We start from the raw sequence: 142,548 nt of genomic DNA on the forward strand, positions 1-142,548 counted from the left end.
TTCCGAGTGGATATGGGTATATGTATCCTTTAGACCTGAGATTGCAACTAGTGGCTTGCAAGCAACTCACTGTACTTTGGTGCCGGACTACCTGAATTTCTAATCCAGCAACGAAAGGTTTCTGGATCCAGTCAAGTACTTGTGGTAGTCAGTTGCAAATCAAGATGGGATTGACCTTCCTTAGGAATAAGGGTGAATGCCTTGTGTTTTCAATTAAATAGTACCCTGGCCAGGGAAAGTCAAATCTCTATCACTTGACTTATTGAATTGAAACATATTTTCGGATGGATCGTTTCAGGGTAGACAGACTCTGAACCCACCCTGGGCATTTTCTGGTCAAGAGGATGAATTATGCGGTAACCATAGTCCATAGGTTCTAGAATGTTGCTTTGCATCTATTCGGCCTATCCGGTCGTCGGGTCCCATTGCTAGATGGTTACTTCGATTAGTGCAGGAAGTGTTCTTGTACTACCGGCTTAGGCTCGAACCTGTGAGGTCACACGCTTAGAAGTTTCTTGATTGATCAAATGGCTGATTGACAATTGAGAATCGTCTAGAGGTAAAATAGTCACTGTGATTGACTGATTGCCCAAGGCAATTGTTGCTTGGAAAAGTTAATTGGTGATTGGATCACTGATTAGACTCAATTTGCCCCCAACCAAATTAGATTTGGCTTGAGTCAAATTGGACTAGAACTTCTTTGCCCATGTGGGACCCACATACTGTATGTGGGACCCACGTCCTGCCTATGTGGGACCCACATACTATATATGGGACCCACGTCCTGCATATGTGGGACCCACGTCCTGCCTAGGTGGGACCCACATACTGTATGTGGGATCCACATCCTGCTTAGGTGGGACCCACATACTGTATGTGGGATCCACATCCCGATCGCCCTTCAGGCCACGTCATCATTTTGCATGAGTGACACGTGGCAGAGCAGGACACCTCTTTTGCTTGCATGCGTGACACGTGGCGGAGCAGGACACCTCTTTTGCTTGCATATGTGACATGTAGCGGGCCTGGACACCTCACACTGCTCCTAATGTCATCCATGACCTCATCTACCTCATGAGGTCATCCATGACATCGCCCTCCAGGCCACCTCACCCCTTTGCATGCGTGACACGTGGCGGAGCAGGACACCTTTTTTTCTTGCATGTGTGACATGTGTCCTGGCAGGACACCTCATAAGGACACCTCACCCTCTTCTTGACCTATAAATAGGTCACCCCTCTTCCTTCTTCTCTACACAAAAAAAGAGCACCAGAGAAAGAGAGTGAGAGGAGAGAGTAGCTCTGAAGGTGAAAGCCCAAGAAGGAGTTCTTGAGCTGTGAAGGTCCATCTTCTTCCCTCTCCCTTTCAGCCAACATTCTGCCTCCCTGCGAGCTAGCACTCCTCGGAAAGCTGATCATTCCGGAGCTTCGCGTGGACGAGTCATCGAGGTCGGACACTTGTGCGGCTACGAAGCATCCTTGAAGGAACCCTCTTTTAAAGGTAAGAGACATGATCTCTTTTACGGTTGAGATATGATCTCAATCTTCAAATCACAAGAAGTTGTGATTTATGCATATTTATTTGAATCACATAATCCTCGGGATCTGAGAGCTTTGTGATATTTGATGTCAAAGCAAAGGGTTAGTGGAGACTATCCGATTCTCGGAAACTCTCACGCATGATCGTGTGACAAAGCGTGGCGCTCCACCCGGAGGCTCATATGATGAGTGCTTTGATAGGCACGCGCGGGTATCACCCTATGTATTGGGACTGAGCCTGCGCCACATGTGATGTGCAGTTGAAGATTGTATTCAACTGGTACCAGAGTCAAAAATATCTAAAATATCAAGCATATTTTAGGTTAAAATGTTTAACCCATTTTTTCCGCATAAAATTTTCTGAAATTCATACTTAGCCCTCTGCACGCATACTATCAGTGGTATCAGAGCTCGTCCAGGTTCTTTGTGATATCAAATATCTATGCAAAATGTGATCTTTTACATATGATGTAAACTGATTATATTATTTTATGATGTTATTAATATGATGAATAGACATGTTTGTATGCATGTGGAAACCATTTAACTTGAACATTAAAAGGGGTTTTAATGATTCAAAGTTGTAATGCATGCAAAACCAAGATAAGACATGAATAATGCAATACACTTAATTGTGAATTAAGTATTGATGTAGATCTTAGATTTTAAATGTGATTTAAACATCTAAGACATTGCATAAATCATGGGGATAATGGGTTATCTAATCAAATCTGGTTGGGTTAGACCCAATGGTCAAAATCAAAATATGGAACAATAACTGTTCAAATCTAATTTAAAATGTTTACTTTGGATTCGATCAAGGTAACTCTTGATCTTTGCAATAATTGTAGTTGATCAAGTCCATGTCTCTTGATAAGACCAAATGGATGTTGATTTGGGCTCCGCGATTGAGCACTGAGTTTTGATATTGATCGAATTGAAATTGATGAACCAGTTGGTGTCTAAAGCAACTGTTATCAGTAGGTTTTTAATTGGGAGCTACTTGCTGGGTTTCGGTCCAGTCAAGTTAATGGCATACCCTTTCGCTGATTTCACTTATCTGGCCATCTAGGTGAATCTCTTTTGATCAGATCTCTGATTAACTCTTGTTGACCTATGCCAAATAAGAAAATCGGTCGGACCGATTTAGGTGCACTGACTCAAACCTGTTCTTATTAACCTCTGATTTGAAGAAGTCAGTGGGAGGATCAAGGTTAGTCAGCTTTTCTTGTTTCATAAAAATCCTCTAAATTATCAGGTTCTTAAAAATGGTGCGGTTAATGGAAGATGACCGTGTCATAGCCTCCTATTGCGTTGAAATGATAATGAGTCCAATATGTTTATGATCATTGGAAGCACGCCTGGTGCTCATCGGCTATTGGGATTGTCACTCAATTAATGTTGAATCGGTTGCATCCATTAAATAGGTGGTCAGAAGAGCCAAGCCACACTCGGGCTTGGTCATCTACTGATGTGATGAACTTATTGCAGCAAGTTGATGGTTGGACCTGACCAAGTTTTTCAGTGGAGGTGACACACACCTGCTGAAGTGGCCTGTGGCAAAAGGATATTACTGGGAGTTGTTTGGTGAAACAATTGGTTGTGAACCTACCCTTAGAAACAGATGGGTTAGCCAAGACACACTCGGGCCCATCTGTAGTCTATGTGGATTCTGGTACCCACTAAAAAATTAGGAGTAATTCTTCGGATTAAAGTAGAGGCTATTGATTCGTACAAAATGGTGGAAGGATCTTTGGACTAAAATCCAAATTTCTTGATTATATTGGTTCATTTACTGATTAGGCTTTGTTGTCATTCTTTGTAGAAATGGCCACTCAATTGTCACTTAGGTCATTATTAGATAATGATAAGTTGACCGGTCCTAACTTTTCAATCTAGCTTAGAAAGCTTAAGATCGTCCTGGAACACGAGAGGACCATGTATATAATTACTGATCCGACACCTGAATTGCCTCTAGCTAATGCACGGGTAGCAGTCCGTGATGCTTACCAGAAATGGACGAGTGATCAGATCACTGTCCGGTGCATTATGCTAGCAACAATGAGCGACGAATTCTCGTGGAGATTCGAGAGTGCTCAGCCGAACGAGATCATTCAAGTGTTGAATGAATCGTTTGGCGTCCCTGATGACGATAAAAGGTATAGTACCAGTTGTTGTATCTTCAACGCCAAACTCAAGGAAGGGGCCTCTGTTACGGACCATGTACTGTACATGATCGAGTTGATAGAGCGCCTGAGCAAACTCGGCTTTTCCCTGCATGAACAATTGGGAAAGGACGCGATTTTGAATTTCCTGCCTAATTCCTACCGACCATTCCTCACTCATTATAGAATGACAAAGCCTGTACTCAACTTCCATGGTCTTTTGGGGTTGTTGCAGAACTTTGAGAAGGATAACCAGCTCAGAAAAAAGCCGGTTAATGTGGTTGGTGGTGGGGCAGGACGTCGTCCCTTTGGAAAAGGGAAAAACAAAAATAAAATTAAAAATAAAAATAAAAGGAAGAAAAAGGTGCTAAGTGTCGGGATATCTTATCAGATGAGCAAACAGGCGGTGTGCTACCACTGTCAGAAACCGGGACACTGGAAAAAGAACTGTTCTCTGTATGTAGCCACCCTTGATCCAAACAGGCCCAGGAGAAATGAGCAAACAGTTGCTGGGCAAGGTACTTATATGATAACTCCTTGTAATTTCTCCATATGTAATAAATTGACCTGGGTATTGGATACCGGAAGTCCTTATAATATTTGCAATTCATTACAGGGACTGCATGTCAATAAGAGATTTGAGGATAATGAGAGGTTCCTAAATGTTGGAGATGGAAGGACTGTTCCAGTTCTAGCATTGGGAGATCTTAAGTTAGTTTTCAATTCTCATGTAATCGCCTTAAGTGACTGTCACTTTTGTCCGTCATTCTTAATGAACGTCATTTCTGTAGGGCTTTTAGCCCAAAACGGTTATTAAATATCAATAAAGAATCGTTCTTGTAATATCATTGTGAATGGTGTTATTATGGTTGATGGACAATTAATAAATGGCATTTACACAATATCACATCCTATTAGTGTAATGTACACATCAAGTAAGCGACCCAGGATAGATAATGTCTCTGATACCTACCTATGGCATTGCCGGCTAGGACATATTAATAAGAACAGGATCAACAAGTTGGCCAAGTTGGGTATTCTGAATATTAATGATCTTGAATTATTTCCAACTTGTGAGTCTTGTCTTCTTGGTAAAATGACCAAATCATCCTTTATTGGAAAAGGTGAGAGAGCCATAGATATTCTAGGACTCGTACATACTGATGTATGTGGACCTATGAGTACAAGTGCCAGAGGAGGGTACAGCTATTTCATTACGTTTGTAGACGACCTGTCAAAGTACGGGCATGTGTTTCTTATGAGGCATAAGTCCGAGTCCTTTGAAATGTTCAAATTATACTGTAATGAAGTAGAGAAATAAATTGGAAAGTATATTAAAATTCTTCGATCTGATCGAGGAGGGGAATATCTCTCCAGTGATTTCTTGACTTATCTGGAAGAGAATATGATTCTGTCTCAGTGGACCCCTCCTGGAACACCTCAACATAACGGTGTATCTGAAAGGAGGAACATGACTCTGTTAGACATGGTCCGGTCCATGATGGGTTTCGCTAGCCTGCCTTTATCCTTTTGGGGATATGCTCTAGAATCTGCCTGCTATATTTTAAATAAGGTTCCTAGTAAATCTGTAATTAAAACTCCACATGAGATGTGGACTGGGCGTAAGCCAATGATCACTCACCTAAGAGTTTGGGGGTGTAAGGCCTATGTCAAGCGTTTGAAGGCAGATAAGCTATAATCCAAATCTGATAATTGTTTCTTCGTCGGATATCCAAAAGAAACCTTAGGGTATTACTTCTATAATACTGATACGCAAAAGTTGTTTGTCTGTAATAGGGCTATTTTCCTTGAGAAGGAGTTCCTTGGTGAATGAGCTAACAGCTCTGATGTTGCACTTAAAGAAATTCAACGTATAGAAGAATCAGTACAGACTAAAGAACCGGATTTGATTAGATCAGATCCAGAACTCATTATAGAGACATCTGTGAGACGATCCGGTAGAGTACCGCATCAGCCGGACAAATACTATGGCTTTCTGGTCCAGGACGGCGAACCTGTTGGTCTCGATTAGAACACAGAGGATCCCGTCATCTACATGGATGCTATGCAAAGGTCTGATTCTGAGAAATGGTTTAATGCTATGAAATCCGAAATGGAGTCCATTGAGGTCAATGATGTATGGACATTGGTTGACCCACCTGAAGGAATCAAACCCATTGGGTGTAAATGGATCTTCAAGAGGAAGAGAGGCGTAGACGAAAATGTGGAAACCTACAAATTCCGTCTGGTTGCCAAGGGATTTCGCCAACGTTATGGCATAGACTATGACGAGATGTTTTCTCCTGTGGCAATGCTGAAGTCCATTCGGATCATGCTTGCGATAGTTGCACATCTGGACTTAGAGATTTGGCAGATGGATATTAAAACCGCTTTTCTGAATGGAGATTTAGAAGAGCAGGTGTATATGATACAGCCTGAAGGTTTTATTTCTACAGATGAATCTAAGATATGCAAGCTTCAGAAGTCCTTATACGGACTGAAGCAGGCTTCTCGGAATTGGAACATACGCTTTGATACGGTGATCAAGACGTATGGCTTCGTTAGGAACGTAAAGGAACCTTGCATATATAAGTGGGTAAATAGTTCAGTAGTGATGTTTCTTGTACTGTATGTGGATGATATTCTTTTAATAGGGAATGACATTCCTGCACTACAGGGAAAAAAGATCTGGCTATCATCACAGTTCTCCATGAAAGATCTGGGAGATGCATCTTACATCCTAGGGATGAAGATTTATAAGGATAGGTCTAAAAGGTTGCTTGGGTTATCCCAGTCCACGTACATAAATACTGTGCTGAAACGATTCAACATGGAAAATTCCAAGAAAGACTATCTTCCAATAAGTCATGTAATCCCTCTTTCTAAAGGAGATTGCCCAACAACTCCCCAAGAAAGAGAGCGTATGAGTAGAATTCCATATGCCTCTGCTGTGGGATCTATTATGTATGCTATGACATGTACTAGACCAGATGTGGCGTATTCACTAGGAGTAGTGAGTAGGTACCAATCTGACCCAAGAGAGAGCCACTAGAAAGTTGTAAAGACTATCTTCAAGTATTTGAGAAATACTAAGGATAAGTGGCTTGTTTATGGAGATACTGAGTTGAGACTTGTCGGTTATACCGATTCAAGTTTTCAATCAGACCGTGATGATAGCAAGTCTGTGTCTGGTTATGTATTTACCATGTTAGGTGGGGCCGTGTGCTGAAAAAGTTCCAAGCAACATACCCTGGCAGACTCTGTATGCGAGGCTGAATACATTGCTGCATCTGATGCCGCCAAAGAAGCTGTCTGGTTACAAAAGTTCATTGCTGAGCTAGGAGTTACACCCTCCGCTGATGGACCAGTCCCACTATACTGTGATCCATCGCTTAAGCTAAGGAACCAAAGGCACACCAGCGCACCAAGCATGTTCTGCGTCGGTATCACCTTGTTCGTGAGATAGTAGAACGAGGTGACGTTGATCTTCAAAAGATTGACGGGAAGGATAACTTAGCCGACCCCTTCACTAAGGCCCTCAGTGCAAAAGAGTTTGACCATCATTACTTGAAGATGGGTATACGATACTGTACTGATTGGCTTTAGGTCAAGTGGGAGTTGTTGGAAATTGTGTCCTAAATCCAATCAATTAGTGATTGTAAATGTATTTGGATCAATTATAAATAACATGGTATTTATTCATCACCAGAACATCTTCACAAACTCCAATGTGATGAAGTCCTTAGGATTACTTTGTGTAATGAAATATGATTTTGTCACACAGGTCCTTACATGTTCATGACCGTATGATATACTATTAATAGAACGATAGTATTACTGGGCATAGGTCATTGTGTATCATAATTGTTGGTTGTCTTCCAAACCAAAGAGTATAGAGATACTAGTATGGTATATAGGTGAATGGTAGTGTACGTTCACTGAACGTGACCAATTGACGGACTCTCTCTTGTCAAGAGTTGTTCCGAGTGGATATGGGTATATGTATCCTTTAGACCTGAGATTGCAACTGGTGGCTTGCAAGCAACTCACTGTACTTTGGTGCCGGACTACCTGGATTTCTAATCCAGCTAGAAAAAGAACTGTATCCAGTCAAGTACTTATGGTAGTCAGTTGCAAATCAAGATGGGATTGACCTCTCTTAGGAATAAGGGTGAATGCCTTGTGTTTTCAATTAAATAGTACCATGGCCAGGAAAAGTCAAATCTCTATCACTTGACTTATTGAATTGAAACATATTTTCGGATGGATCGTTTCAGGGTAGACAGACTCTGAACCCACCCTAGGCATTTTCTGGTCAAGAGGATGAATTATGCGGTAACCATAGTCCATAGGTTCTAGAATGTTGCTTTGCATCTGTTCGGCCTATCCGGTCGTCGGGTCCCATTGCTGGATGGTTACTTCGATTAGTGCAGGAAGTGTTCTTGTACTACCGGCTTAGGCTCGAACCTGTGAGGTCACATGCTTAGAAGTTTCTGGATTGATCAAATGGCTGATTGACAATTCAGAATCGTCTAGAGGTAAAATAGTCAATGTGATTGACTGATTGCCCTAGGCAATTGTTGCTTGGAAAAGTTAATTGGTGATTGGATCACTGATTAGACTCAATTTGCCTCCAACCAAATTAGATTTGGCTTGAGTCAAATTGGATTAGGACTTCTTTGCCCATGTGGGACCCATATACTGTATGTGGGACCCACGTCCTGCCTATGTGGGACCCACATACTATATATGAGACCCACGTCCTGCATATGTGGGACCCACATCCTGCCTAGGTGGGACCCACATACTGTATGTGGGACCCACGTCCTGCTTAGGTGGGACCCACATACTGTATGTGGGATCCACATCCCGATCGCCCTCCAGGCCACGTCATCATTTTGCATGAGTGACACGTGGCAGAGCAGGACATCTCTTTTGCTTGCATGCGTGACACGTGGCGGAGCAGAACACCTCTTTTGCTTGCATATGTGACATGTGGCGGGCCTGGACACCTCACACTGCTCCTGATGTCATCCATGACCTCATCTGCCTCATGAGGTCATCCATGACATCGCCCTCCAGGCCACCTCACCCCTTTGCATGCGTGACACGTGGCGGAGTAGGACACCTTTTTTTCTTGCATGTGTGACATGTGTCCTGGCAGGACACCTCATAAGGACACCTCACCCTCTTCTTGACCTATAAATAGGCCACCCCTCTTCCTTCTTCTCTACACAAAAAAAAGAGCACCAGAGAAAGAGAGTGAGAGGAGAGAGTAGCTCTGAAGGTGAAAGCCCAAGAAGGAGTTCTTGAGCTGTGAAGGTCCATCTTCTTCCCTCTCCCTTTCAGCCAACCTTCTGCCTCCCTGCGAGCTAGCACTTCCCGGGAAGTTGATCATTCCAGAGCTTCGCGTGGACGAGTCATCGAGGCCGGACACTTGTGCGGCTGCGAAGCATCCTTGAAGGAACCCCCTTATAAAGGTAAGAGACATGATCTCTTTTACGGTTGAGATATGATCTCAATCTTCAAATCACAAGAAGTTGTGATTTATGCATATTTATTTGAATCACATAATCCTCGAAATCTGAGGGCTTTGTGATATTTGGTGTCAAAGTAAAGGATTAGTGGAGACTATCCGATTCCCGGAAACTCTCACGCGTGATCGTGTGACGAAGCGTGGCGCTCCACCCGGGGGCTCATATGATGAGTGCTTTGATAGGCATGCGCGAGTGTCACCCTATGTATTGGGACTGAGCCCGCGCCACATGTGATGTGCAGTTGAAGATTGTATTCGACTAGTACCAGAGTCAAAAATATCTAAAATATCAAGCATGTTTTAGGTTAAAATGTTTAACCCATTCTTTCCGCATAAAATTTTCTGAAATTCAAACTTAGCCCTCTGCACGTATACTATCAGATCGTTCTTCACAAACATAAAATCTCTGCAATTTGCAATGCAATAGTTGCGAATGGTATCACGTAGAGTTTCCGCATTCATGAACGCCTGACCAACGCCCTCGATACTATTTTTCCAAACATCCAACGAATTTTTTTGACTTACTTCCTTTTCAATTGCGGCTCTTGTTTCTTCAACAACTTGACCAAAATTACTTAAGCTACCATTTGAAAAAAAATTTCCCTCTCGAACTAATTTTAGCACAATGGGATGAGCCGCTGTCCATACAATAGGATAAACATTATTTTAGCACACTTATTAAAGTCTTTTGCACTTAAATTGCACAAACTAAAATTTCAAATATGGAATACCTCTCAATTACCACACCAGCACCTTCGATCAAGGTTGGAGAATGAGTAACAACCATCTCGATCACCTTGGCATTTAAGTTGATATGTATTTGATGCATGTTACGAACATCCTTATAGCTCATGAGCATAACATGCATTCTAGATTTGTTTGGAATATAAAACTTAACTTATATCATTATAGAAGATAAATGTCTCCACCTTTCAACTATTTTCTTAAAAATTTGATCAAGAATTGTGTCCTTTGAGATGGAAATAATGACAGCTTCGCTAACATAACAACAAATGGCCATAAAAATAGAGCTAGCAGTGTCCTCTGAAGCCATGACAATGGAAAAAAGAGGAGGCAATGAACAGATGATTCCGAATTGCAAACAGAGTTAGGAATATAGTGGAGCAAAGTCTCACCACATAGAGAAAGAGGGACTATCAGTGTTCTCTCAAACAGGGAACAGGTAAAGAGTAAGAGGGACTCTCAATATTTTTAGGTCAACACAAAGGCTCAACATGCTCTCTCCCTATCCGTCTAGCATCCATCCTAATGGGTGCCTGTCTTTTTCTTGACCAAACAATCTCCAATGACAAAGATAAAACAGAGAAGAACAGAGACAAGACGTGTACCCTATTGCGGGCTATTTTTTTCCCCTATTTTTCCGTTTCAAAATCTTCCCCCAAAGCCATCTTCAGTAAACATCTTCCGTGGGATCACCAGGGGCATCTTCGCTTAAGGGCTGGAAGTGGAAAGCTTACTTGGGAGCATCTTCGGTAGAGAAAAACAGAGTGTGTTTCGGATAGAAAACAGAATGCGGAAAATTTTTTTTCCCGCTTCCGGTAACATAGGGGTATTTACCATAACCTGGGGGCACTTTGGGTACTATATTTTAAAGGAAACAGTAACTTAGGGACCGGAAATTAGGGAACCATTTAGTAGTGGACCGAAAGTTTTTTTTTGGGTCAACAGGGACCTCCTGTTACAGTGGGGTCTTTAGAGGGATGAAAAAGTAATTTTCCATTTTTTATAAGGATCCCATTAGCTCTTTCTATAAGAGCTCGGCTATAACAAATGGTTAGATACAGATCCCCCTAGCTCCTTCCATAAGAGCCCAGCTACAATAAATGGTTAGGATAAGGATTCCATAAACTCATTCTATAAAATCCTAGAAAAATATCTTACCTTCCTGTAAATTAATAGGCTTTCCAAAGCAAAAAAAGAAAAAAAAGGCTTCTAAAAATTCTGCAAACTTCTATCTCGTTGGTCTCCTTTAAATAGAAAATCGGAGAAAAAGCCACATTGCTTCAGCGGGTTCCTAACTTATTTCACTATCGAGCAGTCCTCCCCATTTAACCAAATATTCTCGACTAGGATATATACCTCTCCGTTGCACCATACGTTCCACCAATATGCATCTCGCTCGTTGTAGGATGTCGGATGCTCAAAGGAGCTCCTTTAGATTCACCTCAATTAGGATCTTGTGGATCTCCATAACAGGGCTTTACCATACTAACATAAAAGATGGGGTGAATCTTAAGCTTAGATGGTAACTTCACCTTATAGGCCACCTTGCCCACCTTCCTTAGAATGGGGGATGGTCCTTTATAACGATGAATAAAGCTATTGTGTAACTTGCAAGTCGCCTTGTGTTATGAAGGCAATATTTTCACCATCACTAAGTCCCCCACTTTCAATTCTAGCAGCTTACTTTTCATATCCGCCTACTTCATCCTCCTAGTAGCCTTATTGAGATAGCAGCATGTCACACCTACTTGCTTGTGCCAAGATTTTGCCACTTTAAAAGTTGTTGGACTTGACTATGTGTAGCTATCCACTAGGGTGTGGGATGTGGGTAGTTATTATCTAGTAGCTACGTCAAATGGGCTCCAATTTGTCATCTCGCTCTAGTGTAGGTTGTAGGAGAATTGACCCAAGCAACTTAGTCCAATCCTTTTGATTTGCAGTCACGAAGTGCCTCAAGTATAGATCTAATAGAGAATTAACCCTTTCGGTTCGCCCATCAGTTTGAATGTGGAAACTAGTGGAGCAGTATAGTGTCGAGCCCATCAATTTAAATAGCTCCATCCAGAAATGCTCGATGAACCATGAGTCACGATCATTGATGATCAACTGTGGCAACCCCAAGCACTTCACCACATGCTGCAAGAACAATCGGGCCATCTCCTTCACTGAACTATCCTGAGGGGTAGAGATGAATATAGCATATTTGGAGAACCGATCAGCGACCACCATGATAATCGATCCATACCCTTCAAATTTAGGTAGGGCAATGATGAAGTCCATGCTGATGCTTTCCCACAATCGCTTGGGAGCAGCAAATGATTCTAGCACCCAACTCAAGCTTGAGTGACCCCCACCTTATCTTGCTAGCAAATGAGACAATTTTTCACATAGAGTTCCACCTCTTCAATATTTGGCCTACCCATTGGCAAATCGGGTTGACAATATTCAGTGTTGAGATCTAGCCCATTTATCAAGCAATCAAGAGAATTAGATAGTTTAAATAACATTGTTGCTCCTTTTTTCCTCCTAGGATGGGGTAGAAAGGAGAACAAGTTGGAATCGATGCGCAGGCATGTCCCTAGTATCTGAACCGAAAAGAATAGATAGAAGTGAGTTCTATTACCTTGACCTTCTAAGACTTTCACTATTGGGGAGTTGCCTTCTCAAGCAAGAGAGCACTAACTACAAAACTACAGATATAAAGCTAAAGACTAAAGATAAATAAAGATAGCAAATGATAAATGAAAGGACAAAATAGAACTTTTGGTATTCGATCGGCAATGGGCCTCTTCTTCAAGTCACAATTTATATTTATATAGCTCTTCACTAACTATCAAATACTTATCCATCCTTAGCAGACACTTGTTTTTTCCGGTTACTATCCTTCCTTCCATATTCTCCTAAAAATTGTTGAAGTCAGTTCTAATCGTTCAACCGACTTCCACCTCTTGTTCTTTCAATAACCACCCCACATTCTATTTCCAAATCTTCACTGTAAACTAGGCAGATGGCTTGAGCCGTGCAAGCCGCATAACCTAATCGGCCTTTACATGCACTCTTGCAAATAGGTCATAAGCATAATCAGCTTATGTCTCTCACCTCTGTGAGACTTGGCCTACATCTCGAGTAATCACTTGGCCTAGTTCGACCAAATTCCTCTAGATATGGCTCAATCTGTATTGCATGAATCAATCAACCTACTACTATCATTTAACCCCTGAATTTGGGCATGTGCCACCATCTTGGCCAATCTTCAAGTTCTTGATGGCGACATAATACACATGGTCTTATCCATCATTTAACTCCAATTAGTGGTTTCCATGCTTGTCATGAAGCCCATCCTATTTTTTATTATCAAAGCAAGTCTCTCACTATTACTTAGTTTCTAGCATTATTATATGGCCATCATCCAACCAATCTTTGGGCTTCTACTACGGGCTAGGATGTGGTGTAAACAAATACAAAAAAAAATATTTTTTTGACCACCTGACACATAGGCTAGGGATCTCCAAATCACATGATTCTTGATGTGTAAGCAATTTAGATGTAGTAAATAACATCCAATATTTTGAATCATGAACAAGGACCCCTAACATCCAATCTAGACCTGGCTTGATCAGAGTGGAGATTCACTTGCAAGTCTATCTCCCATGATATTACATAATCATATAAAATAATATGATATGATATGATATAACATAATACAATATAATATAGTATAGTGATGTAACAAAATAATATTATATTAATGTAATATTATATGATATGATATAATATAACAATATAATATAGTTATATGCAATAACTTAATATATTATAATGTACTATTATAGTATATTTGTATTGTATTTTAAATACAATTAATATTTTAATATAACATCAATTCATACAATTGCAACGTTATTCCTTTTGATAATTACTAATATTGATGATAACTATATTATATTAATTACTATCATATTTCTATAATAATTATTATTATATTTTTATATCTTCATGTTATAATTATATAATTATATTATTTTAGAATTATATATAATATTATTATATTTATGAATATCAAATAAGAATGATACTCACACAATGTGTGGGGAGATAATGAAAAATTAAATATAAATTTATGTAATATTTTTTTTTGAAAAAAGGAAAGCAAAATAAATTATAAGTGGAACGTATGCAGTAATTATTAATCAGTTTGGTTACAACATTTTATTAATAAAAATATCGGCACTCATAGAAAAGATAATTGTTTAACATAAATAAATGTAAGATATTTGCTACATAAACAGCTAGCAACTTATATGCTTGTCATAGAGCTAAGTAACACCTAGACATAGATCTTGAACATGGTGTCAATTTATAGATTTGACTCATGTAGAGTGTTAGGCTCTTAGGCTAGTTGGACCAATCTGGTCCATTGTCAGGCTTAATGAGTTGAGTCAAGGACACATAAAATTTAACCATGATCTAACCAACATTGATTTAGCTCATAGCAGTAGAGTTTGTAGGTTTTATTCACCGAGAAGTTTAAATGTCGTGCCTAATATTGTCCTACAATTGTAAAGCCATAGTCATGATCTAGAACCATTTTTTGGGTTATCGATTCAAAGACCATAGTAACCATAAGTTTGTTAAATCGAATATTGGATAATATCCAACCAACATCCTTCCCTCATTCATGGGTCTATGTTGCATTAATTTTGCTATCTACCTTTGAAAATTTTGTTTGCATATATTTGGGTGATGTAGAAATCCTTTTTTCTTCTACTTGACGTCCAAAGGCCAAAGCAACAATAAATGGGTTGAATCAAATATCATATAACATTCATCCAATAGCCTGCCCTAATTTGTTTTACTTTAACATTTCAAGCATCGTGTCACACATAAATTGGCATTAGTTTTTGGGTTTAGCTTAGTTGTGCAATCTACTTAATAACTATTGCTTTACAAGATTAAATTTCTCATTTCAATAGTTTCAAATCTCTATATTGTATATGAGGTTTCCTCTTTTTTTGTTCCTACTTGGATAATGTGCTACTTATTTGTCAACAATTACTGGCAATTTGAAGTCATTTACCACTACAAAAATTAAATAAAATAGATGAAATATCTATATTATTTCACATGCTAAATAATTAAAAATTTAACTTGCACAAATCATAACATCAATGGCATGACAACTATAAATTTAAAACAAACAATAATATATTTTTATTTGTATGTCACATAGTACTTATGGCAAAACATCAGCTTATCTTAAGTTTACAAAAACATCAAGCCCCGCTCCCAATTGTAGCAATCAAGTTTCAGGCTTTAAATGCTTCCAATTTATACTCACAACACTTCAACCATTCCCATTATAAAAACAAATTAAAAATTGAAGGAAAAATAAAAAAACTATTTACTTAAGCCATTGATCTAATAAAACTCTCATGAATCATGGAAATAATGCAATAATGATCCTTTCAAACGTTTCGATCATTGTGACACTGACTTGCACATAATTTTTTTAGGATGTTTTCACATCTACAAAAATAATGAAGTAGAGCTTTTGCATTTCCTAAAATAATTAGTAAGAGTTTTTGTATTTCCTAAAATAATTAAGAAGAGCGTCTACATGGAGGAAATATTCCCTAAAATAATTAAGAAGTTGCATGGTGATATTTCCTACGTAGCATGTGTTTCCTAAAATAATTAAGAAGAGTCTCCTAAGCATGATGAATCTTGTTCCTCTATATGGTGATATTTCTAACATATTTAAATAAATTTAACACGGATTCCTAAAATAATTTTTTTCATTTTTTTTATAAAATAATTAAGAAGAATACAGTGAATGGTGATATTTCTAATAATTTTCTGAAATAATTTTTTCTGTGCATAATGGCTTCCTAAAATATTTTTTTCTTAAAATAATTAAGAAGAGTTTACAATGTGGTGATATTTCTAATTACTTCCTAAATTATTTTTTCTCTCTGAGTGGAGACTCTATATGGATAGCTTCAAAAAAAATTTCTCAAAATTAATTAAGAAGAGTCCAGTACATTGTGATATTTCTAATGGCTTCCTAACATAATTTTTTCCTCTGTATCATGGCTTTTTAAAATAATGTTAGAGATGGGAAAGCCGATTTTCTTGAAACGATTTTTGGAGGGCCCAAATATAGTAAAATAAAAGTATTTTTACCCATACATACATTTACAGATACAATATAAAAGATAACTTTGCAATTTTTGCATGAAATTGATATGCTACATCCCTTTTCAACCCACCTTACTCACACCACTCACAGTTCATCATAAAGGAACAATATCTGTTAAAGGCATGCATACTTGGGAACTCCATCTAGAGCTGATCATAGGACTTGCACATAAAAAAAATCAATTTTTTTTTAAAAAATTGGCCTAAAACCTAACTAAAAGTATCTGTAGTTTAAGCCAGAGCCCAGCCCATCACCAGTATTAGCTTCATCTTTCAAAATTTAAAAAATGGAAAAGGACCCATATTAATATTTCCCATTTAATACTTCACAACCTTTGTTGGATTCATTAATCTATCATCATCTTAGAAGTCAAAGCTCAGCAGAGGAAAAAAAAGTGTGAAAATATCAAGAGTAAAGGAACCAACGCGTGTTTAAACCAACAACTACCCAAAAAAAAAAGAAAAAGAAAAAGAAAAACCGAAGCACCGAAACCGGCTCAGAAGGGGCGCCACGTGTCCAGACCAACGGTAACGTCTCTACCTCCCTCTATTTTCCCACCAAATTCGCCCATCTTTCAAAATCTCTCCCGCAAACCCCGCTCTCTTCCCCTTTAAAACCCCAACACAACCGTCGTCACTACACTATAACAGCAATCCTAAAGCCAAATAGAGAAGAGAGAAAAAAAAAAAAAAAAACTATTAGTCCAATTCAAAAGAAAAATCTTAGTGGATCTAATTGTTAGCACCATGGAAAGGCAAATGGAAGAGCAATTGGAGAACAAATCACAGCTAGTCAGGGAGATCTGCTCCATCTCATCCATCTTTGCTTCATGCTCTCACCGTCGACGCTCCTCTCGTAAGCCGGTCTTCATTGATTGGTACCTCGTTCTTAGAGTATGTTCTATCTTTTATTCATTTGATCTTTCTTTTTCTTTTCACTTTGATCGTTTTAGATTGAGACCCTATAAATTACTCGGATGGATTTTGGTGTAGATTGATGAAGATGTGGGGATAGATGTCATCCGGAGGCGATACCGTCAACTGGGTACAACAAAAACTAATCTAATCTAAATTGACAATTCTGCAACCAAAACATATGGGGTTGCTTTTATTTTCAGATGCTAGTAGGTGGGTTTTATTGTTTTGGGTTCATGGACTTTGAGATCTGTTGCAGCATTGCAGCTTCATCCGGACAAGAATAAGCACCCCAGGGCTGATGTTGCATTCAAACTTGTCTCGGAGGTAAATATCTTCTTTTTGTTATCGTTTTATGGAAGTATATATGAATGTTGATCCTTTTCTGTATTCCTGGGGTATTAGTCATTGGGAAGTTGATTGAGATGTTGATGATTTTGGTTGGATTGGCACATAAAACTGTAAAAGTTCCATGAAAGAGGTGAACCCTTGATTGCATTCACTAATGCCTTCTTTTGCTTACCAATTATGTCTGCGATCTGTGCTTCATATACCTAGTTGTTAGAAGACCCTGATCTATTTTATTTGTGCTATGGATATTTTTGAGACTCCAAACCGGGCTTGTGATCCAGTGCTGAATTGCCAACTGGTTCGAGCGGTGACCGTTGGTAGCCTTGCGGAAGTCGCTGAACTTTCAATGCAAGCTTGGTCGGACTCAAAATGTTTGAGAGGCACCGTCATTGAATTACTCTAGCAGATTCAGATGAATGCCAATTGATCATAGAATGTTTGTGTTATTGATAGGGTGCAAGCTGACATGGTCCTTTTGAACCGATGGACTACTACAGGAAGATGAGGATAATTGCCGCCGAAGTCTATAATGATGGGAATTTTCCATCTTTATCAGACCTCCAGGTCGAGAAAAATTTGGATTGAAACGAACTCAAAAATTTTGGAAGACTGGATGTCTAAGCTGGTTGATCCCCCGTAGCATGTCATGATTATTATTTTTAATAACATCTCTATCAAACTCAATTCCTTTCTTTCTCGAGTGTAGAATATCCCTAAGATTCGGGGGCAGGTCATCCCTATGTATTAGGGTTTTTCAAAATGAATTCTCCGAAGTCCCTAACCCTTGATTCGATTTACTGTCAAGTTGCGGCTGCAGTGATTGGGATTCTCACAGCAATGTGGGTTCCCGCCGTCTTGACGCAGCTGTGAAAGCTTTATCTGATAACAAACTATTGGTTGAGTATTCTGTCGGATGTTTGGGGTTAAAGGATGAGGGGGCTTCTAGCTCTTTGTGCAGGCACCTTTCGTAAATATTTTTAAGTTTACATCAATCAGTTCTTAACATTCTGACCTTAATGGCCTTAGAACTCATTTTCCAAGGGAAAAGATGTTAAAAAGCCATGAGTCTTGAAACATGGCAGTCTCGCCATTTGAAATATATAACCATCATAATGGTGTTTTGCAGCAATAAGTTACCAATTATTGGAAGGATATATTGGTTTCATGCTTCTGAAGTCCTTTGAGTTCATAAGAGTCGAGGACTAAACTAGTGAGCGGCTTTCAATTTCCAAATCAGTTTGTCATTGTGATCTAATGAAAACAAAAAAAAATGATTTGCAGGCACATGCATGTCTCTCTGACAAAACCAAAAGGAAATCCTTTAACTCTGAGAGGTGGAAGAACTTCTGCAAGGAATGCTACAAGAAGTCCCAGTTTATGCCTTCGGGGAACCACTGCAATTTCCACAAACATAGAGCCTTTTATCCCGCAGAACAACATGCCAAATCAGATAGGATGATGCACACACTGAGAGAAGTTCAAAACAGATTCAGAGAAGAGTGCGGCGTGATAGAAAATTGTTTAAGAGCAAACAAAGCTCACAGAAGAGAGTTTCCAATCTTCAATCCATCTGAGCAGGTGCTGTATTCCCCTGGCTACCCACATTATCGGACACAGGTGTTCGAAGAACCTACGGCCCGCAGGTACGACCACACTAATAATGCTCGAAAGTACTGGGAAAGAGGAGGTCGATGTGAGTCCCCCGTTTATGAGATAAGAACAGAAAATCAATCAATGAGAACAAAGAATTTCGGTTTCAGCTTCTGAATTTTAGATGCACCTTTGCTTATTCTCTATGTTTTATCACTCATCTTTCGAGCAATATTTTGTACTTGAAACCTGTCCTCTTACATTATCATTCTTTGCATAAATGGTTAAATGATGAATTGTTTTCTTGGTCTAACTCATCTCTTTGGGTGTATTTAGGTGTTTCTTAAGAGTTTTTTTAGGTCTAACTCATCTCCAAAGTGAAATCTCTGAAGATTTTTTTTTTTTTGAGCTAATTCTGATAATAGTCGTAATTGACTGCTGAGACTGAAGATTCTAAAATAATAATGAAGGAAAATTCTCGCCTGTTCTACTATCAGGTGTCATACTATAAAACTCTCACCGCAGCCAAATAAATGTCACGCAAAAACAATTTAAAAGTTCTTCCACCCACCAATCTAAGGTCATAAATATGACCCAAGAAAGACTAAGTAGTTTTCTTCTTGCTGCTGAAGTTAAAATGGTGGTGATCATACCTTACAGAGCCGTGCTGTTATGTGGAAAATGACATCTGGATGATAAGAATAGCAGATAAAATGGAAAAGGAACAACTAGAGCCATGAAATGGAAACAGATACAGTTGTGGAAATATGTTGAGGTCCAATTGGTCATTGTCTGACCATCTGCTAGTCAAAGCCATTTCCTTAAGATTGATCTAAACTGATAAACTATAGCATCTAAAAAAAAATGTGGCGCTGAAGATCCTTCATTTATGCTTCACTTTTAGTTGATAATATGTGGGTCTTCTGAGTATGATTTAAGATTTTTGCATGGTTGAGGGCCATGTTATCAATTTGAGAGTCTGAAAAGTCTTATCAGCACGTAGTAATCCTATTGTCAAAAGCTTTATATTATGAAGTGATGACTGATGACTGCTCAAAACCTACATCCAGCATATATGTCAATCAGTGGGGCCAAATTTATTGGAAGCCAAATTTTCCTCAATTATATGGAGTGGTGATGAGATAAGTCAATTAGGAACATGTCATGCAGAAAAAAAAGACAATTAGTTCAACGGCAGCCTACTTTCTACACACAACTTGCAGAAGCATGAGAAATGTGATTTAGGATTACATAATTTTTTATAGACGCATGACAAGGTAAATATTTTGTAGCTTAAGTACAAAAATAGCTAGTCAAAATTATAAGCAAAGGTTAGATTCTTATTCCAGATATTGCACATTTTTGTAATTCTTGACCTCAATTGTCATATTATCCTTATTTTTCTCCATGCTAATCGAAATTTTTCTTAGGGCATGCGCAGCATAGTTCTCTACTGGACAGATCTCTACAGTGCACAATATCCTGGAAATTGAAGCCAACATCCATGCAAACTTTGAGAACATGGTAGCAAGGATTTAACGTTTCTCAATACTAATTATTGTCTTGTTATAGCAGCCATTATATTATGCGGGCAATGGATTTTAATTAACATTTTCACTATTTGGATTGAGATAATAGATGTAAGAATAAGTAAGATTCAAATATTCATGCCTAATTACAAATATGTACTTTATTTTGTAACTTAGGCAAATAAAATTGTTAATTTTTCCTATCACTAGATAAATTCTTCGATTACTTCCGACAAAGTCCATCTTAAAAGAGGCTGACTAGAAAAATCTGGGGGGCCATTCTGCTTTTGTAGCATACAGAACAATCTTTGTCTCCTGAGAGCCCCTACCTTCTAATTTCCTCAAGATGAACTTCGATGACAGTGTGGCTGATGACGGGAGATGCAGCAGTATAGGTTTCACCATCCGAGACCACGACGCCAGACTAGTTGCGGTGGGGGGTCGGCGGATTTTTGACTCGTCAGTGGCATGTACCGAGCTTAGAGTAGCCTGAGAGGGTATCTGCTATCCGAGGCGGGTGCTCGGTGCGGACCGCATCTTCCTTGAGGGGGATTCTGTCACGGTGGTTGAGTGGATCCGGGGTTGAAGATGCATGGCTGAGGATCGGTCGCTGATCTATGAGATTCGCAGATTGTTGGGGGAGTGCCACTCTTGCCAGGGCTCATACGTCTACAGGAAGGCAACTAGGTTGCTGACAGGTTGCCTTCTTTGCAGCCCATCACTTTGGTAGATTTGTCTGGTTGGACAGTGAGTTGCCAGGGCCTTTTTGTAGCCTTTTGTTTTCTAACTTTGTTGTTGGCCGCATCTATACCCGTTATGTGTGAGATGTCGTTGTACAAAAAAAAAAAAAAAAAAGTTCATTTCAAAGGTCATGGTTTTTCTTCAAAAGAAACTAGTTAAAACTATTATCTCCATTAGAACATTAAATGACATAATCGAGGAGGTCCATCGCTTGCTCGAGCAATATCACTTTCAATTACTAAAACTCCAGATTATTACTTATAGAAATTTTCAGAACGATCATCGTTTTCGCATTTATAATCTCATCCTATCTTATAGGAAAAAGTTGGGGCCAGAGAAGCAAGAGGAGAAAAATCAAAGCGTACACAAAAGCTCTCTGGCCTTTAGAAAGGGTGTGGTCCAAAGCTTTATGCCCTTCCATCTCCATCAGAACCTATCTAAAACCCATGGCCCTATGCCTATCAAGGTGTCATTTTGGTACGGCTACCAACTTGCCACGTTTTCATCTATCAAAGGATGGTGGGCAGGACACGGATCACGAGAAATACCCGAGCCTCATGTTTTGTGATTTGACGTTATTTCGATGATATTAGCGTGGCGTTTCTTTTAGTGATATTATCGAACAGGTAGAATGAGTCCAAAGAGAATGTTGGAGAAGCGTTTTTTTTGGAGTTATCGCGAGTAAATGGGGTTGGTGGACCGAGATGTTGGAGGATTTGGATAAACATGCGGCTGCCGTGAATAATGAGAAAAGCCAAGAAAGCGAGCCCACATAACGTTTCCAACGAATACGGGGTGTTAAGATACGTGGAGGTGTGTGCATGGCTACGTATACATTTTATAGTGCAAATTATATATCTAATATTCTAATACTATATTGAATTTTTTATATTGAATTTTATTATCTAATATTCTAGTACTGTATTCAATTCTAGTACTACTGCCCAACCTCATTGTGGTTTCTTTGATCTGATTAAATCCTTACAGCTGATAGATGTCTCCCCTTAAGGGGCAAGAATAACTTGGTACAATCATAGAGAATGCTCTGTTTTGGCTGAACTTGATAGACTTCTTATGCTCTCAATCGGTTCAAACCACCATGGCTAATTCTTTTTTTTTATCACACTCCAATCCTTCTTTCTTTTCAAAAAAAGATGTGTCAAAAATCTCCTTTCACGTTTAATAAAAGTTGTCCATCTCTCGGCGAAGTTGTATCCAAAGTCTGGAATACATAACTGCATAAAAATTATATCCAAAGTCTTGGCCAACTTAGGCCCTTCTTGAACTCTCTAGTGGATGAAGCGCAAACTGCTTACATCGAGGGCATTCTATCTTTGACAGTATTTTTATGTGCAAATGAGATCCTTCATCATTCCAAGAAGAATAATTCTGAGGATATCCTATGTAAGTTTGATCGTTCAACGACTTTTAATAACCTAAACGTTGAATATCTTATTAATCTCCTTAAACATAGAGGCTTTCCCAAGAGATGGATTGGGTGGCTTTCCAAGTAAACTTCTCTAATAACCCGTGATCTATATTTTTTCAGCTTTTTTCTCCTGCCTCACATTCTTTCCTAGATCCATAGCACGTCTTTTTAAAATTCCCGTAAACCTTTGTTAATTATGTCATTCTAGTCGGATAGAGAGTTTCAACCTACTTATAATTTTTACAAGCATATATAATTTACTTGGAGAAACATAGAATATATAGTGGAAGAAAAAAGTGAGAGATCATAACAAGAGCTACTTGAACCATATCCATCACTTTTTTTGCATGTCTTAATGTCTCATCTAACTTCACAAGCTTCAAAATTCAACTCATCGTAAACAAGTTAAAATCTTAAGCACATATTCTAATTCCCTTATTAAATAAGGATGTGATGCAAGTAACATGATGTAATTGAAAAAAAAAAAAGAGCAATATGGTAAAAGAAAGGGTCATTTGGATTATATTACACTCAACATGATCGACTTGTTGATATTAATTTTCATAAGTATTGCACATTATTTTATTTGAGCAATATAGTAGTGATGTGCCACCATTAATTAGCGTTTGAATGTTAGACTTCCCCACAAGGGCAGGCTTTTAGAAAAGGGTGCCACAGTTGAGTTAATAGCTATCAGTTAACTACATATCAATATGATACGAATTTGCTATATCATGCTATTAGCCCCAACTCAACATGATTAGTCCGTAATTAGCTAGCAGAACGAGGCAAACAAATTAAGCTCGAAGACTTCTTTTGAACCCGAAGATAAGGTGATAAAGAGAATAGAAGTGAAGTAGGATGCTTCCTCACAGCTTCGATGCTCTGGCTTGTTTTTGTTCACTAAATATATATTATATATGAATTTGAACTTATAATTATTATTGACAAAAATTAAATACATGATTACAAAGTTTGATTCATGGGAAAGATGTTTATGAAGGGTCCAAGAAGATTTGCTTTTCACAAAATTTTTCTATGATCTCACGACCTACTAACTTTTTCAAACATCAAGAGGGAGATGCACAGCCCCTCCTCCCCTCTTGTGACTACTAGTGCTCACAATTTATTTTCTCCTATGAAAGGTCCAAGGCCCATCAAGGATGGGATGAGTATAAGACTGGTATTAGCTTCTTCTAGTCAAGGAAAAAAAAGAGAAGTCCAAAGCTGTTTTTTTTGGCATTTTCTGTTGCGTTTTTTTTAAGTAAAACTTGTCCATCCCAAATGCAGCATTTGGCCTTCAAGGTAAATGGATTTGTTTGGGTCACATCGATTTGAGATCAAATCGTACCAATTGGCTTAGTCATCATCTATGATTGGACACATCAAGCTCTAAAACTCAACCCATCAGTGAGTGGATTTACACGATGGTTCCAATCATGTCCAAACTCAATCATGTCACTCAATTATGCCCAGTATGAGCAAGCTTTGAGGAGAGATTATTCCTGCACCTCTCCCACATACATCAATCACAATATTTGGTGAATGAGGTTCAATAATAGAATGCACTGCCACTTGGTGCCTACAAATGTTGGGAATAATTCTCTTGGCTGCGGTTGTCCACCCTACGGTGCTAGCGAACAAGATGTGAGCTTTCAAAATGCGAATGAGTGGTATTCCAAGCACCCTTCATTTGTCCATGATTCATAAGTGCTGGATTGTAAAGGAGATTCTGACAGGACTAAAATTGAGTGGATTGGCTGTTGTGTAAAGTTTCCAGCCAGCATGTCTCAAGTCCGGTCTAGCAAAAGATGGTAAGACATTAGTGGAGTTTGGTGAAACCAAGGCCAGTCTACCACTCCATCTATTATTTCTCACACCACCTTTTCCTACTTGGGCTCTTAAGTTGACATGCCATCAAATGGTTGCATCTGTCCTCTTTGTTATTTTGATATATGATGATGCACGATGCACGTTGAATGATCAGCATGGATCTTTAGTGTTAGCCTAGATGCACAAATATAATTGATAAATTAATAATTCAATATTTTTAATATTCAAAAATAGTAAATAAGAAGAATAAACTAGCAAATAATTAACTTGACAATAGAATAATAAAATGAAGAAATGAAAGAAGATGGCCTGTGGATCGAAGCACGCTGACGCGTTGTCCCAGAAAAGTTTATGCCCCACGTATGGGTCCGCTGGCATGGATCTCCTAGAGATACGATAATTCAGTACAGAACTACGTCTTTCCCATCAGTGCGCCTCCAAGGAAGAAAGAAGAGCACGTTCACGCTTGCAAATAACTGAAAAGAAATTCAGAAAAATAATTAAAATTATGAGGAGAAGAAAAATTTTCTTTATTTCTTTTCTCTCTAATGATCCCTAGAGCCATTTTTATATAGGGTCTTGGAATAGGGAGATGAGAAATTTTTTATTGTGTATGAAATGATCCCTGGAGCCCTTTTATATAGGCTCAAGCACATCAAAAGAAGCAGACTCTCCTCCCGCGGATTAATGACGTGTTTTCTTTTGCTCATTTAATCCTGTAGCTTGTTGCATCTTGGCAGCCCATGCTTCCTTCCTTTTTCGTGAGCCTTTCTATGCTTGCTTTTGCGCGCGCGTGGATGCATGACACTTGTCTTGGTCTGCTTTTTTTTGGAAATCTTTCTATGTTTGCCTCTTTGCTTGCGGGTGGATATTTGCTACTTCGCCGTTGACCAAGTCAAATACTTAGTTGGCCGCGGTTTTCTTTGTTTGGCATGCAGTTTTCAAATTTTAAAATATTTAATTTAATCCAACAATTAGTTCAATAGCACACATCTCAAGATGGTTCGAGCAACATCTTACTATTATACTACTAGATCACCAGTGGATCCTAGGAAAATTCTGAATCCATGGCCTTCTTGAAAAAACCACAACCGTGTTTTTGTTGCTCGAATCTCATGTGCCAAATGCTAATCTGACATTGCAACATTGCAAGTCAAGGATCTTGAGACATGATGGATATGGTGGTGATATATATATATATATATATATTCAAAAGATAAAGTTAAAGAGATAATGAGATGAATCAGTTTCATTGGACCGTATAAAAAAAATTTAGAATAGAATAGCTGGACTCTTTCAAGTAAGAATCCTCTGTAATTTTGAGCCTCAACTTGAGAGATCCAATGCTGCGAGTCTGTCCTACATAATTGTCAATGGCTGCTACATGATACATGGATGGACAAAGGTTGTATCTTACGCATTAAAAACGTGTTCACCTTTTTTCACACAGATTCACCGTTGAATCACGTAATGTTCATTGAAGAATTTTTAAATATTTAGAGATTTTTGTACAATCTTAGTGCCGTGAAAAAAAAAAATCAACCATTCTTTTCTGCCAAAAAATACGATTTAAGCCTTACGTGGATAACATGACCCATGAAGGCGCAAGTCACCAACCAGTAGCTCTTCTCGCTCACCGCAGGTGAGCTGATCCGCGGCGGTTGATAGGCATCTTTCTCCCTCTCTCTTTTTTTTGAGAAAAAAATAGAAAAAGGAAAGAGAAAAATCTCATCCGTATAGCAGCCCCCACTGAGCCTTCCTTTCAATATTCGATGTAGGTCGCAAGTTTCCACGTACCCTCTTCGACTCGTGAATTTTCTCTACTGGGTTCATTACCCACGTGTGAGTATGTCACCTCGGCGCCACCTCGGTATCAATAGATCAGTAGCGCTTTCACCGAAAATGTTCCGACATGGAACATTTGATCTTCAAATTTAATTAACGTCTGCGTGTTTCGAATTTGGATCACCTCGCTAGAAACAAAGCTCCGCTCCACCTGTGCTACCATCTTGGTGGCACGGGCATCTTTCTTTGTTACTCTAAATGCTCGATAAATCCACCATATCTCACCGGATACCGTGACCCAAACTCTAGTTACCTCTCTCGATATCGTAGGAGAAATCGGGGCAATTAATGCCGAATTCTACTCCATGACGGCATTGTAGGGAACCGTACAAATAACCGAAGACGCGTGTTCCCATTCAATTCCAAGCTCTTAATATATCCATCCACCCGTTGTGGGTCCCACCCTTTTCCGAGATCCAGCTTCCGGTCAGAGGTCGCTTCTTCCAACCAACACCAGTCCTTGTCTTCACTCTTTTATTACTCTCATTTTTTTTCGCGATAATTTAATGAGAGGGGAGATATTCGGTATTTTGGCACACGTGCCGCTTGATGCAAGCTATGAAACAGGTCCGGTAGCAGTGGTTAGCCGGAATGGTCCTGGGAGTGTGTCTTCATCACAACAGCAGACAGCCTTTGGATCATCCCCCCCGCATAGATTTTATGTTCCACTTCACTGCACTGTAAAATAAAGTTCATAATGATTTGTTCCCTGACAATTTTGAGAATAAATTATTTTAGAACTCAATTTTAGTATTCAAAACACTTATTTTTCACATGTTAAATGATTTGTATACTTTTAATCGCAATTTTGTCATGCATTACTCCAATCTTATTAATTATATACTTTTTTGATTATACGATACAACCTCCTTTTGGTACCTTGGATTCGCCTCGTGGTATTTAAAAACTAATTAGATTACATGCTAGTGTGAAAGATGAAATGCGGAACAATTAAATCATAAGTTATCAAGTTATGATTATACAAATTTGATGAATCATTTTGTATCATAGATGTGCTTTCAAATAATGGATTTAGCTACTATTTAGTTCAACAATCTTATGTAGCGATCGAGAATCAATAGGAAATAGATGGCGATATTGGCTTCCGAATAATTTTGATTAATCCACAATTTCTACATTAGATTGAGCAATAAATTGATGATATTTAGCATTTTCTAAAAGAAAAAAAAGTAAAAATCAAGATTTCTAGTTCGTAGCAAAGAAAATATATGACCTCATATTTCTTAGAAATGCTCATACATTCCACATGATAAATGATATGGTAAATATTTGTTAGCCTTATCTCAAAGTAAACCATCAAAGAATTTCTATCAGAAAATCTTCAACAAGAGGGCTTTGATTTTAAGTTGGATTTACATCTCCGGGAGCCCTATCCATTGGGTAGATCTGCAGTGGGTAGTTTTTAAAAAATCCAAAAAAATTGAGTTTTCTGTTCTAACCTAAACAGCTGATCCAAGAGCTACCTAAACCAACCTAGTCGTCGGCCACGCACTTCAACGAAAGTATCACGAAATTATCGTGCTCCGACTCGCAATCCTACAGAGAAAGTCATCTCCCGACAGCGCAGGTGGGGCGGACGTTATTAAGAATATCCACCCGATTTGAGACGATCGCTTCGAATCCGCGAAAACGGACACCGCACCCCACAACTACTTATCATATAACCAAGTGGTCCTATCTAATAACTTGAGTGGCTTATTACCGATAAGTCAGTGAAAAGGCCGTGGAGAGGACTGCAAAACGCATCGAAGAAAGCGAGACGAAGTCTAAGCCTGTTCTCAGCAGCTTTTCCTTTCCCCCCGTTTCTCTCTCTCTCTCGCGCGCGTAGCTTCCGTCCCTTGCTCTCTCTCTCGCTTCCGTGAGATGGGATTTCAAACCCTAGCCCACATCGACCCCCCCGAATCCTGAAATTTCCCTCCTAAAATCCCCAAATTCCCACTCCAAATCCGTCCTCTTCCAGCTCTCCCTCCCTTCCCCTGCTCCAATTCGATCTTTTCCCCTTATCTTTCCCCCAAGATATCGATTTCACGCGGTCCCTGTCTGTTTCCCGGCTGAATCCGAGGCGAAATGTCGTCGTTGAGCCGGGAGCTGGTGTTCCTCATACTCCAGTTCCTGGATGAGGAGAAGTTCAAGGAATCCGTCCACAAGTGAGTTTTTTGGTTTTCTTTGGAAAACATTTGTGTTTTTTTCTTCTTTTTTGGTTTCGAGGTTTTGATTGGTGTGGTTTTGAATTTCGATACGTTCTGATGGCAGGCTCGAGCAGGAGTCGGGTTTCTTCTTTAATATGAAGTACTTCGAGGAGAAGGCGCTTGCTGGAGAGTGGGACGAGGTGGAGACGTATCTCTCCGGTTTCACCAAGGTGGATGATAATAGATACTCTATGAAGATTTTTTTCGAGATCAGGAAACAGAAATATCTGGAGGCTCTAGACAGGTTTTGTCTTGATTCCTGATTCCTCTGTCTCGTCGTTAGTCTTTATGTTTTTTTTTTTTTATGTCAAAAAGGTCGTTTTTTTGGAAAAAAAATACTTGTTCCTTGCTCAGGCATGATAGGGCAAAGGCAGTTGAGATACTGGTGAAGGATCTTAGGGTCTTCTCGACGTTCAATGAAGAGCTGTATAAAGAAATTACACAGCTTCTCACACTCGACAATTTTAGGTGAATTTGGTTTTATCCCTGCATCGTTTTGTTATCTATTATTTTCAAATATTTATTGAGCATTGGCATTAATACTATGTACGGGATGTCTTTGGATAACAGAATTAGCATATAATGAAGTATCAAAGAACATTTAAAGAATCAAATGAATGAGAAAGAAATAGTTGCATTTGATTTAGGCCCTAAATAGTTTTGTATGCCCATGAATGCCCAGCTAAATAGGAATCTTCTTTGGTTTTATGATGAATTACCATTTTTACCTGGAAATCTCTCTTGAAGGTGGATTTTTATTGGAAGCAAGACTGTTTTTATTCATTCTGAAGGCTGGACAATGGTTTGAAATATAACATTAATTGTTTCTGATGAAATAAGGCCTAGAAAGAGTACAACCAAGCTAACATATGTTAAGATCCTTCATGTTTTAATCAAATAATACTACTATCCATTTTTTAAGAAAAAGGGCGTCCAGGTGCAAGGCTCCCGGATTGCAGTGTCTGGGGTGTGTTAAACATACGCAGCCTTACTCTTGCATGGAAAGGAGAGGTCGAAGCTGTTTCTATGTTTCGAACTTGGGACACTCAGGTCACAGTAGAGCAGTCTCATCATTGGACCAAGGGCCGTTGTCTGCTACCATCTATTTCTTTTAGTTAAAAAATTAGTTGGTTTCTTATGTGAAATTAAATACTATTCACTCAAAAGTATGGGAGTATCTAATTAATATTTCAGTGTATATGTGTCCATAGATTCATATATCCAAAACACATAAAAACCACATGTTTCATGTTCTTGTTTCATTTTAATTTCCATTCTTTGCTATGAAACCTTTTTAGTGTGTAGAGAATGTTAAATGCTAGCATGTGACACTTGATGCATGCTTGGCTGATAGGAGTCAATGTGATGATCCTACTTTAGTGCACCCTTAACTTGAGCCTATCTTGAATTAGCTAGGAAAGTCCTGATTGGTCTCGCCCAAACTTGAAAGTATTGTCGAGTTCTACACTTGCACTTGGACAACTTGGATCTAATTTAATGCCAGAAAGGTATGTAGGCATCGTATTTTATATTTCATGCACAATAAGCTTGCAGTTCAAATCTAATATACATGGGCATTTCGGGAAACCTAACTTAACTTGATCCGTCCGGTTTGGGGCGTGCCGAGCCATAGGCGGCAAGCTGGGATGATTATGGCAAGCAAAACGAGAAACTGGCGGCAGAGGGGAAGAGGGAGAAGGAAAGAGAGGAAAAGAGAGAGAGAGAGAGAGACAGAGAGGGAGGGAGGGATAAAGAGAGGGAGAGGTGGGGGGGTAAGAGAGATGTCGGAAGAGGGAGACAGAGTGGGTTAGATATGCTAATTTCACTTAAAGAAGCAAAAAGTTAAAAAAATAGGTCGAGCCCTTGTTTCATGCGAAACAAGGCTCCGCCCAACGGAGCCTACAGACGATCGGAGGAGGAGAGGAGGGTTTCCGAGCCCCCTCTCTCTCTCCCTCTCTTGGCATCTCTCTCTCGCCCTCCCTCTCTCCCTCTCTCATGATCTCTCTCTCGCCCCCCCTCTCTCTCTTCTCCTTCGAGCCTTTGTTTCATTCAAAACAGGCTCCGCCCAGCGGGGCTTGCGGATGGCCGGAGGAGGAGAGGAGGGCTTCTGAGCCCCCTCTCTCCCTCTCCTAGCATCTGTCTCTCCCCCTCCCTCTCCTCCTTTAGTTTTTCTTTTTCGGTAATGCGCTGGGATAGGATGGCACGGTACCGTATCGTACCATACCGCCGGCCTACCGGCATGAGTGCCGGTTCCGATACTACAGACCTTGCATAGGCCTAACCTGATGGTTCTTCAAGCTGTTTTGGGTCATTTAAAGCCTTGACTGCACTTCCTTGCTCTGTAGGGGTGCTTTAGTCATTTTTCTTATGGGGTATATTGGTAATATGTTTTAGAGGGATGGATGGATAACTACTGATTGACCTATAGTTCTAGATCTTGGAGCCTTAAACTTTAGCTGGACTCTTCCTGTTGTTGGTTTTTGTTGTTAAAGAGATCAAAATAGTTGAATATATAAACTCTTTAATAATGGCCTACAATGTTAGCAGCTGCTTCAGAAAGAATATAAAGTAAGAGCATCATTTTAAATTACATGCATAATCTATTGCAAGAATGTCATGTTGTATTGTTTGTATGCAAGTGAATGTGGTTGCTGTTCTTCTTGCTGAATTGGGTCTGGCTATTTGGAGTCCTTATTACAAATCTGTGAGATGTCTTTGTTTTGGATCCTTCATACATTTTTGTACAGAATTCTTTTCATTATGAATTCATTTTCCATATTATAGCCTCTTTTTTCTCATTTATAAATGTTTAAATTGCACCTTAAATCTTTTCTATATATTATGTGTTTTACCAATAAATTCATTTGACAATCAATTATGACTGCAGGGAAAACGAACAATTGTCTAAATATGGTGACACCAAATCCGCAAGAAGCATCATGCTGATTGAGCTCAAAAAACTGATTGAAGCAAATCCTCTCTTTCGAGAGAAGCTACTTTTCCCCACTCTCAAAGCCTCGCGTTTGCGAACTCTAATTAACCAAAGGTAGGGGAAGTGTTGGACAAAGAAGAAAACACCTATCATAGTGCTCTTAATCTTCTTACTTTTAACAGAATATATGCATTCTTTTCTCAAAAGAACTGCACATTTTGATGTGCATGTAATGCATAAGATACCTGCTAGATTCGTCTTTCTTCTTGTTACTAACCAATGTTAATAGGACTTAGATACTTGAATTGATTGCTGAAATATGCTAACTGGTTATATTGGCAGTTTGAACTGGCAACATCAGCTCTGCAAGAATCCAAGACCCAATCCTGACATCAAGACCTTGTTCACCGATCATACTTGTGCTCCTCCAAATGGAGCTCGTGCTTCACCAGTCTCTGTTCCACTTGCAGCTGTTCCAAAAGCTGCTGCCACATATACACCACTTGGGGCTCATGCGGTATGTTGCTTTTTAACACTGCAATTGGTACAAAGGAGTAAAGTCACAAAATGCTTAGATTGATTTTATTTTCATGTTCTCATTCATGCAGCCTTTCCCACCTCCTGCGGCAGCTGCAAATGCAAATGCTTTAGCTGGTTGGATGGCTAATGCGGCTGCTTCATCATCTGTTCAGTCTGCTGTTGTAACAGCATCATCAATACCTGTTCCACCAAACCAAGGTTTGAATTTTGTTGTTTTTTCATTCTTCATTATTGTGCTATATTGGGTGGTGATTCTTGACTATAGTGTCACATACAGAAAAGTGCTTACTACTTTATCTTCTATGGCATTTGATTATGTTCTGATGTCCATAAAATGTAATTCCAATATTCATGAGGTTTGTGAAACTATTCTAATAGTCAATAATGCTTTGGTGTTTTATGTTTAGCATGTCGAAAAATAGTGCAGTGTAAACAATTCTATAAAGCTCTTGCACCAGCTGTAACGTTTTCAAATTATAGCTCGATCATTTGTAAAATAGTCGGAAATCATTTTCTTCCTGCTGGGCGATGAAAACCTAAAAAGAGAGCCTTATTATGGACTTAAAATATTGTTTTTAATGATCTGCTGGCATATTGTGCTAGCTGCTAGTTTGTATCCTCCTCCAACTTGATTTTTTGTTTTGGCCACGTATACTATGTGAATTCGCACGAGACAACCTCTAAATCTCTTGGGAATTGCATCTATCGATTTGATTATCCTTAGTGGTCTGATTAGGGATCAAGGTTCTGCATGTTTTTGTGGCACATGTAAACTTCAGTCTTATGCCTGGACCCTCGCAATGGATTTAGAGAAAGAGCAAAAGCAAGAAAATGGATTGTTATCCATCAGAAATTGATAGGAATTTCCTGGGGATTGCCTTCACATAAATGTTCCATACTGCATTATTAACAGCTTTCAGAAAATGAGTGATTGTAGCATAGGGATCAGGTTGACTCTGCATTCATATCTATGTATTTAGATAGAATGCACCTGAGAGTTGGTCAAATCTCACCTTTCATGCGAAGATGTTGACCTAAATATGGCATACGGCATCAAAATCCGCCTTTAGTTGGAAGTCAATGAACTAGGAGTGAAAAAGGATGGTGACATTCCTTGAACCTTATTAATAGTTTCTTCAAGTCTATAATTACTACAATAAGGATAGTCATGATTGATAAAAAAAGCAAGATTCAAAGAACCAACTGTAATGCATTATGGTATGCCCCATAATGAGGCGTACCAAGGTATGCACTATGTGCTTAAAAAGGTGTACTGATGAATCATGAGTTGAGACAAGGGTGTACTGCAATATGCACCATGCCAGTAGGCGGTTGGTTGCACCCTAGTACCTCAAACATTGTGTCTAAGAGCTTCCTACTTTTGAGAAATCCAAAGTTGTAAGTTATTTAGAACTTGCTTCCGTTTAACTTGATCACTTAACTTCAAATATCTATTGAACTTGTAAGTACTAAAGATGCAAAACATGAATTTTCAAACTATAAAACTTTTATAGTAGGATCCTGATATTAGGCAATATATCTGGAAAATACCAATGTGTTTGTCTTCCTTTCATATGTTGTTTGTCTCCCAGCAGCTGTAGGTTGTTACCATGTATAACAATATTACTCAGAAATCATAATACCGCGATCTCTTTTCTTCAGCAGTTTCCATTTTGAAACGCCCACGAACTCCTCCAAATGCACTCAGTATGACAGACTATCAGAATGCTGAATCTGAACAGGTAATGAAACGTTTGAGGCCTGGTGCGCATCCTATGGATGAGGTAATATTAATACATCCAAATTTAGTCATATTGTGTTACCATAACTTGTCATCCTAGGCATTTTGTGTTAGCATAATTTGTCATCCGCTAAAGCTTTATTTCTTGCATGCATAATACTCATATCTTCTTTTCAATGCAGGTTACATATCCTGTACCTCATCCACAAGTTCCATGGTCACTGGATGACCTGCCAAGAATCGTAGTTTGTACATTGACACAAGGATCCAACGTGACTAGCATGGACTTCCATCCTACCCATCATACTCTACTTCTTGGTACGGTGATCTTTCTGATTTGAGATTGCTTGAGTTACTATGAATAAATAACTTTTATATCACATGTAAATTAGCTCTTTCTTGTAATATTGACACAGTGGGTTCTGGAAATGGCGAGGTTACACTTTGGGAAGTTGGTTTACGAGAGAGATTGGTGTCAAAGCCATTCAAAATATGTGATTTGGCAGCTTTTCCACCGCAGTTTCAGGTCCTCATCATACTTCTGCAAAGAACTGTGGATAAAAAAATAGTACTACTCTTTTTTTTTTAAAAAAAAAATTAAGAAGCCCTCGTGAATTGCATTTCATTTTTGCTCTATGGTTTTTCACTTCTTGATTAATGGCGAGAACTTCACTTTAGAATGTGATGTTAATTGTTGTATAAATTTAAAAACTTCAGCAATTGATATGAGTTGTAATGTTTCATATCTCACAATGTTTTACAATAAGAATATCTTAATCTCTCAAGTTCCTGTAGGCAACACACTTTGATTCGCTAATGCTAGTCAGCCCCCTCGCCCTCTCCACTGTTCTTAAAAATGCTAGTGCCATGGTAATAGTATCCAGCAGGCATATGCATGCATCAAACACTGCTCAACTATAAATATTTGCTTCTATTATGGTAGTCAGCATACAAGTCCACCGTGTATGTTTTTAAATTTGTGCTCCATTGTTTTATTATTTATTCTTTCTATGAGCTTGTGCCTCGATTATCTGTAAGGTTTGTATTGCATGCAATCCCTTTGTGCAGTGACATGCTCATTGGTGTGTGAATCTTTAATTTCATAAATTGAATTGCATTCCTAATGAAAATTTTCGTAGCTGCAATGTTTCTTCCTCGAGTTTTAAAGTATTGAAGTCCAAATGCCATTTTCTTGAGACTGTTGCAAATTTTCAAAGATTGTATCTGGGATATTGAACTGTCAAATGGGCCATCATGCCATTACATTAAATAGCTGTGCCACTATTAGCATTGTTGAGCACCCCTTAGTGTCAGTTTTTCAGCATATCGCCTCATATAGACAATTTGCGTCTTGCTTTCTATCTGTTGGTAACCTTTTCAAATAGGACAATGCCTTTAGGGTTTTAAAGCTCACTTTAATGACTCTCTAGCAGTACCCATGGTATGCTGAATCGGCCCATATCGGGCGGTTCAACCCGTACTGGACCGGTCCGGTACAGCGGTGGAAAACGGTTTCGGCCGGAACCGAGCGGAAAAGAGGCATACCGGTGCGAACTGGACCAGTTTGCACCGGTACAAGTTCGGTACTGTATTGTAGTGGTGCGAACCGGACCGATTCGCACCGGTACGCGGGCTCGCGGGGCAGTGCGCCCGCGCGCGGGGAAATGCGTCCCCACGCAGGGAATGCGGGGAAAGTGTAATTCATAAATTGATGAATGATTAATAACCAAAGTATTAGTGGCAAGCTTAAGCACATGAAGAAAGTGAGAGGTTCTTTTTTTGGAGTGGGGTCTATAGAATATTATGGTATGAATAGAAAGAAGGATACCTCTGTAGTGGCATTTTCTAGTAACCTTGACAGTAGTAAAGGATGAGCTGATAAGTACATATTGTATGTCATGTGAAGAGATGTACTTGGATCAAGATTCTAAGTATGGCCAGAGCGCCAAGAAACAAAATTTGGCATTCTCTAAGTAGAGAATGAGGCAATATCTGTGGTAGAGGCATGTATTACAGCATAGATTGATTCAGGTGTCATGGTTATGCAGCAGAGCCGTTCATTAACAAGCCAATTGATTATAATGTCCAAGAAATTGTTAACAACAGTGGAAGTGACAGTACTGGAAGACAATTTAGAAGCAACAATAGTTGTTAGCAGCATAAACTTCTGGTGAAGGTTTATTTATTTATTTGCGCAAACTTGACATAGGTAATTTGGGGAGGAGGCTTCCTAGGTCAAAGGGAATGAGATTAGCACATGGTAGCTCAATTATAGGTGGTCAAAAATCCATGATAGTTAAATATCCCATATAACAAGCTCAAAAAAGTCATAGAGCAATCTTCAAACCATGCAAGCTTTTAAAGAATGCTCAGTCATGGTGGCCATAAGCCAAACAACTTTGTGTTGGTGCTGTTTAAATTGCAATTTCTAGAGATCCTCTGGTGGAGGTATATATGCATAGGAATGATGTAACACTTTAATCAAATGGATCAGCATGAAAGATCTATTGTGATAATGCTCTAATGCCATGTTCTTTGTAGAGTAAGAGTGGGAGCAAGGTCCGCCGAACTAGTATCAAGACTCGTACCAGTCGGCGATGTCGTATCAAACCGGAACGGGTAGGGTGTGCTAGTTCACGGACCGGCACACCCATTTTTTTGGGAGTTTTCAAGAATATTTAATTGGTACTTGCTCTTTTTGAATTTTTCAATGAATTTAAGCGTAATTTGATTTTTTTTTTGAAAAATTTCTGATGTTTTTTTGATGTTTTTTGATGTTTCTATAATTTCGGTTTAACCTAGATGATGCATCTTGTTACTTTAAAATGATATACATCATAAAATGAACAACATAAAATATCCTCAAATCAAGTAGTGATGTAAAAATTAAAAAATAATACAATCAATTACATACATTTAAAATTCAATATATATATCGATATCTAAAATCGGATCGAGTGGCGATGCCTCTCATAGATATTTAAATCATCAGCATAGTCAGGAGATACATCAGCCCACCCTTCTAACTAAGCGACGTTGTAGTCTTGTATGTTTATCTCATAAGAAATGCGCGCCAGGTTATAAACATTTTCAGATCTTTCGCTAAAACTATAGCTCTGAGAGGTGTCCTCTGGCTGATAATACGACTATAGAAGGGCCCATCTGAATATGCTGGCAGCAAAATCCGACTCGTAAGATGCTTCGGGCTGCGTAGGATAGTCGCTACTGAAAAATGCCTCAGACGCACCATATCTATATCCGTATTCGTATAAGTTATAGGCTGCCTGTGGTTGCGGATAATAGGATCCAGTATACGATTCGAAACTAGATACGTTTATGGATCCTACTCCACGTGCGAGGTCATCTGCAGTTGCATCGTAATTTTCTGAATGACCTCGAGGAGTCCGTCTTCTATATACAATCGTATCCGCGCGGGCTCTACCAGATCATGCACCGTGGTCCCAATTCTGTATAGTATGCATAAATTGAGATTCACCGGTAAATCGAAGACCACCCTACGACTGTCTCATAAATAGTGGTATTCTATCCTCTACTCTCTCTTTGGTCGACAGATCCATGACCACCAGAACTGTCATCGCTGCTACTTCTGATCTCTAAATCTGAGTGTACTGACTCCTCCTCAATACTCTTCATTGGGGCTGCAGGTGCCTTTTTTTTTTGGGTGTGCTGGACAGCTACTTTCTTACCCTTCATGCCCCTCTCTGCTTGGCTATGCTGGGAGGATGTATGTCACCCTCCTGACCGAGTCAACCGGATAGTGTAGTGGCCTTAGCTAAGCATCTCTTGATCAGATCTCTGAGAGGATGTCTCGGACAAGGAGTCATGTGGTGACTGGCTCCTCTGTGGTTGTGGCTGATCCGTTGGAAGAACGCATGGAATATTATGCTCGGCCTATTGGCCTGCATCAACCCCAGCCTCACTGGCTATGAAACTGGCTAGTCGTAGAGGCAATTCTCGCTCATCAAACTTCGGCTCCTGCTGTTGGCCCACAAGCCATCCGATCATAGGATCATCCTCATCATTAATGAATTACTATGGATCGGATCTATATGCTTGAGCTTCACTTCCTCTTGAATCCATTTCAATCTCAGCCTTAAATTGTAGTAAATATATACAAGGTTATTGAGGCGCTTTTGTGTCAAACGGTTTCTCTACTAGCTGTGGATGAGGGTGAAAGTGGACCAGATGCGCTCACAGCCACTGGAGGAGACCATCTGAAAGAGGATCTGAATGGCTAGCTGCTTAAAAAGCACACCTTATTTAGCCTTGGTTCTTTCTTCTGATAGCCTGAATCGGTGTTATTTTTGGAGTATTTGGAAAGAGGAAGCAACCGAGAGAGCAAAATAGCTTTCAAAATGCTGTTGAGAACCTGATGCTTTTAAAAGCATCAAGTGCAGTCTACAGTGTCAACTCGATTTGGAACTGGGTTGACTCGGTGCGAATCGGTCAGTTCGCACCAAGTTTGCACCGAACCGACCGGTTCGGGCACTTACTGGCCAGTTCCGGTCGGTAAGGGACCAGTTTTGGTCGGTTCTGTATGGGTTCTGGCCGGTATAGGGCTGGAATCGAAAGTAATAGGCGAGCCAATCCGGTTTCACACCGGGTCGATTCGGCCCAGTTCGGCAGTCCTTATTTGGGAGAGAGCACAAATTGCATTATGCAACTAAATGGGCAGTAGCTCTACAACATGTATAATAGTGGTGGTAACAAGTAACTATTATATAGAAAATAATAGAATGTAAATATAATAAAAAGAATGGGGTTTTCATACATTAAAACTGGCACCTATAGGGACATCTAGGTCTTTCATCCAGCTGAGTCAGTGACCAGATTTGTCTATGTTTTCTGGGAGCCCCCACTTCCTTGCTTTCTCAAAGTGAATTTTGATGGCAGTGCTGATAAGCGAGGCGAGAGGGGGGGTGTGGGCTTTATCATTAGAGATCATCATTCCAGGTTTGTGGCGGCTGGCGGTCGACGGATCTTCGACACCTTTATCACTGAAACGGAGCTGCGGGCGGTGTGGGAGGGGTTCTCCTTCGCGAGGCGCACGCTGGGTGCGGAGTACATCCACTTGGAGGGTGACTCGGCTACGGTGATTAAGGGGATCTTCGGGCGACTCTTTGAGTTAGATGGACAATTCTTGCTGCATGACATACGGAGGATGGCACGGGACGGTGGCTCCTTTAGGGCCACGCATGTGTCTTGGGAGGCCAACACAGTTGCTGACTGGGTGGCCTCCTACGCGGCGCAATACTCAAAGGACTTTTTTTGGCGAAACCAGGCGGGCATGCCCTACTCGCTTAGCCAACTCTTGCTTTCTGATTTTCTTGGTTGTACTCATCTACATTTGGTGTGAGGAACCAGTGTACCAAAAAAAAAAAACCTTAATAGAACAATAATGAAGTTTCTAGAGATTTTAAAATGATCTAGGCTGGAGTTTGACTGGTCTACTATGACCACCAAACAAATCCTATCGTAATTTCAAGCATTCTATGTGTACTTGTTAACCTGCTGATTTTGTCCAGTAATGAAATGATCAGATGAAGTACATTGCATCATGTTATCTCTAAGGTTGTTATCTTGCTTACCATCCATGTGGTTAACAAGATAAAATTAATTATCATCTATTTTCTGCTTTTATTATCTAAAGAATGCCTCTTTCAGCTGTTCATACGGGTGCACAAGGCACTTCCATATGCTGGATTAATTCAAACTTTATATGAGATAGTAAATCGTTGAGCTTCTTTTGTAGTTTGTGCTAGTAAATGAAGTGGAAACTTCTATGAATATTTATGTTTTTCTGTTGATATAGTTCAGCTAGCTGATGTTAATCTTTTGCTCGATCCTTGTCTTTTCTCATTTATTTTTGAACAGAATGCTATTGTGAAAGAGTCTTCTATATCCATTAATCGAGTTGCCTGGAGTCCAGATGGAAGTTTGATAGGCAAGTCTCCCTTGGTGAGCATCAAGTTATTTTAGTATTATCATTTGCTTTAATCTTGATTTTGTGGCTTCAGGGGTTGCGTTTTCAAAACACTTGGTTCACCTCCATGCATATCAAGCACCTAATGATCTACACCAAGTTTTAGAGGTCAGTTGCAAGTTCTCGTTGTCTGCCTAGGTATAGGATGGAAGTGGTATTTACAGTCCCTTTTGTTAGCAGCTTGATGCGCATGTTGGTGGAGTCAATGACATTGCATTTTCTCATCCAAGCAAACAACTATGTGTGGTGACTTGTGGAGATGATAAGCTGATAAAGGTTCGAGCTGGCAGAACCTCTCTTTGTTTCTGTTGGTTTTAATGCTTATCTTACCTTCTCCAATTGAGATTTTATGCATTATAGGTCTGGGATCTGAATGGACAAAGGCTTTATGTCTTTGAGGGGCATGAGGCACCTGTATATTCTGTATGCCCCCACCACAAGGAGAACATTCAGGTATCTTGTTCTTAACAACATCTAGCTGAATTTTCAAGTAGAATGTTAGAAATTATGATTTGAATAAATGATGATGGCACTTAATCTTCATTTTACATAAAAGCTGCATTTTTCATCTAAAAAATTTTAATGTAATTAATAAAGATGATGAAATATATGCATTGGCTAGAATACTTAGCTGGAAATTTAAATGTTTAATATGGTATTAGTGTCAAAATTTATGGAACACTAGCTCTTGAATTATGAGCTGTTTCCTTTTTTTGGCAAAACCTTCTCTATTTCCAACACCTCTTGGCAACTGTTTGTCATGAAAGCCTAACCCTCTCTCTCTCTCTCTCTCTCTCTCTCTCTCTCTCTCTCTTTCTCTCTCTCTCTCTCTCTCACTTTGTGTGTGTCTGTGTACTTTGTCTCTGCAAATTACAATATCCTAGGAACTTCAGATCATGTATAATTATTCAAGAGGGGCTATTGTAATGGTGAATTTTACCTGGAAAGAAAGGCTTTCATAGTGGTGACCTTTGATTTCTGATTTGTTTTTTCATCCTTTCCAATTTGAGCTTCTCGAGCTTGCTTCAGTTCCTACATCTCTATATTTAGCTCATAGAAGTATCTTTTTGCCAATCAAGTAAAACCATACCAACAGAGAAGGGAAGAGAACTCAATTTAATTGAAACAAATAGTAGAAATAAGACAAGCACAGAAGTGGTCTTGTGATAATAGCTAGGTCCTGCTGCATCTAGAGTAGCAAGTCTGATGATTTAAATCATCTGGATCTATTGTAAATAACACAACAAATAAACATCACGAGAATCTTCTTACTTATCCAGTTACATTTCATGAGATATATGAAGTATAGACATGGAAGTATGATGTTCAGATGATCTTTTTTTGCAGTTATTTTTCCCCCTTTTTTGGCTTTCTAAAATGCATCTTTTGCTTATTTGGTAAGTGAATTCTGCATTTTTTTATTCATTTTGATTGCATCGGCGAATAATCAAAATTAATTAGATATGTTAGGTCATATTGGACTAGCAGTTAAACCTCAGCAGGTATCCTTGGTTAAATTAAAGATTGATTTCTGGATGCATGACTAGGTTAGAATTATGTCTGAACTGAACATTTCTGAGTTCTTTCTTTAGATTTATCAGTGTACTTGGAAGCTTTCTCCTGGCATGCCATCATATACAATAGGTCTCTTTTTTCAATCTGGATACATGCCTTTCTGACAACCTGTTCTGTTTGACTTTGTAGTTCATCTTCTCAACTTCCTTAGATGGGAAAATAAAGGCATGGCTATATGATAACATGGGCTCTAGAGTTGATTATGATGCTCCTGGGCGCTGGTGTACTACAATGCTCTATAGTGCTGATGGGAGTAGGTAAGAGAAGCAATATTTAGAGATCTGTATTCAAATTTGGTGATGTGTCCATTCCTTGTAAATATGATTGTTGTTTTAATTCAATAATTAATACATTTCCCATCTGTTTCTCTTCACTGTATAGATTATTCTCATGTGGAACTAGTAAAGATGGGGATTCTTACCTGGTTGAGTGGAATGAAAGTGAAGGGGCAATAAAGAGGACATATTCTGGGTTCCAGAAAAAATCAACAGGTGTTGTGCAGTTTGATACTTCCCAGAATCACTTTTTGGCTGCTGGTGAAGATAACCAGATAAAATTTTGGGATGTGGACAATGTTAACATGCTTACAAGCACAGATGCTGAGGGTGGACTCCCGGTCAGTATACATACACACATACGTACAGATATATGTATATATTTACAGATATATACATATACATATATGTATAACAAATACATATATGTATAACATATACATATATCTATATACATATACATGTACATATATATATACATATGTATATATATATTTCCATAGTAGAGTTGAATTTTGTTTTAATCAATCCTTTTAACATTGGTGCATCAATTACTTCAGAGTGTTCCACGTCTGAGATTCAACAAGGAAGGAAATCTTCTTGCTGTTAATACAGCTGATAATGGTTTTAAGATACTTGCTAATGCGGATGGCCTTAAATCCCTGCGAGCTTTTGGAAGCCGACCTTTTGAATCATTTAGAGCTCAATATGAAGCAACTTCTATCAAGGTTACAACTTACAACTAAACTTATAATATGAGATCTACAATGACTTCCTGACCTTCAAAATTTCTTAATCAGGTTTCAGGCACCCCTGTGGTTGCGAGCATCTCTCCGAACATCAGCAGAGTCGATCGCGTAGACAGAAACTCTCCTGCAAGGCCATCTCCTATCCTTGTATGTTTAATAAGAGAGTGAAATTTAAGGCCTTCTGAGATTATTCCTCTTGCTTTCTTGGCCAGGCATATCTTTCACATGACAAGCATAAAGGATCCTCTTATTTGCATATGTTGTCATTTCACTTTTCACGCACTCATTTACATTTCCTTTATTTTTTAACTCAAATGTTTCTATTCCTTGCCCATTATACGTTGTGCACTGAATTGTAATGATCTGTGGGGCTACAGTTCGTACAGTTAGCTGCGTATGAACATCTTAGGCTCGCTTATTAATCAGCCTGTCAAGCTCATTCATTCAAACAGTGTGTGAAACTCAAGCTGCACTTTGGGGCACAGTTTTATACAAGCTGGTTCTAAGTACATTCTGATTTGCAAAAATACATATATGCTCAGGCTTGTTAAACCAGAGCTTGAACATATAGGCTTAGGTTCATTTGAAACCCTAGTTCAGCTGAAAAACATTCTTTACATAGCAAAGCCAATGCCAAACAACCCTAAGCTTAGTTTGTTTGGGATCCTAGCGGTGTGTTTTTTGTCACTTCAGTCTCTACATGTTGGACTGGATCCTTTCCCTTGTTGAGGACACCCAGCTTTAAATAATACACATCACATGCAAGATGCAACATTGGTATGATGTGGATCTCTCATATAAAAGGCTTTTAGATTACATCTAAGGTTTTGCCTATTTTATATGTATTTGTTTATAATTCTGGTCCTTATAGACATGTATGTACATATATAAAAATTCTCTAAAATGAACACACAAACAAATTCAAGGAGCTGCATTCTGTACATCTCCTTCAATTTCTGCCTGGCACAACACTCTGAATGGGAAAATACCTTCATGTCCAGGACCCTGTGTTCTCCATAGTAAGCCTCCTTGGTAGGGAAAACGCTGGCCTATGCTACTGCAACCATTTATGGGAACATGCAGATTCATGTGCAATATCTGTTTCATAAGTATTGCAATCAAATTTTATTAAATCCATCAAGGGGATGCTTTCCATTGGCCTAATTATATCTGAGGACATTAGACATATGACACTATTCTTGGCTCCCCCCTCCCCCTTTCGGGAGAGGGGGGAAGGGTAATGATATGGAATGTCTTACTTATGGTTTCATGATTTTTTTGTAGAATGGAGGTGATCCATCATCTAGGAGTATAGATAAGCCAAGAATTTCGGAAGAATTGCCTGATAAGACTAAGCCCTGGGAATTGGCTGAAATTCTGAATCCAAAACAATGTCGAGTTGTTACCATGCCAGAGAGCACAGATTCTGCCAGCAAGGTGCTAGCTAATCAATGTTGATTTATATCTAATGCTCACAGAATTTTAAATCTTGAGTTTCTATTGGTTTAACAATCTCACTTTCTCATGCATAGGTTGCAAGACTACTTTACACAAACTCTGGGGGTGGCTTGTTAGCATTAGGGTCCAACGCTGTTCAGAGATTGTGGAAGTGGAGCCGTAGTGAACAGAATCCAAGTGGCAAGGTAATTGGCTAGCATTTTTCTCTGTTCTTTATATGTATGTTGAATATTTATATAAAGAAGGGTACTAAGTTTATTGTGGGCTATAGGCCACGGCCAGTGTTGTGCCACAGCATTGGCAACCAAGCAGTGGTCTTCTTATGACTAATGATGTGTCAGATACAAACCCTGAAGAAGCAGTACCTTGTATTGCACTCTCAAAGAATGATTCATATGTAATGTCTGCATGCGGTGGGAAGGTTTCGTTATTTAACATGATGACATTTAAGGTAAACTGGCAACGTCTATGTTGTGGATTATGTGCAAACATAGTTAAGGCTAAGCATGTTGTGACTAGGCAGTGTATTTATACTCTTGCAGGTAATGACAACATTCATGCCACCCCCACCAGCATCAACATATTTAGCATTCCATCCACAGGACAATAACATTATAGCAATTGGAATGGAAGATTCAACCATCCATATATACAATGTGAGAGTGGATGAGGTAATTTTCTTTGACCAGTGACAATGTTGCTGTTGTTCCTATTACTATCGGCTGGTAATTTTTTTTTCCCCTACTTCTGTCAGGTTAAAACAAAGCTGAAAGGTCATCAGAAATGCATAACTGGTTTAGCATTCTCCAACAATCTTAATGTACTCGTATCATCAGGTGCTGATGCACAGGTGAGTGACAATAATGGTTTCTTGCATTTTGTCTATCTTGAAACATGGCCTTAAATTTCTGAAAATCTGGACAAATTTCATGTTCTATGTACAGCAATGCATCAAAAACACAGACATGCACAGACAGATGTGTACGTACTATGTATATATTCATGCAACAATATCTTAACTTAAATTGTGGTATGAAGGAACGATAAAACCTCTTGTTTATAAATTCATGAACTAGACTATGCTGTGGATTTAGCAGTGAGAGAATCTAACTTTGTGAAATTTCCTTTTTTTCGTTTTCTTTTTTTGTTTTGGGGGGGCTACACATCTAGCCTGCATTTAAGGATGTACATCCTACACCGAGGTTGTGTCTAGTAAGGATGGATCACTACAGGAAGTGATCCTTTATATGGTCTATTAAAATGAGGTCTGGGGACAAGGGAAAAGCTGAGTGGTGGGGAGCAAATGAAACTTAATTTTCATTTGCACTGTCTTTCTATGGTATTCTTGCTTCTCCTGCTATTGTGGTAAAGGGCTTTAAAGTGCTAATTATGCCCTCTTGCATAACACTTGGCTATGGGTTCATGATTTAATAGCATTTACATTATAATATGTTGTACACTGGTGTGCTTCAGTATTTCTAATCTTAATACTGGCTTTTAAAGCTTTCCAGATTTCTTTATCTTTTGAGAGACTGAACTGTGATGTTTTCTTGCTCCAACATCATCCCATATCTCACCATATTCTTATTTTGTGGGATCCTAAGACATATTAATATGTGTAAAGTATATTGCATGTATTTTCACCATAGCCTCCTATGTTAATATATAGGCGTTTTCAGTAAGACATTTAGTTGATTACAAATGTATAGAATGGATGTAGGAAATTTTGGCTCTGGTAAGGAGGGGTCTTCATATCTTTGTTGAAGGACACAGGAAGAGTAAGTACATCAAGTAACATAGATGGTAGCTGTAAGGACAAGGAAAAGCTTAAGATAAAGTCAGAGGTAGCACCAAATAGGAAAGCATGACATGTTAAGATTCAAATCTGACCCCAAATAGTTGGAGAAGGCTTAATGGTTATGATTATGGTTATAAGCATGCAGATTGGACTATTGCTGCCACCTGGTGGTATAAAACATCCGTCTTACTTGCTCTAACACTTGCTCCTCTAGTTCTGATTGCCTTTGTGCACTCTTAATTATTTATCCAATGTATGAGTTTTAGATATCTAAATAATTTATTACATTTCTGTTTGCTTTATCATCCATACGACTTACTAGTCTTAATTCCAGATGCATTACCCTTTATGGTTGGTTAGCCCTATCTTATCAAATGATTATTATATTTCAGTCATATCCTTTAATTGGCTTTTATAAGATGATTAATTAATTGCAGTTCCATATTGTTATTTTCTTCTTATTTTTATGCTAGATCGCCAGTCTTTTTTAAAGTTGAGACAGGTCACTTCGGGGTTAAGTAATCTTGGTAGCAGAGTTTCAACCTTTTGATTTCAATTTCCTTTGTGCCACAGTTATGTTTATTGCTAATTTGTTCTATCATTATGTCCATATCTCTGGTGCTAGACTCAGGACTCTGTGCTTGCTTAGGGATTTCAAGCATTTATTACGTGCATCTCATGCATGCTTTAATGATGGCTTGAACCCTTCAACCATGTCTCCATTTAGCTGCTACCACTGCCTTTCCATCATTCCCAGCAGACTACATTATGACCTAGCCTGGTAGCAGCAAGATGCTTGCTCTGGCATTTTGATACTCTCTTTTACTTTGTTGGAATCAATTTTGGTTTTGAGTACAATTTTCATTTCCTTCATTTTATAACTGTTTGAGCAATTTAATCTTTTCTTCTTTCTTTCTTTTTTTCTCTTGGTTTTTGTTTGAGTTAAAGTAGCTGTTTGGGATAGTCAATGAAACTGACTTTGCATTTGGATGTTTTGGTTTTGCCATTGCAAATACAATTTACCTATGCAGCTTTTTGTGTGGAACACTGAGACATGGGAGAAAAAGAAATCTGTGGCCATCCAACTTCCTGCTGGGAAGGCACCCGCTGGTGATACACGTGTCCAGTTCAATTCTGACCAGAGTCGACTATTGGTAGTCCATGAAACACATCTAGCAATATATGATGCATCCAAAATTGAGCGTGTTCATCAGGTAACATATTGTCTTTGAGACCGATGGCTCCATGATGAGTTCTGAATCTCATGAAATATATCTCCATTTCAGTGGGTTCCCCAGGAAAGTCTTTCTGCCCCAATATCATATGCATCCTATGCATGCAACAGCCAGCTGGTCTATGCTACTTTTTGCGATGGTAACATCGGTGTTTTTGATGCTGATAACTTGAGATTAAGATGTCGAATTGCCCCATCGGCATACATGTCTCCGGCAACTGCAAACAGGTAGTCGTGTTTTCTGTCAAGTTTTATTCAACCTTTCTGCAGGAACACCTATGATCTTTTAAAACTTTATCTAGTATAATATTAGGTTGCATTTTAAAGTTCGGCAGTGCCACTCATATTGTCACATTTTGCTTCCTTGCGACATTGGCCAAAACCGCTTTCTTGTTCTCAATTCGACTACATTCTTTGTTAAGTCTTCCATCATTTCATCAATTTCTTCATTCCTTGTGAATGCTATGTAAAATAATTATGTGGCTTTATCTTCGAACCCAATTCCATGGCATTTGTTACTATTTTAAGAATTAATTGTTTTCCTTTCATTTTCAAAATTGTCAATGTTCTCATGTCTTTAAGAAAAGGGGATTTTACAAGTAACTATTACACTTACATGTTCTCCCCTGTAGCAGTTATTTATTAGTTATTGTTCTACGTTCTATATTTTTTTTATGGCGCTCCATTTTCAAGCTACTAATGCCTCTCCTAGAACAGTTCAATTTTTTAATTGAACTCAACTTCCATTAACCAGGCATCTTACTTTCTATTTCTGCAGCAACCTGCCAGTGTATCCTCTTGTTATTGCTGCACACCCGCAAGAGCCGAATCAATTGGCAGTTGGGTTGACAGATGGAGCAGTTAAAGTGATAGAGCCCTTGGAGTCCGAGGGTAAGTGGGGAGCACCAGTACCTGTTGAAAATGGCGTACCCAACGGTAGGACACCAGCATCATCAGCTACAAGCAATCCAGCTGCAGACCAGCTCCAAAGGTGACAATAATGGCTCCATGTTTGTAAATGTTCTAATCTGATATTGACCTATCTGTATTTATGTCGTATCGATTTGTAGGCTTGACTTTATTTATCTCAAGATAACTTTCTATACCATTATATGTGCCTCTTCAAAGGTGAGCATAAAAAAAATAATAAGAACAATGTAAGCTTGTGCATGTTATAAGTGGTGAATTCTGATCGGATATTTACATCCTTGTCGAAATATATCTTTTCGAGATCATGGCTTCTTGAAATTTTTGCAGCCAGTTTTCTTTTCTTGTACCATTTCATGAGTCATCGGAGATCACTCGAGGTATCAGGTTATTCCTGATCAAGCTAAAATGACTATGCTAGTGACGAACCACATATATATGCCATCAAAAAGTTCCAATTTCCAAATTTCATTCTCATCAATGTTGTGGAGAAGCCAAATTCAGAAAGTGTGCTAATGATAAACTTTGGCTGGCTGTTGGTCTCTTTTGGCAATATTTTTCTGCCTTCCTATGAATTTTCAGCAATCATCTCTCTTTTCATACGTGTGAAAAGTTTTTGGCAACCTACAAACTAGTTCGTTCAGGGAGGAATATAGAAGAATTTCCCTATGTTTCTTGCCTCGAGTATGGTTCCTTGTGATGGCTTATGAGGGAAACCTTTTGTGAGAACTGTTTTAATTACGATGCTGCATTATTTTCTCAGTGTCATTGTGATTCTAGTGCTAGGGTTAATACCTCATCTAAATTGTGGTTGTTGAGCATAGGTGGGGGCAAAATTTTCGCTCCATGCTTGCCACTTGGCAGTGCTGGTTGTTATTGGCCTAATCCAGCTTTAATAGAAACGGACTGGTTTTGTTTGCCATCTATAATACTCCTGCATGATCTGCCCAAATGACAGTCACTGGGCAATATCATGAAATAATGTGGTAAATAGTCTTGGCTTACGTTGGGATCCAGGATCAAGATACTGTTGTTTCCTTACTTGAGGTCCTTTGATGTTTCTAAATCATCCAGGCATCTTTGTTTCATAGAACTCGTTTTGTCAAAATTGAGGAGCCAGAAAGCTTGAAAAGTAAATATTATAAAAAATATCTTCCTTTTTATAAAACTTGTTTTATAAAATTATATTTCATTAATTATCCATCTAAAAAAAATTACTTGCATCTAAGCCACCTCTAGAGTTCAGGTCCTCTGCGGTGTATGTTTTGCATCGCAGAGGACTGTACAACTTTATGGACCTTTGGAATCTAAACAGAATTGTACTTGATGCCAAAGTGCATTTCGAGATAATGGTAGCCATCTCTCTCTAAGATGGAAGAATTAGTGGCTATTTAGGATTGTACAGTCCTACGTGGTGTAAAGTACACACTGTATAGGTTTCCGACTCATCATCCCTAAGGTTAGGAGTCATGGCCTATGAAATCTATACAAAGCTAATTAAGTATGTTGATTTGGGTTGAACAAATTGGGTGTGAATTATGAAAGGATTAACATGACTAATTTCAAACTGGTCAGGTTTAGTTTAGAGGTTTGACTTGATTTTAACTATATAATAATCAGACTGGATCCACATGGTTAGATCTGAATCTGAAAGTGATTTATTATAAAATCAGCTAACGCAATATGAATATTATTATATGCTGATATACTTATAAATCTACTGCAGAGCTATAAGTTAATTACATGTGAAATTAATGAATTAACTTTGGTTATCAATCACATTAGCATGGGGTTAAGTTTGTGAAGTCATCTTAGCAGATTGGCTAAGCCTGTTCCAAATGTTTTACAAAATGGGTAGGTTGAGTTTTATAATGAAAAATAAAGACAGTTCTTGTTGCATAATCGTCATAAAAATGAATTAGCAACTACAAAGTCTACATTATAACCCCATCTGTACACAAATAATGTCTGTAGCAGATTACAGGTCTTCCAAACTGTCAAAATGGCATCTTGCAACAGTTTTTTCCTCGCTCTTTTTTTTCTTCTGTTTTACTAGGTCTTGTACATTAGATATTACATCGAGTGCACAACATGGAAGTCAGAGAGAATGCGAATATGACCTTTTGTTTTCTTTTTTTCGATATATTGATGGTCACGATGCATTAAGAGAAGCCATTCTCTAATAGTAGCCTTCAAGTCTCCGTCGCATGGGAGTAGCAGCATCAGCCGCAGAGTTGGGTAATTGGCTTCCCTAAGGACGTTCTAGGAACCACACTTGCTAGGACTCTCCTTCACCAGATGGAAACCGTCAACCACAGGAGTTTTCAAATGCCATTGGAGCAGCTTGTTTTCATTGTAATATGTGAAGTAGAGTCACACAATCACTTAAAAATGACATGAGAAATGCCCCAAGGACTGAGCCGGCACAAGGATCCTGTGAATGGCCAAAGCTTCTACATGGATAGGGAAGAGGATCAAGGTAGCTGTCACGCCCCGGACCCGGATCCGTGACACGGCCGTGCTATTGCCGACTACCGCGCACAATAGCACGCAGCCTCATACATGGGTAACAGGGTAGTTAAACCAACCAAATCTTTTCATATGAAAGCATTCTTAGTACAACATGCTGGTCAGTACCCAAATACAGAGCTTCTATGTAGTTTTTGTACACAAAAGTATACTTGCTTTACCCCAAAAGAAAGAAGCCCTGAAACCAAATTAACGTGTCTCTGGCAGCTATCAGTGATGAGGATCTGAAAGAAAAAGTAAATGAACGGATATGAGCTACACGGCTCAGTAAGTAATCATACATAATCTTACCGGATCGAACATAATGGTAACCATGTTTATGCAGGGTTTGAGAAGCTGACATGCGTATTATCTCACAATTTATCATGGCAAAATATATATGCTTGGAAAACAAAACAGTATTTTCAGTCAAACAGAATTTTCATAAAACATAAGAATTCATGCGATTAGCATCATTTAAAGGAGATAGCGGTTATAGCAAAATACAACATTTCATAAAGACATATTCAAAAACCCGTTGTAAAACAATGTATGCTTTGGCCAGGCATGTTCATAAATGTCACGGCCCGCCTGCGCAGGGCACGTGACTATCGGGCCTACATGAGGGGGAAACACGGGGCTCCCCTGCCAGATGTTGGCCGGTTCCGGGGCTTCACGCAAGCGTCCTTCACCCCTCACCGATTTTGCTTCTCCCCAAAACGCATCTGCAGGATTTGGAAACACCCGCCTCATGTACCCCGGCTCTGAAATGAGCCTCATGATCATGCTTCAAATATCATTTTCATAAAGTATGCATATGAAACCGTGCCCCCGGCATGCCGTGGTCCATTCTCTCGGATGCTACTGCGAAGTCCATTCGGCCACTGGCGGGGCCAGCTAGTCATTCTCGGCCACTAGCAAGGCCAGCGAAGTTATTCTCGGCCACTAGCAAGGCCAGCTCAGTTGCATTCGATCAGTAGCATCTTTGAGCCCATTATAATAGTGCCTCTTGGCTAGATAGTATTTCATTATACCAACTTGCATGCATGATTAAAATATCAGCATCATCATGTTGCATACATAGCCATAGCTTCTGAGATCATGCAAGTTACTTATGCATTGTAACATCTCATGCATGAAACATATATACTTAAAATAAATGCTTAGGAAACATTAATAACATGACATGATCCCTAACAGGATTAGAACAGGTTACTTACTTTCTTCACAAATCATGTATACAATTCAAATTGTATGAAAAACACTGGTTCATCTTATAAAACGTAATATAAGATCTACGATAAGATTAAGACAGATTACTTACTTCAATTCGCTTTCCAAATTGCTCAAGTCCAGATGACAAATCCTTAATCACCTAAAACAACATAATAGGGATTACATTATTCCCCATTTATTTATTATAAAATTTCGTAGTTCATCATATTATGAACTTACTTGCTTGGATCCCATCCAAGGATCTAGCCCAAATCCAATTTGAAGCCTTTGGGGTTCGATTTAAAACCAGATTGGGTCCACATGGGTTGATTAGGTTTTTAATTAAAGGATGGGGCCTCGTTTATAATTCAGTCCAACTTTTTCTAGCCAATTGGGTCCTCTGATTTGGTCAATGTGGCTCATTTGGGCCGATTCACAATCAATTAGGTCTGCTGAGACCAACTCAGCTTAATTGGGTTCGGACCCATTTCAATTTAACTTAAATTAGCTCGGATTTAACCCAATTTATAGTTTGGGCTCGTCCAGACTTAGCCCAATCTGATTGAGCTCAGATTTAGACTTAGCCCAGTCTAATTGGGCTTGGGTTAGTAAAATTTGGCTAAACCCATTTTATTTTTTTTTCTTTTTTTTTCCTTCTCTTTTCCTTCTTTTTCTTTTTCTTTTTTTTTCTTTCCCTTTTTCTTTCCTTTTCTTCTCTTCTCCTTTTTCTTTTCTTCTCCTTCCCGAAGCTTCCTCTCCTCCCTTCTTCTTTCATCCCGATCTCCCCTTCCTCTTCTCCTCTACTCTCCGGCGAAGAGAGGACGACGGTCTCCTCCTCTCTTCTCCGACGAAGAGGGGGGGGGACGGCGAGTGGAAGGGGGGACGGCGAGCGGAAGGGGAGCCGGGCCACGACTGACGGCGTCCCCGGCTGAGCTTGCAGCGCTCTCGGCCGCGCCTGCGGCGACAGTGCTCGCGGCCGAAGCCGGCGGCCGCCGCACACGACGACGAGGATGAGTCCCCTCTTCCTCTCTTCTTTTTCTTCTTCCTCCCTTCACCAACCTCCCATATTCTCTCTCTCGCTCCCAAACCCTCTCTCTTCCTCTCTTTATTCTTCTCCAGTGAAGGAAGAAGGGGAGTTTGGGAGGGCCGGACCACAGCTGGCGGTGCCGCGGCCGGGCTCGCGACGTCCTCAGCCGTGCCTGCGGCTGAGCCCACGGCCGCGCCCTTGGTCTGCCCGCAGCCGACGCCCGCGCCGACGGTGATCGCGGCTGAAGCCGGTGGCTGTCGCCGGTGGCCCTCGGCCAACCAACAGTCCCCTTCCTCCCTTCTTTCTTTGTTTCTTTGTTGTCCTGAATAAATCAGGAGAAGAGAAGGTAGGGGGCGTACCTAGCTTCTGGGGAGTACCAGCGACGATCCCTGCTCCCACACCTAGGCTAACGATTCTGAGACTCCGTTCTGCGGGAAGAGGAGAAGGAGATTGCAGTATCCCGTGCTCCGGTGCCTCCACTCCAACACCTCTTCTGCCGGTTCATAGGTTCTTGAGATTTTTGAAGGAAGAACCAGTAGGTTCTTAAGTGGTTTGGGGGGGGGGGGGTGCGAGGTGTCACGCCCAGCTTCCTCTTCATGAAAGGCTTAACAGCTGGGTCTTCCACAGCTTCCCAGCTGGCCCTACCCTAGTCACATCATCCTCCATCAAATGGCTGCCAACAATGGGCCCCAGTTGGGCCCATTAGGTGTCCTGACCCAATGCTCAAGTACGGGCCCAAAAAGGTATTGGGCTCAAATTGGGCCCGGATATTACAGTAGCCTTCACCTTCACAAGGATAAGTGCATTACTTCGACTCCTAGCAACCACTCGAATACCTGCTAATTTATCGGCGTTGCATCTAGCAGAAGGATATACTGGTGGTTCTGAGTGAAGGCCATTTATGCTTTTATGTTGCTGGAGGAAGGACTGAGCCATTGGCCATTGGTGGAGCCCTGTACATAGTTTGAGGCACAGGAGTCTGAGCCCCTTGAAAGGAAATTTTGTTGCAATCCTTCCAACTAAATCCCATTCGATATATGGGCAGCCAACCCAAAATTATCCTGCAACCAACCATCCTGCCTCAGGGGTACATGAGCAAGAACAGGACAACTACAAAACACAAAAAATTTAGGTTTAGTCACCATTCAATAAATTTTATTGCAGGGAGAACCATCATGCATGTTAAGTTATACTATAATTTAGTCCCACATCGGAACACAACAAAGGTGGGGGGACACAAGCTAGCATAAAGTGGGTGTGGGACAGAGGGCCTAAGAATACCCTTTCGGTCTTTTGGTGAAGATTGAGTGTGGTTTTATCTGTTCCTATTGCTTAACATTGGCGACCTGGCCCATCGGCCCATTTGACATTAAATTAATTTTGGGTTTTTTTACCATGCTCCTATATCCAACAACCAGTTTTTCTAGCTTCAAGATGGTATATTTCTGAATTTTGGGACAGGTAATTAGAGTACAGTGCGATGCCGGCTTCTCTCCTTTTCTTTCAAAAGATAAGTGAATTCTTTGGGCCAAGGTCGTCTTGGGCTTAAACTTAATTCAAGCTTCAGGCCCAACTTAGCCAAGAGCCATCTAAAACTTAAAACGTCTTTCTCTCAAAAGAAACGAAAAAGAAAATAAAAAAAAAAACAAACCAAGTTGGCCTTGGACTTGAACTCAAACCTGACTCAACCTCGAGCTGACTTAGATTCGAGCCCTTGCCCTCGGGTTAGAGATGTCGCCCTTTTAATTGATATCAAAACATTATATTACATTAAAAAATATTTTAAAAATTATATAATTTGGGCCAATATCACTTCCTTCGAGCGGCGCTTCGGCCTTTTCCCCCCTTTACTCTTCTTCCCTTATCAAGGAAAACCCTAAACGCTCCACCCGCCCTCTCCGGAACCCTAGCTTCGGATCGACGTCGGAGGAGGAGGAGGAGGAGATGGCGAACCGGACGGATCCGGCGGCGAAGAGCATCCACGGGACGAACCCGCAGAACCTGGTGGAGAAGATCCTGCGGTCGAAGATTTACCAGAACACCTATTGGAAGGAGCAGTGCTTCGGTCTCACCGCGGAGACGCTGGTGGACAAGGCCATGGAGCTCGACCATCTTGGCGGCACCTACGGCGGCAACCGCAAGCCCACCCCCTTCATGTGCCTCGTCATGAAGATGCTCCAGATCCAGCCCGAGAAAGACATCGTCGTCGAGTTCATCAAGAACGAAGACTACAAGTACCGCGTTTCCTCTACTTTTTCGTTTTCTTTTCGGCTTTTCTCCTTCGAAAACTTCCGAAACATTCGATTTTTAATCGATTCATTGCAGGTATGTTCGAGTTCTCGGGGCTTTTTACATGCGTCTCACCGGGTCGGTCACCGATGTGTATCAGTATCTGGAGCCGCTCTACAACGATTACCGCAAGCTTCGCCGGAAGCTACCTGATGGAAGTAAGACGCAAACTAAACTTGTTTTGGTTTAAATTTAGAAAAAAATAGGAGATATGGCGAAGAATGGCATGCGAAGTTACGAGTCTGTTTCCTTTTTCACGTTTTTTTCTTGTATATTTTGACATATCGATTGGATTTTGGTTTTCAGAGTTTTGCTTGACTCATGTGGATGAACTCATTGACGAGCTCCTCACAAGAGATTACTCCTGTGATGTTGCTCTTCCACGGGTTCAGAAGAGGTAACCATTTTCTGACCTGGATTTATGAGATTTATATTGCTTTTCATCTCTTGCTTATTGTTTACGATTTTATTACAAGTTATTAAGGTATGTGCCATTTGATGGAAGCGAGCATGAATATGTCTAATTACTCTTTCCATGAAGATGCCCTGGACTTAAATCATGAGTTAATTAGGTTAACATGCAATTTGTACCCCTTGGACCTGTATTATCTAGCCCACTGCATCCTTCGTAGCAAACTGAGGTTCTCTTTTGGGCTTGTGTTGTCCAACATGTGAGACTGTCTTACATAGCGAATTTGGTGGTATATATATGATGGAATATTTCTCCAGTTTCATGTTGAATTTAATTGTTAATATGCTATCCAAGTTGCTGATAACTTGTGTACATAAATTCCATTATGGTATATTACTTGAGGAACTTGGCTGATTTACTTTTTATCTGTGTATATGATGGACATGAATGTTCTCTCATTCATAAGATAATTGCAGAAGACTGTTCCCATTATATTTGAGAATTAATGCAGTGGTCTCAAAACTTATCAGAGAATGTGATCGTCCTCATGAATTTATCCAGGATTTTCTGTGTTCATTTCTTTTTTTTTCTTAATTTACCTTGACGACTGGTGTCAAGTGCTGAGGTATGAGCTGCTTTCTGTTCCCATATATTGCTCACCATCAAATCAGCTGGCTGAATATTGACCATTCAGCCTTGATAGATGGATTCTATGTTTTCATTATTAAAAAACAACATTGATTATAAGAAATGATGCATTATCTTGGATGGGTATTTTTAGTTATGTGGTGTTGCTCTTCAGTCGCCTGCAGTGTAGAATATGAACTTTATATTCTAATTTTATATATACAGGTGGACTCTTGAAGCTTCTGGGATATTAGAACCCAGAAGAAGTGCTTTAGAAGAAGATTTTGAAGAGGAAGAAGAAAAAGAAGAGGATGAGCAAGCTATGGATGCCTATGAAGCTGACACTCATGAAAAGGTTAACATTTCAGTCTTTTTCATTAAGCGGTCTATTTTGTTTTGAGGACAATCCATTATTTAAAATTACATGTGATCTCTTCTTCTAGGATTATTATCATGGACGAAGTCCCACTAGGGAAAGAGATAGGGACAGAAAGCGGGACAGCTATCGATATCACAGGTATTTATACCAACTGAATCTGTTTACTTTCAGTGCATCATCTCCATTCGTTGTCCATTCTTTTTTTTAGAATATATATGCTTTACTTCCTAGCCTAGAAGATTGTTAGAGATGTATTACTTTGTTTTTGCAAATGCCATCATTTATGAAATTCCAAAGTTTGTGCATAGTCATTCTCATTTTGTCATTTTCCAGTTTTCACTATGCAGTGTCATGATCTTTTACCTGGTCAATATCCTCATAATATTCTTTAAGTCTGCAAGATGAGAGCATTACCAGTTGTGGTTGTCTGCATTTAGCACTTAACTAGTAGTAACTGGTTTTATTTAGCTGCACATTTATTATCCTTTTGGAAAATCGATTGCTAAATGTTAGAGCAAGTTGTACAAGTTGTGTAGATTTAACTCAAGTGCTACCATCTCAGCTGTCTTTTTGTGTTTTTGGACTGTGGTTTGTGAGACTTTAGTTGTTATTGATTTAGAAAACCTCAACCCGGGTTAAACTAGGCTGATGTCTCAAGTAAATATCACTTGAACCCATAATCCCAGAGACTACGATGCATGGATTACACATAAAGACTTAAATGAAGTGCATTGTGGATACCCTTCTTTTTACCAAAGTGAATGGAAGTGCATAAGTATTAGAGATGCATTAGTTCTGAGCAATAGTTTTGTAGCTATGCATGGTTGAATTACAGATGCATTATGTTAAGGGTAATTGATTTTTTTTTCCTTTTGGACATCCCGAAAATCTGTGATTTCTCGTTCGCTTATAAAAAAAAACCTAGCAGTGAAATCTTGGGTTTGTATAATACTTATATTGGCAATGTCACTCTGTTATCTTGTGATAATTTTTAAAAGTGGGAAACAATACCCTAGTAGCCATCCCCAAATATTTGGAAAAAGGCTAGATGATTATGGTTGTGATAAAAGAATAGTCTATTAATGGAAGTGTATGATTAGAAAGAATGCAAGGTCACTCAGAGGATGTTGGTGTATTTGCTGTTGGTATCCGAGCCTCTGTAATGATGATATGCGTGTGGAAGTCAGTATACAATGTACGTGCATTAGAGACTTGTCCTTTATTATATTTTTGTCTGTTGCTGGTGGTCGTGTTCCTTTGCCGTGAGCTATGGCTTCTTTATTTTGTCTTCTTTTCCTAGCATATTACCTTGACGTAATTCACTGCATTGTTCTATCAAAACATGTCTTCTTACCAGAAATTGGATGTTACAAGCACGCCTGTGCGACTGCATGTGACTCTAATTCTCAGTTCCTTAAAATTGTTCTGGTTATAAACATGTACACAATGTCCTAATGTGTGTCCATCTTGTGAAATTTTAATTGCAAAAAAAAAAAGGCTTTTGATTTCTGGCCATAGTAAGACAAGCATATTGGCATTGTAGACGAGAGGAGTAAGCTTTTGAATTCAAAACCTGTAGGTCTGACCATAAGAAACTTGAAAGGTGTATTCTGTGCATCTGCATTTCTTTTACATCTGATAATCTAACTAGACTTGTGCCTGAGTTTCTGTTTTCAATTTTATGCTGACAATTGACAAGCATACTGATATTTCAGTCAGCAGCTTATTGAAATCTTTTATTTGTTATTAGGAAAAATTTACCAGTCAGCTCTTAATAGTTTTGTTTCTGTAATTTGTTCCATAAACATACTGGAAGCATTTATTGTAACACTTTATTTATAATACAGTACTAATTACTGCCATGGCATTTCATCTTCAAGAGCCATTGGTAGATTGAACTGCTTCCTACAATGATTCATGACAACTCTGCCAGGTTTCTCTGCACTGATAGTGTGCAGTGAGAAGTATGATGGGTTGAACAAGTAACATAAGAGTATGCATCAAGTTCTCTTTGTAGATGACTTAGGGCTTGGGTATTCCTATAGGATTGGGCTGAAAATCCTGTAGGATTTGTGGATTGGGCTGTCCATTTAAGTATTGCCCAATATCAATCAAATGCCACCTAGCCCAAATCATGTGGGAAGAAAAAAAAGACCCCATAGTTTCTTCCTACAGTCCAAAGGCTAGGATCTGGGCTAGGTTTGGACGGGCTCTTAGAAAATGCAAGATGATGGGCCAATAGGCCCGATTCCTATGGGATTTTTAGCCTAATCCTGTAGAAATGTCCAAGCAGGTTCTTAAAAGTCTGACCTTACAGAAAGGATTTCCTTCTGTTAGATCGAGCATCATAAGCAGCAGCAGAATTTCCGAATCCTTTTTTCTTGAAATTTTCCCCGACTTTCAGTTTTATTAGTATTGGATTCTCGAGTAATCTCTAAATGCTTCTTGTTTTCTATCACAAGCATGTCTGAAATTCATTTCCAGATACAAGGGGGTTTCTGCCTTTAATGTTTTAGATTTATGTGTAAGTAGCTATCTTATTGAGATCTGTGTTGTACAATGAGTGTAATCATTTGAGTGATCAAGATGCAGGTACTTCAAACTGCCCCTTTTTGAGTTGGCTACCTTGCCATAATGTTGAATCAACTTAACAATTTCCAATATCTAATCCTTAACTGGCAGTGAAATGTCTTCCCTTCCATTTTTATCTTCTAAACAATGTGAATAAAGCTTTTCATTTATCTTTTTATATTCTATCCTCACTCAAAGAATTGTAAAGTTTAGAAGTCGCGACCCTTAGTAGTTTGTCATTGCTGATCATGCTTGAAAAGTGCATGGCTTCAGAAAGGCCGTTCATTTAAGCGCAGGTATTTTGTTATTATCTCTAATTGTACTGAAATCTCACCTGATGCTTAACTCAACTATATTGATAGTCAGTCTTGACTAAATTCTGTTATGATATTTCTTGCTGCCTAAGGTCGCATATTTTTATTAGGAAAAATTACCAGAATTTTGTTTCCCTAGTTTGTTTCATTAAACATACTGGAAGCATTTGTTGTAACACTTAATTTGTAATACAAAACTAATTACTGTCATACTTGAAGGGCCATTGGTAGATTGAACTGCTTCCTACGGTGATTCATGACAACTCTGCCAGGTTTCTCTGCACTGATAGTGTGCAGTGAGAAGTATGATGGGTTGAACAAGTAACATAAGAGTATGCATTAAGTTTCATTAGGAGAAAACTTATGATGTTTTTTCTCCTGTTAGATTTAGCTTCTTAAGCAGTAACATAACTTCCAAATCTTTTTTCTCTTGAATTTTTTCCCTGACTTTCATTTTTCTTAGGATTGGATTCTGAAGTAATCTCTAAATGCTTGTTAGTTTCTATCTTAAATGCATGTGGAACTCATTTCCGGAATCAAGGGGGTCTTTGCTTTCAATCTTACAGATTTATGTGTAGATAGATTTCTTATTGAGATCTCTGTTGTACAATGAGTGCGATCATTCTAATGATTAAGATGCAGGTATTTCACAGTGTCCCTCTTCTTGAGCTGGTTACCTTGCCATAATGTTGAATCACCTTAACAATTTCCATTATCTAATCCCTAACTCACAGTGAAATGTCATCTCTTCCATTTTTATCTTCTAAATAATGTGGAAAAAGCTTTTCATTTAGCTTGTTATGTTCAATCCCACTCTGAGAATTGTAAATTTTAAAAGCCATGACTTTAATAGTTTCTCATTGCTGATTATGCTTGAAAAGTGCATGGCTTCAGAAAAATTATCTATCCAAGTGTATACATTTTGTTAATATTCTTTGAAGTGTAACAAAATCACAATTGAAGCTCAACTCAAATCTGTACTATTAGTCGGTCTTGACTATGTCCTGTTATGATTGTCATGCTGTCCAAGTTCACATATTTTGTTATTGTTTCTGTGTATAGGGAAATCTAGTTGGAGTCAACTATTTATTGCTACTCAGTCTTCATGAAAAGTTGCTTGCAAATGCATTGATCAATACACAGGATGCATTTGTCCTGAGCAATAATACTCTTTACAGACATAAAGCATGCATAAGCACATGCACAAATCCATTCATCTTCCTAGTCTATTGCTAGTATGGGAGGACGGTAGTGGAATCAAGAAATGGGAAAGTGGCATTCATTCTGTTCAAATTTTTAGCTGGACTAGCATGTGGCTGCTAAAGATTTTAGGTATAGGATAACTTTTAAAAGATTTGAGCATGGATTAGATGATAATATGCCTCTTCATGAAATTGCAGTTTAAGTTACATTCTTAATCTAGATACTTAGGTTTTGGTATGACCAACAAATCACTATAAATTTGGACATTGGTGGATGTTTGATTCATAGAATCATGGAAATCCCAACCTGAGGAGAATTTCACACTTGGACTCATCAGTGTCCTGCAGTGTTAGAATCTCCTCTTTTACATAAGTTTAGCATAGTTTGAATTGTTAAGGGAGAAATCTATTAGGGCTGTTTTATGTAGTGTTAGGATAGCCTAACTTCTTTTGGAATCCATTAGGGTTATTATGGAATTGAAAAGTTGGGAAATATAGCCGTTATTATGTAGTGTTAGGATAGCTGTAACTAACTTTAGGTTCATTATAGAGGATTATATTCATAAGTTAGATGGAGATATTACCATTGCAAGTCCAAAGGTAATAAGACTTCTATGTATTGCATATGTTTATGCTCGTGTTTTTCAAGTTTATGTATAGGAGATGGCGAAAATTTCGTAAGTGGTATTGCATTACTTCAGAATGACACTTTACTGGTTCTTGTTAATTCTCTTGCAACTTGATCAAGTGCAAGCTGTCTGCAAACTACTTTGTGAAGAATTTGGCTTGGCTTCTATAAAGGATTGTATTAGTAGTTGAAGCATTGTACTTCTTAAATGTGACTATACTTCTCTTAATAGCATATTGTTCTTTCTAAGGTGCCAAAACTCTCAATGGTAGTTTTCCTGACTATGGTGACCACTGTAAGTTACAGGATTTTTTTTTGGGGGAAAAGAAGAGAAGTTAACCTTCGGCTTTTCTTTGACAGGGACAGAGACTATGATCGAGACTATGGAAGAGGACGCGAAAGAGATCGAGATCGGGATAGAGAACGTGATAGAGATAGAGATAGAGAAAGAGATAGGGACAGAGATAGAGACCGCCATCGTGCTAGAGATGAGAAAGATTATGGTCGAGAGAGGGAACGAGAAAGGGATAGGGATGGTAGAGAGCGGGAGAGAAGAGACCGAGACCGTGGACGGCGTAGGAGTCGTTCAAGGAGCAGGAGTAGAGATCGCCGTGAACGAGACCGTGAAGATGGTGATTACCGTAAGAGGCGTGCTCGTGGCAGTGTAAGCCCTCGGAGGCGGCCTGAGGAGGATGGTGGTGCTCGGGAGGAGCCCAGGAGGAAGAAGGAAAAGAAAGAGAAAAAGAGTGATGGAACTGATCACCCAGATCCAGAGATTGCAGAGGCTAACAGACTTCGTGCCTCGCTTGGACTGGCACCCCTGAAGCTGTGAGCAAATTAGCATTGCGTACAATCTTGTGGAGAATGACTCGAGTGTTTTAACAGCACAACTGCACGATGGTTTCCTCCTCTTTAGATTAAAAATATAGCGAGAAGAAGAAGAAAAAAAAGAGGAATTGTATGCTGCTTTGATGTAATGAAATCTGGTTTGATTTTCCTGTGGTTCTCATCTCGGCTCATTTTACAAATGTCTGTCATGGTTGCGTTTTGACGTCTCCATTGATGGATTGGAAACCATTGAAGAATGACATGCATCATCGTCAGTCGCCCTTTTTTATACCTGCTCTGGTCGATTGGATGGGGATTTTCAAGAGCTTTATGGTAATAGATAATCTGAAGACTATCTTAATCTGTGCTTCAGAATTCGTCCATTTGTTCCACCTAAAATCAGAGGAAAGGTTTAACTAAATGCTGAAAAAGTGGCCTTGCGAAGACTCCTGGAAAGAGAAATTTAGTCGAGTTTTAAAATAGACAGGGTGAATGATTACCGGCAGAGTGGATATTAATGGATGCCTCGGAGGTGGTTCAACTAGATGAATTTTTTTGCTAGTATTGTCATGGTCTTCTCCATGAGCTTTATTGCTTCAAAAAAAAAGGCAAGAAAATAGCTTATGAACAGCAGATTCCATCCAAAGACGTGCATCAATAAACAGAGACAAAGTTGCCAAGGCGATTATTGTTGATCACATTGGTTAAAAATCTAGGTTCACCTTTGAGAACATGCACAAAGTGTCGATTAAGCTAGGTTTAAGGGTGCTTGGCCGCTTGGTTAGGGGTGTAAATGATACTCCAAACCATAACTCAAGCTGATTATTTTATAATAATAATAATCCAGTTAAATTTTTGATAATAGTATCAGATCAGTCTTGGATTCTATATGCAGGATCTAATATCTGATTGGACTTGGATTGAGCTAAAATTCGATAATCCGAATACTATATACCGAGTATATAGTAAATATGTAGATATAAGCTACGATTTGGGTTAATTTGTTTTATTTATAGTTAAATTTTAATTTTTTTTTTCTTAATGCATTCTCCTTAATTCTCCCCTACTGTTATTTCCATTCCAAATTTCCAACTGACACTTATATTTCTATTCTATTTTAATTAAAAATTTAAAATAATAATAAACTTAAAAATGTTTCCAAAGTGATTTGATTTTGTCCAAAATAATCATGCATTTCTTATGCCATGCTTCTTTTCCAGTGCAATTTGCCACATATAGAGGATTATTGTGGTAGGAATCTTTTCTTTTCTTCAGTTTTGAAAATTATTAACACGTAGCTAGTTAGCCCATTAAAATTATGCGTTGAATTGTACCCGAAAAAAAAAACTCATACCCTAATTCAAATGTTGAATTTAGATGGGAGTTATGGAGTATACTCATTTTATGGATTCGAACCGAATTAGAACATGATTTTTTTTATCGAGTTTGAATGTGGATACAATATAAATCCAACCTAAATCTGTCCCATTCGTAGCCCTCTTCAATGGATCTAGGTCTAGCACTAATATTTTGTAATTTTTTGAGAAATCTACTCTGGTAATTTAAACCCTAACAAAGTTATGGAGCACCGGGGTTTGCCTATTGTTGGCCACTCCATTTGGAGGTCCCAACGGCTGCTCCATAGGCCCCAAATGAAGCTCCAAAAGTAAATATACTATGACCAACATCCACTTGGACTCGAAATATATATCACAAACGCAAAATTCCAAACTCAAATCACAACCAAAATAAAGCATCAACAACCAAATTACCAGTCAATTAAGCAACAAGCAGTTACTTATTCGAAGACCAGAATGAATTCTGGGACCAACCAGCTACGAAAAATAAGATTAGAGAACCAACACAATCAACAAATATTCTTGCAGATAAACACTACCAAAATGACCTTGCTTCTTTTGAAGTCCAACTGAATACTGGAGCTTCGGCCGCTGCTTCCATGAATTCACGGAGAGAATAACCCCTCAGCCATCGCCTTCTCTCCTTCGGAATTGATATGAACTTCTGCTGCATCCTTTGCTGCCGCTGCTCTCAGCTGCCTTCCCCCGTTCTCATAAGAAGAGTCTTCAAGTTCCAGCACCCGACACCGCTTCCCCATTGGGATATTCTTCTTCCACAGCTCGACTTCACCTCCACCTACTCTTCTGCATGTGCTTCATAATCTTCCCTGCCCTCCGCATCTCTGACGCAGCCAAGAGCACAATTCTTTTCTTCGAATCCATCCCCAGCATCGTCGAATGCGAGCCTTGCGAGAAGCCGATGGCACCTAACATTTTTCCCATGAAAAGAACCAAGGGTCTAGACGCTGAGAATCTCTCAAATAACCTGAGAACAAAGCAAGCATCATCCCCTCTGCATGTTATCGCCTTCTCGCTGTCCGGCAAGCTTGGTGCAACCTCCGACGCCTTTCCTGCGTCTCCGACTCTCCGCCACCCCCCTGGATCTCCTCTTCGCTGATTTCACTGCTATTGTCCATTGCATTGCTCGCCTTTGCCTTGAGGATGTCGCTGCCAATGGATCTTCTCAAGCTCGTCGATGGATCACCGCAAGCAGAAGAAGACTCAGACTTGGCGATCCCCGATTCGAACAACTCGTCACCATCTTCGTCGATCATATCTTTCGCTGCGTCGGCTCCTCCTCCTTCCTTGAGAACACCGCAAGGAGTAGACCTCGACAACTTGTGATCGTATCTTGCAAACGATTCGAGAATGTCCCATTTCATCTCCTTCTCACCTTCATTGGAACTCATAAAAGATTCGAGAGAGTTCTCGCCACCATTTTCATTACTCTTCTCCATCATGCCAGCCTCTTTTTCGATGAACAGATGCTTGCCGAGCACCGACGACGGCGAGATGGACGACGCCGGCGAGGACTTCTCAGGAGAGCTCTTCTGGCTTGCAAATGATTCCACGCCATCTCCTTCATGGTTGACGCCGCTGCTGCTCAAACTATCTTGGCTTGGCGAGGGAGAGCAGGTCTCCGATCCTTTGGACTTCGACTACTCTGAAGAATGGCCAGTTCGGGGAGACCACTACCTTCTTTGCGTTGCCATCTTTGGTTCCATGGCTTGGCGATCTGAAAAACTTAAATGTGGGCTTGGGTAAGGCGTAGAGAGGAGCATTGGAGGTTGGGGAGGCGTCCTCTCCTACGCCGGACGTTGAGACCCGCGATGTAGTAAGAGGTGGAGAGCCTAAGAGGGAGTCGAACATCTCCCGTTGCCTTTTGAAATGGGAGGGAGAAAGAAAACAAAGAGAGTCTCAAGGTGCTAGGACTCTTTTGTATTGGGCTAACAATGGAGGCAGTTTAAAGCCGGTGGAGTTGTCAGTTGTTTGGATTCTGAGAGATCTTTTGTTTTTTCTGCTAGGAATTCTGAGAGATCTTTTGGATGAGAAAGCCACGAAGCACAAGCTACTTGGTGGACTTTGAGCTTCCTCTGATTTTAAAAGCTTCTAGAGTTTTAAGATGGAAATTTTTTAGGGAAAGGTGTTTGGTTGTTGAGAAAACAAAATTCATGGGGTGAGGGAAGTAGAGTTTTTAAACAGGGGAGTCACAAAAAGTACATTCCAGTTCCACTTTACTAGGAACTCGTTTAAATTTTTTTAACAATCCTCTCTCTTTTAGAAGTCAAGTTTTTGAGGTTATCTGTTAACTTCTTGAACCTAACCCCAATCTAAATTCTGAAAAAACTAACCTCTCTGAAAGTCTCAACCTTTAAGGGCCCCTGCCGTTCATTGAGGTTTGAGGTGTGGAGAGGATGGTCTGTTTCCCTGCACACAACTGCATTATGGATATCAACAACCAATCCTAGCAAAAGGATCTCAAGTAAGTGCAAGATGGATATATATATTGATGCTAGCTTTCAGACATACTTTAATATAACTGGAGGATGGATATTCATATTAATGCTAATATATATACTTCGATCTACGGGTGCTAATGCTTCTGGTAACTCTTGACAAATAGGTTGTACGTTCTCCAGTGATGTTATGATAAATGTTTGGATGGTTAAGAAAGGAAATGGAACAAACTCATGGCATACACAAGAGAATTGTGACGTTTTTGCAGTAATTCAATGCCGTGTCAAATTCCAGCATCCTCAAACAAAGGTATGGCTTTATTTGTTTTAGGATTAGGCTTGTTATTTTCATGGCCATTTTATGGGCAACAGCAAACCAAAGGCAAGTTGGCAAAGCCATTATTCTTGTGCTGTTGCTGGCTCCGCATGCACGGAGACCGATCCAAATTTTTTTCATAAAAAAAATTAATAGCAAAACATTGAAACAAACAAAGGAACCCAATTGAGAAAATCACTTGAAAGTATACAACCAACGAATCCACAACGATTTACTGAAATAATATTTTCTTACACGACAATGAAACCGCTTTTTATAAGTCTAGAAGAATGCATTACTTGCAAAGAGCGGAAGCAACCAAGGTCCAAGGAATAATAATTACACCTGAAGAAGTATCTAACAATGGAGTCTGCAGCAGTCCAAAAGTATTAAAAAATATGATAAAAAATGAGGCATGAAACCCCCTTTTCTATGATGACCAATACAAATCTGGAACAAAATGAATAACTTGCACAACATGATAGCAGAGGACCCGGTAAGGAAATTTTATATTCAGTATAGGAACCTCTCTAAGTATTTTATTTTGGATTAAAACTTTCCTGCCCTACTTCTATGTAGAAACACTTGAAAAATAATGATTACATTCATTGCTCATTATCAAAAATAATAATTGATTTGTTATTTTTTGTTTTGATCTCTTGATTTATTTTTCATCACTACCATGAACATGATTTGATATGTGAAGATTATCTGACTAAAATAATTGATCATCCCATCCTCACGCTTTTTTTAAACTTTGGACCTGCCTCTTAGCATTTGAAGGACTACCTACTTGTTTGGCACCCTTCTAGCTCTTCTTCAACAAGTCCTACGGATCCAAGAATCCTCATCAAATCAACTTTATGGGCGACCTTGGAAATGCCCTAGATGGAAGAATAAGATGCAAACTAGCTTGCAACCAAAGAAAATACACACACACACACTCTTCCATTCTACTCTTCCCAAGGTAACAGTTCTACAATACATGCTTAAAAGCCAAACAATATAAATCTCATGCGTTTCCTCATTAATATTTCTGCTAGTGCCTCAAATCATTATGAAACTAAATTTCTTTCGTATATGGTTTGATATTTATTAGTGACAGAAATCTAAGCATGACACAAAATTTTATGCAAAAACTTAGGGCCAATCCATACTGTGCCATGCCACGAGAGATATATTGTGCCACAAGATTGCCAAATACCAAATACTGACATGGTACATAGGCATCAAGTACCACCATGTTGCTGAATATTGATCTACTAAACACACCAATATAGTCCATTTAGACTTATATTGATGAATCATACATGTTCAAATCCACATATAATAGCAACTACAAAAATTTGTTTTAAATTTTTTAAAAATGGCAATCATAACAATAATATGAAGCCTTGTCCTAGTTACTTGGGATTCGTTTCATATATCCTCACATGTTAACTTAGGTCTTCCTCTATTCACCTAGACCAATGTCTGTTGTGCCGGCACCGGGCTCCGTACCAGTTGCCCAGCAGCACGGGTCGGCACGATCCCGTGCCGTGTCGTGCCGGCCCAATACCAACACAGTAGAGGCAGAGAAGAGGGAGAATGGGAGAGAGGAAAAAAGAGAGGGAGGGGGGGAGGGAGGGAGAGGAAGAGGAAAGAAGAGAGAGGCCGGCCGGCGAGCCTCCGCGTGGAGGAGGTGGAGGCAGGGGAGACGTGGAGGCGGGGCTTCGCTTTCGGTCTCCTATTTTGAACTCCGCATGGAGGAGGCGGAGGCCGGGGAGACGCAGAGGCGACGCTCCACCTCCTCTGCATGGAGGCTCTCTAGCCTCCACTGGCCAGTCTCTCACTTCCTTCCTCTCCCTCTCCCTCCCTTCCCCGCTCTCTCTTTTCCTCTTTTTCTTCTCCTTCTCGCCCTTTGGTGATAGGGTCTCGGTTTCGATGACAGAACTATCAGTCCGCCGCCGGTACGGCTCGAGATGCCCCAAATCGGACGGTTCGGGACGGTTCTGCCGACCATGATCTAGACCGTTCAACACAGATTCAAAGACTTCGTTATACTAGGGCTCCTCAACTTGTTAATCATTTACATAAAATAGGTGAAATATGTAAATAGTACTTTGGCATTTGACGGCCTTCTCTTTATTCTGGATCCTTAATCACATAATATGCTAGTTTATGTTAGCTAAAATGTATGCAAACATTTGAAACAAGACATGTCTACTTCCCACAATAAACTAATTAAAAGAAAACTAGTTTCCAGAAGAACAGGTTTACCTAGAACAACCCAATGTGCCATTGGCACAGAGGTTCCATACATGTATTGTACCAGCCCCTACTCGACATGGTCAAGATATGTAATATTCGATCCTTCAACCATGACAGTCCTTGGCAACCCCTCCCTTAGAAAACGAATCCAAAAATCATTAACTCAACAGCAAAAAGAAATAGACACAGCACAGGCAGATGAGAATGATCTGTAATTTTATTAAGCAAGTTAATCAAGTGCCATGACCTAAACACACTGCTCAGCCAAGTTAGATGACAAAAGTACCAAGGGCCAATAACACCTCACATCTATGTGATATGGCTAGGTGTCAACATATAATAGCATCCCTAGTCCAAGGAATGAGTATTCAAGGATTACTCATCTAAGTTGGGTATCAACCAGAGAAGCGACTCAGCAAACTTAGTGGGTCAATAATGGTTAAAAAAATGTAAAACCCCAACCACTTCTGTAAACTTGAAGGGGTCAGGTTTAGACTATCAAATCTATAAATAGTTCTAACAGTTTTGCCCATTTTTTCCCTACATGTCCATAGAATGCAAATTATTGGCATTATGCATGTCTCATTATTTTGATTCTACAACATATCTACCACATTGAAACACCCGATTGCATTGAGCTTCAAAGTAAAAGCTATACTCATATTGACCGATGACCATGTCACTGCTATACAAGCATCCCCTGCATGGCACCTGCAAACTTGAATCCTCAGGAAAAGTTTAACATTCTCAAGTTCATCATCTTCAAAATTCTCTCTAAACTAAACATCACTAAGGAGAACAAAACCTAGCTTCTGTATGGTCGAACATCACTGAGAATTTACTCTATAATCTTTTCAAGTTTAGAAAGAAAGCATGGAAGATAGCATCCCTAGATAGACTACCTGAACAAATTACTTTAAACTCATCAATCTCAAATGCTTCAAAATAGAATAGATGGCCACTGTACACCCTTGCAAAGCCAATTTAATGGTTTCCTATTTTACGAGTAACATGTAACTTATTGAGCCTTAAAGCATGACAACATATATCTGGCAACAAGCAACTGAAAAAAAAATGCAACTTCAGTTAGCATTTCCTGCAGTTAGAATAATCATCCTGTCATTTTGTCTTCCAAGTGTTTTTGAGCTCTCATGTCGAGCATATGTTGTTAAACTCCATTGGGCTTCCAATAATAAACTATTGTAGACAAATAATCATGTTCTCTTGCAATTTTACATCACATTTAATAAATACCTGCCATTGTTAGATGTATAATCCTCAGGCAAGTCTGAACATATGCATGGTCTAACAAAAAAGTCAACAGAGCAAAACAACTCAAGCTTTTGTAAGAAAGCCCTCTAATTGCTCTTCTTCTAGTTATTTTTTAATTCAAAATTACTCAAGTACGCAATCTATCAAAAAAGTATCCCTCATATACCATTGCACAAGTTCTAGTCTACAAGGCCCATTCCTTGAACCTTACACCACATAAGCTGCTCCTTTTGCACCCTGATCGATTGGCTATCTTTTCTCTTTAAAATAACTCATAATCCAATAACCATGGGTCTCCTTCATAGGTTCAATCACTAAATATCCATAACCACCCAAGCCATGGTCTCCTGAAAAGGTATGCCCCACATAATCCTCAAAGGGTTTCACAACAAAACAGTACATTAGTTGCTTCAAACCACAAAAGCCTTTATGCTTTCATTAAGGTGGGAGCGCAACTCAACTTTATGTCTACCATCAAACTAACTATCACTGTTGAGTATAAATTCAAACAACTAAACTAACCCAACACTAGGCTAAATCCTAATCTAGAATACAAGTAAGCAAATAATTTCAGAGAATAGCATAAGAAATTAAGGGAGAGAAAGAACATGCAAAAATCTGCACTGTCCAGAATACACCCATGCAAAGAGAATCATGTCCTTTTCTCAATAAATGAGAGAAAATAAGGCCTACTAAAAAAGCTTTCACTTTCAATATGTCCCCAACTAATCCACACCTAAACTGAATTTCCCAAGACAAAAAAATCTAAAATCAAAGTCAGAGAGACCCAAAATCGAAAATCTAATTTCATAATAGGTTACAATTCACTTGTATCTCTTCTATCTTCAATATTAAAAATCAGTTAACAATAAAAATCACCATGCTAACTCAAAATACAATGATTGTTTTTGCGAACGGGTGGCAAATGATGCACATTGAACGAACATTACAAAAATAAAATAAAATTGAAGAACACGGTACAAGGAGATACTATCAGCTCCCTTGTCAAGGTTATAATGAAAACTGAAAGATTACAACAGCAATCAAGCAAAACAACCAAGGTCTCTTAAATTAAATATCCAGTAACATGATGATTTCTTTTCTGGAGAGAGGAGGTAAGAATGTAAGCAACATCCTTCTTGAAGACAATAGGAAGATATGGATATCGAGGCTAATATCATTCAAAAATACCACTTCTGTTCCAACATAAACATGAGAAATGATGCCAGAACATATGGTGCTGATTTTATTTCCCCTTTCTATGAAAATCGTTACTAGTATTGAGTGATAAGACATGGTCGAGCATGTTATTACAGAAGAAGACAAAAGAAAGCTCAGAGTTAGGACTGCTGGTGTGAAAGGTCTAAGACACCTGATTGGTATTCCTGGAAGGTAAACCTCAAACCACAACGTAAGAAGAAAAACATGGCTAGCAACTTTTCAGCAAGCCACCAAATGGCAAAAACAAAAAACTAGCTGTTGTCGCCAGAAGCAACACAATTCTGCTTAAGGAAATAGCAGCTTCTATGATGAAGGTATTGAGTCATGAATTTATGGAGAAGGTATTGGGCCATGAATTGTGCAGATGTTGTGAGAATTATGAATTGTGCAGATGTTGTGAGAATTATGAATCCTTTAGAAGTTACTGTACAAAAAAACAAAACATGGAAATTGGAAAAGTTAAATTTGTATAAGAAGGGCAAATACAAACAAAAAAAAGTCAATGCATTTTTAGTTTTTTTAACTGAATTCACAAGATATTCTCATACAACTTGGGAAACAAGAAGGTAACTATAGACAATTTTAAACTAGGTTATCATCCACACGAGCAGAGATTTGAAGCCGCCTTTGAAGAGAGGATGCTTACTTTATGCTTTTAATATTTTTTTAATTAAAAAAGGCCAGATCCATGTGTCTTAAGATGAGAACTGCATAGCAGTTTCACTAATGAAGTGTATAGACAACAGCATGAGAAGTGTCATGAATAGTTTGTGGATCCATAAAAACTTGTGAACACAAAAGACCATAGTGCATTTCAATAAATGTGATAGGCCAGCTCCACACACTTGTAACTCAAAAACAATGGAAGAATCTCCAAGCATACAACTTGATATGAGTTGCCATTAATTGACAAAACTAACCTTTTCATCCAGGAAACAAGCACGCAAAATCAGATAACACGTGTCTTGAGAACACCCAAAATTGATGAACAACATTTTCCCATCCACAAGTCAGGTGGCTTCTTCTCACATAAAGGCACAACCAGACAGACAAAACTTGACTTGAATACAACAAAACACAATGAACAAAAGCATCAGAACAATCCGCCAGGAAAATGTAAAACATAATAACTTGCATCTGAGATGGTTAGAGAATGACAACATCTTAGTTTTATCAAGCTGGCATCACTTTCCACGGTAATGGAAAATGCCGAATCAGAAGAAGCTATTGGAACATGCCTGTCGAGAAATCTTAAGCAATAAGAAACAGCATAGAATCCAGTGCTCCTCCACTTTGCAACTCAAACAAATATTCAGGACAAAAGTTACCACCTTTAAGTAAGATTTGACAGATTCTTAATAAAGTGCCAAAAGAACAATAAGAAATCCATAAAAAGGAGACTTTGGATTATTATCTATATCCTTAGATACACACATAACAGAATTGTCTTAATATAAGCCCCCAGAATGCATAGATCCCTTTCAATTCGCAACGAAAACACATATTTCTGATAAAAAATGATGCTTTGAGTAAAAAAACAGTGGGAATCCATGAAAAAGGTAATATATTTGAATTACTACCTCCATCCCTGCATGCATACATTACAACTGTCTGCGAAACAAAACACAAAGAACCACAATAACATCATATTATCATTATATCTATGACCCAAGCCTCCTCCGATCCTAGATTTCTAGATAAAAAGTTACCTAGAAAGAAAAAAAGAAGAAAGAAAAGAACAAAACAATTTTACTCTCAAGATCCAGTGACGGCATCAGTGAGCTTGACGCCGGCTTTGAACACCGGGTGCAGCAGCCCGAGCTCATCCTTGACATCGAGTGGATTGCTCGTCTCATTCCTGATCCTCTTTACCCTCCGGCTGGCGAGCGATTTGTGGGTGAATCCATACATCTGGAGGATCTGGTTGTCGCCGAAGTTGAACGCGCGGTCCATCTGCTTAAGGCAGCGCTCGACAGGGTAGTCCCCGAACTTGCCACAGGGCTTGCAGCCGACAAAGTGAGTGACAAGCGGCCACCGGTGGTCGCCGAGCCCCGGGTGATAATTCTCGATCATCTCCTCATAACGGTCGACGAGGATCCCCCAGTAGCCATGGAGGTAGTAAGCGCTCTCGAGATAGACTTTGTCGGCCCAGCGGTCGCGCTGCGTGACGAGGAGGTAGACCATGGCGGACTGGTCATCGGCCTCAAAGACGGGGCGGTCCTTGAGGAAGGAGGTGAGGACCTTACCGGCCTCGGTGCGGACCTTCCCCTTGGGGCCCATGGGGGCCCAGGCGTCGAGGAGGTCGAGAGACCACTGGCAGTTGCGGAGGAGGAAGCTGCCGGTGTTGAGGCCGATCCAGTTCTTGTCGTCGTAGACCATCTCGTTCCAGCCGTGCATGACAAGGTTGAAGGGAGCGTAGCGATCCCAGGGGAGCTCGAAGGCCATGTCGGTGAACATGGCGTCCGAGTCCATCCACCAGAGGAACTCGACCTCGGGGTGGGCGAGCAGGAGGGAGCGGATCAGGGGGAGCTTGGCCCAGAAGCCGGCCATCTCGGCATCGAGGAGGGCGAGGTTGTAGAAGATCTCGATGCCGTGGACGCGGCAGTAGTCGATCTTGTTCTTGATGGATTTGAGGAGGTAGTGGTCGCCGACGGGGTTCTCGCAGGGCTTGGGGGAGGAACCGGTGACGAGGAGGACGCGGGGCTTGTTGGGGCCCCAGAAGTTGGGGGATTCCGGGTGGCGGCGGAGCCAGGCAGCGCGCTGCTCGTCCCAGTCGGAGATCTTGGGGCCCAGGGAGTAGGGAACGTTAGGATCCCGCGGCGGATCGTCGTCGCCCTCGCCAGCGATGAAGGCTTTGGTGGCGCCGGCAGTGGCCGAGGAGGAGGTATGGTCGGTTTGCTGTTCGACGAGGGCGCGGTGGGGGAGGGAGCGGTGGGGGAGGAGGCGGTGGCGGATCTCGTTGAAGTCCTGCTCGGGGGTGCCGAATTTGCCGGCGCCGATGGTGCCGCGTAGGACGATGACGGTGAGGAAGAGGCAAAGGAGGGTGATCTTCCCCTGCCGGAGGGCTCGCTGGATCTGGCGGACCCGCCGCTCCCCCAAGCACCAGACCAACATTTCCTCCCTCTCTCCCCCTTATCCCTCTATTATTCTTCTAACCTCTATTCTCTTCTTCTTCCTTCCAATCTCTTTCGTTGCTATTCCTCTCCCAGGACAGGTCCCTTGTTCTCTGGGACGAAAAAGAAAAAAAGGCGAATAGCAATGCTTGTATGAGATTAAAATAAGGAAGGGAAGAGGAGTGGGAATGGTATAAGTTGCACGTTATGGCTGTAGTTTTATTCTCGTTATCTCGGGAGGGATAAGGGGAGGAATAGGTCGGGGGAGACAGAGAGAGACAGGGGAGAGGTTATGGCCTTATGGGCGTGAGAAGATAATAATGGTGCGGGTTATAGGGAAAGGGGTGGGAAGGCGTGAGAAGGTAATAATGGTGCGAATTACGGTGGGGGAGAGACGCGATGCTTCGCTGGGAGAAGGGAGGACCAGGGATGTCGTAAAGGGAAATCTTGCTGGGGACCGGAGCGGAAAAGGTCCACGTGATCTGCATGTGATTGCGGTAGGATGGGAGGTGAGATACAGTGTAGGATATTTCATCAAAAAAGATACAGTGTAGGATATGAAGGGATTTGTCTTAATTAATGGATGGATTTAATCTGGCACACTACTTTCCATTGGCTGATGAAGACCTAGATAGAGAAGGAGAGGAATGGTTGCTAATGTAAATTCTAGCTTCACATTTTCTTTGCGGATCCATGTTGGATTATCCTTCCATCTCAACTATTTTGATGGGCAAATGTCTAATATGCCTATAATAGGACTTTGACAGATTCCACTCAATAGAAAACGCAATCTATTTTTATTTTTTTTTTAAAGGAACACATCTCTTAGGTCAATATTTGTTAGAAAAGTAACGTTGTTTTAGTGACGCCACAAAACCTATAATTATTGTAATATGCATGTATCCTACCTCATCCTCTTGGATGGAACACACGTTTATGAGTTCATATATTCCTTTTTAGTTGTCATGTGATGCAGACACCTAGTGCCACAATCAATCATATCAAGGAAGGATATAACTTGTCTTGCTCCATTTTACTAGCTAATTAAAAACACAAATGTTAGGTTAGAAGTCGATGTCATTCCTTTGGAACAAGCGCAAACACTTGATGTGCAAGAAGCGCACCGATATTGTAAAGTTCTATACTTAAAACTTAACGAGCAATGCACAATATCATATTTGAAACCATCTAAAGTTAAAGCTACATGCCAAATATGTAATTAATGAAGGAAGCTTATAAAAAATCAAAAAAAAAAAAGGAGGTTAGAAAAACAAACTATTCAAGCATGCAAGTCTGTTAAAAACAAGGTTCTTGAATGCAGCATCTTATATCATTGAAAAAAAGTTGATCATATACTTATAGTTTGTAAAGTAATTTGTTGAAAATGACTACATGCGCAAATACTACTTTCATCAGGATGCGATGACCCTGTACCATGATTTTTTTTCATCAATATCTACTTTTCACATTATAATAGCCTTTCTTTGGGAAAAAAAATAAAAAAAATGATTATTTTCTTACAGTAACAAGTGACAGTTGTTGTTAGATGGGATTGGAATAAAACCGTCGACATGAAACGTTCACCCTAAGTCCGAGTCCAATCCCATTACAAAGTTTGTTAAAGCGAACTGACGTCCAGAGTAGGCATTGTGCTGCGCGCCAGCTGGAGCAGGAAGCTATGATGACATCACCACCGTTAGAACGGCTGTGGAAGTCAAATCATGACGCTGTGTCGCCGTGTCGGTGGGCTTCCATCACCACGTAATTTTTTAACCGGCTTGTCAATTCCCATCCGTGGCCGACGACAGGAGGTTTGTTTGACCGATCTGATATTTATATCACTCATCTTCGCGTTCATTTCTCATTTTCTAACTGATCTGTCAGGAGAGACGTGTCGGAAAGCAAATGTAAGGGGTGAAATTATATAGACGCCCATATTCTTTGGCCCCTTTCCCGCCGTGGTTACGGCGTTTCAGAAAGTCGCATCTTGACTAGGGAGCTCGCCACGTGTCTCCAGGCGGATTGCAGCTAGCTGCCACGTCGGCGTCACCTTGGCCCAAAGAAAGTTTTGATGCAAATTGTCGTGGCCGCGTACGTTTTTCTGGACGGGAAACAGCTGCAAGATCTGAAGACGTGGGCTCTCGCCGGGGATTTTGAATGGGAGGCTTCTGGTGTGTCGGTATGACACACACACTTGGGTACAAAAAAAATATCAAATCTAAAATAGGCTCGATCTAAAATTTGTTAAAATTAAATATAGATTAAACATAAAGTTCATGAGCATATGATCAGCTCCAATCTCAAAAAAGAATAACGGTTAGAACAGAAGCGTGGCACATTGTTACAGCATTGCGCAATTATATATGGCATGCATATGATGAGGGAGCATCCATCCCTAATCATGTAAAAAAAACACATGATTTAGGCTTGCATTAGAACTTGAATGTTTGGTGAACCATCACCTGCTCCTCTTTACATAGATTGTTCTTGTTGTTAATGTTGCTTAGGCTAATGGAGAAAAAAAAATTCTATACTAATTAATACACGCAAAAAAGTCGTGAGCCGAGATCTAGTTGAAAATTAGCAATCCTTACTTCAGAACTAGTGTGAGCATGGCCCAAATTTGCAAGCTTGTAACTGTACCATCTCAGAAAAGTAGAGTTAGCTTTAAGTTACATGTCTCAAGCCCACGAATCTAGAAATAATAAGTTTTAGATAGTCTAAACTCCTATAATCCAACCCATCAATCCAATCTACAATCAACCCGATTTAAGTAAGTTCAGATTTAAGACCTGTTTGGCATGATATAAGTAGGCAAACCAGAAGCCTACTTCACCAAACTGGCTTGAACCCTCCCAGACCAAAGTTACTTCGAGCCATTTCTCCTTTAATTGGACGATGGTGAACTAAATTCAACTCCACTTTGGGCTAACCAAACACCAAAGTGGGTTTCCCGGGATCTGAACCAAGTTTGGATGGCCAAATACAAGCAACCAAACTGGCCTTTAGTATAAACCAATATGAACATAATTGATGGAACATGCCTAACTGTTTCTTAAATAAGTTGGGTTCAAATTAGAGTCCTAGCATAGTTTATTCAGTTCAATTAAATAGGTTTGACATAGATCAAACAAGTCTTAGATGAGTTAATTAAGTTAAATGAGTAATGTTGGTTGGGTTAGCTTACAAGTTTAATGAAAAGGTCAGTTTTGGTTTTAAATTTTTGACTTATTTAATAAATATGTCACATATAGATTGATAGGTATTTGGTCTCACTCTTATTCAATTTGTTTTGTACCTAACTCACTTTACCCAATTGGCACCCCGCTTAAGAAACGGCGTTTTAGAAAGTCGCATCTTGACTAGGGAGCTCGCCACGTGCCTCCAGGAGGATTGCATTGCCGGGGATTTTGACGAGGCGCAAACGGGAAGGCCTCGCTTGGCTCACTGCTACCCAAACCAACCCATAGCCCAACGGATCATCCATTAATTGGCCCAGGCCCATTTAGCTCTAGGCGTTTTATTGTGTGGATGCGCTATTTATTTTACCACATTTTTTGGACCCTTCATGCTGCTATTTACCTCAAAATCATTTGGCTATATATCTCACTAAAACTTGTTTTGCAGCAAAAACTGAGCATATTGACTAATAAAATAGCAAAAATCACACATCTCTAAATAAATATTACATGCTAATCCAAGTTTTTTGGGGGAAAAAAAATCTTTTAATGAAATATCAAAACTCTAAAGCATAATCCCTAAAGTGGATCTCGAAAGAAAAAAAAAAACCCATTGCAGAATCGATTTTGCAAGAAAATCTAGATTTTTTTTAGCAGTTCAATCTATATTTAACCTCTATAGACCGTATTATCTCTTTATGTATCTAATAGCATATTTCCTCAATCAAGGATCCAAATTTCGATTTCAACTTAACTAGGTGTAGGAGGAGGCTGGGGAAAGAAGCAACAGTGCTGGTGACAAAGTTGACATGGGAGTTATAGGCTAAGATGGCATCTTATGTAGAATGACATGATAACTGGTGTAGATCAAAGATGTTGGTTCAGGATCTAGAATAAGGACTAACTAATCTAAGTAATAGTGGTGAAAGAAAAAATTTGGAGATATAAAAAATTATTCAACAAAATCATCGATTCCCTCTCACAAAGATGCCTCCCATAAAAATTCTCCCCACCATTCTTCGTGTCACTCTCTCCCTCTATTAATAAAATTACACACTCCCACTAAAAGATAGAAACATTATGATCTCACTTTTGCTAAAAAAACAAACTTAAGTATGTTATGCCTAAGGCTCAACCTAACTTAACATAAACTTAAATCCTAATGTTATTAAAATCAGTGACCGGCTAAACATAAATTCTAATAAAATTAGAATTTGATAATAAATCTCAATATTCCCTCTCGTTGCAAAGTCCATATCGATCATATTCAATTTGTCAATATCGTGTAACAATAGCCATTGCCATTATTACTATAGTAACGACAACATAAAATAACTTGTTGAACTAATAACTAAACAACACAGCACTTTTATTGGCATGAATAGTAACTCCTTTGCTGGTTTATCCTTTTTTATGCATGTCTTGGAGTCAAACAATATTTTCCAGCACTTTTTGCAACATTGACTTTATGGTCATTATTTCAGTGTTTTATTGAGCATCCAATTTACGCCAACGAATATCAAGTTGCTAATTGCAAACACTGCTCCCTAGAGTATCAACCATTACCTGCACACAAATCAAATCAGCAATAAAACTTCGACTACATTCGTATACTTGTAATTGATTAGCTGCAAGTATCTGTATACAGCTAACTCCTACACACAGAATCAAATCCTCATGCATAGAATTTTCTATCTATTTAAACTTTAGAATAGTCTCATAACTAACTAGCACGCCAAAACCGTTGTCAAATACTAAGGCACAATATAAGTCATCCACACCAAGTATATCTTCTTACTGCTTGATCTCTAAAACTTTTTCAAAATTAGTCAACTCTCATCTTTATGACTGACTAAATCTTTAAAAAAACATCCACATATTAGAAAGTTTCAGTATAACACTCTTCTGCTAGATTTGACTCCTTTTTGTAGATCTCCATGATTGGATCAATTGTAGCGTCATTTGATCCAACATCATTTGACTCTTCCTAAATAATTTCACAATCAATTGATTCTTCAATTGTCTCTTCTGAACTTGATATAATATCCATCTAATTGACCTTCTTTTGCTCTAAGTATTTTTTATGTTTGGGTTGATCATTAAGTTGATCATTTAATTGATCAAGCTCCTCCTGCTTCAAATCTTTATATTTAAACCAACTCTACACTTTATGTGGATTTTCAGGAAGCTTTGATCCAAAATTCACTCTTTAGGCAACTTTTGTTTGAAAACATCTTCATTTCTCACTTTGCTAGATTTTGAGTGGACATCTGCTAAAAAAAATATACTTTCTTGGCTTCCTTTGTATCTTGAATATATAGATAATTCTCTCTGTTTGCTGTAACTTGGAGAATCCATATTATCTTCTTAAGTCTTAGATTCTACCATTTTTTTTTTGTAACCTTACTTATAAAGAGTATATATTGGTATCATCCATGGCTCTTTCAAGATATCCTATAAATCTTATCACATCAAATATAATTTGACCATAGATTTCTAAATGGAAACATTAGTGTTGGCTATTATTACCCAAATATCGAATCATAATACAATCCATATATTTATCCACACATACAAAAAATTGTTAAAAGTTTTAGAACTACACTGAATAATTACCTTCTAAATCAACGATAATCAAGTCCGCTCTACCAACTGTGCTCCAAATAAATTTAATTGAAGCCACATACCACTGGAACACACTCCAATCTCTCTATGATACTATATAAAATGACACGATATTTAGTGTAGATTAAAGGTGACAAACATAAATTAATTCAAGTAGGATGAAAAAAATTGAGAAAAAAAATTTATTCAATAAAATAAAAGTTAAAATAATTTGTGGGCTTTTCCTCGCAAAGATGCCTCATATAAAAAATTCTTCCTACCACTCTTTACATCACTCTTAATAAAATTCTCCTTTTTCTTAGTAAAATCACGTATTCTTCTATTAAAAAATTAGCTCAAGTATATTAAGCCCAAGGCTTAACCCAACTTAACCGATTTGGATATGAATTTTAAAGTTATTAGGATTCTTAGTTATGCAGATATCCTAATGAGATTAAGTTTTGGTATTTTTGGGTTTTTTACACAAATACCCTCCTAAATATCAAATTTTGCATAAACATCCTTCCAAAATTGATATTTGCATGTATACCATTGTAAAACACTTATTTTGCTATTCTATTCTTTTTTTAATCTTTATTTTTTATATATACCCATGCCATCAACACCGTTAAAAAATTAACGGTTACAAATTAAAATGACTAAAATATTCTGAAGGGATAGATATGCAAAAAAAAAATATTTATAAGACGATCGCGATGGAGGACAAGAAGTAATTTTAAAATTTTTATTTTATTTTTAATTAAAATAAATATGATTTTTATTAATGGTGTTAAAAGAACTGTTATATTAGAGGCATTTGCGTAAAAAAATTATTTTATGAGAGTATAAAAATAAATATAAATTTGAAGAGGATATTTACACAAATTTAATTTTTTTTTAGAATGGTATTCATATAATTTTATTTTATTTTATTTTGTTATTATTTTTTTGGTGGTTAAGGTGGGTTCAGTCGGAAATCAGTGATTAGATCCACTGGCGAGGTGAAAGCTTACGGGCTACGGTAGACCCAGGCGGGCCATGACCCGTGAATCAGGGGCATTTGCGGAAAAGGAAAATTGAAGAGGCTTTAGGGTTTTAGAATGGAGAGATTTTGGACCTCGGAGGGAAAACACAGAGCGCGATAGAGACAAAGCTCGTTAAATCACCGCCTCCTCCTTCCTCTTCGTTTCGGATTCCTCCTCGCGAGCTCGCTTCCTTTCGATTGGTAGGTCCCCTCTCGTTGTCTTGAGCAAAGATTTCTTCTTCCTTCCTATGAATTCGAACTTTTAATTTGGTTTCAGAAAGAGGATGAGCTCTCCGAACCTCAGAGACCTCCTGACCGCTTTTAGCCCCTCATCAGATTTCTTCGCCACTACCTCCGGTGATGGCCGAATCAAGGTTATTTTCTTTCTTTTCTCTTCGGTTTTCTTATAAAAGGAATTAAAGGAGATATCTGGTTGTTTCCGGCATTTGATTCCTTGGCCGTTGTTCTTCAGATATGGGACACCGTAAAGGGTCAGTTACAGACTGAATTCGTGGACATAGCCTCATCCGATACTTCGAACATGCTTTCCGAGCCCAAAAGCGGCCATCTTTCGCTTGATTACACTTGCATGAAGTGGGTGCAGCTGGGGAGCAAGGTTTTTTACTTCACAAATCCAAAGATGCAGTTTTTCGTGGACAACTATTATCGTATGCCTATTATTTGTTTGTTTTGGGGACTGATTTGGTTTCTGCCGTGCAGAAGAGAAAAAAGCCTGGAAGTTCTCTGTTGGTGTTGGGGACGGGGAGTGGCGATGTTTTGGCACTTGATGTCTCTGCAGGTCAGTTGAGGTGGAAAGTCAGCGACTGCCATCCCGGGTGAGTTTCTTGTTCTGGGTTTCTTTTATGGTGGACTTGGAAGTGCCAATGTTGTTCATATTATTGTTGATGCGGTCGGATCAAAAGATTTACTGATTCGTGATAGTATACCAAGTTAGTGTCATCTTTATGTACATGGGACTGAATGTGATTATGAAAATAAAAATTGTAGTTTACTAAACTTAGAGTCAGAAACCTCGTACTTTAGTGTACGTGACCAATTGATGTAGCTAAGGTAGGTTGGCTCAAACTCATTTACTAAGGAGCCGTAGCTTGGAATTGTTAATAGGGGTGTGCAATCTACTGAAGAAATAATGGACTTGAAGTCAGTATATATCTTAATCTGTATTCTCTAATATGCTAATTGAATACTGGAGTCATAGTTATGTAGTTTGCCAAACAACTGTTAGCATTGGAGATCTTCGCTTGAATATAGTGCACTAGAATTTTATGTACTTGTGATCTTTAAGGTTCATGTGTTTCAGAGAGTAAGTGGGCTGATGATGGGTCTGCAGATCTGCCAGCAAGGCCTCCATTCTCATGAGTTAAAAACAAAGTCTCAGATCCAGCTCTGCTTGAATGCTTCATCCAAGTTGGTTGACTTAAAATTCAGATGATGGAGATAGAAATATCTTATTCACTGTAGGATGCCATCCTCATAAATCCTCTTGTTTGTTTGCCAATCCACTTTAGAGCCTCTAGGCTCTTACTAAACACCCAAGCACCCTTGCCGATATCTATAATTAGAAGTAAGTTGGAACATGATTTTTTCTGGAGTTTTTTTTCTTTCATCGTGTAGAAGTGAAACCTTATCTAAAGAGCTGTTTCTATCCTCCAGCATTTTTTTTTAATACCTTAGTAATCTTTATTGATTGGTCAAAACCCATGGATATCGTGGAAGAATCAAGAAACCTGATAGCACTTATCTTGTGGAGAATGTAGCTATGGATATGAAAGATAAAGAAGGATTCATAACATTATTTTGACTTGATGTAATAAAGCCTACTGGCCTCTGTTTGATCAAACAAAACGGCTTTTCCCGTCAACTAAGGGTTAACTGCCTAAATCCCACTTGGCAATTTCCTATCTTATTCAGCCTCTGAAGTAGAAACAGTTCTTGAAACAATTTTGACTGTATCCATCTGAGTTATTGACCCCTCAGTTTGTGCTCTTTCATGTATACCCAAATTTTAACGCATCGGTTATCTTTTTGCAAAGGCTGTTTAATAACTGAAAGTGTCTTCTACATGGTATGGTTTCAATGATAGGTTATTTATACTTAGATTTACTTCCAATATGTCACTTTTGCGATGACTTATTCTGACCAACTCAATCAGAACTTATATATATATAATTTTCCATTAAAAAACTGCTGGACACACATAAGTGCTGGGTTACGTATGAAATGTTCACTCTAGTGCAGAATTCTCTTTTATATGATAACTGTTTGACTATTTATTTTTAACTAAATTAAGAAAATATTTTCATATCTATGTCCTTTGAAATGCTTCCAAATGAATGCACTACTGGTATTGGTTCTATGATAACTAACCATGGTATCTTTAATAACTGGCAGGGGTGTTAGTGCTGTTTCATTTTCAAAATATCATCATTGTGTATATACAGCAGGTGTTGATGGTATGGTTTGCCAGATTGATACTAAAACAGGGAGCATTATATGCAAATTTAGATCTTCTTCAAAAGCAATATCATCGTTGTCTATCTCTGCAGGTATTATATTGTTGTTGCCGACAAAATGTTTTTTCTTGGAATAGAGCACTCAATTTAATATAGTGTAGACAAATTGGTGTTATTGCTTGTTAAACAGTAGACTCATGCAGCTTAAAACTGAACAAAATGCTTCCATGGTTTGAAAACATAACCTCTAAACTAAATAAGTTGCTTCTTCTGAGTGCAATCAATTTCTGTATGCTTGTTTGTCTTTGGTATGCTGCGAGAAGTACTCTGGCTAATCCAAGAATACAATTTTCTCTTTTTTAACATGCCCACTCGACTACTGCAAAATTTAAATTTTCCATTGTGAGGCATCTAGGTTTATCCACTAAGGCATCTTCCATCAGGGCACATTATTGGAAAATTGATTAATCTGATAACCAGAGCTATGCTTAGTGGGTTTGTTTGCCTGTCTCATGTATATATCTGCATTAGTGCATGCTGGGAACATCTTCAGCAAATGTTTTCTTTCCAACCTTATGATCAGTAGATGTTTAAAGTCTTTAATGTTCAATGAGTTATATTTTCATGCTTTATTGGCGGCTAGATCCTCAACTACAACGTAAAGGGTACCTTAAAAAAGGATGACTTTGTTTCTTCTCATTATGGACACAGTTCAATGCCAACACTGACAAACTAATTATGTCTCCTTATCAGATGGTAGGATAATGGCCACTGCTGCTGCTCAGTTGAAGGTTTTCAATTGCTCAGATAACAAGAAGATACAAAAGCTTTCCGGACACCCGGTGTGTGGGATTATCCTTTACTCCCTTTTGTTCTATTCTTGTCTCCTTTTCCCTCTTTTTTGGTCTATGCCTACCTGTTCTGGGTCACTGCATCTGCTGTAGAACAACCATGCTGAAATCTGTGCTGCTGTACAGGTGGCTGTTCGATGCATGATTTTCAGTGAAGATGGAAAGTATATCTTATCATCTGGAGTTGGTGAAAGATATGTTGCCATCTGGAAAGTAGGTGGTGGCAAAAAGCAGTCTGCTAGTTGTGTTCTTTCAATGGAGCATCCAGCCATCTTTCTGGACAGCAAGAGCTCAGATGCTGAGGGCACTGATGATGAAGGTTTATATGTTTTGGCCATTTCAGAGACAGGTCTCTGTTATTTCTGGTATGGAAGTAGTATTGACAACTTGCGAAATAGAAAGCCTACCAAGATTTCATTGTCTATTGATCCTTCCCTTGCAAAAAATAATACGGGCATGGCAGTATATGCTGCAAAATTTCAAAGCATAATCAAGCCTGCTTCTGGGCAAGTGTTCATTGCTCATGGTTCCCTGATAAAGCCAACATTTGAGAAAGTCATGGTGCAATATGGTACAGATGTAAATTTGGGTACCTATCAAAGTGGGGTTCTCTTACCAATGGACAAGTCTTCCATTGTTCGGAAAGCTCAAGCTACTCAAACTAAAGGTACAACATATGCATTTACAAAATTATTCTCATTTGATGGGTTATTGTTAACAAAAGAGTTGAGCACAGTAAGAACTCATTTTAGATCCAAGACATGGTTAGCTTGAATTAACTGCTAGATACATGTGATTGTATTAATGATGCGATCTGTGTTTTATAGTTCTTCTTCTTGTTAGAGACTTGTCTCAAATAATGGTGCTAAAATTCCTTTATATTTCAGGGACAATCACTGCACTAGACCGTGCAAATGCAGAAGATGCTGTATTACCACTTCCAAAGCTTTATGGTCAAGACAAGAAAAGAAAGCATGCTGCGACACATGTGATTGCAGATATGAAGATTGCAATGGTCGATTCCCTGAGCAATAAGAACAAAGTTTTGCCTGTAGATACAAGAGGTTGTGTGTTTTCTGTTTATTATCATAGATATCTTACCAGTTTGGTAATTATCTTTTAACTATCGTTTCATCGAGTTGCATAAAATAATCAAGCACTAACCTATTTATTCCATTGTACATGTGATTTTTGTACATGCATTATTAAATATTCATTTAATGCTTGGCAAATTTCATTAGTGAGACTAACCATTGAAACTAATTATATCTAGCTCTGCAGCATCTCTGATCCTAGATGTGATGGAATTATTTCTCATAAGCTTACATGGCAGTTACTACTAATAATAGTTATTGTGTAATGCTACATGATTCATGTTTGTGTGTGTCTCTGGGCAGGGCTGCGGTCAGGTATGCATGGCTTTGCCACTGCCGGGTTTGTGTGTGCATGATGCATGTGGGGTATGGGAAAATGTATGCAAGAAGTAACGTTGAATGGGCATGCATAGGTTAACCCAAACCTTTGGGCGAAATGCCATCTTGCACTATTATCTTAATTCAATTTAGGTTGATTGTCCACGGTTTCTACGTCCTCCAATACATATTAGAAATATTTTTTTGTGTTATGTGTGTATGTTTGGGATATATTAGGAATGTTAACTGAGGCAAAGCAACAGAATGTTGAATGTTTATAATGGGATTTATTAGCAAAAGGCTATAGACAAGAGGTAGTGATAAAGAGGGATTTTGGAATCAGGTAGTTAGGGAAAAGTATTGTATATATGTGGCTTAAGTGATAGTTGAAATGCATGGATGAGGTCTTTTCTGCATATTGTATAACTAAAGTTTTAATCTCTTGATGTTGGGATAGTCAGGATGGTTCTAGATTATTGTTTTTGGAACGTTTTCTGCTTGAGGGAGAGAAAGTTACTAGCCATCTCTTTTAGGCTGCTTCCTACTTGGATCAAAATGTTGAGGTAAAGGATAACTGGCTTCATCTGGGGATAGGGAAGTGTGGAAATCTTGAAGTTATGGCAGCTAGCATTCTGAAAGTGATCATGTCAGTAGTTTTTTGCGATTCTAGATGGAGCAAGGTTCTGGTATCTTTTTTGAGGGAAAGCATGAATCCTGATATCAAGGAGATGATTATAGAATTTAGTGATGAGAGGCATGTGGGGTAATAAATATAGTTTGTGTATATGGCTTAATGGAAGAAATGGCATGCATTATTTGGTTGAGGAATCTCTGCAATTTCCATCTCGCCTATCCTTGGGAGATCTTCTGACAATCCAAGCAAGACAGGTGGTGATGTGTATGGCACTTGTTATTTGCCATGTATGTATGATGAGGAAACCAGCCATCATCCCATCTTATTCTTCCTTGGAGGGTTTGTGGCGTCCAAATTCATCCACATTCATCCAAATTCTTTCTTATTTGGCAACTTTCTGCTTAAAATTCAGTTTAGACAAGAAATTTTCACAACAATCGCCTCATGCATTATGGAGGATACTATAAAAGAGGGGAATTGAAGGATTTATCATGTTTTATATAGACAGTAAGAAATTCCAAGACTACTTTTAGTTCACGTTACTCTTTAAGTTGCTAATCATTTTCAAGTTCGACAATCTTCTTTAACATTGTTTGCCATGTCCCTTACCCTGTTAATAAGCCTCCTTTGAATGCCGTTGGCATATGATGGCTTTGGCCTACAACATGGACCACTCATTATTCTTTAATTTTTAATTTGCTTATAATTTTGTTTTTTTGTTTTCTTTTCTATTTACCTTGTAATGTTTTTCTGCTTCATAGTAGAAGGCATGATATGTTATTTTTCATCTTCTCCAGCACTTGAACAATCATTCTGAACCATTCACTAGAAAACACGTTGTTGTCTGCTATATTCCTGTCATAGTGGTGCTATACCTACACATAGCCACTTGAGTGTGTGGTCTTATGTGCTGATGTCGCCACATAGTTGGCAGCGCGCAGGAAATTAGTTAAGCCATGTTTATATGTAAAAACTTGAAATACTCCAAAAACAGGAGTTTTTCTGAGCATAAGGTTTTCCTCCTTGTCATATGGAAAGCATTGTGATAGCTAGTTATAATTTTGAGTACCTCTATGTGTCATGAAACTTCGATGCTGTGTGGTGATTAATGGTATTAATGGTCGGTTATATTTCTTTTGAATTCCCAATGAGAACTCAATGTGTTTTTGTTTATTTGGTTTGTCGTATAAAATGTATTTTTTGTCCGTTTTATTACCATGGTATGCATTTTAAAACTCGATCTATTTTGCTTATTGTTGTTGGCTCATGCAGTTAGCCTGCAACAAATGAAAGAGGATGATGTTATATGTTTAGAAGATAGGCTGAGAGCAGCAGGGATTCTTGGTAGTAAAGCTGATCTCAGCACAGGAAGCTATTCCAGTAGTCCTATTAAAACTGCTATGGACATATTCAGTGGCAGCCACTTGTCAGTTGATGCTAATGTGTCAGCAAAGAAGGTTTGTCTCTCGTAAAATTAGTAAACAATAAAATTTTGGAGGTGGCTTATCATGATTGCCTTTTTATCTAGGTTTCTCATTTGATTGTAAACAGCTTACTTTAAATATTTTGCAAGAATCCAGAAGTAAATACTGATTGCATCTTATTATTTATTGCTAGATAAGGGCACATATCTTGTCCATGAGCTCCAGTGATGCTTACAAATTCCTTGAAATCTTGGTGTCTGCATTGAAAACAAGGTATACCAATTTCCTTTCTACATTTTAGTAGAGCAATCAATTATATATATATATATATATATTTTATAATGTGAATGGAAGGCGAACCTTGGCACAATGGTAGGTTTGCTCCATTGTGACATGGAGGTAGCGCATTCGAAACATGGAAATGACCTCTCTACATGTGAGGGTAAGGCTGTGTTCATCTAACCCTCCCCAAACTTTGCAATGGCGGAATTATCGTGCATTGGGCTGCTCCTTAAAATATTATAATGGGAATGCTTGAATTGAATTTCCATCCCTTGAACTCATCTCTACCTTCTTTGATCCAAGGGGCACTGAGGACAAATAAAGACTCCAATTATTGTGATGAACTCTCCTCCACACCCCCCCCTTCTTTCATGTAAAAAAAAATACTGTCTATAGGTAGGCACTGAATAGAGGTGTATAGTTTTATCCACCACTTATATTACCGTTGAAGAGAAACTCCATTATGCCCATATATCTAATCTTAACCCTAACATCACCAAATCATTGCATTACATGCTTTCACGGATTTTAAATGCAAAGCCATCAGTGTTATGATATTTAAATTGTTCCGATTCTAGATTCATTAGAATTTTGCTTTTCATATTGTGAATATAAAAGGAAAACGCTGATGTCGGTAGAGCTTATTGTTAAGTTGCTTCACACAATCATTTTCAAAAGAGAAGACTACATCATTTGCATGTGATTAGACCACTATGAAGAATGATTTTGCAGCATCCTGGTTCTTGTTCATCTTTCAGGACTTCGTAGGATTAGTGCTTTCTTGTTAACTTGCCATCTTTTATGTAAGCACATGGTATAATTATGGCTTGTTGACCTGAATTTGGCTCGTGCAAAGGAAGAAATCTTTTTCCTCTTATATACAACCTTCTGAATTCCTGCTGTTGACCTCCACTAGATGGCTCATCATAATATTGATATAAGCATTGCCAGCCTAATATGCTATAATTTTTCTATTAGCATGTTTTTCTTTGGCTTCAGTCCACCGGCTCCCAAAGCTTAATTTTTTTGCTATAATGTTTCAATGAGGTAGACATGGTTATACTCGAGTAGATCTCTACTAAGATCTGGTTAAGTTTAGATTAGATGATAGAGGTCCTACATCGATGATGCGAGCCATTGAATGTGATCTACTATCTTTAAATTGCTTAGACACCAAAAATTATGGGATGTGGAGACCTCTAGCTTATGCATCAAGTAGCCAAAAAATCATATTCTGTTTCATGTTATTTAAACTGCCTATTTTTGACCACTTGGTGCATAGGCTAGGAGTTTCCAAATCATATGATTTTTTATGTGTAGGCAGTTGAGAGGTAGTAGATCACATCTAACAGTTTGAATCATCTATTTGGGACTCCTATCATCCAATCTAAACCTGACCAGATCTGGATGGTGATCTGCATGAGTGTAACCAAGTTCAAGTCATGTTTCTAGTACCTTTTTGCTTTATCTTTTGGGCGGGTGATATGATTAGCACCTGTATTCTGTGACACAGTTTCTTTGACACCATTTGTGATGAATAAGTAAATTTAATCCCATCCGGAAAAAAAATTATCGAGAACATTTTGCTTGGACATAACATGAAGGAGCTAAAATCGTTGAAATTTTTACCTGTAGGCCACTTTGAACTATAATTTTGATGTTGTAGTCACTGCCGCAAGTGTGGTGGATTATGTGTCAGGTTTTTGCAGTGGTGCTAAACTCAAATCTTCCTCCATGGTTGCCAATAAACTGTAGCTCACTATTTCATGTTTTTTGGTTTTCACAAGAATAAATGTATATATCTAATTGCATGTCAAGCGGTTAATTCTTAAATGATGACTGGATTAAACTTTCTTTAACAGATCAGCCAGTACAAATCATGCTATCCCATGGATATATTGTATTTTAGTCAACCACGGTCACTTTATCATATCTCAAGAGTCTTCTGCGCAACTTCTTAATTGCTTGCAAAAGGTATTCCTTTTCTGTCTTCGTGTTGGTTGTCACACAAATGGTGCATATTTGTGTACTATATTTTTTGCTGACATAGTACATCTGTTTGATATTCATTTTTATGTACATTTTCTGCATTTCCATTTCTTGTGGGTAATCAATGTACAGAATGGCATCTTGAATTTTGTTTATTTAACATCCAATGGGCTTGGGAAAATTTGGCAACTTATGGCTGCCAAGACATGGTTTTGCTGATGGCACTACAAGTAGAGTTTTGTCATTTATTGTGCGTTGCATGATGATTGATGAATACATGGTTTGTTATGCTTATTTCTTTGGGTTGGGTAGGTTTGGGACTTGGGCTAGCACCTGTATGCTCTACATTATAGGAGGCTTCTACATATAGGATCACTAGGTGTAATGGCTCCTAGTATCTCGAAGGTACACAAGGATTTTAAGTATTTATATCAAGGGGAATCAAAAGTAAAATAATTGTAGAAGCTGCAATAGAACTGGGCAAAGGAAATAGGCATCTGGTTGCTTTTAGCTGGCTGATTTTATGATTAGTCTCAGGGCATCAATTGCATGTTTGCAGAGAGACAGCTGATGATAAATTGTTGGTTAAAATATTTTTACTAAAAGCTACAATCTTATAGAAGATGCTTGGGTCTGACAGCAGGATCATCAAAAATTATCTATTTGAATTCCTCATATGTATTCATGTATAATATACAGTAATGTTTTCTGAATCAGGTATAACGTGAAATATATTAATAACCATTGTTGATTGTCTTTGAAAAATTTCGATTCTTGACTTGGTTCTCTTTGATATCATAATATCATTTGAACTTTTTGGTTTCCTATTAAGTAGGGACATGTCGGTTGAGTACTTTACAAACATTTTTGCATTATGTTGTGTAATCAATATATTGCTGCTTATCTTACATTTGAATTCAAAATATTATTGCATCTTCATGTGCGTCAACATTTCTGCACAGAACCAGTCAGTAAATTTGTGGTGTCTCATCTGAAAGTTCTCTCACTTTTTATACTGTAGCATTTTGTTGCTCCTCGGCATTGGTTTTTTACTTTCATGGATACCCTACATTGCATGAAATGGAAGGCAAATTTTTAATCCTTCTCTATTGCAGATGACAGGGCTAAAATGTGCGGCAATAGAACCTTTATTAAAGCTATCTGGTCGTTTTCGGCTGATCATGACACAGGTTGTAATGGATTATTCTTTTCTAACCTCGGGTAAATTCCTTATGATTGTGTAACATGGCTGATATATTATCTCCACTTTTCAGATTGATATGGCTGGAAAGTGTACGGTTCAACCGCAGTTGGCCGAGCATCATAGTGATGACGGTGAAGAGGAAGATATTGATGAATTGATATATGGGGAAGAAGATGAATCCCAAAGTGGTAGTGATGATGATAACTCGCGATGACCAAGGAACGTAGCTTTTGATGGTTCACCTTTTGCATTGTTTGAGATCTAATTTTTTTTCTATGTATTATAAGAATCTCTATGGGAAATTGATATCTGAATATGGTAAGCCATGGTGTTGGTCTATCTGTAGCCGTAAAGGCCCATGGCTAGAACAGTTTTGTATGTTATTTATTTGATAGTAGAGAAAATCCAAGCAGATGATCGTGTAAATATTGGTAATAGTTTTTCTTGTGTTGTTCTTACCTATGGCAGTAGCCACCTTTAGAGTGCTGATGTTGACACTCTTGCCTGGGGGTGGTGATGATTCAGGTCGTGATGATTCGACATTCATGACCCAATCCGACCTGACCGATCTTTGAACTGTTCTATCTTGCATTACCCAAACCCAAACCAACTTCAACCTGTTTAAACCAAGCCTTGGAATTCTTGATGACTCTGTCCAAGGTAACTACGCAGAAAGTATTAAAAAGAGACCCAGCATCCCATACCCAAAGTCATCAGTCATCCTGACCCAAATAAAACTCTATTTTCATAACCTGAGTTGGGTCAAAGCTCTACCCATATATGACCCTCTTAAACTCTAGATCAGGAAAAAGAAAAACTTGTACCTGACCGAACTGAATATCCTTGACATCCTGCCCCCAAAAGGGTCAGATTTGGTTGGCTTTTCTGGGTTCGGTCAAATTTGCTCCCCTACTCTTGCCTTTAGAGAGTTATAAAATTCCAGCCAAGCAATGTTATAAATTACTTCAATTTTCTCTGGTAATTGTTCATCAGTCTCATTAATGATATAAAAATCGATTTTGTGACAGTTTTTCAAGTAGTATATCTTTGTTGATGATAGGCACGCCTTTGTTGATGCTTGGTTGATGAGTCTAACTTTTACAAGTTCATTTGACAAGTTATAAATTTTGGAGTCCATGCCAGTAGTAACTCTTTAATATCTGCTCATTGTCTGTGGCTAATACCATTAACATAACATTCGTTGCCAATTACAATCTGCAAGTTTATTCCACCTTTTTGTACCACGGATTTGGTAGTTTTATGGTTTTAATTGAAGAAATGTTTGCTCATGTTATTCGTTTATGGTTTGTGGCAGAAATTGAATTATGTTATTTAACATAATGTTGGAAGGGGAAAATTGTCCAAATGGTGGCTCTATGTTCTTAATATAGTTTTCATGTCTGTACAGCATCAGACTGTTATTCTCATCGTGGAAAAATAAACTATCATCCATAATGGTTAGGCAGTAAACTTCAATGAGAATATTGGATTATGTAGCCGGGGCTTTTACTGACACAGTTGTTGGAGAAGACTAAAAAGGTGCCAAGGTCAACTTTTTAATTGTGATCTAAAATAGTACCTTTATTGGTTTACCTGGTGTTCTTAGCTTTTTTGTATCTTGCAGCAAAAACTTTACAAAAACTTTGTCAATTTGAACCCGGCCATGCAAATTGGTCTACTTTCTTTCATTCGCTTCGTAGATACTGATAAGTCTGATGACATTGTAAAGCATATGCAAGTTTTTTTTTTTTTGATGACAACAATCACATCAATAAAATAATTTAGCAAATTATATAACCAACTAGTTGTTTGTACATGGTTGCTGCTCCTTGTACCACCTAGGTTGAGATTCTCAACAAACTCTAGACCATCTGTCTCATATACTAGATTGTTACAACACCTAGGTTGGAATTCTCACAAAAATCTAGAGCAGCTTCTTTTTCCATATACTGGACTGAGAAATACAGTGGAGCACGATTTTGTAAGATTCTTAGGCAAGAGATAGATTAATCTGTAGTAGTATCAGATGTATGAAGGAGATTCTCTCTTCTGCTGCAAGCTAAGTATCCGATTCTCTTCTTTCCTCATCTAGAGATTTATTGTTTAAAGCTGCCACCACTGCATTATTTTTCCTTATCACTGCCTTTAGCTTCTTAATGAATACTCTTATATATGCAGAAGTATAGTTCTGCAGCTCCTTTGGCTATGATATCTTCTTCCTCATACCCCTCGTCTTACAACCTATTCATTGCTCATACTATCCTGCATGCATTTGGATTCTCATCACTGAAGATAGAGGTCATCTGGTTTCCATCTCCAGCTCCTCGGTTATGATAATAACCATCATGGTGTGCTTCTGCCCCACTATATCTAATGTCCTGTGGAGGTGACTGGAGGTGTCCATATCCTGTTACATAAGGGGATGGCCTGTAGCTGCTATAGCTGTGGGTATCGTGGTATGGAGCCTCATGTCTGATCTCATGTCCACTAGTAGGGTACTGGTTCCAGTGCTCTCTGTAGATGTAGCTCTGTGGGTAGTGATGCACCATGTGGATCTCCTCCACGTCTCTAGGTTCAGTTGGGGTGGCATCCTTGGCTTCGGGTGATGGATTTATTTCCGGGGCTTTGGTTTCTTCGGGTGGGGCTTCTTGCGGGGGCTCTCCTGGTGGGGCAGGAGGGGCCATGCTTGGAGGTTGGTCAGCAGCTTCAGTGGATGGTGGGTTGCTGCTTGCTGCGGCTTCAGTGGATGGTGGTGGCTGCTCGGAGCCACTGGGCTCAACCTGTTCTGTGTGGGAACAGATTGTGGCAATCTTTCCTGTCTTCTTGATGGCTTTGACTATCTTTTCAGGATCGGCCCTCCCTACGACTGTCAACTTCTGCTGAGCAGAATCGACATAGACATCATATACACCTACAGAAAACAGAGACAACAGGATTACAACTCCACACACAGGAGAATAAAACATGCAGCGAACGCTAACTTTTTCTCCAGTTGATGGTGATTCATTACCATCAATTCCATGCATCACCTTCTTGATCTTCTGCACACAGCCGTTGCAGTCCATTCGGACATGCAACTCTGTTACTCGAGCTTTCTGTAGTTGTAGATGAACATTAGAATCTCAGAATTCAACTATTTACATGAAGCCATTCTCCTATCATTATGTAGGGACATGGTTGCCATACCTCTAGTTCTGGAAGCATGGGTGAGACGGTTTCACCTAAACAATTCGAATTGGTGAAGAAGGAGGCTTCTTCTATGTATGGCTACTCTGGGAGCTCACTGGGGAGCCTAGGAAGGGAATGCGCAGTGAAGAATTAGGGGTGGGCATAATTTGTACTCGGGGAATGGAATAATGGAAGGCCAAAAGTTGTGGGGCGCTCAAGGAATCACAGGAGGGCGACAAGGAGGGTCGCTCTGAAAGGAGCTCTCTCCTCTCTGCTTTTACTTTTAGGTCATAGTCATCATCTTATCTTTAGGGTGTGTGTGCAAGGATGGGATCGGTGTCTGTTCTTTAGAGTATGTAACCCCATGGAATTTGATTTGGCTCGACTTGCGTATGATTGTAATGTAATCAGAATATCCCCGCCGACCAGCAAAAATTAAAGTGAACATGATGGTGGCCTCTCTGTCAAAAGATTAGAGGTCCTTTTGGGGGAAGGAGGATATCCACGCCTGAAGAATCCCTCATCTTAAAGAAAAGTGTGGTTCTTGGCGAGTGGGGAGGAGATATGGATGGAAGAATTTTGTTTTCTATGTGTTATTGGATAGAAACGGAACTCCCCATGGTGATATTTTTGTTTGGATTGAATGGCCGGCCTTTGTCAACTTATTTACACAAGTTGCTTCTACCATTACCATAGCTGGAATAGCTATCACTTTTAGAGTCTGTTTGGATGATCGAGCAAAAAATCCTATAGGATACATGTGTTGGGCCAGTACAACTAGCAAGATCATAGGATTACAGGCTGCATTAGGCTTATATTTATAAATATCTCAGATTTTTTTTCTCCCTATGAGATTCGGGTTCCAGCCCACTCTAAATCTAATTTGGATATTTATGAATATAGATCCAGCCCAGCTTGTAATTCTTTGATCTTGCTGGTTGTACTATTCCAACTCACAAATTCTACTGAATTTTGAGCCCAACCATCCAAACAAACTTTTGGCGGGAAGGATGCCCATAGGTTCAAGTTCATGAGCTGAAGGGGTATTTAGTTGGTCCACCAGCTTGTGAGAATTTTCAGAGAAGTCACTTGTTTTAGAGCTGGCATGGAGTTCGTGCAGGGTCGAGCACTTAAGTTGGCCATGTTTGCCTTCAGTGCGGCTAGGACAGTCAATCTCTCTTGCTGCAAAAGCACATAGATGGTTACAAGTTATAAAGTTCCATATAACATTTTTCTAGTAGTTTCCCAAAGTTTTTGGTCTATTGAGGTTGTAATTTTCGGTCGGTCAACTGAGTTACAGAGGCCATACAACCTCTTTCTGTAAGTTTTCAGACTGCTCTAGAACTTCATGTTCAAGTAAGTGTATCCTTTCAGTGTATGCCAACGATCACATTGGCTAAAGGCTTCTTGGTGGCAATTGAAATTGCTAGAAGCTTATAGGCTTTATGGAAGTGAAATTGGCGCGGAACACCAGCTTTACAACTCCAAGGAGGTTTTGGCCACGTATGTCACTCCAAAAGAGCTTTTGAGTTGGCCAACTTCTATTCTAGTCTCTGGAAAATAGTTGCTTGTAGGTATGGAGCTTTTGGGTTATTTCTGGTGAGATTACTTCTCTAGAGAGTTCAGGTTCCCTTCGAAGGCGTGTTAAGACTTAAGTGTGATGATGCTTAGCTGTTTTGGTGCTTTTGCTTTTGCTTTTGCTTTTAAATGGTTCGTGAGCTTTTGACATCCTGCGAGATTTTTTTTTCTTTCCTTCCTTCTATCTTTCAGTCATGCAGGAGTCAGTCACCTTTGGCACAAAAAGCTTTCTTTTCTTGCACTGCTTCCCCTTCGTGTATTTTTGTCAAAGCTTCAGTGATGCTAATATCCTCAAATAGGAACCTCCCAAGAGCGTTTTTTTTTCTATTATGATGAAAATGATGGCCATTATTGGGTCCGGGTGTATCTTTCATGCGAAAGAATGATTCACTTTCTTTCATGATATCAACTGCGGAATCTCATCTCGTATAGTTCTTAAAGCATTCCGACTCTTTCTTTCAGCCGCCTGCACAGAGTTGAAAGAGGCCATTTTGTGATCCAACGGTTGACATCGTGAAAGGTGGTGAATTCTTTTGGACGAGAATATACAACCTGAACCTAGCCATGGGCAGGATTTACTTGGAATAAGATGATAGCAGTTGCGGTGGTGGTTGTTATTAGCGCTTGCGATGGGAGATAAAGTTAATAATGCAAATGTTTGCCCTAAAGCAACTTCTTGTTGATTGTTAAATATATTTTTGTTGGGCTGGCGAGGAGTATTTGATTTTTTTCGGCCTTTTAAAATATTGTCCAGCTATATATATAAAATGCCGCATAACTGCTGATATACTCACTAATCTAACGATATAACTTGCATGGGGACGGAAAATGTCCAAATAGCCGTTTCTTTAATAAGCTTTTTAATATTAGATCTTCGTATATGTCTGCTCTGAGAGTTAAAAAAATTCGAGTCCCAATGTGCAATCCACTCTAAAATAAAGGTGGATGGGCTGGGCTGGGCAATAGTTTGGGCTCTGCATGCATAATTGGTACCAAAACCCTGAGCAATGAGATTGTCTTGGGCTCTTTAGAGTTGCACTAAAAGTGAGGACTGACCCAAGATTTAATTTGAGGGCTGGATGTCTTTTAGCACGAGCATTCTTATTATTTGAGAACTTTTGATTATTAGGTGGCTATCAACTACATCAACGCATGCAACTAATTAGATGTGTAACGTTTTAGCCTGCATATAAAGTTAAATGTATTCGTTGTGTCAGGCAAGGATTTCAGGTTTCTAAAAGGCTGGCTAAGATTGGCCCAAATGAATGCTAGAGCTGCAGTTGCATGCTCAGACGAACCCATCACTGTTCCGGTCCAACTTAAATCCAGGTCATGGCTGGCCTGAGCCAACTTAAAAACGAAGGATTAGAGGGTGGGAAATGGTTGAGGGTTCTCTCTCTCTCTCTCTCTCTCTCGATCACATTACACAAAACTCTGAAGGAGGTGAAAGCTTCTCAAAGCACCGAATTGGCAACATGCAAGAAGAGCTTCTTCTTGAAGAGGAAAAGTTAAAAATAAAAGGAGGCGGCTCTACATAAGGTCAAGAATACAAGGGCTTGATTAAGACCTGATGAGTTCTCAACATTTATAAACTGGCTGTCCCTTTTCTTTTTTTGGTGATCTTATTTTAAGTTGTAGAAAAGGTTATCTAGAAATGAATCATGAAAACATCAAGCCTTGTCCCAATATTTTGTTCTCAAAGTGGGATCCTACCTGACTTCTGGTTTGACCGGGTCGTTTTCATTTTTATTTTCTAAATCCAATAAACATTATAATGAATATTAAGATTACATAATGGAGACATGGTCAAAACTTTATATTGAGCATTTAGTCACACTGGTAAATCTATAAGGTTTCCAGCTGAGTCTCAAAATCAAATTAATCTCGTCTTATTCTACGTGTTGGAGATTCACTTTAATCAATCAGCCTTTTGAGGTGATATTTTGCATGGTTATTGATCAAGTTATGAGATCGATCATCATCATAACTTTAACTCAAATCCAAGCCTTGCTAAAACTCTATCAACACTTTTCGGGTCGTAGAAGCCTAATATTTGCGCATGGCTTAAGCAGGTTGAGCCCTTGTGGCCACATTTACTCTCTCTCTCTCTTCCTTGAAGGAAACCACATTTCTTGTTACTTCCGAAAAATGCTCATACAAATTGTGAAATTTGAGTTGTCCCAAAATTTCCGCTGACTGAATCAGCCACAAGCATTACTTAATTGTGCTATGCCCGAGTCACTTCATATCGAGTAAAATCATGTGGTTTCTAGTATTACCCTGCTTAGATTTCAAAAAGGACTCAAAAATGTTTGCATAAACTATTTTTACAAAGTGACCATAAAATGATCTTGATGTTAGCTGGGTGATTTCTGATTAACATATAGTTTGTTTCTGAAAGTGCATTTCAATTAACTTATACATGAGAAAATAAATTAAACTCTCTTTATGTGAGCAGTCGATGTTCATGAAATTGATTTATCTAGTAAATTGAGTATGCTAACGGATTCACTCAGTAAAGTAATTATAGTTGTATATTAAGTGACACGAGTTCAAATTCTGTCGTCATTCTAAATTTAGATGAGAGACTCAGAAGCACTATGCCCTAAAGTGATTGGACCGGATCATCCCGAGACCGATAAAGCTGGCTTCTCCATCCTAATTGTTAGAAAAAAACAGTAAATTGGTTGGATCACACTTTTAGGCAGATTGAAATAAGTTATATATGTTCTTGAAAGTGGTATGCCTATTTATAATGATGCTTAATTAACAAGTTTGGATTCTTTTCAATGTTTGAAGTTGCTTGTGTATAATGGCCTCATATTAATATAATGGTCGAGAATTATGTTAGGCCGTGCAGCAAGTGGAAGTTGACATATTTTTAAGCAAAGTGGAAGTTATGTATCGAATGAAAATTAAACTGTTTCATAGGTTATCTTTTCTTTGTCATATGTCCTACGTTGGCTTGCTGTCCTACATGCATGTCACCTTACTAAGTCGTTAATCGAGTTTAAATTAAGCAAACCACCGCCCTTGCAGGCCTGCACGTTTACTAGTTCAGACTTCCAAGTAGTAGGTGTTCCCAAATCGGTGGGTCTGAAAACATTGAAAGCAACGGCTCACCAATGGAAGAGGACGTATACTTACATGAGTAGTAAATGATTTAAAAGGAGGAAAAGGTCGTGGTGGCTTCACATGGCTAGCTTGAGTGGTTTGGTTGAAGACCTCTTCCTTTCATATAACACCTACTGCATTTTTATCTTAAAAAGAAAAGAAAGATAGACACATACCATGATGGCAATTTTATACAACAAACTTATTGATCATCATGTTAAATGTATAACTAATAAGTGCATATATACGCACATATGCTTATACATACATAATTTAAAGAGGATCGGAATAGTGATGTAGCAAAACATATATATCATAAAACATTCTTTGAAATTGAAAATTTGTAAGCAGATACATGTATGCACGCATGCATGGGTGTTTGCATGTATAGAGTTTAATCGGCGTCCTTCTTTTACATAGCTCTTTCATATATGTTCTTAAAAACCAGCCAAATTAACTTAATTTTATTAAATTTAGTCTCAAGATTCAAGGCGTTCTTGCAGATGTATCAAACAAATGAGATTGAGAGCTTGATGCATGAATAGTGTTTAAAAAAAAGCACTTAAACATTATGTTGTATCTTGGTTCTGGGCTTATGCCAGAGGCATCTAGGACTCATTAAGCATGAGGACATTAGCATGTTATGAAAATTCTGACGATCTAAGATTTGATGTGAAAATTTATGGACCAGATATAAGGTTTAATTTAATGTAAAAGGCTAAAGAAGTTCTTAAATGGGTTGGTGAGGCTTTCCCTTATTCTAATTCTACACTCAAGCAGTCCGAATTGACTATGCGGCCACCTACCTAATGGACCATCAATCTTGGCCACTACTCAAACTTGCTTCCTTGTTTATCCAAGAGAACAGCCTTAACAACTCTCTGCATCCATCACTGCTCATCTATAAATAGGGAACCAGCCCTTCCTCAGCCATTCCATCCTTCAAATTACTCTCTGATCAAAGACAAAACAACCTTCTCTTCTTTCCTTCTTTTTCACCAATCAATATGGTTGCAGGATCTGTCGTCGAGGAGTGCAAGTCGACGGTAGCCCTCGGCAGGCTATGGAAGGCTGGCATCCTTGATGTGCACAACTTGATGCCAAGACTCGCACCTGAACACATCTCAAGTGTAGAGATTGGTGGTGGTGATGGCGGAGTCGGCACCATCAAGAAATTTAACTTCACCGACGGTATGAATTTATGACAACCTTATGTGTTTTTTTTTAAGGCCTATTCTTAAAAATAGGGAAAAAAAAAAAAAGAAGACGACTCTGCACTTACGTGGATAACAGATGTGGCTCTTTTATATTGGTGAGAGCTGGGCATGGCCTGGGCTTGTCGGTATTGACCAAAAAAACCACAAAAGATGCTGAACACGGTTAAGAAAAAAAAAATTTAACAAAAAAATAAAAACGGTATATCTTAATAGAGAAGAGACAAGAGTCCATTGCATATCTGTTGAACCCCCATGATTTAATAAATACAACCACTCCAATGCCTGATATGCGATATAAGTTGCCACCTTTTCTTTTAGTTCCTCCTTTTTCCTTTCCTTCCCTCCTCCTCCTCCTCCGATCCTTCTTTTCTTCTTCCTTTTTTTTTTTTGATCAAACAATCAAAGAATCATTATGTACCAAAAAAAAAGCAGTGACAAAATTAATCACTCTGGTCAACTAATGAACCATCTAACAATATTACTTTTAATCCATGCAACTCTGCACAGCTGTGAAGTTGCCGGCCAACTTTGTGAAGGACCGGGTGGACGTGCTGGACAACGAGAAGCATGTGTTCAAGTACTCTGTCGTCGAAGGAGGGCTTCTTGGCGTGAGACTGAAGTCGTACTCGTTCGACCATAAGTTTGAGGCTGCCAGCGATGGCAGCACCGTCGGGAAGGTCATTCTAGAGTATGAAACCCTCGACGACACTGATCTCAGCGAAGAGGAGAAGGGCCTGCTCATGGGTGCAGTGCTGGGGATGATGAAGGCTGTGGAAGGATTTTTGCTTGCAAACCCTGACGCATATGCCTAAGGCTCTCGGACTGCATGCAGAGGACTGAGTCATGGTAGCTGGCCATGCTTTCAGTGTTTGCTTTGAGTGTGCTTTTATTGGGAGGATTGTGAGTGCTTTGTCTTGAAAGAAGTCGAGAATAAGTGGTGATATCTTGATGCGATGTCTCAAGAAGGGCGCGGCTCCCTTGTTTCATCTCTTATTCCTCTCGGATGTGCTTGTTTTTCTCATCTCAAATGAATAATGTGTGGTTTACATTTCAGAAGCTGCAACCTCACTGCATCGATTTTATTGCTCTTTATATGATTACGCTTGAGTGAACCTCCATTCATATCCAGTCAAGTTTAGATTGGATGATACAAATCTCATACCTATGATCCAAGTTATCATATATGATTTTCTAAATTGCTTACATACTAAAAATCATGTAATTTAATTTGAAAATCTCTAATCTATGCATTAAATAGTCAAAAAAATATGTATCATCTCATATTATTTAAAATATTCAAATTTTTGAGATGAGAAGGATGAGGCAATGTGTGTGTTGGGGAGAGATGAAATACCGGAAATGCACAAGAAAAGTAGTCCTTAGGTGCATCAATGAACAAAAAAAAAAAATCCCGACCATGAGATGTGATGATGGCAATAATAGAATCCTAGAGAGAAATTAGAAAAAGATTATGATTTGTTACTCGTGGGTTAGGAACGGCTATCATGACCATTATTTTTTCATCTAATTGCATTAAAAAATAAACTATTTATTGGAGTATGCAAGGTGCCAACTGCTCGAAGTTTCAACTTCGACCATCCAACCAAGATGATTGAATGGGACAGAAAAAAAAAAAAAAGGATGTCAAAGCAAGACCCAACTTATCAAACAAAAAAAAAATCTTCCGGAGTACAAAATTCCAAGGGGGTCAACAGAGTTTGTGACAAATTGCTCTAGCGCCAAACGAAATACGATGAGCAACCTAGTTAATCCAGTAACTACATAGCTATAAAAAAAAGAAACTCAGGTTAGCAATATATTTAGTTATTAATGACTTAATTGCTCCACGATTTTTATTTTATTTTTCTTGCAAGTGGGGCCTAATCCTCTTGAACAGCGAAAGGAAGTACAACCCATTGTGTCTCTCTTAATCCTTTTTTAAGAACTCCGAAGGCAGCCTGCTGGTCTAGATAACTAATCTATATTCATACGAATAAAATTTAAAAGTATAAATTTTATTATTTGAATTTGTTTAAAAATAAATTAAATTATTGTCACAAAGGTCTTAGAATTGGCTGACATCTCGGGACAAAAACTTTATCTACCAGAAACATAAAAAATTATTTATCTATTTATTTATTTTTCTAAGAGAAGAGTTATTAGATCAGTGATCACATCATGAAGAGCACCATAAAAATTGTCTCCAACGTAATTTTCTTACTTCTTAACATTATATGTGGAGCATTCTTACTCCTCCTTCCTACTTCTTGTTGAGAAAATGTGCCTCGAAACTCGAAACGACTGCAAATTGAATTCGGCTCAAGTTTGCTTGAAAAATTCTGTACCAATTGAATGGAGTCGACCCCTAGCATCTAGGAGTCGACTCATGTGAAGCTTGAGTCGACCCCAGGGATGAGAGGGTCGACTCGCATCTGCCACAGTGAAGAAACAGAGAGCAGTTTTTTGGGTTGCTTGCAGGAGTCGACTCCAGTCCTGCAGGAGTCGACTCCAGCTCTGCAGGAGTCGACTCCAGCTCTGCAGGAGTCGACTCTCTCAGGAAGACAGAGCGTGCCAGTTTCGGTGCTGATACTTGGAGTCGACCCGAGGATGTCCGAGTCGACTCGAACTTATCAGGAGTCGACCCCTGAAAGTGAAGAGTCGACTCCTGATCACGGGATTGATTGAAACGATGGCAAGATGGGTTTTTTGACTTAGGGTTTTTCGTAGGGAAGTTTCCTTATGTGTTGAAAACCTATAAATAGGGTTTTTGGTGAACCCTAGGTGAGATGAGAGCGGCTGTAGTGAGTTTCTTTTGGAGTTCTATCTCTCTTGTAAGCCCTAGGTGTGCAATCTCCAACAGGAAGAGAGATCATTGTAACCCTTGCTGAATATATTGAATCTGTGCGTGTGGCCTCCGTGGACGTAACCCGTATTGGGGTGAACCACGTAAAATTGTTGTCTTTGTGATTGTTTGATTTTATTCTCTACTTCTTCTTCTTCTCGATTCGTCTTTCCGCAGTTTGGATCCAGAAAGGGAATAGTACGATTGAAGGGTGAGTGCTTTCATCTCGCAACAACTGGTATCAGAGCAACGTTCCCTGTGTTCCAATGGCTGACGAAGGAAGATTGAGGATAGAGAAATTCAACGGACAGAACTTTGGTGTGTGGAAGATGCAGATGGAAGATTACTTGCTCTCAAAGGATCTGGATCTACCACTGGGCGGAGAAGAAGCGAAGCCGATAGACATGCCGTCGGAGAAGTGGGAGCGTCTTGATAAGAAGGCGCTCGCCGCTATCCGTTTGTCCTTGGCATTGGAGATCCTCGCCAATATATCCAAAGTAAAGACTGCAAAAGATTTGATGGACACACTGGCTTCCATATATGATGAGCCAACAGGAGCGAACAAGGTATTCCTGATTCGACGATTATTCACTTTGAAGATGAGAGACAGTGGGAGTGTTCATTCACATCTGAGTGAATTCAATACCCTATGTGCCCAATTGGAATCTGTGAAGATCACGTTCACTGATGAGGTGAAGGCGTGGGCTCTTCTAGGTCAGATGCCTGAAAGTTGGGAAGGCTTTATCACGGCTGTTAGTAATTCTTCGGAAAAGACTACAGCGAGGTTTGATGAAGTGGTAGCTCTTATTCTGAGTGAAGAGGCTCGAAGAAAAACCCTGGATCCATCAGCAAGTTCATCTGGGAACGCGCTGGCTTTTGAAGAACGTGGAAGGACTTCAAAGAAGGGAGACAGAAATAGGGGTGGACGATCCAAGTCTAGAAACAAGTCTAGACCTCTTGAAAAGTGCTGGAATTGTGGGCAGAAGGGTCACTTGAGAAAAGACTGCAAAGTGTCGAAGAACAATGGTGGTTCTGACACTAAAGCAAGTGCTAATTTAGCCGAAACTGCAAGTGAAGATGATGCCCTGATACTTTCCTGTGATATTCATCCGGAGTCGTGGATAGTCGACTCAGGTGCCTCGTTCCATGCTACTGGGAACAAGGCAATCATCTCAAACTATGTTGCAGGTGATCATGGCAAGGTGTATCTTGGTGATGGAAATAGTTGCAACATCGTAGGAAAGGGAGATGCTCAGATAAAGACATCAAGTGGGATGACTTTAACTCTGAAAGATGTGCGACATGTACCCAAACTGGCTCGAAATCTGATTTCGGTAAGTCAGTTGTCGGATTTGGGGTTTGTGACCACCTTCAATGATGATGCTTGGAAGATCACTAAGGGAGCCTTGGTGATTGCTCGAGGTGTAAGGTCAGGAACACTATACATGACAGCTGATACTGATTCCACCGTCAGTGCTGCAAATCCGACTGTTGATGCAAGGACATGGCACATGAGACTCGGCCACATGAGTCAGAAAGGGATGAAGGTGATGATGTCCAAAAGAAAATTGGGAGATCTGAAATCTGTGGATTTGGAATTCTGTGAAGATTGTGTACTGTCAAAACAGAAGAAGGTCAGTTTTTCAAAAGGAGGTAGTACCAAGAAAAATTCTAAGTTGGAACTCGTACATACTGACGTATGGGGACCAACTCAAGTGGCTTCTCATGGAGGAGCAAGGTACTATGTCACGTTCATCGACGACGCTACCCGAAAGCTATGGGTCTACTTCTTGAAGCACAAATCCGATGTATTTGAGAAGTTCAAGAGGTGGAAGGCTTTAGTGGAGAATGAGACAGGTCAGAGATTGAAGTGTCTCAAGTCTGACAATGGGGGCGAATACTGCAGTGATGAGTTTGAGACTTATTGTGCCTCAGCTGGAATTTGAAGACTAAAGACGGTTCCAGGAACGCCACAGCAAAATGGTGTTGCAGAACGCATGAACCGCACCATCAATGAGCGGGCACGATGCATGAGGCTTCATGCAGGGTTGCCGAAGATTTTTTGGGCGGAAGCGGTCAGTACAGCAGTGTATCTGATCAACAGAGGGCTTTCAGTTGCATTGGAGCTTGGACTGCCGGAGGAAGCATGGACTGGGAAAGAGGTGAAACTATCTCACTTGCGTACTTTTGGTTGCATCTCTTACGTGCTCGATACTGCAGACAATCGAACCAAGCTGGATGCAAAGTCAAAGAAGTGCACATTCATTGGGTACGGTGGTGATGATTTTGGATACCGACTCTGGGATGCGACAGATCGGAAAGTCATCAGGAGCAGAAATGTTGTATTCAATGAAGAGGTTCTGTACAAGGACCTGCAGCAACAGACGAGCCAAGGCGTCAAAGCTGTAAAATCGGAATATGCAGAGCTGGATGATGAAACAATGTCTCGAGACGATGAAGAAGTTGCTGAGCCAGTGGGAGAAGCACAGCAAGAAGAAGAACCTCCAGCTGATATCTCGATTGCTTTACGCAAGTGTAAAAGAAATAGAAAAACTCCGTCTAGGTATGCTGACTCCCTACAATACCTGTTGCTTACGGATGGTGGTGAGCCAGAAAGCTACAAGGAGGTTTTGCAGGTTGAAGCCAGTGACAAGTGGAAGCTTGCCATGGATGATGAAATGGATTCCCTATCATCCAACAGGACGTGGGACTTGGTTCCACTTCCGAAGGGGAAGAGAGCTTTGCACAACAAGTGGGTATACAGACTAAAGCTTGAACCAGATGGTTCTGAGAGGTTCAAAGCGAGACTTGTTGTCAAGGGTTTTCAGCAGAAGGAGGGCATTGATTTTGACGAGATCTTTTCTCCAGTTGTGAAGATGTCTACTATCCGGATGGTGTTGAGTATAGTGGCAGCCAAAGACTTACATCTTGAGCAGCTTGACATCAAGACTGCATTTTTACATGGCGACCTTGAAGAGGAAATCTACATGAAGCAGCCAGAAGGATATGTAGTGAAGAGGAAGAAAGATTGGGTGTGCCGACTTCAGAAAAGTTTGTACGGGTTGAAACAAGCACCTCGTCAGTGGTACTTAAAGTTTGATCAGTTTATGCTGAAGAATAAGTTTCAGAGGTGTAATGGTGATCATTGCTGCTACTTTAAGGGATTGAAAAGCTCATATATCATTCTACTTCTGTATGTAGATGATATGTTGGTGGCAAGTGCCAACATGGGAGAGATTGTGAAACTGAAGAAACAATTATCCCAGGAGTTTTCAATGAAGGACTTGGGTGAAGCCAAGAAAGTCCTTGGGATGCGTATCAGCAGGGACAGGAAGCTTAAAACGTTGAAGTTGTCTCAAGCAGAGTACATTGATAAGGTGCTGAAGCGGTTCAATATGGACGGGGCTAAAGCTGTGAGTACTCCGCTGGGCGCACACTTCAAGTTATCTAAGCAGGAGTGTCCGACTACGCAGGATGATCGAGATGAGATGAAGTATGTACCCTACTCATCAGCGGTCGGAAGCCTTATGTATGCCATGGTTTGCACGAGACCGGATATTGCCCATGCAGTGGGAGTGGTGAGCAGATACATGAGCGATCCAGGCCAGGAGCATTGGAGAGCTGTGAAGTGGATATTGCGGTATCTGAAAGGAACCAGAGACTTAGGACTATGCTATGGTGGTCCTGATGTTTGCCTACATGGTTTCGTGGATTCTGACATGGCTGGAGACATTGATGGCAGAAAGAGTACTACTAGGTATGTGTTCACGTTGGGAAGTGCTGCAGTTTCATGGGTTTCGAAATTGCAGAAGATTGTAGCATTGTCTACGACCGAGGCCGAATACGTTGCTCTTACTGAAGCGAGCAAGGAGATGGTTTGGTTACAAGGTTTGATGAAAGAGCTTGGCATGGAGCAAGGCGATGCAAAGTTGTATAGCGACAGCCAGAGTGCTATACATTTGGCAAAGAATGCTGCTTTTCACTCAAGGACCAAACACATTGATATCAGATATCACTTTATTCGGTCACTCCTCGAAGAAGATTTTTTCCGGCTAGAGAAGATACATACAATGGACAACCCAGCAGATATGTTGACAAAGGTGGTTATTCTTGAGAAGTTGCACATATGTGCATCTTCTGTTGGTCTTCACAGCTAGAAGTGAAGACAGAGGTTCACACACATAGAGGATGATTTGGAGATCATGTTGCTGATGGGGTTACGGTTATTTCAGGCTTGTTTCTCGGCAAGTGGGAGATTGTTGAGAAAATGTGCCTCGAAACTCGAAACGACTGCAAATTGAATTCGGCTCAAGTTTGCTTGAAAAATTCTGTACCAATTGAATGGAGTCGACCCCTAGCATCTAGGAGTCGACTCATGTGAAGCTTGAGTCGACCCCAGGGATGAGAGGGTCGACTCGCATCTGCCACAGTGAAGAAACAGAGAGCAGTTTTTTGGGTTGCTTGCAGGAGTCGACTCCAGTCCTGCAGGAGTCGACTCTAGTCCTGCAGGAGTCGACTCCAGCTCTGCAGGAGTCGACTCTCTCAGGAAGACAGAGCGTGCCAGTTTTGGTGCTGATACTTGGAGTCGACCCGAGGATGTCCGAGTCGACTCGAACTTATCAGGAGTCGACCCCTGAAAGTGAAGAGTCGACTCCTGATCACGCGATTGATTGAAACGATGGCAAGATGGGTTTTTTGACTTAGGGTTTTTCGTAGGGAAGTTTCCTTATGTGTTGAAAACCTATAAATAAGGTTTTTTGGTGAACCCTAGGTGAGATGAGAGCGGCTGTAGTGAGTTTCTTTTGGAGTTCTATCTCTCTTGTAAGCCCTAGGTGTGCAATCTCCAACAGGAAGAGAGATCATTGTAACCCTTGCTGAATATATTGAATCTGTGCGTGTGGCCTCCGTGGACGTAACCCGTATTGGGGTGAACCACGTAAAATTGTTGTCTTTGTGATTGTTTGATTTTATTCTCTACTTCTTCTTCTTCTCGATTCGTCTTTCCACAGTTTGGATCCAGAAAGGGAATAGTACGATTGAAGGGTGAGTGCTTTCATCTCGCAACACTTCTTGGCAAAAAATATAGTTCTTGACAATATCTTCACTCATACATCCATTTTGTCAACTTCCCAACCGAGCATCCTTCATAAATTCTATATAAGAAATTATTTTGATTAAAATGAAGCATGCCACCTCTTTGATAATTATATCTCTTAGCCGAGACTTAGACTTGCACCGAGAAAAGTGGAGGTCCCTGTACACATCTTTGACCTCTAGGAGATATAAAATTCAAGGGTAATTGCCCCAAAGTCCTTGATTAGAGCAGAATTATACATATAATATCTACTAACCAAAAATTTATCTCTCAATGCCTCTTTTCCTAGTTTGTTTTAATGTTTAGTTCCTTCTTCCCTCACATACTATATATGCCCTTGACTAACTGACAAATCCTTAGAAAGCTTTGTTCCCATCCTCTACTCCAAATCATTTTCAAATCCCTCTTTTTTCACCTTAAGACACCATCAATTCCCTTCAACCCTCTCTCTCTCTCTCTCTCTCTCTCTCTCTCTCTCTCTCTCTCTCTCTCTCTCTCTCTCTCTCGTGTTGGATGACATATTATTTTCACCTTCTTTTGTGTATGATACTATCCATCTAGCATGGTCCTTTGTGCCAATTAGGTATTTTTCACTCTTTGCATACAATGTCCGTTCACTTATGCAGACTTGGATTTATTTATGCAAAATGAATACTTTTCATTACTATGTATAATTCTAGCAGGTCCTTTTTACATAATTTTATATAATTTTCGCATTTTTATGTACATTTTTCACCTATTTCTGTATATTTTTGATAAATATGCGTATAAATCTGAATAATTATATAAAATATACTTTAACTATGTATATTCTAGCATGTCTTTTATATTGGAGCTAGGGCGCGAGAACAACTAAGGTGAATACGGATTTGGGAATTGTAAGTTATAGAGGGGTTTTTTAGTCATATAGCCTCAAAATCAGTTAATTCGGACTGAACATAACCATGGAGCGCAAGAAACTTCTTGTCCATGGGGACTAAGAATACAATTCCGGTTCAAGCAGGGATCCAGAGGACAATTTCATAAGTGAATATTGATAGCTTACCTTACCTTCCATCTGATGTAATCCAAGGAAAGTCCTAATCATTTGACCATTTCAATACCTAACTCACCGCTCATATAAGAAATAGAATATATTTATATTTCAGGGCGATACAATATTTTATATAATTGGGAACAAAATAATAGTCTTCCAATTTTATTTAATCTCACAATGAATGTATACTAAAAACTGGCACAATTTTATATTAAAAGTCGTGCTATGTATGGCTGGACAATTGAGGTGGATTTGATATGGCAATTGAGGCTATATAAACTAGGATGGCCAACCAATTCCACCACCACTGTGACTTCCTGGAAGAAAAAGAAAATCCAGCTCTTGATGGCTATGTATTGGCATATTTGGCTCGAGAGAAATGGAAGAGTCTTTGTTCGACGGCTTGGGTCTGAAAGAGTCAAGGAAGATTACCACAACATTTGGAGATGCTTTGCATCTCTTCCTCTGTGCTCTTCCTTGCAATTTCTTCTTGTCTCTCTCTTGTACATATCCTCCTCTTTAATAAATTTGGAGAAAGTTCCTTATTTCCTCCTCATTCCATTAAAAAAAAAGAAATTGAGCTTGATGCACGATAGAGTGTACTAAAATTGAATGTTATTTCCTCCTCCATTTCTTTCCTTTTTTTCAAACTACGTACCGATCGAGCACTTCTTTGAATGTTACTACCTCTTACCATCAAGCTAGGCAAGAGGTTGGGATTCGATTCTAATGGGATCAATCCCCAATGTTGGAGACTATATAGGATAGGAAACATGAGGATTAGCCTTTCTTAGTTAATAAAAAAGATCCCTTTTTTTTTTCCTGGAATACAAGGCAATTGGCTAGCAAATTGACCAGGCCAAGCAACCTTTTGAAAAATCCTCACTCAAACCTATCCATTGGAGTTGCATGACATGCAACTGAGGATATACCGAATATTACCAAGATGGCTTGGTGAGGTTTTTACTTATTTTAGTCCCACATTGGAAGTAGTCTCAGTTGACCAGGTTAACGCCTACCTCACCCATCCATAAATAATGGCCGTCCCTGCCGATCCTCAATTTTCTTTGACCTGACTCGGCTCGCTCCTGCCTAGTTGGCTCCTTGTTTAGCTGAAAGACGCTTGGCGCGGAGCCAATAGCCAAACTATAACTCGTCATTCTCCATCTATAAGTAGAGTCACCTTCCCCTAACGTAGCTCGTCATCTTCCACTTAAATCTTCTGATTAGCTCCTTGTTGTCTTCGTTTTTCTTGCCTGCCACCATGGTTGCCGGATCCATCACAGAGGTGTGCTCGTCAACTGTTGCCCTTGAGAGGCTGTGGAAGGCTGGTGTCCTTGACGCTGATAAGTTGATGCCTCAGATCGCCCCCCAGTTCATCTCAAGCATCGAAGTCCTCGAAGGAGATGGTGGAGTTGGCACTGTCAGAAAGTATACCTTCACTGAAGGTTCGTAGAAATTTATGACTTTGTTGCAAGAATTGATGAGCCTGCTTTGAGAAATGATCTTTGCATGAAGCACTGCTTCGGGATGCTTTCGTGCTAATTATTAGACAAATAAATACAATTCAATTGCATAGCTGTTGGGAACATACGACTCTGATTATCAAAATTCTTGTCATTTGATCTGGATGCAAAATACCAGTTACTACAAGCCGAGAGTCATTTGCTATAAATTCACCATTGAGTTAAACAGACATGTACTTAAAAGCTAAAATATCGATCATCTCGAAGTTTGACCGAGTCGATGATGGAGGCCCATAGCTCCTATTGAATTTGAAAGTTCAAACTCATATTTGCTTCGGAACATATGGAAGCATCAACCTAATACAGGTATTCAGTTGTGATGAGGCTTGGCTAGTGATGCTCTATAGTCACGTAGATGTAAATTTCCACTCTATATCAGCATAATTATACTTGATTAATATAGGTTAGTATTAGATATGTTATGCTATCAATGATTTGTCAATCTAACATAGTTCATTCCTGCGCAAAAAAGATCTAACATGGTCTTTTTCATTCAATGAAACTGGGGAAAGCGTCTCGCTTCCTCCATTTTTCCTAAAAAAAAAAAGGAAAAAAAAATCTAACACAGTCCGTTTGATCCATGCAACTCTTCCAGCCGTGAAGGGGCCGGTCAACTTCCTGAAGGAGCGCGTGGAAGCGTTGGACAGCGAGAACAAAATCTTCGAGTACTCAGTTATCGAAGGAGGGCTCATCGGCCTGAGACTAAAGCTGTGTTCATATGAGCTCAAGTTTGAGCTTGGAAGTGATGGCAGCAGTGTCGGGAAGCTCACCTTAAAATACGAGACCCTCGATGACACTGATCTTGGTGAAGAGGAGAAGGGTATGCTCATGGAAGGACCCCTGGGGATAATGAAGGCTGTGGAAGGATTTTTGCTTGCAAACCCAGATGCATACACTTAATTAGCTTCTTACGCTGGAAGTATATATAGTACTCTGTATGTGCTTGTATATGAAGAGATTGCGAGTGCTTGGTCTTGGAGGGGAGCGGTAATAAGTGATGTCTTGATGAGGCAGCCCGAGACAAGGGCCATGAATCCCTTATTTCCTCTGCTATTCGTGTGTTGTGTTTTTTGCTTAATTACGTGAGTTCATATGGATGACATAATCAGAAGTTTTAGTGGATAATAGCAGCTACGAACTTGAGTGTTCCTCTACACTCTTGCAGTTCTATGTTCATAAATCTCTTGGTTTTCATTTTGTTTTCTAAACTCCAAATTTTTCCTTCACTATATCACTTCCCCGATAAACGGCAAAAATTAATGAACATAGCAAAGTACTTACCTTCTGAAGTCCATCCTATGATTCTAAGCATATTTACAGTTAGTAGCAATAGTTTTGTATTGTTCTATCAATTAAGATAATATACATGTAACCGTTCACTCAGTTTTGTATTAGAGAAATGCTACAAATTTAAAGCCTGTGCCTATTACCATTTTTTTTTTCTGCATTACTGGCTGGACACATGGCATGACGGAATTGGTGCTTAGGGCCACAATTTGCTCAAGAGCTGCACCATTGCCCTCTTTTCCATGGGATCAGCTGGTGGTACAGAAAACAACGTTTGGAAATGGCTTTGTGCCCTCTAGCCTACTCTTTATATACATAAATAGATTTATTAAAATTTCATACATTTTCTAATGTCATTGATATATACAAAAGCCTCTCAAGCTCAATTGTCTCAATCTCTTGCATCTTGATGATTGGCTGTAAAATTTGTGGATGCCATTGGCATGCTAAATATGTTAGATAATACAGGGGGATTTGGATATGGAGCAAAAATTCTAAGTTGTATGTTAAAAGTCGCCATAACATAAGGATTTAGTTTCATCCTTTTGTATCACATTCAACTATTCATGTATCAACTTCGGTTGATGACCTCAAGAAATCAATTAACTACATTATTGAATTTACAGAGAGAATTTATGGCAACTATACTTCTAATAGCTTAAGCTTTTGAAGTTTAGAGAGTCGTGACTTGCTGATATGTTGAATTGCTGTCCAATAGCTACAAGGTTCGGCCCTCGCAACTATTTCAAGCACCTCATGCCAGAGGAGTCTAATGCTCAAATCCACAACTTTCAATTGGCTCTATCAAATAACCTGCTAAAATAAATCCAGGCTAAAGGGCAGTCATTTAGTCTTGGAGCCTTATAACAATGCTTCAGCTCAACCTTTACCGCTCGCATATGTTTATCATATGACCCATATTAATTAACTCAAGCTCTCATGGCAGTCGTTATTATTAATCATTTGGGACTTCCAAGGCATATATATATGTAGAGACATTTTCCTAAGTTGGACCAACCTATGGCATGAATGGACCATACCCAGCTGTCCACTGATACCTTATTACCAGGCTTAATTGACTCATAAAGTACTCATGCAAAGAAAATCAGAAATGTCTGATGGAAAAAACAAAACTTTTCAAAATCAAAAGAACTAATTAATTAGCCTTCTTTCGCTGTGCCATGCATGGAGCATATAAGTATGAAGTCAATTACTTCGATATTTCTATCTTCTAATAGCTTGCATACAGGAATGTAAGTGATTGCTCCTAATATTTTGCAGGCAGATCATAGGAAGGATATCAATTTACAACTATTAATATACAGAAAGTGAAGAACTCAAGGAGCATTTGTTAAAAGAAGAGATAAAATTGCTCTTCATTTGGAGCAACATGCATTGAAAAAAAATAGTAGATTTTATGTTTATTAATGTAAAATAACTGTACATGATAATTCTGGATTTTTTGTCTATGATATCCACTTAGGTGTTACATAGTATAAGCAATGTGAACTGGAGACGGTCTATATGTGTGAGAGATTGTTGATTTGATGTTGTGTTTCCACCTTCCACAACGCAAGTCTCACTGTTCAATTAGAATACTGAAGAATAATAATATTTTGTTTCTTCTAATCTCAATAGTCATGCATCCTTATCATGGGGACCCATGTAGGCATATGTTGGGTCCCATATTGGTTATTTACCGAAAAAATTTTGGATACTTATATAGGATTAAGGAGCCCCAAAAAAAATCTTCTGACTAGTCTTTTTAGATGAAGTCTTGGATTGTTACAAATGGTATCAGAGCGAACTCGGCCCGTAGCCTATGTGGACTAGGAAATACTGCAGCATAGGTTCATAAAGGCGGACCATGGGCTGATAGTGGTATTTGTAATTAGATTTGAATAGATTTAAACCCTTATCTTGACGAGGACATCAATATTTGAATGGGAAGAGTATATGAGGACCCGTGCGGGCATATATTAGTCCTACATTGATTATTTGTCTAAAAGATCTTTGATACTTATGCACGACTAAGGAGCTCAAAAAAATACCGGCCTCAGTGGCGCTCGGCATCCCCACCATGGAAGCTGTTGTCGGAGTGAGAGGAGCATGGTGGTGATGTCGATCGGGCTCGCTCCTTGGGGCAGAAGGTGGGGGCTTCAAAGGAGGTGTCACAGCCCTACCCTGAGTCGGGTCAGACTCCTCACGACCCACTTAAGACCGGTCTGAAGGTGGGCTTCTAGTCTACTTAAGCTAGCCGCACGAGATCTTGCCTCAGCCATCTCCGTATCCACACTGCCTAGCCCACTGGCCCGCCCCATATCACCACTCTTATGGGCTTGGCCCAAGGCCTTACGTGCCTAAGCATCCAACTCAGGATCAGAACTGAGTTGACTTGCTCCCACCTCAACATTTGCCGGTTCAAGGGCAAGAACTGCATTCTCCGGCGAGCGCTGACGAGCTACCTTGGACGGCTTCTACCATTGATCAGAATCAGGCGGCGAACTCGGCGAACTCAATCAATTCCTTAGGGAACTCAGTCTATACTAGGACGAGCCCGACCCTGAGGTAGACTCGAGGGTGGACTCGTCTATCTTCCTCATTTGCACCCTGCTCCTAGTAACCCCCCGGCTGCCGAATTCTGGCCATCGCCAGCCACAGGCCGAACACCGACCTGCTCTTGATTCCTAACTCTTCCTCCGTTGGGGTAACTGCCTCCCTTTCCACCATCATCGGAGCTGAAGAAACCCCGCTTCGTCCTTCCTCCCCCAACGCCAACACCGGCAGCAGATAGCTACAATCTTCATCTTTGTGGTGATTCTGCCACATTAGTAGTAGAAGGTCGGAAAATTCTCATAGATAAAGCTTTGCTAGAATACTATAGCTCGCCCTTGGATTAAGATCCCTAGTTTGAGCGGCTCTAAGGCATTGATCTCGATCTTGACTCGAGCATAGCCAAGCTTCCAGAGCTGAACGGTGAAGCTATCGAGAGCTAGAGGTCGGCCCTCCGTCAGCGCAATCTCCATGATTAACTCGTCCCAGTATTCCAGTGGGAGACACGATAGCCGGACCCAAACCACCGACCGCTTCATCTTGTCCATGAAATCTGGCGCCCACGGTTCCATCGCCACCAGTTACCTGGCCACCACCCATGGCCCACCAGTTAGAGTCGCGTTCCGGTCGTCCTCACATCGAAACCAGAAGACATCGTGGTCCTCCGCCATCGGAAAAGTCTCCACCTCGTACTCCAACTTTTTTCAAGTCATAAGATTCTGAATGATCCATTCAACGGGGACCCTCTGCTTGAGGATCCAAGTAACGACCACCGTCGTCTCCAACGCCTACTTCGCCACCTCGACTCGCTCCTCTAATAGCTCCAAAACCTCCACAAATCACTGTTGGAGGTTTTCAATCTTCTCCTCAGAGATCCAATGGTTCGTCCACGTCGGTTACTGGGGAATGCCCTGTACCACATCGGACCACGTCCGGTTGTCCCTATGCTTCTCCTGGTTTGGCCGGTCCTAACCATCGGAGGACCACTTCACCGGCCCTGCACTATGGTCAATCATTTCAGTTACCCACCACCTGCTCGACGAAAGTACCCAGCAACTGCACGAACATGAAAGCCTCGTTAGCCAGAGAGCTCCCCCTCTGACCTCTCTGGGGTTGAGCTTTTGGTATGTTAAGAGTGTGGAATGGTCTATGGACTATCAAGACGGTTCCCGAGTTAAACTTCTAATCACCTACATCCTATGAGACGGTTTTAGATAGACTCAGATTATCGTTGCTTAGAGAAGCGGGCTATCTTTATATATATATATATATATAAGACGGCGCATCCAGTACTGCTGTAATTATCTTAATCGACTCAATCAAACTAGGTTGGCTCTACATATATACGGCAATATCCACATAACGTACCAATTTAGGCTAGGTTGGCTCAATGAAACCCTTGTGCCTGTCTATATGGTTTCCTAATGGGTTTTATCGAAGCCCCTGTAACAATACAAATGCCGAAGGAGTCAAGGACCACAATCTCCCTCTTACAAGCATTTAACTTTATCCTTCTGCTACCATGGCTAGCTAGCTCTGATCGCATCATATCCAATGGGCCAACTTAGTTGCTCTTTTCCCTTGACAGTTCAGATAGCCATGGGCATCTAATGGTAAGAATGTCTTCTGAACACACATATATAGGACACTCCGATATTGTGCCCCTTATACATCATTCCTTTTTTAAAATTAATTTCTTCTTGTTTTTATTTTTCCTTTTTCATAGCAAAAAGGGAATTATGGCGTGCAATATCGAATTCGACAACCTTCTTAATTAAATCTTTATCCGTTATACCGTTAGGCAATTCACAGAAAACCAACCTAATAATCGATGTAGCTGCATCTATCCCTATCCCCATTTATAAGATCTTCATCAAATCTAAATAAGCCTTTGTCTATCATGAGAGAGTGTCACCACAGCCATGGTTTGATCCCCCAGTGCAATGCCTAATATATACCAGTCCGACCCATATAGTGAAAAGGAAGCGCTTATCTGCATGGATCTTTTTAACAAGCAAGAGAGACAAGAGACAACATGCTGCTGAGGCATCGAAGATTACGTACCATGGAGAGGAGCAAAACATATATGGTTACAAGGTTCTGTATTCGGTCCAACAGGGTCCTCACTTGGTAACACCTCACAAGACGGTTCCTTCCCTCCCCCCAATGCCCATCTCATTAGGCAAGCTTCATATCTGTATATAGTTATTTGTCAGCTTAGTGGGTCCTATTGGCCTCAGCCATCGGCAAAAGCCCAGGAATGAACGGCACGCCGGTCCTGGGGATCCAGGTTTGCCCAAAGAGGTAGTGCTCAACGGTGAATCTCTGCGCCTCGTCATAGCTGAGCTTCTTAATCCCCGGCCATGTCACCCTCTTCGTCAAGTTAGCCCCCGGCCCCCGGTTGTCGAGCTCGGCGTAGAAGCATGTGTCGAGCCCGATGTTCCCATTCCACGGCATCCACCCATCGGGATGGACCAGATCGTCGAGCTGTGACTGGAGGATAAGGGTCCTCGAGTAGGGCTTCCACGGCCGCCCGAGGTAGGTCGGCAGCTTCTTCCGGGAGGGGTAGTAGGCAGGGTCTGAAGTGATGGTGCAGTTCTGGATGACGAGGGCACCATTCCCTTGTCTATCTATCCGGCCGTGCGCCGTCACGATGTTCTGCTGGTTATCCATTGGCTTCCTGACGATGATCATGCAGTTCTGGAGCATCGTCGCTGAGTCGCCGAAGATGAAGTCGATGGTGCCGGTGATGGTGCAGTCACGGTAGAACTGGCGCCCGCTGTGGGCATACAACGTGTCTTGGTACCCGTCCATCCGGCAGTTGTAAAACACCGACCGGTCGGCGTTTACCCGGAGCGCCACCGCCTGGTGGTTTTGAGGCCCGGCCGTGTTCTCGAATCCGAGACCCATGCCGGTGAACCACTCCCCGGCCACAGCTGCAACGACGCGTGCAGTTAGGATTCTCCATCTCAGTCCGTAGTCAGCAGCAATATTTAGTAGAAATTAAAGGCAGCAGGCTTACCAACGGTAGCAGTTTTGAAGGTGGAGATCTTCCCTTGGATGACATGGACATCACCAGTGATCTTGGTCTTGGTCGGTCCATCTCCGATCATCGTCACATGGGTCATATGCTTGTCAACGAGGACTCCCTCCTTGTACACTCCTGCCTTAACGTAGATGACGAAGGTGTCGTTGTTTTGCTTGGGTACATGCTTGAGGGCCTCGGAGATGGTTTTGAAATCTCCGGTCCCGTCCTGAGCAACGGTGACATTGGGCTTTATCTGGGCCGGTGCCGGCTGGAGGAACCTTTCCTGCGCGGCGGACATCCACCACGGGAACTCGTTTGCCCTGGTGCCGGAGAGCAGCTTCCGGCCGGCATGCGACGAGATGTTGAACGAGCCGACCAAGTTGTCGAACTGGTTGATCATGGCGAGGGCGTTGCTGGTGATCTGGGTGGAGTTCTTTATGGCCTGGTGCATGGCCTCCGCAGCGCTGGTGTTGATGCCCTCGAAGCCATCGACGCAGGTGTCCTGGTAGGTGATGGCGGCGCTGAGCCAGACCTTGAGATCCTCGACAGCCTGTTCGTACCGGTTCGTCTGGACACTGCCGAGCTGCTCGATGGATTTCTTGAGGTCGTCCGTGGCGTACTCGAGGAGCTCGCTGCAGGTCCGGAGAGCCTCGGCGGAGGCTGGGTCTTTGGAGACATCCTTCAGGAGTTCAGACTTGTCGAAGGCGTCGGTGACATACTTCATGGAGGCATTGAAGGCCACATTGACGAGCTCCATGGGGTCGGAGGTGTTGTGGGACATGGACGAGAGGGTCTTCTCGCAGGCATCCTTGTAGTCGGTCGGCTCGCAGACGGCCTTGATGGCCTTAATGGAAGTGTTGGGCTGGCCGGTCTCGGAGGGGCGATAGGTGGAGGTGCTACTGTTGAGGTGGGAGACGGTGACGGCGACCGCTGCCACCACGGCGACGAGGAGAACTAAGGAGAGGCTGATGAGGGCGACCCTGTTCTTCTCCATGGTTAGAAATTAAGGCTTGGCCTCTGAGCCTACCTAGCTACGACTCTTAACGTCCCCTACCAGACAGGGATGGTTGCTTGGAAGGGGACGTAAGGGGGGAACTTCCCAAAGGGCGGAGTTGGATGAGGAAGGGGTGGGGGTTTGGTTTAATAGAGGAGGAGAAAACGACGAGCGAGAGGATGGTTGTGGTTTGGGCCGTGGAAGAGCTCCGATGAGGACGGAGAGCCACACGACAAAATAGAGAGTCGTTAGTATGGGTGCTCTAATCTTGGCCTAGGACAGCGGGTCGATCGGCAGCAGGGGCACAGATGGGTTTTCTTGCTCCAGTTTTATTCAATCAACAACCGCAGTGGCAAAACAAATGTTGAAAATTTTGTTCCTAATCAATACTCATCCATTGAACGCGAATTTCAAAGTCATCAGTCCATTGAAAATATTATGGACCAGATCTATTTTAGTAGCATCTGTAACCATCCAAAATCTCACTTGAAGAAAGCTAATTAGAAGTTATTTTTTAGATTACATGGTCTTATGCCAGATATACCTAGCATATAACTAATGTTGGATGAAATACACGCTCATTTGTGCTCCGACACTTCTTTCAAAAATTTACCGCATAAAAGCCCGAGTAGGCTAATTTATAAAAATAAACAAGTATACTAATTGATGCCGAACCAGTTCTGGAGGAGGACTTCAGTGGGATTTTAAATCACAAACAGAAGAAGAGGGAGAAGAGAAAGAGGAGGAGGAGGAGAAGAAGGAGAAGAGAAGAAGAGAGGAGGAGAATACGTGGGGAGAAAATTTCTTAATTCTTCATTAAACCCTAATCAAGAAAATAGTTCCCTATATATAGGGTCAAATAAACACAATTTGCATGAAACCCCCCTTACACAAAAATAACTCATAATAAGCCCACAAATAACACAAATAAGCCCTAAAATGCAAATGAACCCAGAAATAAAATAAACCCTAAAATGCAAATAAACCCAGAAATAAAATAAACAAATATGCAAATAAAATGGGGACCTAGCTGATGTCCCTATCAACTCCTCCCGGGTGGGAAAAACTCGACTCCGTCGAGTGTAGATCTGGCCGACTGTCGTACTGCTCCAAAAGATCAGGATCAAGGCGCTGCAACTCGGCTCGCGAAATCCACGACACATCTGATTCGGATCGACCTTTCCACCGAACAAGGTAACGTTGGTAGCTTTCTCTCCTGGTAGATATAACCTGCTCATCTAATATATGTTCTATGTGTTCTCTGCGTGCATGAAACTGTGGAGGTGGAGGCTCAATAGCAGGTGCTGATTAGGGTGATCAACAACAGTGGATGTATCAACAAAAGGGTCAGAAGGAATGAATGTTGATTTCTTGTATGGGACTAAATCTTCAATATTAAATGTCGCACTAATCCCATAGTCTTCAGGAAGATCTACAATATAAGCATTTGAACTGATTTTCTTGAGGACTTTGAACAGTCCCGCACTACGAGATTGCAACTTTTTGACCATCCCCGAAGGGAGTCGTTCAGGTCTAATTCTTACCATGACAGAATCGCCTACATTCAATTCTTTAAAACGTCTGTGCAAATCAGCAAGGGATTTATATTTTAAGTTATTAGAGTGAATATGTTTGCTGATCTCCTGATGCAATGAATGCAGGTGTGAAGCAAATGATTGTGCAGACTCAGAGACTCTATGTTGATGAGACATGGGAATCAAGTCTATGGGTTGCCTAGGTTTATATCCATTCACTACTTCAAAAGGACTCATGCCTAAGGTCCTATTGATCGAACTATTATATGCAAACTCGGCAGTTGGTAATACGAGATCCCAAGTCCTAGCATGCTCACCTACCAGACATCTTAAAAGATTTTCTAGACTTCGGTTGACAACTTCGGTCTGGCCATCAGTTTGGGGATGATAGGCAGAGGAAAATTTTAATTTGGTACCCATCTTGTGCCAAAGAGTTTTCCAAAAATAGCTCATAAATTTAACATCTCTATCGGATACAATAGATTTTGGGAGGCCATGGAGTCTAACGACTTCGTCAAAATAAAGTCTCGCAATCCTAGAAGCATCGGAAGTCTTAGAACATGGGAGAAAATGAGCCATTTTAGAGAACTGGTCCACCACTACAAAAATGGAATCGTGTTTGGTCGAGGTACGTGGAAGCCCTAACACAAAATTCATGCTAACATCTTGCCACGGACAATCAGGAACTGGTAGTGGAGTGTAAAGCCCAGTGTTCTGTTTACGTTGTTTGGCTAGTTGACATGTGCGACACTGAGCGACAATTTTGGCCACGTCTCTCTTGAGACTCGGCCAGAAGAAATGTCTTTCCACCATTTTAATAGTTTTGTCTCTTCTGAAATGCCCAGACAGTCCTCCAGCATGTACTTCCCATACTAGAAAATCTCTCAATGAAGTTCGAGGAATACACAATCGGTCGGAGCGAAAGAGATAATCATCTTGTAAAAAGAAATCATCTTGCTCTCTCTCTACTCCATCTCGTAAGGTCAGGTATACATCACTAAAATCGGGACAGGTGGTATATTGTTCCCTGATCCTTTCAAAACCAATTACTTCAGTGCTCATCACGGATAGGAGGAAGATCCGTCGACTGAGCGCATCAGCAGCCTTGTTCTCAACTCCAGCTTTATGTTTCAGCACAAAAGTATAGGCTTGCAGAAACTCAATCCATCGGCCGTGTCGAAGGTTTAGTTTCTTTTGAGATTTGAGATACTTTAAAGCCTCATGGTCTGAATACAGGACAAATTCTTGCGGTAGTAAATAGTGTCGCCAATGTCGCAAAGTTTGCACTACCGCATAGAATTCCTTATCATAGGTGGAATAACGCAACCTGCCGTCACTTAACTTTTCGCTAAAGAACGCGATAGGGTGACCTTCTTGGCTTAACAAGCCACCTATGCCAACGCCAGAGGCATCACATGCGACCTCGAATACCTTAGTGAAGTCGGGTAGGCGCAAGACAGGTGCTTCGGTCATCCTATGCTTAATATCTTTAAATGCTTGGGATGCCGATTTAGTCCAGATAAAGTCTCCTTTCTTCATGCAATCTGTAATGGGAGACATTATCGAACTAAAATTTCTAATTAAGCGACGATAGAAAGTAGCCAGACCATGAAAACTACGTACTTCTGCTAGGGTCTTGGGCTCGAGCCAATCGACTATCGCGCTTACTTTTTCTGGATCAGCGGAGACACCCTTGGAAGACACTATGAATCCTAAGAAAGTGACGTGATCAGTCAGGAAGGCACACTTCTTAGGGTTTGCAAAGAAGCTTTCTTTCTGCAGGACATCACAAACCTGCCTTAAGTGTGAGAGATGGAGCTCTTGAGTTTGACTATAGATGAGGATGTCATCAAAATATACAACGATAAATTTATTCAAGAAAGGTCGAAAGATCTGCGTTATCACCCTCATAAAAGTACTTGGAGCATTTGTTAATCCGAAAGGCATTACTAACCATTCTTAGAGTCCATCTTTGGTTTTGAATGCGGTTTTCCATTCATTCCCAGGACGAATCCGAATCTGGTGGTACCCACTCTTTAGGTCGATCTTGGAAAAAACTGTAGCACCAGACATATAGTCTAAAAGGTCGTCCAGCCTAGGAATGGAAAAACGATACTTAACCGTGATTTTATTGATAGCACGACTATCGACGTACATCCTTCAAGTGCCATCTTTCTTGGAAGTGAGGAGTGCAGGTACAGCACAGGGACTCAAGACTCTCACGAATATACCCTCGAGTGAAGAGTTCGTCAATTTGACGTTTCAGTTCAGTGTGCTCGTTTGGGTTGAGTCTATGATGTGGAAGATTTGGCAATGACGCTCCAGGAATGAGATCAATTACGTGCTGGATATCACGCATCGGGGGGAGTGCAGCTGGAAGATCATTTAGGAAAACAGAGTGAAATTCCTCCAACAGGGGAACTACGGTGGCCGGATGCTCGGCATTTTTCTCTACATTGATAACTCTAGCCACAAGGGCGAACACAGGTGAGTGGCTTTCGATATCTTTCATTACCTCTTTCGAAGTAATGATGTGAAGTGACTCGTCTTTTCGTGGTATAACACCCTTCTTCTCAGGGCCGGGCTCTCTAGGAGGCAATGAATTCAGTATAATTTTCCGATCCTGGAACATAAAACTACAAAAATTTGACCGACCATGAAGTGTGACGTCCCTATCGTATAACCAAGGTCTTCCTAGAATGACTTGACCTACGTCCATCGGAAGGCAGTCGCACCAAATCTCGTCTTTATAAGATAGGAATTGAATCGGGACAAGACATCTTTCCGATACCGAAATGGACGTCTTATCTACCCAGGCTACTTTATATGGATTAGAATGAGGGGTAGATTTCAGGCCAAGGCGAGAAACAACTCCAGATGCAATGGCATTGATGCAACTCCCGCTATCAAATAAGATTTTGCATGTTTTACCATTGATCTTAATAAGTGTGTAAAATAGGGAGGTTCTACGCCAGTCTTGTTCGGTCTTTGTTTGGGCTAGCGTACACCTAACCACCTGAAGCCTAGGGTTGTGGTCACTCCGATCAATGGGCTCATTTTGGTATTCAGTCTGAACAAACTCTAACCCGGTCTGTTCGTCTCCAAAGTCATCTACAAAATCCTCGATGTTTGGTTCATAGACTTCTTCGACACATTCAGTCTCCTGGGTTCCTGCTTCCAGTTCAGTCATTAAATAGGTCTTGGCATTACATTGGGACGCAATATGGCCAAACTTTTGGCACCTGAAACACTGGGTTTGGCTTCTTGAGGGCGGGTTGGACCCTAATATGCCTTTTCCTTTATTAGTTGATGTACTTTGAACAGGCATCGAGACCGTCCTAGTCGGCGTTTGGCTAGAACCGGGCTGGGTAGGATGGTTGGAGAGTGGTCTGGGTTGCGGGAGATAGCTTTGATTAGGTCGGGCTCCTGGGGGTAAGAACCGAGAGTCGGTACGTCTCACTACAGGGACTCGTAAAAAACTATCCACATCTTGAGCCAACTAGTATGCCTGGCCAAGGGTGGTAATCTCTCGGAGGATCAATTCTTTCTGGATCTCCTCGCGGAGTCCTGCCCGAAATCTAGAAAGAGTAACAGTCTCCTCTTCGATTACACCGCACCTTATGTGAAACTCCTCAAATCGTGCAATGTAATCGGCAACAGTTGAAGTTTCCTGAGTTAGTTTCTGCCACCTATCCATAAGGCGTTGTCGGTAAGAGAATGGCAGATACTTCTCATTCAGTTTTTCTTTCATATCCTCCCAGGTGGTGATACGTGAAAGCCTCTGGGTCTCACGCCGATGTTCAACGTTATGCCAGTACGAGTGAGCTTGCCCAATAAGCTTCATTTTGGCAAACCGTACTTTTCTATCATCAGTCATATCGTACCACTCAAAATAATTATCTATGGCTGCTCTCCAATCAAGGCACACACTCGGCTCTAATTGACCAGCAAATGTGGGGGCTTCTACTCGCACGGTACGAAGTAGTCGCTTGTCAAGATCGCGTTGGTGATCAGGAGGAAGTTGGCTCCTAGGGGGATAGGGAAAAACTACAGGTGGTGTGGTCAAACCAAACTCGGGATAAGCTGCGATTGGGGTTGACGGTTCAGGAGTCCTAGGGTGTTGCACTAGAGCACGGATCTCACGTTTGAATTCGTCTTGATCAGCTCGTATTGCAGCTAATTGTTCCAAAATATCTTGTATAACTCTAGGGTCCATGGTGGATAAAGGGGTCTGAGAGTCAGTGAGGAGGTACTCTCTACCACTACGGGTGGGCATACAAGAACTACTCTAGTTGGTGATATGATATGCAATGCTACTAATGAACCCTAACTGACCAAATGTGATGCAGGACAACCTACTAATGCAACCTACTATGAATTCGGAAATCAGCAAATTTTCACTAAAGTAACTTAAAATTAAATGTTACTAATTTGTACTTTGGTTATTTCAGAATTAAAATAGAAAATTAGTCACTATAAGAAGTTAGGTTGCAAACACGTTTTACAGTCATTCAAAGTCCGAAAGTAATCTGATCTATGGATGTTGAGAATTATCCCGTCGCCAAGGTGTGCTAATTTAATATTTAGATTTAAATGGTGGATAGGATGGGTGTGATAGTAAATGTTCTAGGTTTTGCAGTTTGACAGAAAAATAAGTTTTGGCAAAATAGGAATGTCATGCAAGAGAACTAGAACATAACTAGATAAACAAGCCTAAAAGAAAGAAGAAACCTATCACCTGTCGTGAGGTAGTCGACCAAAATCGTGTGCTCGTGGGCGATGATCAGTAGTGCGGTTGTAGCTGATGGACCCTTCAATTGGTTTTAATTGGCTTCAACTTGAATCTGATCACAGCAAATCGGCGGGTTTGCTGGGCCCTCAATTTGAAGGGGCCTACAGGCCTTGTAGGCCTGAGGGATTGGACCTCAGAAGAGGAAGCTGAGCGGCCTGCTTCCGGTGGTGTGGCGGGCTGGTGAGTGACTGGGGCGGGGGCTGAGTGGGCCACGCCCTGTTGGGCCCGAAAGGAGTAGACCGAGACTGCAGTGGATCCTGTGATTATGGTGAGAAGGGAGTTTTTGGCGTTGGGAGGACGAAGAAAGCGAGGGTGGCGGATGGGGATCAGAGGGGATGTGTGTGGGGGAAGGAAACGGCGAGGTGTGAGTGAGGAGGCGGTGAAGCAGCCGGGAGGCGGATCGGCGCTTGGGCGGCGACGGTATACGAGGGCGGTGGAGCGTGGGCGAGGGAGGCTACGGCGGAGCCCTAGGCAGAGGGAGGCGACGGCACGAACGGAGGTGGTGGTGTGCAGGTGGTGTGCGGCCTGTGGAGTCGGCCGGTGGTGAGGGGAATGGAAGGGGTGTACGCGGAGGCGGAAGTGGGGAAGGAGATGGACAAAGGGAGCTAGGCGGAGGCGGAGGCGCGGGTTGTGGCGGAGGCGGACGCGGCGAGGCGGCGGACGGGTGGTACGACGGGTGGTGCGGAGGGGTGGCGTGCTCGGGGAAGGGGAAGGCGGAGCGGCGAACGTAGACGGAGGCGGTGATGGAGGCGACGCGATGCAGAGGAACTCGACGGTGGCGCTCGTCGGGACTCGGTGGCACGGCGGAGGCGACGGAGGCGGAGCTCGTCGAGGCTCGGTGGCACGGCGGAGGCGGCGGCGGTGGCGGAGGCGGCGGAAACCCCTAGGGTTTCCCTTCGGCAGAACAGAGGTAAGCAGTTTTTTTTTTTTTTTTTTTTGAACCTTAACGGGTTCGGGTTATCGGGTCCGGGATTGGAATGAGACCCGCTCCGATAACTGTGAAACTCAGCACGTGCAGATCACGTGCCATTTTTTTTTTTTTTTGGGGGGGGGGGACCCGGGTTACCGGGTTGTGGGTAACGGGTTTAGAACCGACCCGTTACCGTAACTTCTTCTTCAACCTCCCGATCGATTCGGGAGGGCGTTTCGGTCGCTTCGGCGGTGGTTGCGGAGCGGCCGAACGGAACGGCGACGGAGATCGCAGCCGTGGCTCCGTTGTCGGCGGCGACAGGCGGCGGCTGGTCATGGTGGCGGCCGGGATTCCCTTGTGCGCGGTGGTCGGCAGGTGCGTCGACAGTGCCGAGGGACAAGGTTGAAAATAGATCGGCGACGCTCTTCCTCTTTCCGGCCGCAGGAGTCACTCGTGGCCCTTCGACACGCTCCGGTGTCCGTGGTCGAGGTACGGCGTAGAGCTCGTGCGCCCACAGGAGTCCGAGGATCCGGCGATGCTCGGCCATACACCGGTTGACAGTGGTTGCAGGTGGTGGGGGCAACGGCGTTGCTGGAAGGGGTCCGGCGGAACTGTTGGAAATAGGTGGTTGCGGCAGGGAGGGGCACGGTGGAACTGCTCGGCCACGGGGAAGATTTCCCTTCTTTTTTTTTTTTTTAACACTGACAGAGAGAAAGAAGAGGAAATTGAGAGAAGCCCGGTGACCCAGGGGTTGTTCCCCTCTGTCCCTCCTTGTGAGAACCGAGAGAGCGAGAGATCTTTTGTTTTTGTTTTTTGTTTTTTTTTTTTTTTGCTCTCGGTTTGGATGAAATGGCCAGGAGATGGAAGTGCTACACTGCTTTCACCTGACGGCAGCCCACCGGAACTAAGGCCCTGATGGATCGGGCTTTGGCAGCAGGGGCAAAACCTTCCAAGGCTCTGATACCAAATTGATGCCGAACTAGTTCTGGAGGAGGACTTCAGTGGGATTTTAAATCACAAACAGAAGAAGAGGGAAAAGAGAAAGAGGAGGAGGAGGAGAAGAAGGAGAAGAGAAGAAGAGAGGAGGAGAATACGTGGGGAGAAAATTTCTTAATTCTTCATTAAACCCTAATCAAGAAAATAGTTCCCTATATATAGGGTCAAATAAACACAATTTGCATGAAACCCCCCTTACACAAAAATAACTCCTAATAAGCCCACAAATAACACAAATAAGCCCTAAAATGCAAATGAACCCAGAAATTAAATAAACCCTAAAATGCAAATAAATCCAGAAATAAAATAAACAAATATGCAAATAAAATGGGGACCTAGCTGATGTCCCCATCACTAATTTATAAAAATAAATTAAAAAAATCCCCAACCAAGAATTTTTTTTTTTTTTTGAGAAAGAGAAATGCTCATCTAACAAAAATCAGCTGGCCCTTGTCTCTTCATTAGGTTATGAGCTGAAGTAAGAATAACAAAAAAAGATAACCAGGAGAAACCCTAATGGCCTTTTTTTTCTTTTTTTGGTAAACAAAAGGGAAGAGGGGGGTGAGGAGCTCCCACTGCCCCCTCCGCCGCTGGAAAATTTTCGATGCAGGTAGACAAATTTTACTCATATCCTTTTCTACTCGTGGAAAACCCATGTGTGAGTACGTCACACCAGTACCACCTAAGCATCCGGCAGACCAGATAGCAACTCTACCGGGCAAACCAAGCGGGCAGCATCCAGTTCTCACATTTAATCGAGTTTCGAACCTTGGCCACTCCGGTGGAATCAAAGCTCCATTCCCACTGTGCTATTATCTTGGTGGTCCTAATGACCTCTTCGCTCCCTTTAGTGTCAGGGTCTGTAGTATCGACCCATTCATTTGCTCCATTTCTCGTATACTGGACTCTGGGCGACGGAATCCCACCTTTGTGGATGATAGCAACCTTCCTTGCACCATCAGATCACTTGTGGTTGAACGAAATACCACCTTGGCAACCCCACGGTCCTTAATGCGATTGGCATCATCTCAACCTAACGCAACAAGACAACCAAAGTTTCTTCAAACCAAGCATAAGTGTGTTTTAATGCCACCTCAAAGACGATAGAATTCGGCTTCTAAAGCTTGGTTGCAGTCTTTCGAATTATGAAATAGTGACCATGTTTTGATTGGAGAATTAGAGATATGACATGCATGGACTCGTACGAGAGAGTAAGAAAAGAGCAGGATGGAATACCAATCGCTTTCTAAGGTCAAAAAAAAAGCTGAAGCGATGGCACCCAGCTGATCTACCGAAAAAAAAGGGTACCTCGCTGAAAGGGCGGGGAAAGAGTGGTCACTAGTGAAAATTTTAGGGTATAATTCATTTATAGACACAGTGGGATTCTTCGTTTCTTTGCTTCGCAGACACTCTTCACTTTGCAATCCTATTAATCAATTTGCCATCAAGTGCCGCAGTAATAATTGTTATTGTTGGAGGAAAAAATGAACCACCCCACAAATACAATTAAAACACCCAAATTCGACAGCAAGCTAAGCTCATGCAGACCGAGCCGAGCGCATGTAGGCCGAGCCGAGCTCATGCAGGCCGAGCCGAGCTCAAAAGACCGAACCGAGCTCATGAAAGCCGAGTTCAGAAGACCGAGCCGAGCTCATGCAGGCCGAGTCGAGCTCATACAGGCCGAGTTCAGCAGACCGAGCTCGTCGTCCACATGCTGCGGCCATGCCCTGCAACAGTCTCACCGTACCGTGCTTTGCTTGCTGGCCACGCCACGACATATTAACCAGGGACCATACCCTGCTACGACTGTCAACAATTAAATACGCACGATCTCCACGAACTTCCAGCCAGCCCAAAATCTCAGGCCTTCCATGACAACTCATTAATTCAAACGATCACGCGCAATCATGACGGTAACCCATTAATTCGCCCAGTCACATCATAGGTAATTCTGGCACTCCTCCTATAAAAGAGGAGCTTCTCCCTCTAAAAGGGGGCCTCTTCCTCCCAACAGAGGGCTTCGGACTTCTACATACAGTCCCTCTCCTTCTCCAAAATTAAGCCCCCTCTGACTTAAGCATCGGAGGGCTGGCGTTGGAAACTCCGGCCACTGGCTTTTTGCAGGTTCCCCGGAGGACGCCGCCGCCGACGGACCACCACCCGCCATCTCATGCCAGAACTCCTCCTTCTCAGCCGACGGTCGCCCCCGGGTCCAATTTTCAGTAACAGTTGGCGCTAGAGGAAGGAACCGAGTTGCGGCCATGAAACTAAGGAGCATAGGAGTCTGTAATGCCTCTCGGCATCATGCTCCAAGTCTCGGATGCTCAGTCCAGAATTCACTACCAAGACCTCCGATAGATCAAGTTCCACAAATCCAACCCGAGGAGTTCGACGCGTTGGTGCAGCAAGTCCAAGCGCTAGCCATTGCAGTCCAAAGCCTGCAACAAGTGGAAACCCCTCCTGTGCTGCCTCCACGGGTTCACGTCAAGTGTATGAAAAAACTTTCACCCGAGCCATGTCAAATCAGGCACGGCTCCCGCTGCAACGACGTGGGACGTGGGGTGAACCAGTGAGAAGTAGCAGTCCGAGTCTCACGCCAATGAGTTGGAGGGAAAGAAAAATAAAAGCTGAGGTCTGGAGGAGGAGAGTTATGGAGCTTTAAAATAGGATTGTAAGCCTCTGTGGCAAAGGGTACAGCCTCATTAAATCCTATTACCCTTCAAACTCTTCTATCTTTCGGCAGCAAGTAAGAGATCGGCATGTACTCCCTCCTCATGGGTGTAAGTCCTAAGGACGGCGCCCGCGACATTGCTCTCCTTTAGAGCGTCGCCATCACCGAAGCCCCCGCCGAGCTCATGCAGGCCGAGCCGAGCTCAGACGCTGAGCTCAGAAGGCTGCCGAGGTCAGAAGTTCGAGCTCAGAAGGCTGCCGAGCACAAAAGGCCGAGCACAAAAGGCCGCCGAGCACAGAAGGCCGAGCCCAGAAGGCTGCCGAGCACAGAAGGCCGCCGAGCACAAAAGGCCGAGCACAGAAGGCCGCCGAGCATGGAAGGCCGAGTACAGAAGGCCGAGCTCAGAAGACTACCGAGCTTCGAAGCTCGAGCGTAGAACACCTCCCCCAGAAAATCGAGCCAAAGAAACCTGGTGCTAAGCCAAGTCTAGAGGGACTTTGAAGTTTGGGAGCCATCAAAATGTCTCCAAAAGATATAGAATGTCACTTTGGCTTTAAATAATTTTAATATTTCACCTATCTACAGGTCGGAGAATGCAAAAGACGACCTACGGGTATCTCTATCTCCAACATCGCCCCACTCCAGGTGGGAAGGCACGATCGCCAACGGACAAGGTCTTCTCCAGTCTCCATCTCCATCAAAGACCCCAACCAAGCTCGGAATGCCCCACTGAGTCGACAGCAAGCCCAAGCTCCCTCGACCTCGGGAAGCATCACCAGGTCGACAGCGAGCCCAAGCTCCCTCGACCTCGTGCTCGATCCTCCGACTAAGGTCGGGATGCCCCGCTGAGTCGACAGTGAGCCCAAACTCCCTCGACCTCGGAAAACGCCACCAGGTCGATAACGAGCCCAAGCTCCCTTGACCTCGTGCTCGATCCTCCGACTAAGATCGGGATGCCCCGCTGAGTCGGTAGTGAGCCCAAGCTCCCTCGACCTCGGGAAGCGTCACTAGGTCGACAGCGAGCCCAAGCTCCCTCGACCTCGTGCTCGATCCCCCGACTAAGGTCGGGATGCCCTGCTGAGTCGACAGTAAGCCCAAACTCCCTCGGCCTCGGAAAGACATTCAATAACAGGGTAGTACCTACGCGGACCCCCGTGGTGCACGACGACGACGGGATAGTACCTACGCGGACCCTCGTGGCGCCCGACGACGACAACGGGGTAGTACCTATGCAGACCCTCGTGGCGCACGACGACGACGGGGTAGTACCTACGCGGACCCCCGTGGCGCCCGACGACGACGGGTTGTACCTACGCGGACCCCCATGGCGCACGACGACGACGGGATAGTTCCTACGCGGACCCCCATGGCGCCCGACGATGACGACGACAATGGGGTAGTACCTACGCGGACCCCCTGGCGCACGACGACGATAGGGTAGTACCTACGCGGACCCCCGTGGTGCCCGACAACAACAGTGGGGTAGTACCTACGCGGACCTCCGTGGCGCCCGACGACGACGGGGTAGTACCTAAGCGGACCCCCGTGGCGCCCGACGACGACGGGGTAGTACCTATGTGGACCCTCGTGGCATTCAACGACGGGGTAGTACCTACGCGGACCCCCATGGTGCACGACGACGGCGACGGGGTAGTACCTACGCGGACCCCCGAGGCATTCGACGACATTCGACGCCTCCTACGACAACACGCCCCGATCTGAGTGAGGGCACCCTGCTGAGTCGACCACAAGCCAAAGAAGGCCGCTGAGTCGACCTGAAGCACTTAACTCCAACTGCATTAGAGGTACACCCTACTTGGCACGTACATCTTCATAGATATTTGGCTCTATTACAGGATGATCGACGACTAGACTACTTCCTTTGTCCGAGCCAAAAGGCAGCTCGAACTCAAAAGTCGGGGGTAATGTTGGAGGAAAAAATGGACCACCCCACAAATACAATTAAAGCACCCAAATCCGACAGCAAGCCGAGCTCATGCAGGCCGAGCCGAACTCAGAAGACCGAGCCAAGCTCATACAGGCCGAGCCGAGCTCAGAAGACCGAGCCGAGCTCATGCAGGCCGAGCCGACCTCATGCAAGCCGAGCTCAGAAGACCGAGCTCGTCGTCCACATGTTGCGGCCACGCCTTGCAGCAGTCTCACCGTACCGTGCTTTGTTTGCTGGCCACGCCACGGCATATCAACCAGGGACCATACCCTGCTACGACTGTCAACAATTAAATGCGCACGATCTCCACGGACCTCCAGCCAACCCAAAATCTCAGGCTTTCCACGACAACTTATTAATTCAAACGATCACGCGCAATCATGATGGTAACCCATTAATTCGCCCAGTCACATCACAGGTAACCCTAGCACTCCTCTTATAAAAGAGGAGCTTCTCCCTCTAAAAGGGGGCTTCTTCCTCCCAAGGGAGGGCATCGGACTTCTACATACAGTTCCTCTCCTTCTCCAAAATTAAGCCCCCTCTGACTTAAGCATCGGAGGGCCGGTGCCGGAAACCCCGGCCACCGGCTTTTTGCAGGTCCCCCCGGAAAACGCCGCCCGCCGACGGACCACCACCCGTCATCTTATGCTGGAGCTCCTCCTTCTCAGCTGACGGTCGCCTCCGGGTCCAATTTTCAGCAATAGTTATAGTGCTTGTACTCAAAAAATAACTATTCTGTACTTGTCTCACATTAGATATTAGCAAATGTAATCTACATTAAAGAAAGAATGGCTGATTGTGTTCCCTCATCTAATCAAAAGCCGCAATTCTTGCAGTTGTCATAGTGATCAAAGAGGCAGGAGGACATCACAAAGATGGATGGTAATTAACTTGGAAGCATAAGGAGAAGAAAGATGGGGCGGCTGAGCCCTAGACCTAGGAGCCTGCCCTCCTAAAGCCCTCTGTTGTGGAGCTTAAAGCTCACCTCTCGGTCGACGGACGAGATCGGCATCGGAGGACCGGCATGCTGTCCTCACAAGTTAGCTGAAATTGGACATATCGCGACTAAGCAGGATGCTGCACGGAACGTCATTCCTCTTGAGGCAAAGGAGGTTGCGGTCTTTTGGAGGAAGGCTCAACCAAAGTGCCTTCCACCACCTTCCTCGTGGCCTCTCTGGTGGCCTTCATCAAACTCTTCCTCCGCGGAGTCATCTCTACCTTTGCAACAGAAATTAGCTTAGTAAGACATTTCAAACTAATTTTTGAAGCTAAATAAAGTTAAAAACTAAATTGATAGTGGTTCACTCGAAGACCCAAAGTCGTTGAAACCAGCTCGGGCTAGATTCTCGACGAACAAGAGCTGCTTGAGACTCAGGATCTCAGTCGGCCCATAGTCTTGATAATTTGCTCCTTCTGGTGCTCCAATAAGTGCATCCTGTTGGGCTTGCTGGTCAGAAGCCCCCAAACAGGCCAAAGTAGACCATGGGCTGATAAAGTATTTATCAGCTCAAAACCTAACGCTTTTTTTAGCAAAAAAAAAAAAAACCTAACGCTTTTTCTTGAGGTCAGGTACCACCACCCGCCCTCGGCGAGGTGCTTTTCCAAAATAAAAAGAAACTTAAAAATATGTACACTAAACCTAAGATTACAAAAAACAAAGCCGACATGTGGCCCTCATCGGGCATTAAATAAGTATGGTGATGTGGCACTATCAAATTCGACTAAGACACAGTCGACATGGCAACCTAAACACCTCCTCAACACAATCAGACTGAGCCAATCTCCACCAACTAGATGGTCAAGCTTAGAAGAGTAGAAGCAATTGATCTCCAATGTCGAATTCCCTAGCTCGTTCGGAGAACTACTCGGCTTGACATCAAGCCGACCAAGATTCTCTCACCTCGAACCATAGCCAGAGGCGTGAGCACAACCGGCACCAACTCGTCTAGATAGTTATAGCATATTTTGCTATATTTATGGCATGATCTTAGGCCATTACAATGTGATCTGAAGCAGTTATAGCCGGATCCCCTACAGTTACAACGTGACCCTAGCTATTAAAATGCAATCTCTAGTGATTTGCATTTCTGAGCTATAAATAAACCCAAAGTCCTTTTAGTAAAAGATAGTCAATCAATTTAAAAAAGAAAAATACAATAAAATAAAATGCAATGGCTTCACTGACATGAGCTCCTTCCATCGATTTGCAAGATACCAAACAAGATTTGAAAACTCGCCAAAGTTTTGTTCTGGCCGGACCATCGATTGCTCCAGTCAAAAAAGATGTTTGAGTAGGGGTAAAAGAGAAATTAAAGAGACAAAATCTTATTTAGCTACGATTAATGGCTTACCTTTTATAGAAAATCTTTAGATTTCTTTATAGTTAAGGAATATAAAATTTTCTAAAGGCCGTGTGCTGACAGCCTAAGGTTGTATTATAACCGTCTGTAATCATGTTGTAACAGCCTAAAATTGTGTTATAATTGTGCCATAATTATAACAGAATAATTACCTTTTTGTCACTTGTACATCATGTCTCGGTAATTAAGATATCAAGTACCCAGATGAATTTTAAGTAACTAAGCCCACAAAGCTTTGGAACGATGCACCACAATCTTGACACCTAGGATGCATTTGACCAGATATGAGAATCACCCCCCTCTATTCTCATTTCAGAGCCTAATTTTCCACCAAATATGCCCTTAATTCATTTGATTGTACCTAATAATAACAACTCCAATAGCAATTTCTTTTATATATAATATAAAAGTTATCAGGCTTATATATGTAACAAAAGGCATATTCACTTACGTCCGATCCATTTTCCATAGCCACGACTTCTCGCCGGTTGCAAAATGGGACCACAAAAACTCCAACTTCCACACAAGTTTACATTACACCATGAGCACCCGGATTCCACCGCAATGCATCCGAACCAAAAAGCCTGCCTTCCCCCTCCCCCCCCCCCCCCCCCCCCCCCCCCCCCCCCCATTGCTGAGCTGTCGACCATTTACCCAATGGACCCATTCCTCCCACGATGATCCAGAGACTTATTAGGGACGAAAACGGCCAAATCATATTTGCAAGTATAAATATTAAAAACATGGGACTTATTAGAATTTCCAGAGATTGCAATCAGACGTTCCAGAATCGTCCAATTAACACTCGAGACACGAATAAGACTGGAGGCTGTAAATTAAATTTAAATGGACCATACAATGTTAATTCCATTCAAGTACACAAGGTCAGAGTCATCAGACCCAAAGAACGATCACCGACGCATCGCAGTGCGAGGCGCGACACGCGTCCTCTTCGAGGCATCGGACGCCCCTCGGCTCGCGTCGCTGTGGTGGGCCGAGCCGAACCCGGTGGCCCGACCGTCGCCGTTCACTATGTCCGCCAGCATCTTCTGCAGGTCCTCCAAGCTATCCGGCTTCTTCCCATTTTATCCACCAAAAATAACAAAAAATTAAAGCAATAAATCAGCCTCGATGTTTATATTTCATTCCCACCATACCCCTCGAAAGGGCATTTTCGGCATCTCCAAGACGGAACTAACGGTGCCCGCACGGGGACCTAGATCCGCGTTCAACGTTGCCCTCACCAATACCGGACGGCAGAACTGGATGGACGGCTGATCTGGTTTCGAGGATCAGCGGACGGCGGATCGGACACACGCATAGATATCTCATATGCGGGAAGTATGAATTATTGAAGAATAATTTGATGAGTGGTTACAGCAGCGACTAGGGCGGCTTACCTCCGTTTTCACGCTATCCATCATCGCCAGCATTTCTTGCATGAAATCAGTGAAATCCTGGCCGTCCAATTGAACAACCCGAGTAAATCGACGGAGTAGTAGGTACAATTAATTTAGAATTTTCATAGAGGCGGGGAGCACCAGACCTGGTCGTCCTCCTCGAGGGGGTCGTAGAGGCCGGCGTCGTAAATGGCGCGCTTGCCCTGGTCGGAGAGAACTGCAGGAACACCAGATCGCGGCCCCCCGAAAACGCCGTCAGCGGACGTCCGTTAACAAAAAGGAAAACGTCATGGTGAGGTACGGTACGAGGAATACACTTACCGGAGTAGGCCTCCTGGATCCGCTGGAATCGCCGCTTCGCTTCCCCCATCGCGGTCGGGTCCTTCGCCCACCGGTCCGGATGCCATTTCTTAAAGGGAAAAAAAGGCAAAATTAGGAAAAATACTTTATGAAAAAAGAACGGAAGAGAAAGGCGGAAGGAGGATTTACCAGGGCTTGCTTGCGATAAGCGGTGCGGATATCGGAGGAGGAGGCGTTCCGCCGAATCCCGAGGAGGGAGTAGTAACAGGAGCCGTCGGATCCGGCCCCATCGGCGTCCATCGCCGGAGATCTATCGCATGGACGGTCGTAGATCAGTTAGAGACGGAGGGAGAGGATAGAGAGAGGAGACCGTCCAAAAAATAAATGGGGGAGGGTTGGGGAATTGGATTTATAGGAGGAGAAGGGAGTTCTCGAAAGCCAATTATTTTCTTCTGTTTTTATTTCTGGGCTCGAAGGAAAAAAATATCTTCTGGGGTCACCGGGGATTCCTTGGGCCAAGTTGCTGGTTTTAGGAGGTGGGGAAGGTTCCAGAGATTCCCCCTCCCTAGATATTTTCTCAGGTAGCTAATGATTGGCGCTTTCGATGGAGTTATTTACGAGAATGACATTGGGTCGAGGCACCTTTGCTTACCTTGCCGTGCACGTGTTGGAGAACGCCGCGTCATTGAACAGTTGGAAGAGGTTGTTGGGGAACTTTGTGGAGCTCGCAGCCAGCGATTGGGCTTGCTTTTATCGTTCCAGCGTTGGAAGGAGAAATAATATCCAACGCGGCGTTTGCCATGTGACCGTGCACACCGTCAGCCGCCGTTCCTATAAATCCTAGTTTTATAAGCATAATCACATAAATAAATGGTTATGATTCATGGCTTACATGACTATATAGTATCTTGTATAATATATATATTACATGAGCTATTTACAGATAACGGATATGAATATAGATTATAAAAAAAATACAAAAAAAATAGAATAGAGCCATATTTATTTCAGATAACACTTTCAAAATAATAGGTTGTACAGAAAGCCATCGTCCCTAGCATCGTTGGCCTCTCTCAATGAAATGATGTCTAGTACTAGAAGTCCTGATGTATTTATTTTGGTTCATTTCTGTATAATAAACAATTGAAAGAAAATAGGTAATAAAGCAGATGTTCGGAACCGTAAAGTTTATAGTTTAACAAGAAATTATGCATGGCCGCACAATCTCTCCATCATAATCACTAATTGCTATAAATTTAATTAATTATATACTTATCTCGACACACTATTATAAAAATAAGTAGTTGTTATTGGTGTCGTGTGCGGTTGTGTGGTACATCGTGTAGGATATAGTTTTTTTTGTTTGATTGGCTTAAAAATGGCTCTATTTTTTTATGATTTTGACGATGGATGTTCTTAATTCTGGTGTTCTTTTTGGAATACGATTTTTTTTGGGAGGTTATGTTTTGTTTGAATAGATGAGTTTTGGTTTCTTTGCAAATTAGGCAAATACCACATGAGAATTAATGTGATAGAGAGCATTTGAACATAGCTTCATCTACCTTTTCCTTCTATTTTCACTTGATGTTAAAACCAATAAGTCTTTGCTTTCAAACTCTATGAAGATTTTGCAAACAGATTAGGAAAATATACTAGTTTTATCATGTAGCTCATCTGTTTCAGTATATTTTTCTTTCTCCATCGAAGTATCAACACTATGATAGAAAATAAAAGCACTGCCAAACAAGCCTTGAATGTTTTTGATTTGCTACCTTCCGGCGGGTGCTAATTCAGCATAGAGATTACACACAAAAAGTTATAGAAATGATGAACAACTACTCAACTGAATTCATAATTGACAATCTAGAATGTGATAAATAGAATGTGACAATCTAGTGAGAGAGCCGCACACCTTTGATGTAATATTTTATATGAGATTTATGTATTATTGTAGTAGTCATTCTTAAACTTAATCAAAGTATCTCTATGCTTTCATGCTCATCGTTTCACTGTTTGACCGTTGTACATTGGCATCTTATGGACCCCAAGAAAGATTAACTCTCATGTTCTTCAACACATCTAACTTCTTATTGGCACCAAGAAAGATTCTTTGTTCTGAAGCATCTAATATAATTTCCACCGACAACCAGAAATTGTAGTAATTGTCTCCATCACCAACCTCCATGCCTTGCTTGCCATAGAAATTCATGAACAATTAAACATGCACTGTTTCTTTATAACTGTTGGGGGAAAAAACCCCAAGTCATACCGCCGCGGAGGCGCTCGGCCAAAGAGCACCGACCGGAAAGGCGCTCGGCCAAAGAGCGCCGACCAGAAAGATGCTCGGTCAAAGAGTGCCGACCAGGAAGGCGCTCGACGGAAGGGCGCCGACCAGAGAGAGCGCCAAGAAGAGGCGCCCAACCAAAATAATCGAGTAGGAGCGCTCGGCTAGAAAGAGCCGACCAGAGAAGCGCTCGACTAGAAAGCGCTGACCAGAGACAAAAAGCGCCAAATAGTGGCGCTCGGCTAGAAGGTGCTCGTCCGAAGGGCGCCGACCAGAAGTACTAGAAGTGACCCCGCCACAGGGCGCCCCGTCGGGCGACCGGCTCGGCTCGGCACCCCTGCCGAGCCAATGCCTTAACCAAATGTTCAACTTTCGCCTAACCCTCTAAGCCTGAGGGACCTGACAAACTCCACTACAACCTGCCGCTATCTCCAAGCCATCAAGGCATAAGATCTCCGCAGGTATTCGGCACGACCTACCATTAATGCATGAGACCCCCTCAAGTCTCCGATGCACTCAATCATTTAATGAACACGGCTCAAGGCGATCTCCGGATCACTGAACCATCAAAGCGTATGGCTCTCCCTGACTGCCGGTTCATTCGGTAATAAATGCACTTACCATCCACGGACCCCAGGCCCACCACGGCCGGCGGTTCAACCACTCCAACAGGTCCGATCGACCGTGACAACTCCCTGGTTCCGGCCTGATTCGGCCTTATTCTCTACTACGCCATTAATGGGCCAAATCGTGCCCAATTATTACAAAAGAGAACAAACTCCCTGTCACCTCCCAGGCAACATAAAATCCTTCTATAAAAGGGAGCCTGGGAGGAAAGAGGGAGGGGGGGAGAAAAAGAAACAGCACAGACACAATTGAACACAATATTCTCTTTATTTTCTCCACATATCTCTTCTTTGCTCTCTGGCTTGCTCTCTCCACATATTTGCCCCCTCTGACTTAAGCATCGGAGGGCCGGCGCCGGGGAGCCCGGCCACCGGCTTTTTTGCAGGACAGGACAGGACAGGGTGCACTCCTCTTCGCTCTCACACTCACCCCCCAGGAGGACGCAGCCGGCCGGCGCACCGCCGTCCGCCCTCCCGGCAGCGGAGCTCCTCCTCCCCTGGCTCCGTGGCGGCCCCCGGGTCCAATTTCCAGCAACAGTTGGCGCTAGAGGAAGGGCCCGAGTCGCTGCCATGAAGCTAAGAAGCAAAGGGGCTTCCAACGCCTCTCGACGTCCTCCACCTAGTCCGGAACATTCTGTCCGAAACTCAACACCTCCGGCCGAGTCAGCACCTCAAGTTCGGCCGGAGCAGTTTGATGCCCTGGTGCAACAGGTGCAGGTCTTGGCCACCGCTGTCCAAAGCCTGCAACCCAGGGGCATCCCAACGGCACCACCTCCTCCGGCTCCAGTTCAACCAGAGCCTCCTACAAGCGGACTTCCCCTTCGAGGTCAGGACTCTCAAGTCCAGGCCTCCCTCTGGAGAGAGCACCCAGTCAGAGGCCACGGAGGCTGGCCACAGCCTTCAGAAGCTGAGTCGGTTCCAGGGCAACCTGCGCCCGAACGAACCGCTGCAGCAATCCTCCAGAATGACGAACTCGACAAGAAGGTCGAGAAACTGGAGCGCCAAATCCAGGCACTCCACGGAAGAAAATCAGGACGTGATGGCGACTTCGAGTTTACTACGAAGTCGCCCTTCTCCCCGGAGATTGAAGATGAACCGGTTCCACTACGGTTCAAGATGCCCCAGGTGGAGCCTTACAACGGCAAGGCTGATCCCCTTGACCACCTGGAAAGCTACCGGGTCTTAATGGCCCTACAAGGAGCCTCGGAGGCTATGATGTGCAAAGCTTTCCCGGCGACACTCCGAGGACCAGCCCGGCTGTGGTTTACCGGGCTGAAGTCGAGTACTGTCTCCTCCTTTGAGCAGCTCGGCAGACAATTTGCTGGCAATTTTGCCGCCAGCCAGCCCCAGCGGCGGACATCGGACTCCCTCCTTGATATCAAACAGGAGGAGTGAGAATCCTTCAAGGAGTATTTGGACCGGTTCACCGCCGCAACATGGGAGGTCCGGGAGCTTGACCAGTCCATCGCCATGTCAGCGCTAAAGACTGGAGCCCGTTCTTACAGGTTCCTCTTCTCGATCGAGAAGAATTTCCCCGCGGACCTCACCGAAATGTTCGCTCGGGCGCGGAAGTATGCCAAGACTGAGGAAGCCGTGGCTGTTAGGCGGGGCGGGACCGAGCAGAACCCCAAGAAGAGACGCCGTGAGGAGCGCGGCCAGCCCAGGAGCCCGTCTCCGCGACGAGCTAAGAATCCGCCCCGTCCGAAGAGTCCACCCCGGTTAAGGGGACCGCCACCGCAAAGGTCACCGCTCCGCCCGAGGTTCCCACTGCGGGCCCGTGCACCCGAGGAGAGGTATGAAAAATACACTCCCCTCAATGCTCCTCGGGCTGAAATCCTCATGGAGATTGAGGGTCGGGACCGCATCCGGCTCCCACCTCCAAAATAAGATACCAGAATCCGGCGTGATTCCCGGAAGTATTGCCGTTTCCACCGGGATCACGGCCATGATACTGAGGATTGTTATCAGCTCCGAAACGAGATCGAAGCACTCATCCGCCGAGGGGTGCTTGATCGATTCGTGCAAGGCCGGCGTGAAGAGAAGCCAGCCGAAGGAGCCGCACAGCCTGAAGGTTCAAATGCCAACAGGCCCATCGCCGGCGTCATCAACACCATCCGAGGCGGGGCCTCGGTTGGAGAAGCTTCAGGGGAAGAAACCTCCTCAAAGCGCTTGCGCGCCTCTGAAGCCATCTCCTTTTCAGATGATGATCTAGAGGGAGTCGAAACTCCCCATGATGATGCCGTGGTCATCTCCATGATCATAAATAAATTTGATGTAAAATGCATCCTGGTTGATAATGGAAGCTCGGTGAATGTTTTGTATTTTGGTGCCTATTGTAAAATGGGGATGACCAAAGAACAGCTACGGAGGATGAATGCTCCGTTAGTTGGATTTACCGGGGATTCAGTCCCAGTGGAGGGCGAGATTGACCTTCTGGTCACAGTTGGGCTCGCCCCCCGTGAAAGTACCGTGGGGATGAGCTTCCTCGTGATACGCCTTCCTTCAGTCTACAATGCCATCCTCGGAAGGCCAGGCCTCAACGCCCTCCGAGCAGTGGTCTCAACTCACCACTTGCTCATGCGGTTCCCCACCGGCCAGGGAGTCGGCGAAGTTCGAGGAGATCAAATGGTGGCAAGGCGATGCTACCTGGCGACCCACGAGGCAAAGCGACCAGCCGAGGTGCTTGTCCCAGCGACCGACCAGCCCTCGACTAAGACTCTGGAGGCACGGGTCAACCCTCAGAAAGAGCGGGTAGAGCCTGGTGAGTTATTAATTCAAGTTCCTTTACGAGAGAGCTCTCTCAGGCTAACCGTGCAGGTCGGCTCTGGCCTCAACGAGCATGAGAGGGGTCGCCTCGTTAATTTTCTACGCGACAACATGGACGTCTTCGCATGGTCGCCTGCGGACATGCCAGGGATAGATCCAGAGGTCATGGTTCACCGGCTCCAAGTGAAGCCAACCAGCAAGCCCGTGCGACAAAAGAAGCGAGGCGCCGCCCCTGAACGACAGCGAGCAGCAGCCGAGGAGGTCAGCAAGCTCCTTGAGGCTGGCTTCATCCGGGAAATATCCTACCCGGAGTGGCTCGCCAACGTAGTCCTCGTCAAGAAAGCCAGCGGAAAGTGGCGTATGTGCGTGGACTACACCGACCTGAATAAAGCCTGCCCAAAGGACAGCTTTCCACTCCCCAGCATCGACCAGCTCGTGGACTCCACCTCAGGTCACGAGCTGCTGGCATTTATGGACGCCTTTTCCGGATATAACCAGATCCGCATGGCGCCAGAAGATGAGGAAAAGACAGCCTTCATCACCGACGGGGGAACCTACTGCTACAAAGTGATGCCGTTCGGTTTAAAAAATGCCGGGGCAACTTATCAAAGGCTGGTCAGCCGGATCTTCAAAGACCAGATAGGCCGGAACATGGAGGTCTATGTTGATGATATGCTGGTGAAAAGCAAGGTGGCACAAGACCATATAGCCGACCTCAATGAAGCCTTCTCCACACTCCAAAAGTACCAGATGAAGCTCAATCCAGCCAAATGTGCATTCGGAGTCACCTCCGGCAAATTCCTCGGCTTCATTATTACACAACGGGGAATCGAGGCCAACCCCGAAAAAATCCAAGCCCTCCAAGAGATGACGCCTCCCAGGACGGCCAAGGAGGTACAACAGCTCACGAGCCGAGTGGCAGCCCTCGGGAGATTCATCTCCCGCTCGGCCGAGCGCTGCCTTCCATTCTTTGCAGCCCTCAAGAAGCCGAAGAACTTTTTATGGTCGGACAAGTGCCAGCAATCTTTTGAGGAGCTCAAGCATCTCCTGGCTTCCCCTCCCCTGCTCACAAAGCCTCAACAGGGAGAGCTCCTTTATCTATATCTAGCTGTCCCCCTGTAGCAGTAAGCTCGGTCCTGGTCCGAGAGGAGGGTAAACTCCAAAAGCCAGTATATTATACCAGCCGGGTCTTGAGGGACGCCGAGACCCGATACTCCAAGCTGGAGAAGACTGTCTATGCTCTGGTCATCTCAGCTCGAAGGCTCCGACCCTACTTCCAAGCCCACACAGTGGCCGTACTGACCGACCAGCCGGTCAAGCAGATCTTGCAGAGATCAGACCATGCGGGCCGGATCACTAAATGGGCCATCGAGCTCGGGGAATTCGACCTCGAGTACCGACCCAGACCGGCGATTAAAGCACAAGCGCTCGCAGACTTTATAGTCGAGTGCACCATACCAGACGAGGCCGAGCCCGAGCCTGAGCCACCAACGGAGCCGACCTCGAGTTTGACATGGACTCTGCATGTCGATGGCTCGTCAAACTCGGGGGGTAGCGGAGCGGGACTTATCCTCACCAGCCCGGAGGGGGTGGTCGCCAAGC

General features: G+C 41.4%; 10 protein-coding genes across 17 annotated transcripts; 6 read left to right on the top strand and 4 right to left on the bottom strand.

The window, feature by feature from the left end:
• The first annotated feature begins 16,928 nt into the window (after positions 1-16,928).
• On the top strand, positions 16,929-19,214 carry LOC108511462 (uncharacterized J domain-containing protein C1071.09c). Its single transcript, XM_017843875.1, has 4 exons — positions 16,929-17,075; positions 17,175-17,226; positions 17,356-17,423; positions 18,729-19,214. The coding sequence occupies exons 1-4, from the start codon at positions 16,929-16,931 to the stop codon at positions 19,212-19,214; spliced, it is 753 nt and encodes a 250-aa protein (XP_017699364.1).
• Positions 19,215-28,187: 8,973 nt separating this feature from the next.
• Positions 28,188-48,169, top strand: LOC103711465 (protein TPR1-like). 6 transcript variants are annotated; one of them, XM_039124498.1, is made up of 25 exons: positions 28,188-28,582; positions 28,689-28,868; positions 28,979-29,092; positions 31,512-31,670; positions 31,899-32,073; positions 32,165-32,294; positions 33,759-33,880; positions 34,020-34,155; positions 34,254-34,363; positions 39,733-39,802; positions 39,876-39,949; positions 40,022-40,117; positions 40,202-40,294; positions 41,546-41,673; positions 41,798-42,032; positions 42,252-42,419; positions 42,492-42,587; positions 43,725-43,877; positions 43,973-44,083; positions 44,170-44,349; positions 44,441-44,569; positions 44,653-44,748; positions 46,728-46,910; positions 46,983-47,161; positions 47,709-48,169. In XM_039124498.1, the coding sequence occupies exons 1-25, from the start codon at positions 28,503-28,505 to the stop codon at positions 47,923-47,925; spliced, it is 3,414 nt and encodes a 1,137-aa protein (XP_038980426.1). In that variant the 5' UTR covers positions 28,188-28,502; the 3' UTR covers positions 47,926-48,169. The 6 variants fall into 6 exon arrangements, with proteins under 6 accessions (XP_038980426.1, XP_038980430.1, XP_038980428.1 ...); XM_039124502.1 differs by having other exon boundaries at positions 33,759-33,838; XM_039124500.1 differs by having other exon boundaries at positions 33,762-33,880.
• A 6,262-nt stretch (positions 48,170-54,431) lies between these two features.
• LOC120110189 (pre-mRNA-splicing factor 38-like) lies at positions 54,432-62,048 on the top strand. Its single transcript, XM_039124504.1, has 6 exons — positions 54,432-54,841; positions 54,933-55,054; positions 55,203-55,293; positions 56,161-56,290; positions 56,379-56,452; positions 61,390-62,048. The coding sequence occupies exons 1-6, from the start codon at positions 54,552-54,554 to the stop codon at positions 61,859-61,861; spliced, it is 1,179 nt and encodes a 392-aa protein (XP_038980432.1). The 5' UTR covers positions 54,432-54,551; the 3' UTR covers positions 61,862-62,048.
• Positions 62,049-72,277: 10,229 nt separating this feature from the next.
• LOC103711443 (probable xyloglucan 6-xylosyltransferase 1) lies at positions 72,278-74,191 on the bottom strand. Its single transcript, XM_008797582.4, has one exon. It carries the CDS (start codon positions 73,842-73,844, stop codon positions 72,486-72,488), a length of 1,359 nt encoding a protein of 452 aa, XP_008795804.1. The 5' UTR covers positions 73,845-74,191; the 3' UTR covers positions 72,278-72,485.
• A 6,513-nt stretch (positions 74,192-80,704) lies between these two features.
• Positions 80,705-91,350, top strand: LOC103711445. The gene is made up of 13 exons (XM_008797583.3): positions 80,705-80,851; positions 80,928-81,024; positions 81,123-81,266; positions 81,371-81,486; positions 83,063-83,217; positions 83,878-83,966; positions 84,102-84,642; positions 84,863-85,039; positions 87,294-87,478; positions 87,639-87,718; positions 89,590-89,701; positions 90,832-90,906; positions 90,991-91,350. Exons 2-13 carry the CDS (start codon positions 80,935-80,937, stop codon positions 91,132-91,134), a joined length of 1,908 nt encoding a protein of 635 aa, XP_008795805.1. The 5' UTR covers positions 80,705-80,851; positions 80,928-80,934; the 3' UTR covers positions 91,135-91,350.
• Positions 91,351-92,688: 1,338 nt separating this feature from the next.
• LOC103711446 (heavy metal-associated isoprenylated plant protein 5-like) lies at positions 92,689-94,356 on the bottom strand. The gene is made up of 3 exons (XM_008797585.4): positions 94,107-94,356; positions 93,931-94,015; positions 92,689-93,831 (listed from the first exon to the last, which is right to left on the bottom strand). Exons 1-3 carry the CDS (start codon positions 94,122-94,124, stop codon positions 93,173-93,175), a joined length of 762 nt encoding a protein of 253 aa, XP_008795807.2. The 5' UTR covers positions 94,125-94,356; the 3' UTR covers positions 92,689-93,172.
• Positions 94,357-99,717: 5,361 nt separating this feature from the next.
• LOC120110190 (major pollen allergen Aln g 1-like) lies at positions 99,718-101,053 on the top strand. The gene is made up of 2 exons (XM_039124505.1): positions 99,718-99,971; positions 100,505-101,053. Exons 1-2 carry the CDS (start codon positions 99,788-99,790, stop codon positions 100,807-100,809), a joined length of 489 nt encoding a protein of 162 aa, XP_038980433.1. The 5' UTR covers positions 99,718-99,787; the 3' UTR covers positions 100,810-101,053.
• A 9,108-nt stretch (positions 101,054-110,161) lies between these two features.
• Positions 110,162-111,676, top strand: LOC103711448 (major pollen allergen Aln g 1-like). The gene is made up of 2 exons (XM_008797587.4): positions 110,162-110,418; positions 111,092-111,676. Exons 1-2 carry the CDS (start codon positions 110,235-110,237, stop codon positions 111,394-111,396), a joined length of 489 nt encoding a protein of 162 aa, XP_008795809.1. The 5' UTR covers positions 110,162-110,234; the 3' UTR covers positions 111,397-111,676.
• A 4,637-nt stretch (positions 111,677-116,313) lies between these two features.
• LOC103711449 (putative pectinesterase/pectinesterase inhibitor 28) lies at positions 116,314-118,480 on the bottom strand. Its single transcript, XM_008797588.3, has 2 exons — positions 117,359-118,480; positions 116,314-117,272 (listed from the first exon to the last, which is right to left on the bottom strand). The coding sequence occupies exons 1-2, from the start codon at positions 118,356-118,358 to the stop codon at positions 116,554-116,556; spliced, it is 1,719 nt and encodes a 572-aa protein (XP_008795810.1). The 5' UTR covers positions 118,359-118,480; the 3' UTR covers positions 116,314-116,553.
• A 15,822-nt stretch (positions 118,481-134,302) lies between these two features.
• LOC103703349 (dnaJ homolog subfamily B member 6-like) lies at positions 134,303-135,767 on the bottom strand. 3 transcript variants are annotated; one of them, XM_008786176.4, is made up of 5 exons: positions 135,460-135,767; positions 135,292-135,379; positions 135,117-135,187; positions 134,971-135,027; positions 134,303-134,643 (listed from the first exon to the last, which is right to left on the bottom strand). In XM_008786176.4, the coding sequence occupies exons 1-5, from the start codon at positions 135,568-135,570 to the stop codon at positions 134,482-134,484; spliced, it is 489 nt and encodes a 162-aa protein (XP_008784398.1). In that variant the 5' UTR covers positions 135,571-135,767; the 3' UTR covers positions 134,303-134,481. The 3 variants fall into 3 exon arrangements, with proteins under 3 accessions (XP_008784398.1, XP_008784399.1, XP_008784397.1); XM_008786177.4 differs by having other exon boundaries at positions 134,303-134,849; positions 135,460-135,766; XM_008786175.4 differs by having other exon boundaries at positions 134,303-134,646; positions 135,460-135,764.
• Positions 135,768-142,548: the final 6,781 nt, after the last annotated feature.

This window comes from Phoenix dactylifera, chromosome 3 (assembly GCF_009389715.1).
Source record: "Phoenix dactylifera cultivar Barhee BC4 chromosome 3, palm_55x_up_171113_PBpolish2nd_filt_p, whole genome shotgun sequence".
Lineage (NCBI taxonomy): Eukaryota > Viridiplantae > Streptophyta > Magnoliopsida > Arecales > Arecaceae > Phoenix > Phoenix dactylifera.

What these genes read in the sequence shown, in the direction of transcription:
- LOC108511462 (XM_017843875.1), top strand. Translation starts at nt 16,929, where the DNA reads ATGGAAAGGCAAATGGAAGAGCAATTGGAGAACAAATCACAGCTAGTC. An exon ending in GAGGCGATACCGTCAACTGG is followed by an intron (nt 17,227 to 17,355) that starts GTACAACAAAAA and finishes GATCTGTTGCAG; the next exon opens with CATTGCAGCTTCATCCGGAC. An exon ending in CATTCAAACTTGTCTCGGAG is followed by an intron (nt 17,424 to 18,728) that starts GTAAATATCTTC and finishes AATGATTTGCAG; the next exon opens with GCACATGCATGTCTCTCTGA.
- LOC103711465 (XM_039124498.1), top strand. Translation starts at nt 28,503, where the DNA reads ATGTCGTCGTTGAGCCGGGAGCTGGTGTTCCTCATACTCCAGTTCCTG. An exon ending in TCCAGATGGAAGTTTGATAG is followed by an intron (nt 39,803 to 39,875) that starts GCAAGTCTCCCT and finishes TTGTGGCTTCAG; the next exon opens with GGGTTGCGTTTTCAAAACAC. An exon ending in ACAATGTGAGAGTGGATGAG is followed by an intron (nt 44,570 to 44,652) that starts GTAATTTTCTTT and finishes TACTTCTGTCAG; the next exon opens with GTTAAAACAAAGCTGAAAGG.
- LOC120110189 (XM_039124504.1), top strand. Translation starts at nt 54,552, where the DNA reads ATGGCGAACCGGACGGATCCGGCGGCGAAGAGCATCCACGGGACGAAC. An exon ending in ATCAAGAACGAAGACTACAA is followed by an intron (nt 54,842 to 54,932) that starts GTACCGCGTTTC and finishes GATTCATTGCAG; the next exon opens with GTATGTTCGAGTTCTCGGGG. An exon ending in CTTCCACGGGTTCAGAAGAG is followed by an intron (nt 55,294 to 56,160) that starts GTAACCATTTTC and finishes TTATATATACAG; the next exon opens with GTGGACTCTTGAAGCTTCTG.
- LOC103711443 (XM_008797582.4), bottom strand. Translation starts at nt 73,844, where the DNA reads ATGTTGGTCTGGTGCTTGGGGGAGCGGCGGGTCCGCCAGATCCAGCGA.
- LOC103711445 (XM_008797583.3), top strand. Translation starts at nt 80,935, where the DNA reads ATGAGCTCTCCGAACCTCAGAGACCTCCTGACCGCTTTTAGCCCCTCA. An exon ending in GTCAGCGACTGCCATCCCGG is followed by an intron (nt 81,487 to 83,062) that starts GTGAGTTTCTTG and finishes AATAACTGGCAG; the next exon opens with GGGTGTTAGTGCTGTTTCAT. An exon ending in TTCTTAATTGCTTGCAAAAG is followed by an intron (nt 89,702 to 90,831) that starts GTATTCCTTTTC and finishes TCTCTATTGCAG; the next exon opens with ATGACAGGGCTAAAATGTGC.
- LOC103711446 (XM_008797585.4), bottom strand. An exon ending in GGTGATGCATGGAATTGATG is followed by an intron (nt 93,832 to 93,930) that starts GTAATGAATCAC and finishes TGTTTTCTGTAG; the next exon opens with GTGTATATGATGTCTATGTC.
- LOC120110190 (XM_039124505.1), top strand. Translation starts at nt 99,788, where the DNA reads ATGGTTGCAGGATCTGTCGTCGAGGAGTGCAAGTCGACGGTAGCCCTC. An exon ending in GAAATTTAACTTCACCGACG is followed by an intron (nt 99,972 to 100,504) that starts GTATGAATTTAT and finishes AACTCTGCACAG; the next exon opens with CTGTGAAGTTGCCGGCCAAC.
- LOC103711448 (XM_008797587.4), top strand. Translation starts at nt 110,235, where the DNA reads ATGGTTGCCGGATCCATCACAGAGGTGTGCTCGTCAACTGTTGCCCTT. An exon ending in AAAGTATACCTTCACTGAAG is followed by an intron (nt 110,419 to 111,091) that starts GTTCGTAGAAAT and finishes CAACTCTTCCAG; the next exon opens with CCGTGAAGGGGCCGGTCAAC.
- LOC103711449 (XM_008797588.3), bottom strand. Translation starts at nt 118,358, where the DNA reads ATGGAGAAGAACAGGGTCGCCCTCATCAGCCTCTCCTTAGTTCTCCTC. An exon ending in CTTCAAAACTGCTACCGTTG is followed by an intron (nt 117,273 to 117,358) that starts GTAAGCCTGCTG and finishes GCGTCGTTGCAG; the next exon opens with CTGTGGCCGGGGAGTGGTTC.
- LOC103703349 (XM_008786175.4), bottom strand. Translation starts at nt 135,570, where the DNA reads ATGGACGCCGATGGGGCCGGATCCGACGGCTCCTGTTACTACTCCCTC. An exon ending in CTTATCGCAAGCAAGCCCTG is followed by an intron (nt 135,380 to 135,459) that starts GTAAATCCTCCT and finishes TTTCCCTTTAAG; the next exon opens with AAATGGCATCCGGACCGGTG. An exon ending in TGGATAGCGTGAAAACGGAG is followed by an intron (nt 134,647 to 134,970) that starts GTAAGCCGCCCT and finishes TAAAATGGGAAG; the next exon opens with AAGCCGGATAGCTTGGAGGA.